General features: G+C 38.5%; 1 protein-coding gene across 8 annotated transcripts; it reads right to left on the reverse strand.

Annotated features, from left to right (window-relative positions):
- Positions 1-17,599: 17,599 nt before the first annotated feature.
- Positions 17,600-109,556, reverse strand: TAB2 (TGF-beta activated kinase 1 (MAP3K7) binding protein 2). Of its 8 annotated transcripts, none has more exons than XM_050787145.1 (10): positions 109,244-109,340; positions 82,182-86,729; positions 81,706-81,757; positions 77,694-77,776; positions 58,122-58,312; positions 49,157-50,657; positions 31,324-31,484; positions 31,020-31,113; positions 29,857-29,937; positions 17,600-19,647 (listed from the first exon to the last, which is right to left on the reverse strand). In XM_050787145.1, exons 5-10 carry the CDS (start codon positions 58,221-58,223, stop codon positions 19,505-19,507), a joined length of 2,082 nt encoding a protein of 693 aa, XP_050643102.1. In that variant the 5' UTR covers positions 58,224-58,312; positions 77,694-77,776; positions 81,706-81,757; positions 82,182-86,729; positions 109,244-109,340; the 3' UTR covers positions 17,600-19,504. The 8 variants fall into 8 exon arrangements, with proteins under 8 accessions (XP_050643102.1, XP_050643104.1, XP_050643101.1 ...); XM_050787147.1 differs by lacking the exon at positions 109,244-109,340 and adding an exon at positions 86,923-91,735; XM_050787144.1 differs by lacking the exon at positions 109,244-109,340 and having other exon boundaries at positions 82,182-82,268; positions 86,581-91,735.
- Between the last annotated feature and the right edge of the window lie 34,623 nt (positions 109,557-144,179).

Below are 144,179 nucleotides of genomic sequence, written 5' to 3' on the forward strand. Positions count from 1 at the left end.
TTCTGGATCCTGACAAGAAGAGTGAGGATGATGGTAAATCAGGAAGAGCGTTTCTTAGCAGACACGTGATATGGTAATGAGCAATGAGTCCGGGCTTGTTTGCATTAGGGAGGATGAGGAAGGAGGAGGAGCCCGGAGCCAGCTTCCCCCTGCTGCTGTTTGAGTGCTCCCCCATCACAGGCATTGTGCCCAGTGACTTCCATACATTACCATTTCATCCTTGCAGCCAATCAGAAAGTAGGGTTTAAGATGAGAACACGAAGGCAGGCAGGGGTAAATGACTTGCCCCAAAATCTCTTCTTTTCAGACATCACGGCTACTTTTACAGCTTTCTCTGGATCCAGAGCATTCGTAGGAATAGCCATCCAGCCAATGCTATCCTGTGCCCTTATGAAGCCCTTTCTTCCTACTGCCCAGGCAGAATACAGTTTAGGCCATGATCAGGCTATGGAGATATTTGAAATATATGGGGGGGCACAGCGGCTGCAGGGAGAGTGGAGTTGCTGTGACTGCTGAGCTGTATTGAGTCCCCGGGAAGGATAATAGAGCAAATGAGCAGTTTGAGGCTGGGTGTGAGAGCCAGTGGCCTCTCTGTAGCTTCTGAGGAGGCTTTTGTCTCCTGTAGTGAAAGAGCTGACGCAGCTGACCAGTGGATTGAGGATCTGATAGTCCCAGGACTTTGGGGATGTTTAAATACTCAGTCAAGGCAGCTGTGTTGTGCTGAGGTCATTCATCTGGCTGGGAAAACACAGCTTGCAAGCATGGGATGGGAGCATATACATAGATGCCTCCCAGGACATGGGCTCTGCAGACCCCTAGAGCCCCCGGAGCTTGCAGATTTGGCCCACCCTTCCCTAGTGAGAGGTGCCTTGTGCTGGGAGACACTGCAGAGGCCTCTGCCCAGCCACAGGTGCCTCCTTAGGAGCTGCAGTCACCTCCTCTCCTGGCTGCCAAACTGCAGACAGGCTTCAATCCCAGCACACACCTGCAGCTGCCCAGGGAGGACAGCAATTGTCCTCTAAAGGATCTGAGGGGTTGGCCAGCATGTGCCTGCAGGAGTCAGGAGAGCACCTCTGAGATTGCATTTTGAGGGGGCTTGATCAAGGAGGCCAGAATATAAGATTGGATAAGCAAGAATCCATCAGTTTGGGGGTGTACTTGGGGGACACAGGATTTAACACCCTGGCAAGGACTCCAGAGGATGGGGAAAACTCCTGCTTTGTGCTGTTGGGAGCCCGGAAGTGTGACAGCCAACACAGAGCGAAGCGACAATGCCCACGTGGCTCTAACAGATAGACAGGAAGGAATAAAGAGCCTGAGGGGGCTCACACCTGTAATCCCAGCACTTAGGGAGGCTGAGGAGGGAGGATTGCTTGAGTCTGGGAATTTGAGGCTGCAGTGAGCTATGACTGTGCCACGGCACTACAGCCTTGACAATAGAGTGAGGCAGAATTAAAAAAAAAAAGAACCTTAGTTGAGTGGTCATGCTGTAAATCATCTTACTGAGACCAGAAGACCCCAAGTTGTGTTCCAGAGAGGGCCCTGGGGCACACTGAGGGTGTCAGGAATGCCCTGATGAGAGGGACACTGACGTCACTGGGGTGATCTGTAGTGGCTTCCTCTGCAGCCCAGGCTTGGTGGTAGAAGGGATGGTTGCAGAGCTGTGCTCATTCACGGTCATGCCCCACCCCATGGTGTAAAGGAGCTGTGGCAGCCTGACATCAGGCTGCAGTGACCCTGAAGAGCAGCAAGATGGGTGTGGTGGAGGTGGTTATCATAGCATGGTGACCCTAGAGGCCACATGGACGGGTGGCCAGTGGGATGATGCTTAACACCTACAACCAGAAAAAGGCAAAAGTGGAAGAGCAGAAAGCTCAGGGCAGGCTGCCCAAATAAAGTCATGAGCCTTTCCTCGGTCATGCACCAGCGTCTATTTTCAGATCTGGGACCAATTAACTGAGGAGGTGGCCACATTTCTAGGAAGTAGGATCTCATAACACTGTGTCACATGCATCCCATACTGAGCCCCCGAACCCTCCCCCAAAGGGAACCGTGGCCATTGACTCAGGTGGCTGGATGCTGGGAAGGGGCAATGCCCAGACATTTTGAGGACTGGTGGACACAGGGTCTGCACTGACACTGACATGCATGGCCCCGAGTAACTCTGGGACCCTATTGTTGGAGAAGTAGCTTACTGGGGCTGGGGTAATAGATGGAATTCCAGCTACAATTTGGCTCTCAGTAGTCCACTGAGTCCACGGTCCCACCTGTGACCATTTCTGCAGTCCGTGAGTGCGCAATTGGAATTGATGTATTTGGCAGTTGGTGTCACCACTATCTGGGGTCCTTGACCCGTGGGATTCTCTATTCCCACTCCCCCCAACCTCCATCCCCTGCCGAAAACATACATCAAAAACACCATTGCACCCCAGGAGAAATGGTGGCGATTAATAACCCCAGGAAAGATGTAAAGAGTAAAGAGGTGGTGGTCCCATCATATCTCCCTCCATTTCACTGACTGGCCTGGCCCCTGTGGAAACTGGATAGATCTTGGAGAGACAGCATGGACTGCAGGCTCAACCCGATAAAAGCTCTGATGTCAACTGTAGCGTCGGGTACGGTATTGTTAAAGCAAAATGAGAAGGCCTAAGGGACAAAGAAGGCCTTTGAGTTGGCAAATGTATCCTTTCCTATTCTAATTGGAAGAGAGGATCAGAAAGTTTGCATTCATGTGGATGGACAACAATATTCATTCACAGTTTACCTCAGGGCTATGTTAATTCTACTGCCCTCCCTCATAATCTAAGCCAGCGCAGTCTGAACTACGTGGCCTTCCCATAGAACAGCACAGGGCCCAGTGCACTGATGACTTCACGCATGCCCATCAGGTAGGACGAGCTAAAGGTGGCGAGTGAGCAAAGCCTAGGTAAGATGCAGGCCCACTAGCAGGTGGGAGGCAAACCCCATGAAGATTCAAGGACCTGCCACTTCAGCGAGTTGTTCGGAGGCCCAGCAGTTAGGGGCATGCCCGCATATCCGCTCCCCAAAATTAAAGACAAATTGCTGCATCCTGCATCAACAATCACACGGAAGAAAACAAAGTGCCTGGTAGGCCTCTTTGGGTTCTGGAGGCAACACGTTTCACACCTAGGAACACTTCTGCAGCGCACATACCAGGTGACATGAAAAACTGTCAGCTTCACGTGGGCTTAGGAGCAGAAGCGGCTCCCTCGCAGGTCCAGGCTCCCACTAAGCAGCCCTGTTGCTTGGGCTGTAAGGCCCAGCCAACCTCGTGGTGCTGAAGGTGCAGGTGGTAGAAAGAGATGCTGGGTAGAGCTTACAGCAAGCTCAGTGGGAGAATCCCAGCGCAGAGCTCGGAACTTTGGAGAAGGCGGTGCTATCCATAGCCAAGAATTAGCCTGCTTTTGAAAAGTAGCTCCTGGCATGTTACGGGCCCTTGATCACAGGGTACCAAGTGGCCAGGCATCCAGAAGTGTCTACTATGAGCTGGGTTCTGCCAGATTCACAAGTCGTAAAGTTGAATGGCCCCACCATCAGTCCATTTCACGGGGGGCATGGAGGGTCAGGCCCAGCAGAATCAGATGGCACAAGGTTGCATGAGCCAGGAAGGAGGTCCTGACTTCCTGTCACTCCCTTCCTCAGCTCACACCTATGGCCACCAGGGAGGGTCCTATACAACCAGTTAAGGAGGGGGACAGAGCCCAAACTTGGTTTAAGGGTGGGTCAGCTCAGCATGGGGGTACAAGCTGAAAATGCATGGTGACTACATTCCAGTGACATGGGGTGGCTGTGAGTGTCAGTGGAGGGAAAACCTTTTCTCTGGGTGGAACAACGAGCAGTGCCCCTGGCCATCCACTTTGAGTAGAAAGAGAAGTGGCTCAAGGCGAGACCCTGCTCACCAAGGCCAGCCGAGCTGCTCCTGCCTCTGACTTCCCAGCCCGCCAGCACCAATGCCAAGCCTCTTGGTGGGACGGCTCTGCGAGGACAGCCACCCGCGACTCCATTCGGTCCAATCTACTCATACACCACCCCCTGCGACTGCTAAGCTGGGCAAACTGTGCCTGTAGAAGCCCCTTCTGCACTCGATCGCTGCTGCTGGGCAGGGCAGTGTGGAACAGGACCTGTGAAGTCACTGTGAAGGGGATGCCGTCCCCTGCTGGGCAGTGAGGGTGTCCGTGCCTGTGGGTAGGGCACACAGTACCACGTCTGTGCCCAGGATTCCTACAGGCTGTTTCTAGCCACGGACCAGCACAGTGGGTGCTGATGCAGGTCACCCATAAAGACAGCTGCAGCTCGAGGGCTCCCACAGCCCTTTCTCAGCCTGGCACAGCAGCCCAGGAGCCTGTCCATCTGGTCTTTCCTTCTCTCATTCCCCATGTACCCCTTCTCTCTGTGCCTCTAGCCAGGCCTCGGTGGCTGCTGCAGCTGAGCTGTTTTTTGGATGTAAAAGATCCATCGCCGGCCCATTTCTCAAGGGGTGTAGGTCTATAACGAAATTTGAAAATGTTCAAATAAAAGACAGCCTTAAAAATCAGTTAAGCTGGCCGGGTGCAATGGCTTATGCCTGGAATCCCGGTACTTTGGGAGGCTGAGGCGGCAGATTACCTGAGATCAGGAGTTGGAGCCTGGTCAACATGGCAAAATCCTGTCTCTACTAAAAATACAAAAAAAAAAAAAAAAAAAAAAAAAATTAGCCTGGTGTGGTGGCACATGCCTGTAATCCCAGCTACTCAGGAGGCGGAGGCAGGAGAATCGCTTGAACCCAGGAGGTGGAGGTTGCCGTGAGCCGAGATTGTGCCACTGCACTCCAGCCTGGGTGACAAAAGCGAAACTCCACCTCAGAAAAAAAAAAAAAATCAATTTAGCTCTGTAAGAATTCAGTATTTTGTTCTTTTAAAAAAAAAAATTTGCTACAAATCACTGAAAAAAAAATCAGTTCTGGATTGGGGATGATGTGAAGTCTGGCATCTGAGAACCACAGGTATAAAACGCACTGGGCACTCCTGGTTTCCCCAGCACAGGTGGAAGTTTGCCCTTATATGGTGGTAACGGATGCGTATTTTTCTCATGTCTGCTTTGTAGATGGGCACACGTAAGTGTAAATGCCCTAACACAGCAAATGGAGGTGGTGGGGAAGTGCCTATTGTAGGCAGAACTTCATTCTCATGCAGCAAAGGTGATGGCTTCACTCTGGTTTTCAAACAGCCTCTTCTGAGACAGAGTTGGGAGAGGACGGCAGGAGGGCTTGGACCCCGACTGCTCCCTGCAGCCCAGAAGCCCTGCAGTGAAGCTATTGCTTCCTCTGCTTGGCACTCATGTCCTATGATCAATAATCAGGCACTTTGAAGTTGGCTGGACCTCATTTGTGCTGTCTTTTGGAATTAATTGAAACCTTAATACTCTGCTCTAATAGTTTCTTTTGAACTATGGAAATAGCAGCCCTGTAAGAAAATATTTCTGAAGGGAATGCTGAAAATAGCTTAAACTTTTCTCTGTAAAGTTTTTCCCGGTGAGCAATGTTTTTAACTGAAAATGTTCCCTTGTAATTATGCCTCTGTCTGTATTTGTGCTTTTCTTTTGCTTGACTTCCATTCTGTTTATTCAGCAGTTAAGGGCCATGCCACAGTGATCAGCTGACCGAAGGACAGCCTCGTGATGTGCTTAGAAAGCAAGAAAGTGGAGCCCAAATAAAGAAACCAGACGCGCGGCTTCCCTCCCCAACACAGCAGTTAACGTGGAGAGGAATGATCTTTCTGAGATGCCCTCCACTCTCCCTTTCCTATTAAAGATGGGAGAGAGACAGAGAGAGAGAGAGAGCGTGAGCACGAGCGAGAGAGAGCGAGAGATCAGATGATCAGATTTAGGAATCCATCCAACCTAAAACAAAGAAAAAAGAAATCATCAGATGTGGCTGAGGTACCACAACTGCAAGACGCTGCTAGTGCAGTATCTGGAGCAGAAGCCGCCGGCCTTCAGGGAGTTGTGGCCCAAAGCTGTTACTTCCCATTTCTCTTTCCACCCCACCTCAACAACAGCAGCAACATCACAGGCAAAATCAGTACCAAGTACTTAAAAGCTAATTTTTATTTCTTTTTAAAATTGTTTTTATTTTTTAGCATTTAGCAACACCCCTTGACTAATGAGTTTCTTTATTATATCACAAAAAGCAGAAGCCAGGAAAAGCATTAAGGTTTTAGGTTTATAGTTTTTTTTAGTAAAGTTCCCTTGCATCTATTTCTTATTTGTTTATTATTAAGACAGGGTCTCAGTCTATCACTCAGGCTGGAGTGCAGTGGCATGATCATGGCTCACTGTAGCCTCAAACTCCCAGGCTCAAGGGATCGTCCCACATTCAACCTCCCGGGCAGCTGGGACGACAGGTGCACCACCACACCTGGCTAATTAAATTTTTTTTTTTTTTGTAGAGACGGGGTGCTGCTCACGCTGGTCTCAAACTCCTGGCCTCAAGCAATCCTCCCTCCTTGGCCTCTCAGTGTTGTGGTTATAGGCATGAGCCACCCCACCTGCCTCCTTCTCATTTCAGAATTTTATTTATTCTTCTGGATTTGAACATATGCTACTAAAGAGGGAATCTACAATGAAAATAAAGCAAGACCACTCTCAAAGCACATGGCAGCACATGGAGCAGGGTCTTCAGCATGCACAGGGCCTGACAGCCAGTCCAGGCCCAGGGGAGCCAGGACGGTAGGTGAACACAGGGGTCTTTGTGTCTTGTTCACTGCGGTATCCCCAGAACCCAGGCCGGGCTTGGCACATGGGATGGCACTCTGAGTGAAGCAAATACAAGTAAGATTTCTAAATCAAGGCTTAACTCTGGGAAGCAGAGGTGTCTGATAGTTGTCTGGGATTTGTTAGGCAGCATAAGATGCTACATAGTGAATGTGACCAGAGTTAGTTTTATATAAAAGAGAATCACTGGACATACAGTCAGTCAGCCCTCTGAATCTGCGGGTTCTGCATCTGTGGATCAAACATATTAGGAAGACAAACATATTAGGAAAAAAATACCATAATAGAATATAAGCTGGGTGTGGTGACTCACGTCTGTAATCCCAGCACTTTGGGGGAGGCTGAGGTGGGAGGATTGCTTGAGGCCACGGGTTCGAGACCAGCTGGGCAGCACAGGGAGACTGCACCACTGCAAAAAATAAAAAAATTAACTGGTGTGGTAGCGTGCACCTGTGGTCCCAGCTATTTGGGAGACTAAGATGGGAGGATCACTTGAGCTGGGGAAGTCGAAGCTGCAGGGAGCCATGATCATGCTACTGCACTGCAGCCTGGGTGACAGAGCAAGACCCCATCTCAAACAAAACAAAACAAACAAACAAAAAATAAAGACCAACACAATATAACAACTATTTACAGAGCATTTCCATTGTATTAGGTATTATAGGTAGTCTAGAGCTGATTTAAAGCGCAGGGGAGGATGGGCATAGGTTATATGCAAATACAACGCCATTTTATATCAGGAACTTGAGCATCCGAGGGTTCGGTATCCATGGAGGTTCTCGAGTAAAACCTCTGTAGATTCCGAGGGATGACTGAATATTTTAATGGAAAAGATACTCGAAAACAGAACTAGAGGTAGGCAGCTCCCTGGAGAACATCTCTTTAATCCAAGCTGTGAGGAGGCCAGAGGCCATGCCTGCAGGACGTCCATCCCTGACGTTGGTATCCCTTTATCGACCATCAAATAGTGGTTGCATGGGAGTGTGGGCACCACTAGGACAAGGCAGCTCTTTCCTCCCTCAGAAGAGTGATCCTCAGCAAGGACTGGAAGACCAAAGTACCAGGATGGCATGGATCTTGGTGTACATATGGCAACATTCACTTGCACAGTCAGTGGGTCACACCGAGCTCCCTGGAAGAAAATGATGACGACACAATGCTCCTAACACAGGGTGACCACAAGCAGTTATCTTTCTTAGCATTAATTCAGTAGTGTTATGGTTGGAGAAGAAAACCATGCAGATATGTGGTGATATATTATAGAGGAACTGGCATATATATTACTAGTATAAAGTGAGTTTTAAATAAAACCGAAGTTAGCAACAGTATGGGTAATGGACTATCACACAGGAGGGCATCTCGTAGCTTTGGCTTTAGATACGACGAGGTTCTGTTTCACATCTGATCATTACTAAGGCAGTACCTCGTGGGTAGCTTGCTTTGTGTTCTGCTTTTCCCCTCGTTGGTCTTTCTCATGGATGTAAACACAGTAAACATTTCGTCTCCTAAAGATTTTTAAAAACATTATTTTTATTAATTTTTTTGAGACAGGGTCTCACTCTGTCACATAGGCTGGAGTGCAGTGGTACAATCTCAGCTCACTGCAGCCTTGACCTCCCCGTTCTTAAGCAATCCTCCTGCCTAAGCCTCCAGAGTAGCTGGGACTACAGGTGTACAGGTACCCCATGCCTGGCTAATTTTTTTTCTTTTTTTCTTCTTCTTCTTCTTCTTCTTCTTCTTCTTCTTCTTCTTTTTTTTTTGTAGAGATGAGGTCCCACTATGTGGCCCAGGCTGGTATTTGTTCCTTTTTACTGCTGAGTAGCATTCCAATATGTAGACACACCAGCATCTGTTTACCATCCACTGTTGATGAACATTTGGGTGGTTTCCAGTTTTTGGCCACTATGAATAAAGCTGCTCTCAACATTTACGTCTTTATATGGACTGATTTCTTCATTCCTCTTGGGGAAATTATCCCCAAGCTTTTCATGGCTAATTTTTGCCCATTTCATTAAGTACACTCTTACTTGTCCTCCACAGAATATATATTTTCCATCTTATCTTCCCCAGCTTTTAGCCAAACAAGGTTACCTGCAGATCCCTATACCACCCCTAGAGTTTCTAAACTCCACCATAGCTCACACTGTTTCCTGTGTCTGGAATGTTTCCCCCTCTGTCAGAGTCTCACCCACCATTTGAGTCTCATCTCAAATGCCTCCTTTTCATTAACTGTCCCTGACTCAACCACGAGAAATTGTCTCTCTTCACTGAACTTTGTAGCTTTTTGTATAGCACCTGCCCACAGTTAATCTCATTATTAATAAGTGGTAGTTATGTTCTATAAAGTCTCCACAAACACTGATTTAGCAAAGAGTGAACAGTGACTTGCTCCTAGGGGAAATGCAGGGTTAGGTTCCCACGAGCCTCTGCCCATGATATTTTCACCAGCCCATGAATACATGACCTTGTTTTACGTGTTTCTGTTTAAAGATACTTTATTAATGAACATTGAACTCATAACCAATGGGGCTACAACTTGCGCATGAACAGTTTTCTAACACGTATTTTCTCGCTAAGGCCCATCCTGGCATTCTTGGGCTTACACTAGACAGCATTTCAGCAATGTTAAGGGCGTTTTAAACTGCAAAATCACCAATAAAAATGCAAAAAACGTATCACTAAATAGACTGCAGAAAGGACACTTGGTTCACAGTACAGGAGCTGACACAAGAGGCAGACCATTGTGTGGCTTGACCTGAGATGGGAATACGAGCATTGGGTGACTGAAATTTGTCACTGTTCTACACATATCTGCAAAGGACTATGAAAGTGCCATGAAAATTTTTAGTGAATAGGCATATTCACAAACGAATCCACAGATAATGACTGTACTTGCATGCTTACTTCTCCTTTATGAGCTCTAAGATGGTGACTGTCTCCCATGTCATCAAACACACTGCCTGACATGGCAGGAATGTGCTATTGAAAAGCATTTGTAGAAAATCATAGAAAAATAAAGATAGATCCTGTCATCAAATTTATAACATAAAATTTGTTGCCCACGTACTATGTGCCAGGCCTAAGCTGGGAGCAGGGTACAAAGCAGTGAAGGAAATGAGAGAATGTGGCTAAGATTAGGAAGACTAGCAAAAGGAGGAAGTAGAAAAGTTGAAATGTGAAATTTTTGAAATATAAAGATGATTCTGCAGATTGAGAGCTGATAAATTACTATCGCTACCTTAGAACAAACTGGAATCAAAGGGACAAGATGACAGCTGACCTAAGGTTTTCAGTGAGTACTACTTATTCTTTACTTGTTTCCAAATTTGGGAGCCCCTTGTTTCTTGTAATGTGAAGCCAGTAGTTACCTGTTAACTGTTAGCATATTAATAATAAACAGTAGATGCTGGGCGCAGTGGCTCACGCCTGTAATCCCAGCACTTTGGGAGGCTGAGGCGGGCAGATCACCTAAGTTCAGGAGTTCAAGACCAGCCTGGCCAACATGGTGAAACCCTGTCTCTACTAAAATATAAAAATTAGCTGGGCATGATGGCAGGTGGCTGTAATCCCAGCTACTCGGGAGGCTGAGACGGGAGAATCGCTTGAACCCGGGAGACAGTGGTTGCAGTGAGCCAAGATTGCGCCACTGCACTCCAGCCTGGGTGGCTGAGCTAGACTCTGTCTCAAAACAAAACAAAACAAAATAAGCAGTAGAAAGGAAAGAGATTGTAGTTAATAGAGTAATACAGGTGGAAGTTTAAAAATCTTTGCTGCGTGTTTTTGTCATTTGATATTGAATATAATCATGTTTTGAGATACTTCATAACAAAAATCACCTATTGTCATTCACTGGAATGGAAATTGCACATATTGCTTCTCATTCATTACCTTAGCAGAGGTTGGTTGTCTGGGTTAGCAAATTGGTGTTCTAAGATTTGTATGCTGTTTTATTACAAAAATAATTTGGCAGTTCAGCAAAAGGGCATGTGAAAGACTTCTGTTAAAAACTAAAAGGTAGTAGTTAATACTTCAGTTCAGATAACAAAATGTAGGCTTTTTTCATGTCACTCACCATCAGGCAATGTCTTGGTTATCAGACCAATGGAGTATAACCAGTGGAGTCTCTGCTCTCCACTGCTAATCCTTTAGTCAGAAGCCTGGCTTGTCACCTTTCTTAGGAAAGAAGACAGGATTATTACATACTTTGTATTTAATTTTCTTCTTTCTTTCCTTTTCTCTTGACCAGTGTTCTCCAGAAAAATATTCTCCCATGTCCCTGTGCTTCAATTTTGAGGAAAAAAAAAAGACATTCATTATGTCTAAGAAGAAGCCACTCAAACATTTAGGTCCATGAAAAAGCAAACTTTAAACTTTGAAGTAAAGTTAGATGTAACAGAGGCCTCAGGTTGAAATGCCAATTTCTGAATTTTCCAGAATATCCACAAAGATCTCTACTTCTTCATTCCCCTCTGGCACCACACGGAAGATACCAGAAACATTATTTCTTGGTTTCATTGTTACATTTATGTATCCCAATAGTATGCCTGTGCTTATTTCAGTTTTTCAAATGCAAAGCATTCCAGCTAATTAGTGGGCTGGCCTGGGAACTTACTGCTTGTAATACTAGTTCTAGGGGAAAATACACACTACATTCAAAATGGCTGTACACATTGGTTAACTTGAATAAATGTTAGAAATTAACTTGGACTTCACGTTAAGTAAGAGTCATTATCATCAAGTCTGGGTGCGGTGGGGCGCGTTTGTAGTCCCAGCTACTTGGGAGGTTGAGGTGGGAGGATAGTTTGAGCCTAGGAGTTCAAGTCCTGGCTGGGCAACATAGTGAAAACCTATCTTAAATAAAAAAAGAATCATCATCAACTACTGACCTTTTGCCACATATGAAGATATTTGCTATGGGGACACAAAGACACACCTGCCCTGACAGTCATACCTTGGAGATATTGCAGGTTTGGTTCCAGACCACCATAATAAGGTATCACAATACAGTCACATGAATTTTTTGGTTTCCCAGTGCACATAAAATTATGTTTACACTGTACTGCAGCCTATTAAGTGTGCAACAGCATTATGTCTAAAAACAAAATATACATTCCTTAATTAAAAATACTTTACTGCTAAGAAATGTTAACAATCATCTGAGCCTTCAGCAAGTCATAATCTTCTTGCTGGTGGAGGGTCTTGATGGTCGCTGAGCGATCAGGGTGGTGGCTGCTGAAGGATGGGGTGACTGGGGCAATTTCTTAAAATAAGACAACAATGAGGCTTGCTGCAGCAACTCTTTCTTTCATGAAAGATTTCTCTGTAGAATGTGTTGCTGTTTGGTAGCATTTTACCCACAGTAAATTGGAATCAATCCTCTCAAACCCTGTGGCTGCTTATTAACTAAGTTCATGTAATATCCTAAATCCTTTGTTGTCATTTCACTAATGTTCACAGCATCTTCGCCAGGAGGAGATTCCATCTCAAGATACTACTTTCTTTGCTCACCCATAAACAGCAACTCCTTATTTGTTCAAGTTTGATCATGACAGTGCAGCAATTCAGTCCCATCTTCACGCTCCACTGTTAATTCTAGTTCTCTTGCTATTTCCACGTCTGCGGTGACTTCCTCCACTGAAGTCTTGAAGCCCTCAAAGTCATCCATGAGGGTTGAAATCAACTTCTTTCAAACTCCTATTAGTGTTGATATTTTGACCTCCTCCCATGAATCACGAATGTTCTTAATGTCATCTAAAATGGGGAATTCTTTCCAGGTTTTCAGTTTACTCTGTCCAGATCCATTAGAGGAATCACTATCAATGGCAGCTACAGCCTTATGAAATGTATTTCTTAAGTGATAAGACTTCAAAATCTAAATTATTCCTTCATCCACAGGCTGCAAAATGGATACATTAGCAGGCATGAAAACAGTAATCTCCTTGTACATCTCCATCAGAGCTCTTGGGTGACCAAGTGCATTGTCAGTGAACAGTAATATTTTGAAAGAATTTTTTTTTTTTTTTTTTTTCCTGAGCAGTAAGTCTCAACAGTGGGCTTAAAATAATTCAGTAAACCATGTTATAAACAGATGTGCTGCCATCCAGGCTCTGTTGTTCCATTTCTGGAGCACAGAGAGCATATATTTAGCATAACTCTTAAGAGCCCTAGGATTTTTGGAATGGTCAATGTGCATTGGCTTCAACTTCAAGTCACCAGCTGCAATAGCCTCTAACAAGAGAGTCAGCCTGTCCTTTGAAGCCAGGCATTGATCTCTCTTCTCTAGCTATGAAAGTCCTGGATGGCATCTCGACACCTTCTTCCACCTTAAGGCTGTTTCATCTACATGGAAAATCTGTTGTTTCATGTAGCCACATTATCTTAGTTTGATCTTCTGGATAACTTGATGTGGCGTCTACATTGGCACTTACTGCTTCACCTGGCACTTTTATGTTATGAAGATAGCTTCTTTCTGTAAATCTCATGAACCAACTTCTGTTATTGTCAAACTTTCTTCTGCAGCTTCCTCACTTCTCTCATAGAATTGAAGAGTTAGGGCCTTTCTCTGGATTAAGCCTTGGCCTAAGGGAATGTTGTGGCTGGTCTGCCTTTCTATCCAGACGATTAAAACTCTCCGTATCAGCAATAGGCTGCTTCACTTTCTTATCACTTGTGTTCACTGAAGTAGCACGACTAATTTCCTTTGAGAACTTTTCCTTTGCATTCACAACATGGCTGTTCGGTGCAAGAGGCCTAGCTTTCAGGCTATCTTGGCTTTCAACATGCCTTCCTCACTAAGCTTAACCATTTCTAGTTTTTGATTTAATGTGAAAGATGTGTGACTTTTCCTTTCACTTAAAGTTAGAAGCCACTGTCAGGTTATTAATTGGCCTAATTTCAATACTGTTGTGTCTCAGGGAATAGGAGGCCCAAGGAGAGGGAGAAAGAGAGGGGAATGACTGGTTGGTGAACAGTCAGAACACACACATTGGCTGGGTACAGTGGCTCACGCCTGTAATCCCAGCACTTTGGGAGGCTGAGGCAGGCAGATCATGAGGTCAGGAGATCGAGACCATGTTGGCTAACACGGTGAAACCCTGTCTCTACTAAAAATACAAAAACTTAGCTGGGCGTGGTGGCAAACACCTGTAGTCCCAGCTACTTGGGAGGCCAAGGCAGGAGAATCACTTGAACCAAGGAGGCGGAGGTTGCAGTGCACCGAGATTGCGCCACTGCACTCCAGCCTGGCAACAGAGACTCCGTCCCAAAAACAAACAAAAAAACACATATTATCAAGTATTGGTTAAGTCTCACACAGACATGGTTCAAATATCAATTAAGCCTTAACGTGGATATGCTTCGTGGTGCCCCAGAACAATTATAACATCAAAGATCACAGATCACAAATCATAACGAATATAACAGTAATGAGAGTTTGAAATATTGTGAGACTCACCAAAACGTAATACAAAAGACACAGAGGTACATGCTGCTGAAAAAAATGGCACCAATAAATTTACTCAATGCAAGGTTACCTCAATTTGTAAAACCTTCAATTTGTAAAAAACACTTCTGTGAGGTGCAATGAAGTGACACACAATAAAACAATGTATGTCTGTATCTAAGTGGAGAGGTCAAAGTAGCAATGAGTGCCCAGTAGGCAGAAAATATAGCAAGTGCTATGAGAAAAGGTGCAGTTTGGAAAGGTGTCACGATGGTGACCCTTGATCTGATCACTGGAAGTTAAATTTAAGTACAAAGACAAGGCAAATGGCATGGACAAAAGTACACTGGTGGGGAGGTGCAAGGCCTATTAAGGGAAGTGATCAGACCAATTTAGTTTTAAGAGGGCTCTGTTGGAAAGTAATGATCCTGAAGAGACGGGTAAGGAACAAACAAGTGTTACAAGTAAGCCCAGTGAACAATGGGGAAATAATAAAGATTTCTGAACAGGAGCGTGGGCATAGTGTTATTTCTGTAATATACTGTAATCTAGCTGCAGTGTGCAAGGAAAGAGTAAGAACTTGGAATCAATTAGGTCACAGTGTGAAAGGGACAAAGCCTACCAACAATCCATAGATGAGTTCAAAGGTGAAAATTAAAAAAAAAAAAATCTGTAGCCAGGTGCAGTGGCATGCATCTGTAGTCCCAGCTACTTGGAAGGCCAAGGTGGGAGGACAGCTTGAACCCAAGAAGAGGCCAGCCGAGGTAACGCAGCAAGACTTTGTCTCCAAAGAACAAAACCAAAAACCACTGGAAAGCATTTCCATGGTGAAGATATGGCAGTCTTTGTTCACGGCTATGAGGATCAATAAACACTTCTGGAATAAGATCAGTAAGCTGTATTGGTTCCACGTCATGTCAGAGGAAGGCTGCCCTCAGAAGAGGAAGAAGGGAGTAAAGAAGGGAATCCGTAAAGAGCGAGGCACTAGAGAGAAGTGTGCTTTGGGTTCATTTTAGGCTTAAAACAAATATGCAGACATGCAAACACTACAGTAAGTTATTTGTTTATCCTGGAGAAATAATTTGTTATACTCCATCATAAAATGTACATTCTTTAGACAGCTGAACATATAATAGAAATATAAACATACCTGATCTTCAGGTCAGCCTTCCAAAGTTTAATCTTTTCAAAGCTACCTACCTTTGACATTGAGGGAACAATTCAATCTCAGTGATTGAAACATCAAATTCTGATCCATTGAGATGTGCCTAGACCAATTCAGATAGATAGCAAACTTACCTGTTAATACTGTTGAGAGAAAAATACTTCAAAACCCATTCATGTAAAAACACGACCCACTTTTAGGACAACGCAGTTCCTAGTCAAAGAGAAGGGGTTGGCTCAGATGATAGTTTTACATTAATCCTTACAACACCCCTGTGAGGTGGGTTTAGCATTAATCTAATTACCTTGGTTCCACAAGGAGAGGCAATACAAGCAAGGAACTGTGCCAGGATTACAGAGTAAATCCATGAAGACATCTGAAATCACAGCATTTTGGGCCATGAGGATCACTTGAGGTCAGGAATCGAGGCCAGCCTGGCCAACATGGTGAAACCCTTTCTCTACCAAAAATATAAAAAAAATTAGCCAGGCGTGATGGCGTGCGCCTATGATCTCAGCTACTGGGGAGGCTGAGGCAGGGTAACTGCTTGAACCCGGGAGGTGGAGGTTGCAGTGAGCCGAGAATGCTCCACTGCACTACAGCCTGGGTGATAGCGTGAGACTCTGTTTCGTTAAAAACAAACAAACAAAAATTGGTTTTCTTAGGCCTTTTCTCTCAGTTGTCTAATTGTATTTTCAGATGGAAGCAATACAAATTAAAATGCAGCTGAGCCATTTCAAGTAAAATGGATATAAAATTGAAGCACCAAAAAAGCTGAAGCCAAAAATATATTCATCTGCCATACAGAAATAGAAGTACTTTGTGATATTATATGGGAAGCTATGCTGATATCCAGCATATAGTTATTAAATCTGGAGCAGTCCCTGGTGCCACTACGTTATTTTCTAGGGCAATATGGCCAACTTCCATTACTCATGGGATGAATATTTTATCTTTCATTTTTTTTTTTTGAGACAGAGCTGTGCTGTTGCCCAGGCTGGAGTGCAGTGGTGCACTCTCGGCTCACTGCAACCTCCACTTCCTGGGTTCAAGCGATTCTTGTGGCTTAGCCTCCAGAGGATCTGGGACTACAGGCGTGTGCTGCCATGCCTGGTTAATTTTTGTATTTTTAGTAGATGGGGTTTCCCCATGTTGGTCAGGCTGGTCTCAAACCCCTGGCCTCAAGCGATCCACCCACCTTGGCCTCCCAAAGTGCTGGGATTACAGGTGTGAGCCACTGTGCCCAGTCTGAATATTTTATCTCATACTGTTTACCTCTTAAACCTATCCTTGCTCACTAGAATTGCTTGTCAACATTATGTTGGGATAGAGAATACTGGTGACACGTCAGCTAGTTTTGCTATTTACAGCTGCTTTAATAAGTTTAAAGCTAACAATGAGTTTTGGACTACCCGTGCAGCTGATTTTCTGCATAATTTCCCCAATATAAAGTTAATTAATATTAGATCAAAGGCAACACAGGTTGGTCATTTAAACAAAAATTTTGAAAGAAAAATAAAATTTCAAATTTTTTTTCCCATAAATATCCGCAGTGTAACACACATCTTTGTCTAAAGTATTAGTTGTCACAGGAGGCATTTGGCTGACATTTTGTTAATATAAAAATTTTCCTGAGAAGTCTAGTTTACATGAACTGCCAGTTCCTCTACCTCCGAACCCCAAATGACCAACATGTCCAGTCCTCATATTCATTGACAAAGAGTATTTCCTTCCTATTAAAAGATCACTTAAGGAAGACCTTTCTACAACTGCATCATGGCGAGATCAGCAAATGCTAGTTTGTTCTTTTCAGCCTGAGAAAAACACCTGAGTTTTTGTAATTTTTTGAAAACTGTAAATATAAAAATTCTCTTCAAGAGAAGCACCACCATCCTCATGAACTGCATTACACATCAAAGGACAGAACTAATATTAACGAAGTGTTTACTTCAGGTTAAATGGTCCCATAAATCACGTTTGTCTTTAACAATGGGGTAAGTTTTGAAAAATCCAAAGGAAATCAAAGGGAAAGCTATCACAAACTATGAAAAAAGAAGTCTAGGGCAACTGATAAAAATACTCCAAGAAATGCAGCTGAATGTCATAATGTCACAAGGAGACTCTACAGAAGAAGTTTTCTCTGATTTCCATTAATGTTTAAATGATCTGATGTATAAATTATCTCCTGTCCCACAAACTGAAAACAAGTCACAAAATCCACATTAGAATATAAGTTTTTTAATTTTTATAAATAACTTATCTGTTACAAAGATAGTTTACCCAGCTAAATCACAAAACCATCAACTCAAGATATCCAAATTACGTTTTATTAATAAAACAAGTAAAAACTGATTTATCAATCTTCACATAGAACTGCAGATGAAGCTGAAAAACAAGGCCTATTTTTAAAATAAAATGCATCAAACCTAAGGGCTTTGGGTCTACGGTTTAATTACCTAGGATTGTCTTATTTCTTCCCATATACAAAATGCAAAGCCTGAAAGTTAAGGCTCTGACATTCATAGAGATCAACTTTAATAATCCCATTTAAAACACAGCCACTTGCAAACATTTACAGTGGGTGATAGTCTATATTATCTTCCATCCTTTGCTCTATTTCAGCACTTCCCTTAGCCCCATTCTAAGCACTCATATAATTTCATAATTCTGTCCTTTTAAATGCATACTGTTATTTTTTCTTGATTTCATTTAGTTATATACATTCCTGATCATCTGAATATTTATTTTCCTTACAAAAATATATCATCAAAATAAAGAGATGCTTGAGGTTGCTTCAGTGTTCAAGTTTGCTTGTTTTTCTTTTTTTCCAGCTTTTCTTCAGTTGTCCTAAATATGGCTAGCCTTGTTTTATAAATACACATGATACTGTCACCAAGTCAGGATTAGAAATGGACTGCCCCAACAGTAAAGCATTTAAACTTCTCTCCAAAAAAAGGGCTGCAGGTACTGCTGCTGTTGGTGGTTTTGAGACTGTACTTTCCCAATAACAATCGCTTGTGCAAGTTCTGTGGGACACCAAGCAGATGAAGTTTAACCTTGTTGTTCTGTCAGTGGGTTAAAAATATCTTTTGTTTTAAGCTTCTCTGTGGAAGACAAAACACTGTGTTGTGTCACCCACTGCTCAAGTCAGTATTTAATGTGACCTACAGACATCACTTCTGTAATATCATCTGCAATTCACTGTGCAGCATCTCCCTGTCTTCACACAACATTGGAACTCATGAGGGCAAAGTACAGAATAAGTAGAGGAAAGTTATTCTGTGCATAGTTTCATCTCATTAATGCTTTTTTATTTTAAGGCATTGTTCCTCTCAGGTAAGGCGTAAAAAGGGACATGATCGTGCTTAATTACTAAAAGGAAAAAAGAAAATTAGTTAACAAAAGGCTATTACACTATACATATAGAAATATAAGAAAATAATCAAGAAGAAAAGAAATCACTTGAAGCAGACTCGAGAGATCTGTACAGTAGGAAAAGCTTTGGGGGTATTTCACTGCACATTTGTACAGACAATGCATGCTGCTTTCCTTTGCATCTTTAGCCCCTAGATGCTGGCTTCACAGAGTGGAGACGTGTTCAGGGAAGACAAAGACAAGGCCAAGAGTACCACAGATTTCTGAAGTTCTTCCCCTATCCAATGGCACTATGCGGCAGCAAACAGTTCTTAAATAGTTAAACCTTGTTCCTTTTCTTCATGTATGTAGTGTTTCACTGAAAGCTTTACAAATAAAACAAGCTATCATTCTATTCCTTCCTCCTGTCAAAATTCAGTAGTGACATGAGGGGAAAAAAGTAATGGGAACACCTAGGCGTTAACATATTGAGAATTATCCATAATAGGATACTGGTAACACTGTACACAGTTAGGCAGTGGGCAACCAAGTCTTTTAGCAGATTACTTTTCATGTGATGAATTTCAACTGCTCATGACATTATACTGAGGTATTATTAGCTCTGTGGACTGACATTTAACATTAGCACAACACCATCTTGTCACACCTTCAATTTGACAAAAATCCTATGTAGCAGTGAAACTTTTTCCCGATGACAGACAAGTTTCTTGAAATTTAGATGTGGTTTTAGAGAAGATACAGGGCCATTTGGCTCAGAAATGCCTGGGCATCTCACACTGTTCACAGCGAATTAAGGCTGGATGGTTCAAAAAAGTACAGGCAGTACAATTCCACTGAGCTCCCTCATCATCTTCTGTGTCTTGAGTCTTTGGTGTTTTGATGATGGACCTTTGATCTGTAAGAAAGAAAAGAAATGGTTTTATAAGTAAGAAATCACAAAGTCTAAAAAATTACAGACAACTTTAAACACCATTTGTAGTGCACAGCCTGAGGCAGCTTGCTCCCTAAATGAGGCATCTAGCTGAAACTGACACATATGCTTGATCACTACCAACCTCTATCTAGTTGGCACTTCTCCCTCTGGGAAATACAACATGAACATGATGTAATCACCTCCATATCTCCTTAAAGGAGAAAACAGCATCATTATCTCCAATTTATAGTTGAAGAAAGGGTATCTAATTGCAAAGATTCCCATACTACTACTCAAGATTGTAAAAAGGTGTCCTGCTGCAAAACAATACTGTCACTGCACGTAAGTCTCATTAAAGTTAGAGTTTCGTTTCCCACTGCAGTAGTATTTATATTTGTTTTCTACCAGACAGGGAAGTTTTTTTGTTAATTCATGTTCTCTATCTGCCAAAAATGTAAGCCTTGGATGACACAAATAAAATATAAACTAGTATCTAACGTCTTATCCACAGACTCTGGAGAAGTAAATCTATATAAAAATTTTACCATACTTTATTTTTTAAAATCACATTTGGTATCGTAGAGTAGAAAGAACACTAGAATTTACAGTTGTGAGAATGGAGTTCTGTTCCAGGCTCTGCTACTAATTTCTGAATATTTTGCTCCGTGATCTCAGATAAATCATATACATTGTAGGTCTCTTTGTTTCTTACTTATAAAATAAAGGTCACTGGAGCTCTAAGAGACCAATGTTCTAGAATGTTTATATGGATAGTGGTATCTTAAATACAGAGAATAATTATATTCCTCAAAGATTGTCTCTAACAAGCGATCACATTTATAAAACTACTTTTAAAAATTTGGGTCGCACAATGAAATTACAACAGTATTCCTACAAATTAATTTTGGGAGGTTTAAAGTAAAAGGAGCATGCGTTGTTGAATTTTTCTGGTCAAGGTTATTAATTCAAAGCATCAAACCTATGTTAAAACAATGTACATTATTAATATGCAAATTCTACTTACCCTACTGATATCTTTTCTATTTTAAAAGAGAGACATTGTAACAAGTAGATAAAAATATAGAAGTCAAATTTTATGACAAATTTTAAATAATTAAATGATATTTGGTACTCTGTATCCCTTTAGCACACCTTTCTTACTCATTATATAGAAATTTTCTTGCTAAGTCCTCAACTTTAGGTGTTGGCTTTCCATTGTCACAATTTTTGCCATATGCACAACTAACTTGAATAGTATCTATACAGTATTTTCCCCAAACTGAATAATTTTAAAACAAACATCGAATTAAGTCTTATCCTAAGTAAAAATATCTAAAAAAAATCAAGGATCTGACAATACCAGTTACTATGCCCAGAAACACATGAAAAGAAATACATTTTTAAAAACTTTGACTTTTTACCATGTAAAATCATTTCACATTCCACATCTGGGAAACATTTTACAGAATAATTGTTTTAATCTGGGGATCCATCCTACGTATTAGAATTTTGGTCTCAGGCATTAGAAAACATTTTCACCTAGCACGTTTTTAGTAAAACCTTGTTGATTCTGTTTAACTGCAAAGGTTAAAATTTTAGGAAGAGTGACCATAAAGAAGTACCTTTTTACACTTCAATGTATTACTAAATGCCAGCATATTTTTCATTATTTAAGTAATATCTAAGGCAATCAATAAGGGATCTACAAATTTTTTTTTTTAATGAAAAATCTCCAATGTTTTCTTATAAACTCACTTGGTACTTAGAATTATGAATTTTTTTTTTAAATTAGAGGTGTTTGGAAACTAAATAACCAAAAAATCGGAAAAAAGAGGAAATTAGATAACAAATAATGGTCTAAACACATTTAATTTTAGCTGTTAAAAAAGTCTCTACATTGTGAAGCAGAACTGACTTCAAGGACTAAATAAATTTCTATTCATGAAGTTAATGTGTATTTTAGCCTTATTGCAAAAAATTATTGATTCCTTATTTCTCCCAAAATAGCCGGCATACAAACTTCTATCTTTCATGTAAAAACTTTTAAGTAATGGATGTTTTTATTGGACCTTTCATATTTATTATGGAAAATTTCGAACATATATAAAAGTAGAGAGGATAGCAAAATGAACATGTACTCATCCTACTTCAACAACTGTCAAGACCAATTTTATTTCACTTATGTGAAATAACAGATTATTATTAATCTGAAGTAACAGATTATGTTGAAGCAAAACAGGAACCTTTTCATAAGAAAAAATTCTTATTTTTCAAAAAGAGTAGGAAGATTGTATTCAGGAAACTCATTCAGTGTCTGAAATACACATCTTGCATATTTTTTAAAGAGTTAGCGCTTATACTGCTGTCATCTCTATTGCTTTATTCAATTAACATCCAAATAGCATCTAATCTCTGAACATTTGCTTACTGTGTCAAATGCCCTAATCTCACTCTGATCCTCTGTAATAACTGTTCATTGTATTCTAGCTATATTTAAAAGCATTTAAATAAAATACGAGGACAGACCTACGTCTAATTATACATAAAAATGCAGGGGGCTGGGTGCGGTGGCTCAAGCCTGTGATCCCAGCACTTTGGGAGGCAGAGGCGGGTGGATCACCTGAGGTCAGGAGTTCGAGACCAGTTTGACCAACATGGAGAAACCCTGTCTCAACGAAAAATACAAAATTAGCTGCGCGCGATGGCGCATGCCTGTAGTCCCAGCTACTCATGAGGCTGAGGAAGGAGAATGGCTTGAATCTGGGAGGCAGAGGTTGCAGTGAGCCGAGATCATGCCATTGAACTCCAGCCTGGGCAACAAGAGCTGAAACTTTGTCTCAAAAAAATAAAAAATAAAACCAACAACAAAAAAGTGAAATAGAGCACAATAAATGAGAATGTGAAAGGAGAATGTGAAAATTCTTGTAACAAACTGAAGACCAGTAATATACTAGTTCTTCCTTGTTCCCATTTCTTTTTCTTTATTTCCTGCAATAAAACTTTATTGACAAAAACAGATGGCAGGCTGGATTTGGTCCATGGGTCACTGTTTGCCAGCCACTCTTCTAAAACCCAATTTAACATGGTATTCCTACCAGTATGTAAGCATGTGAACAACTGCCTGATTTGTAAAATGTTTTTCTCAACCTCTCCTTTTCCTCCCCTATGTAAGGCACTGAATTTCTCAATGACAGTAACTATACATTTTTTTTAGGGTGTCCTGTTCAGCTTCACAGGAAAAATGTATATTTTCCTCTCCACAATTCATACTTTCCTGTTCCTACAAACCATAATGTTTCTTAGGAAGGAAGAAGTAACACAAATAATTTGTATCTCTGAAGACATTTGAAAATATAAACATATGTGGAAGAAATTGTAAGTCTAGAGTATTTGTTGCAGCACACTAGTGAGGATGATGTAACCCTATGAGTGCTGACCTGATTCACCATATGACTGCTGACTTCCAGAATTTGTGTGAATGAAAACTGTTGTTTTGCTGTCTTTATTTTGTCTCCCCCACAACTTTATTGATGTATAGTTGACAGTTAAAAATTGTAAACTGTACAACTTGATGATTTATGTATACACTGTGAAATACTTATTACAGTCAAGTTAATTAACATATTCAGCACCTCATATAGCTTATCTGCCCCCAACCCCACTGTGTTGAGAACACTTAAGATCTCCTTTAGCAAACTTCAGTTATATAATAAACTACTGTTAACTAGTCACACTGTTGTACACTAGATCTTCAGATTTTGTCTTATATAGTTGGAACTCTGTACCCCTTTGACCACAATCTTTCCATACCCTCTTCTCCCAGCCCCTGGTAACCACCGTTCTGTTCTCTGTTTCTAGGAGTTTGACATTTTTGAATTCTACATATAGGTGAGATCATGCAGTATGTGTCTCTCTCTGGCTTATGTCACTTAGCATGACATCCTCTAGGTTCACCCATGTTATCACAAATGAAAGGATTTCCTTCTTTCTTAAGGCTGAATAAATATTCCACTGTGTGTGTGTTATGTGTATACCGCTCATGTTTTCTTTATCCATATACAGACATTTATGTTGTTTTCATATTTTGGCTATTGTGAATAATGCTGAAAGGAACATGAGTGCAGATTATCTCTTTGAGATACTTATTGAATTTCCTTTGGATATATGCTCAGAAGTGGGATTGCTAGATCATACTTTTAAAGTTTTTGAACCTCCGTACTGTTTTTCATAATAGCTGCACCAACTTATATTCCCATGAAAGTGTACAAGGGTTCTCTTTTCTCTATGTCCTCATAAATGCTTGTAATCTTCAACTTTCTCATAGTAACCATTCTGACAGGTTTGTAAGATGGTATCCCATTGGGTTTTAATTTGCATTTCCCTGATGATTAGTGAGGTTGAGTACCTTTCAATATACCTGTTGGCTATCTGTATACTTTCTTTTGAGAAATGTCTATTCTGGTCCTTTGCCCATTTTAAAATCTGGTTATTGGTTTCTATTACTATTGATTTGCATGAGTTCCTGATACATTTTGAATATAAACCCTTTAGGAGTTACATAGTTTGTGAATATTTTCTCCCTTTCTGAAGGCTGTCTTTTCACTGCTGATTATTTCCTTTGCTGTGTAGATGCATTTTAGTTTAATGTAATCCCACTTGCCTATTTTTGCTTTTGTTGCCTGTGCTTTTTGTGTCATATCCAAAATATTACTGCCTAGACCAGGTCAAGAAGCTTTTCATCTATGTTTTCTTCTAGGAGTTTTATGGTTTCAGTTCTTATGTTTACATTTTTAATTCATTTTGAGTTTATTTTTGTATATGGTGTGAGGTAATGATTCAATTTCATTCATCTGCATGTGAATATCCATTTACTGAAGAGACTATCCTTTCCCCATTGTGTGTTCTTGGCACCCTTGTCAAAGATAAGTTGACCATAGATACATCAATTTATTTCTGGGGTCTCTATTCTGTTCCACTGGTCAATATGTCTGTTTTTATGTCAGTACCATACTGTTTTACTATAACTCTGTAATATTTTTAAAAATCAAGGAATGTGAGGTCTCCAGCTCTGTTGTTCTTACTCAAGATTGCTTTGGCTATTCAGGGTTTCTTCTGGTTGCATATAATTTTAGGATTTTTTTCTGTTTCTGTAAAGAATGCCACTGGTATTTTGATAGGGATTACATTGAATCCATAGACTACTTTGGGTAGTAAGGATGTTTTAAGAATATTAATTCTTTCAATCCATGAACACAGGCTATGTTTTTATTTATCTGTGTCTTTAATTTCCTTCATCAATGTTTTACAATTTTCAGTGTATTCCTAAGTACTCTTCTTCTTGCTATTGTTAATGGGATTATTTTCTTGATCTCCTTTGATAGTTCCTTGTGTACAGAAACACAACTGACTTTTGTACATTGTTTTTGTGTCTTGCAGTTTTACTAAATTCAATTATTACTTTTAAAAGTTTTTGGTTGAGTCTTTAGGGTTTTCAACATATATGATCATGTCACCTGCAAACAGAGATAATTTTACTTCCTCCTTTCTGATTTGGATACCTTTATTTTTCTTGTCTAATTGCTCTGGCTAGGTGATATGGTTTGGATGTTTGTCCTCTCCAAATCTCATATTGAAATGTAATCCCCAGTGTTACAGGTAGGGTTTAGTGGGAGGTGTTTGGGTTGTGGGGGTGGATCCTTCATGAATACCTTGGTGCAGGTTTCTCAATAATGAGATACTGCTCTGAGTTCAAGCAAGATCTGGCTGTTTAAAAGGTGTGGCACCTCCTCCCATCTCGTTCACCATGTGACATGCCTCTGCTTGCTTGCTTCACCTTCTGCCATGAGTAAAAGTTCCCTGAGGCCTCTCCAGAAGCTGAGATGTTGGTGACATGCTTCCTGTACAGAAAGCATGTGGATGTCCGTGACATGCTTCTTGCAGAACTGTGAGTCAATTAAACCTTTGTTCTTTATAAATTACCAAGCCTCAGGTATTCCTTTACAGCAACACAAAAATGGATACTACATTAGAACTCCCTGTCCTACACTGAAAGTAAGTGGTAAGAATGGCACCCTTGCTTGTGCCAGATCTCAGCGGGAAAGCTTTCGATTTTCTCCATTGTTATATTACCTATGGGGTTTTTATATATGGCCTTTATTCTGTTAAGTTCCTTCCATATATATATATATTTTTTTTTTTTTTTTTAGACAAGAGTTTCGCTCCTGTTGCCCAGGCTGGAGTGCAATAGCGTGATTTTGGCTCATCACAACCTCTGCCTCCCAGATTCAAGCGATTCTCCTGCCTCAGCCTCCTGAGTAGCTGGGATTACAGGCACTGGCCGCCATGCCAGGCTAATTTTGTATTTTTAGTAAAGATAGGGTTTCTCCATGTTGGTCAGGCTGGTCCCAAACTCCTGACCTCAGGTGATCCACCCGCCTCGGCCTCCCAAGGTGCTGGGATTATAGGCATGAGCCACTGTACCCGGCCTGAGAGTTTTAATTATGAACAATTGCTGAACCTTTTCAAATGCTTTTTATACATCTATTAAGATGACTACATGGTTATTCCTTTCATTTTACCTCAATGTGTGTGCTGTATCACATTAATTGATTTGTGTATGCTGAACCATCCTTAAGTCCCAGGGATAAACCCCACTTGGTCATGGTGTATGATCCTTTTAATGTGCTGAGTTTGGTTTGCCAGTATTTTACTGAGGATTTTTTGTGTTTATGTTCGCCAGGAATATTGGTCTGTAGTTTTCTTTAGTTGCAGTGTCTTTGTCTGGTTTCGGTACCAGGGTGAGGCTGGTCTCAGAATGAGTTTGGAAGTGGTCCATCTTCTCATTTTTGGGAGAGCTTAAGAAAGGTTGGTATTAATTCTTGTTTGAATGTTAACAGAATTCACTCATAAAGCCATCTGGTTCTGGATGTCTCTTTGTTGGGAGTTTTTTTTGTTTTGTTTTGTTTTTTAAATTTCTAAATCCATGCTGGGTGTTTGTTGGGAGATTTTTGATTACTGATTCAATCTCATTTGTTATTGGCCTATTCAGGCTTTCTAATTCTTCTTGATTCAGCTTTAATAGGTGGTACGTTTCTAGGAATGTATCTTTTTTCTAGGTTATCTAGTCTGTTGGCATAAAATTGTTCCTAATATTCCCTTATGATCCTTTTATTTCTGAGGCATCTGTTGTCTCCATTTTCAGTTCTGATTTTGTCTTTTCTCTCAATTTATCTAGCTAAGGGTTTGTCAATCTTGTTGATTTAAAAAATCACCTCTTAGTTTTACTGACATTTTTCTGTGTTTTTAAATCCTCTATTTTTTGCTGTAATCCTTATTATTTTCTTCATTATGCTAACATTAGGCTTAGCTTGTTGTTCTACTAGTCCCTGGGGTATAAGTGAGATCTTTTTTTTTTAACGTACGCATTGTCTCTATAAACTTATCTCTTAGTACCGCTTTTGTTGCGTCCCATAGATGCTGGTATGCTGTGTTTTCATTTTTGTCCGAAGATACTGTTAAGATTCCCTTTTGATTTCCTTCTTGACTCAATGATTATTCAAGAGTGTGTTTAAGTTTCCACAAATTTTCTGGTTTTCTTGCTGTTACTGATTTCTAGTTTCATTCCACTGTGGTTAGAAAAAAATACCTGGAATGATTCGTATCTTCTTAGGTTTGTTTAGACTCGTTTTGTGAACTAACATATAATCTATCCTACAGAATGTTCCGTGTGTGCCTGGGAAGAATGTATGTTTTTTTTGCTGTTGGCAGAGAGTTCTGTGTTTGCTATATCCAATTGGTTTAGCATTTTGTTCAAACCAGCTGTTTATTTGGTTTCTGTCTAGATATTCTATAATATTGTAAGGGGGGTACTGAAGTCTCCTACTATTGCTGTCAATTTCTGTCTTCAGATCTGTCAATATCTGCTTTACATATTAATGTAGTCTGATGTGGGGTGTGTACATATTTATAATTTTTATATTTTCCTGTTAAATTGATCCTTTTACCATTATATAATAATCCTTGTCTCAACAGTTTGGCTTAAAAATCTATTGTTTCTGATATAGCCACTTTTGATTTCTTTGAGCTACCGTTTATATATAAAATCTTTTTCTATCCCTTCACTTTCTGCCTGTGTCTTTAAATATAAAATGAGTCTCTTGTAGATCGTGTATTATTGGATCCTGTTTTTATTTTTCTTATTTCATTTTAAACAAACAGTTTATTTAAACAAGAAGCTTGACTTGAAGGGAAAACTTTCTAGGATTCTTTCTTTTTTTTAGAGTAATTTATCCCTACTTAAAGACGGATTGCCCTACATGTAACAGCTACATACACAAAAGTTATAAAATTGTCCTTGGTTTTACAATGATAAACGAAAAACATTAAAATCCTCCAATTGAACAACGTATATGAGAATTTTTTTTTTTTTTGTTAAAACAGTAAGAGCAAAATAACTTACTGGAATATAAAGATAGGAGCTGAATGAACATGCCACTAATGGGGAAAGGTGGTATTTTCACAGAATCAGTATTTTTTTCCCATCCTGTCTCCACTTGATGTCAATCAAAACATACCATTGGCTGTTTGGTTTGAAGAAAAAAGCAATATGCTTGTGCACATATACCAGTTACGTCATGTATAATAAAGGAATGTGGAAGAGGAAAAAAAGAATAAACTATACTCTAGTAGTCAGAATGTGGTGGAAACAAACTGCAGTTTTCTAATTGAGAATGTAATAATCGTGGTCTTTAAAGAACAGCGTTCTGGAGTAAAGAAGCTGTGCAGGTGTGTCTGTTCCACTGATTGATTGGCCATCAAATCAGAATCTGATCTGCTTCATTGACAATCCCTGTCGTTCACAATAAGCTTTCATTAGTTTACTAATTGGTGTATGCCTCTTAATCTTAAACACCACCACAGAATCATCATGTCCCGCCACCTTCAAATTAGTATGATCCTTGTTCTCAGTCTTGATTCCTTCTGTGGGCTTTTCGTCAGCCATGGCGAGCACCGGAGTCTCCTCAGCTGCTGCTTCACAAAGAAATGGCAAGTCCACAACTAACGAGCACACAAGCAGCAGCAGGAGCAGCAGGAGGTGACAGTGGTGGATGAGGCAGAGGGTGTGTGCACGTCATGGGCTCCCTCCCCTCCCACTGTGTGCACTAGCAGGAGTTCTTGGGGCCTCCCGCTGGCTGCTGCCAGATCCTGTTTTTAAAATCCATTCATACAAACTCCTTGTGAGTGGTGAGTTTAATCCATTTACAGTTAAGGTAATTACTGATAAGTGAGGACTTACTATTGCCAGTTTGTTGCTTCCTGTCTATTTGACAACTGTTTTGCTCCTCTTTTCCTCTTATTGTCTTCCTTTGTTATTTGATGACATTTAATCATGATTTACTTTGATTGTATTTGGTTATACTCTTCTATTTTAAGTTGATAACAACTTCAATTGCATACAAAAATACTATTGTATCTTTACAACCTTCACCCACCCACACTTATGTGCTCTTGCAGTTTGCTTCTTTTAATACTATATATCCATTAACAAATTTTTACCTTTTAATTAGAGTTGAAAGTAAATTATATGCTACAGTTAAGTGTTAATCTATATATATGTCTATATCTTTACCTTCAGCAGTGATATTTATGTACCTGTTTCCATTTCTATGCATATTTTAATGCCTGGATCAAAACACACAGATATACTTTGACATGTCTTAGTTTGGTGTGCATATATTCTGAGAATATCAATGATGTAAAATGATAGAAGGTAAAAAACTATTCATCTGGAATTTAGGGTATTTTGATTACTTAAAGTTATATATAAATTAAACTGAATATTCATGGGGGGAAAAAAAACTTCCCCAAGGTATCTTCCTTATCATTTGTCTAAGGTTTTAAATGATACAAATTTTAGTACTTAGTAATTTTTTTTAACCAAGACTTGCTGGTTGGGAGTGTATAGTGCTTCCTAAGCTCGTGCATATTACTCTTAAAAAGCTAAGAATATTACATCTTTGCATCCTCCCCAACCCCAAGCATGTAAATGAAAATAAACATCTTCTTAACGAATTCATTTAAGAATGCCAGAGTTTGAAGCAATTCTAGAGAGGAAGGTTGCTGAACAGGAAAATTTTTCTAAAATTTTGCTTTTCAAAAGTAACAGTTTTCACATTTAATGGATAAACTAACCTTTGGGTTTTGGTGGCACAGGACCTACAAATCCAATATTGTCATAAAAGTTATGGATAGCGCTGGGATTAAAATGCGGTCCTGAAATACATAAAAAGTAAATATATCAATGCTTATAGCTCAAAAACAACTTTACCTTTTAAAACAAGTATTTCTTTCTAAAAAAAAAATCATGCTATAAGAAATGCTTTTCATTTATTTTGCCCTTCTAATCTCCAATTATATCTAAGATTTCAAAACATATTTCAAATATATTATCTTAGGTATAACGTAGTACTCATAAAAATATATTATCTTAGGTATAACATAGTACTCATAAACATAAATTTACCACTTACTCAAGGTAAGTGGTAAATTGTGAAAGAAGTCAAAGTAATGCTGGTAAGACATTAACAGAAGTAGAAGTAGACCCCTGTTCTATGTGGCAAGTTAAAATAACTTAAAATTTCACAATTTAAAATGTAATTTTAAATGATCAAATACGGACTAAACAGCTTTACCTCAAGTAAATATAAAAACCTTGCATTAATGTAATAGAATGGTTAAAATTAAAGAGTAAGTTCAAGGATTGTAGTTTCTAGAATAGCACCAACTTTTTCTCTCCAGAGTTAAATTATGGTATTTTTCTATGAATGTTTAAAGATAAATAGCTTAATCAACATTTAAAAATAATAAAAATAAAAATAATCATCTTCCAGTTTTACAGATTCTGCAACACAGTCCCAAATGTATTAAAGACTTCTCTTTCGGTTAGATTCCTTCCCCTTCCTATCTTTTCCATTTTATATCTTTTTATTATTTATCCAACTTCAGAATTAGGTTTAAGTGATAACATTTCCTTTTAGTTCTCTACGGAACTGAATTAAATTGTAAACATTATTTACTATAAATCATTGCTTGTCATTAACAGCTCAAGTATAAAAAACTATCATTGTCTAAAGAGTGTATAAACCTTATTTTTATTATCTTCTCTATTTTATCAGTTAAGATAGTGCCATTGAGATGGGGGTGACTTTTTAAATATATTCTTAAAACTGTATCTGGTTCTAAAGCCACATGTTCTGAGACAGTGAGATTATGATTGATAAATCTGTTTTTAGCCACAGGAAAACTGCTGGTGAATTAATACGATGAATTTCAGCTACGTATACACTGAACTTTACCTCGGGCTTGAAAAAGATCAATTTCTTTGGTTAGGCAGTCAATGTCAATCTGGAGTTGTCTATTACAACTTCTCAACTGCTGCATTTCTTCGAGCTGAAAAATAATTCTATGTAAGTAAGATTTGCACTGAATTCTTAGTCATTAGTTAATAAAGAATGGAGTTTGGCAGGGGAAAGTTAGGACAGAAAAACAAGTAAGAGTTAAGAACATCTGAAGAAAACTAGATCGAGATATTATACTTATGTTAGATGGCCTACTCTCACGTTCAAGCAGAGAGATCACAACAGTTACATAAAGACTTACGGAAGGTATTTGGGATATAGAATTTGATCTTTTCAGGCGCCTTCGAGTTAGATTATTTTCCATTTCATTAACCTCAGATTTTAATTTATCCAGCTTTTTCTTTTGAATCTCAAGTTCTCTTTGAAGTCGTTCCATTCTGGCCTTCTGGTGTACCAATAGAGCTGCAACACATATCAGTAAACATGAGGACCTACCCACTTTAATCAATTAACCTTTAAGCAGACTTGGAAAAACAAAATAAACAAGAATTTGTCAAAAATCCCAAAGCTACATTAAAACAAAATATGGTATGTTTAGGCATTTAAAATTTCAAGTTTTTTTTTTTTTTGACACGGAGTTTCACTCTTGTTGCCCAGGCTGGAGCGCAATGGCGCAATCAGCTCACTGCAACCTCTGCCTCATGGGTTCAAGCAATTCTCCTGCCTCAGCCTCCCAAGTAGCTGGGATTATGGGCAACTGCCACCACACCGCACTAATTTTGTATTTTTAAAGAGATGAGGTTTCACCATGTTGGTCAGGCTGGTCTCGAACTCTTGACCCCAGGTGATCCGCCTGCCTTGACCTCCCAAAGTGCTGGGATTACAGGCTTGTGCCACAGTGCCTGGCCAAATTCCAAAAATTTTTACTTAAAAATTGTTTTAGTTATTTAAATAAATGCTACTTTTCAAATGTTTTTTTAGGATTTGGAGAAACTCACTTTATGAATGAAGACAGCATTTTTAGGCTACAACTTCTCTAAAGGTTTTAGTATTTTTAATTAACCTACTTACCGTATCTAATTTACATCTACCCTCGGAAAGGACAAGCTCTCTTACTTCAGAGTGTCATGTTTGGTCTATGAATGAAGCATTCTAATATGAAAATGTTATAGATATTTTAGCAGGGAATGTAGAATGGGTTGAATCCATTTTGATGTATGCAAGAAATAAAACAGGAAGATTGATTTTACTCCACATGAATGTTAACATTAAATTATCCCAATTGCCACTTATATTTTTGTATATTCATATTATATTCTGTGAAAATTTTCCAAGATCTTTAGAGAAACAAAATAAGCAATCAATCCCGCAGCATGAATGAACTACTTGGGAAACCATAATAAACTACAAATACTGGTATATGTTTTTGTGATCTATCCCTGGACATGAATCTCATCCTTTAGGATACTGGACTGGAAGTGAAGATACTGGAATCTACTTTTTATAAAGAAACAACATGGGATGATTCTATCTTGAGAAAAAAAAAGGCAGATTTGGAAAAGCACTTTAAACAACCTCTAGAAATAAAAGTCATTGAAATGAAAAAGCCAGACAGATTACATACAAAGACAGCTGGTGACCTGGCAGATAGACGTAAGAATATTACCCAGAATGCACAGACAATGTGACAGAAAACATGAGAGAAGAGTTGAAAGGCCTCACATACATCTAAGAAAAAAATTCCAGGCTGGGCGCGGTGGCTCACACTTGTAATCCCAGCACTTTGGGGAGGCTGAGGAGGGTGGATCACTTGAGGTCAGGAGTTTGAGACCAGACTGGCCAACATGGTGAAACCTCATCTCTACTAAAAATACAAAAAGTAGCTGGGCGTGGTGATGGATGCCTGTAATTCCAGCTACCTGGGAGTCTCTGAGGCAGGAGAATTGCTTGAACCCGGGAGGCGGAGGTTGCGGTAAGCCGAGATCATGCCACTGCACTCCAGCCTGGATGACAGAGTGAGACTCCGTCTCCGCTGGGGGTGGGGGTGGGGGTGTAGGGGGTGGGGGTGGGGAAAGACAGGGAGAAAAGAATTCTAGAAGGAGACAATAGAGAGGATAGACAAGAGGCAAGATGTGAAGAGATACAGGCTGAAAATGTTCCAAAATTGAAGGGAAAAAAGGAAGTAACAAATTTTAGAAGATAAAATAATTTGTTCACCTAATTAAATTATCCAAGAATACAGATGAATAAAGGTATTTCCAGAACAAAGTCTGGGGAAATTCAACAATCACAGATAGCTGCTGAAATAACTACTAAAGATATGTTTTGATAAGAAGGAAATTAAATACAAAAGAATGGAATAAGATGAGTAAATCTGAAAAAAAAAAAAAAAGCTCTGACAATAAAACAAAGGAAAAGACTATGGCAGGGCAGGGGAGCAGCAGACACTGTTTAAAACAAAGTGAAAATAAAATACTGGAAAAGAATAACAAGACACTGAAGTGCAAAGATCAGAGGTGAAGTATTCTAAGGTCTTGAAGGTATTTAAGAAGAATACACTTAAATGTTGCTAAGCCAAATATACATGCTCAGTATTTAGGGATCAGTACTAAAAGAAGTTCAACAGAATGTGCAGTTTCTAAATTAAAAGAACCTAAGGAGAAATGAGGGAAATTTAATTAAACCTAGGTAGCAGGAAAGGAGGGGATAAAGGAAAGAAATGCAAAACAAAAACCTGACTGGGATAATTCCAAATATACTAGAAATAACAATGAATGCAACCTAATTAAACATATCTGTTGAGATGAGATCAGTAGACTGAATTGTAAAAACTCAGCTATATGCGGCTTATGAAAAACACTCAAAACATAATTCACTTATCTATTCTTGTAATAAGTTGAGGGTCTAGGTTTCAGGTGTTGTTGTAGGCATTTTGGAAGTCCACGAACAAAATAGGAAAACATCCTTGCCCTTGTGGAGCTCACATTACAATGGAGCATAGATCAGGGCCAGGGAGTAGGGCAAGAGAAAGACTCTAAACAAAGGGTAAACAGGTAGGCAAACGATGGCCCAGGGGCCAAATCTAGCCCACTGCCTGTTTCGTCATTAAAGTTTTACTGGAAAATACAGCCTTGCTCATTTGTTTACTTGCTATCTATGGCTGTTTTCATTTTACAACAGCAGAATTAAATAGTTGTGACAGAGATTATGTGGCCTACAAAATCCTAAATGATATACTATCTGGCTGTTTACCAGACCACGTAGAGCCTTGCTGACCATATTAAGGACTCTGAATAGAATGGGGATCTATCATAGCACAGAAGGGTTCAAAATAAAAGGACTCAAGTAAAATAAGTATCTTGCACTTCAGGCACTACTCTAAGAAGCATAAAGTAATAGCAGTCAATTGCTGGAAGTATCTGAAGACTGTGGTGCACTGAAGGCAACAACAAAACCCAAACCCAGCTCCACTCCTGACTAAATTGATGCAATGACTCATAATAATAACCTGAAAGAAAAAGAGATGTCCTCATTTCTGGGTGTAAATACCATTTACTTTAGTCTCCTCTGTTCCTTTACATACAATATGTGGCATTCAATAAAAAATGAGACATACAGAAAACCAGAAGAAAAATGGAATTCATCATCAAGAGATAAAGTGATCAACAAAACTATACTCAAAGATGATGTAGCTGGAATTACCTGACAGAAAACTTAAAAGATTTAACTATGATTAATATGTTAAAGGATCTAGTTTAAAAGGTGGACAGCATGCAAAAAAAGATTCACAATTTGAGGAGAGCGGTGGAATCATGAAAGGGTCAAATGCTAGAAATAAAAAATTATTTATCAGAGATAAAGAGTTCCTCGGACAGACTTAGCACACTGGACACAGAAGAATCAGTGAACTTGAAGATAAAAATTACCCAAACTGAATACACCAAGAAACAAGTGAAAAAAAGAACAAAAAAAACTTAAGAGTTGCAGAACCAATATCAAACAGTCTATGTGTAATTGGCAAAAGAGGAGGAAAAAAGGCAGGAGAAATATCTGATGTGATAAAGACCAAAAATTTTCCAACATTAATGAAATACAACAAATCACAGATCTAAGAAGCCTACAGATCACCAAAAAATGCTAAAACAAAACCCCTAGACACATCACAAAGTGCTGAAAACCAAAGATTTTCATATATTTCAGAAAAAAATCTGACTTTAGGGCAAAACATATGAGATAAAGATGTCCTTTACTTAATGATAAAAGGAAAAAATGCTAGTATACAACTCTGCATGGAAAATCATAAAAACAATCTAATTTGTTTTCCAACAAATACATTATAAAGTATACATTCCAGGATAAGGTTGAGCATTCTCCCAGTCACAGCTCCATCAGCAATCCCCAATCCCATATCCCTAACGTCTTCTATCAAAACAAGAAAGTAAATCATAGAGTTTGAGAGATACACAGAAGGCCAATATTAGTAGGAGCCAGACTTTAACAGCAGGCAGAAATCTGATTCAAAGATGATTTAGGAGACTTGAAAGAGTCACAGTTGCTACACATACGGTTGTGAGGTGTTTTGAGGTTCAAAAGTAAATTTTTCAGAATATATCTGAAATAAGCATTGCATCCTTAGATATTCAAAGGGGTTTTTGCAATGGCTGAAGATGTGGCTTATCTTTGGGAGTAAAGGCAAAGTATCTCTTATGATTAGTCTGAAGCTCTAAAGTAAAATATTGCAAATCCATTTACAATTACTTACAACTTATTTATGAGGCATTTCTTTGCACTTTAAACAAAATTATAGAGTTATAATGACTGTATTACTTAGAAACGACATACCTAGTTGGTTGACTTGTCTAGGTATGGCTGTTATAAACAAGCTAAAAATGCTATGAATATACTAGGAAAGCAGTTCTCTATTTCTTAGCAATTTTTTCTTCTAAGTGGCTGAATTTTTATGTGTCTAGTTCACTTTTCATTTGTGGTTTGAGATCTTTAGATAGGAATCTGAGAAAGATGAATTACAGAGAAAAAAGGGATCAAAGTGAATTTCTAAAAATCACTGTAAAAATTCGGCTAAAGTCAAAACTCTTCTCGAGCTGTGAGTTTTGTCTGCAAGTTTAACCTTGACTATACAAAATAATATCCAATATTTGTCCATTATGAAAAAATGTGATTAGATTCAATATGAAACAATGTTGGTAGATAAATAGCAAAGACAGTTTTGCTCTAATTAGCCTCCACTAAATGAAAAAATCTGTCTCCTGAAACCCCATAAAAATGAGGTATGAATGACAAAGGTTCAATCTACCAACAAATAAGAAAAAGAAAGCAATTAATTGACAACAGATGTCAACAAGTTTCTGGAAAGCTAGAAGCAGATGAAATGACAAGTGAATGAAGGAGTGGAGAAAGCTGAAGTCTCATGCACAAGGAGGGTGCTGTAGACAAAATGGCAGCTCATCTGCCCAGCAGAAACCTAAAAAGGCTCTTGACTTTGGAAAAAGGAGGTAACAACAGAAGGCAGGAGTTAGGAAAGGGCCAGAACACAGAGGCTTAATTAGCTATCTGTATATGGAACAGTCAACTTCTCCCCATCCTAAAGGGAAGGTAGCTGTAGGTTTAAGGATCACATAGCTGAAGAAAATCTGATATGAAGGCAGGTGGATCATCTGAGGTCAGGAGTTCAAGACTAGCCTGGCCGACATGGTGAAACCCCATCTCTACTAAAAATACAAAAATTAGCCAGGTGGTAGTGACTTGTGCCTGTAATCTCAGCTACTCAGGAGGTTGAGGCAGGAGAATTGTTTGAACCTGGGAGGCAGAGGTTGCAGTGATCGCGCCACTACACTCCAGTCTGGGTGACAAAGTGAGACCCTGTCCGCTCCCCTCGCCCCACCAAAAAAAAAAAAAAAAAAAAAAGGAAAATCTGATATGAATGTGAAAGATCTGCATAAACAGAGAAAAAAACTAAATCCAGATGAAGACAACATAGTAGAGAGACGAGAACTTAAATTCTAATATTAAGAGATTTAAGAGACTACTGTACCAATAAAACAACAATCTTCTTCGAAAAGCAATCAGAGAACTAGCTCTTGGAAATTAAAAACATAACTGCCAAAATGAAAATTTCATATGGGAGTTGGAAAAAAACTTAAGGAAATCTCCTACAATGTAGAATGGAATGATAAGGAGGGGCCGGGTATGGTGGCTCATGCCTGTAATCTCAGCACTTTGGGAGGCCTAGGAGGGAGAGTCATTTGAGCCCAGGAGTTTTACCAGCCTGGGCAACAAAGAGAGATGCTGCCTCTACAAAAAAATTCAAAAATTAGCCAGGCATGGTGGTGCACACCTGTAGTCTCAGCTACTCGAGAGGCTGAAATGGGAGATCACTTGAGCCTGGGAGGTCGAGGCTACAGTAAGCTGACAGCACCACTGTACTCCAGCCTGGGCAACAGTGACACCCTGCCCCTGCCCGACACCTCCAAGAAAGACAAAGACGTGAAATATACTGAAGATGTAACGAGAAATAGATAGAAAGCTCATTCAGGACATTAAACAGCTGAACAAGAGGAGGTCTAGAAACAGACAATAAAGAAACCATAGTGGGGATCAGAAAAGAATTTCCCAAGGCTGAAGGGAGACACTAGCCTGTAAAATGGACGAGTCTACTAAATGTGGGGCAGGATGATTAAAAAAAAAAAAAAACCCTACACCATTGTAAAATTTCAGACTACTAAAGACAAAGAAAGATCTTAAAAATTTCCAGAAAGAAAAAAAGTAGATCACATACAAAGATACAAGAATCATATTGACATCATATTTCCTCAGTAATAAGGAAATCAATACATTTTTCTGTGGAGAAATGATATTCAACCAATAATTCTATATCCAGCTAAAAGTATGAGGGGATTTCCAGATATTTAAGGACTTAGAGAATTTACCTCCCAAGTCTCATTAGGAAAATACTTAAAGACATGTTCTAGCAAATTGAAGGCATAAACCAAGAAAGAAGACAATATAAGATCCAAGAATGGTGACTCTAATTTATAACAGGGAAGAAAGAACTCCAGGAAAAACGAACAGATGGTATCTTGGAGGTGCCGAAAGGATATGATAAAGGCAGAGAACAACAACAACAAAAATTAACAATTCCAAGGAAAACAGATAAATACCTGGGCTTTGCAGTGAACAGATGATGAAGAAGGAATTACAGGTAAAGAAAACAATATTCAGTATCCTTTAAATCCTCTTTCAAAGTTAAATTTTAATGGATAAAAGTAATTTAAGCATGCAACTCTCTCTTGTGGTGGTTGTTAAAAATAAGTGAGTACTAAGTGAACTCAAGCACCAGGGCTCTTAAACCACTGCTACAAGCATTCTAAATGGTTTATACAGAAAGCTCAGTACTTACCCAACTTTTGTCAGCTCATGAACAATGAAGAAAATTTCTTTGTTACTCAATTTTATTTGAAATTTAAAAAACACACTTGAAGTTCCAGATGGTGTTAGTTTTATTAATTTTAGTTATTCTTTACTGTAAATAATGTCAAATTTCTCCAGAAGTTAAAAACAAAAACACAAGAATTTGCTTACTGAAAAGAGACATATGTCATTGGAAAACATACTAGGGACTTGTAGATACAAAGATTTTAGGCTTGTTTAAATGAAAAAAGAAAAATTTTGCTATTGAACAACCTAATAGGTACTTACTTCTGGAATCTTTTTGTTTTTTGTCTGTAATGACAATTTTACATGTCTAAGTCAGGTACATGCCTAAGTCATGCCTAAGTTGTTGTACCTAGGAAAGTACAATGTCAGCTTCTAAAATAAATCAAGATTTTTCTACGCTGTAACTTTGTTGACAACAGGAATCATATCTGTTTTATATATCACTGTATTACCATAGTCACTTATTTGGTGACTGAGTCATAAAAGATTTAAAGATGGCAATTATAACTTTAAAGCAAACTGTTTTAATCTATTTTGTCATTTTTTTTTTTTTTTTTCCCGAGACGGAGTCTGGCTCTGTCGCCCAGGCTAGGGTGCAGTGGCCGGATCTTGGCTCACTGCAAGCTCCGCCTCCCGGGTTTACGCCATTCTCCTGCCTCAGCCTCCCGAGTAGCTGGGACTACAGGCGCCCGCCACCTCGCCTGGCTAGTTTTTTTGGTATTTTTTAGTAGAGACGGCATTTCACCGTGTTAGCCAGGATGGTGTCGATCTCCTGACCTCGTGATCCGCCCGTCTCGGCCTCCCAAAGTGCTGGGATTACAGGCTTGAGCCACCGCACCCGGCCTATTTTGTCATTTTTAAAGGCAGTTTGAAATCAGATCAGTGCTGCAACTGGACCCACAATTTGGGCAACAGATGTAAAACAAAAGTATGAGGAATGATGCTTAATCTCTAACTATTTTTAATAACTTAATAAGAGATGAATTTTAGTCATTTTAGCATAACTGGTGAGACCTCTTGCTAGATAATTTGCTGGCCTTTATTTTACATAATTAAGATTCTGCATGTAATCTTACAGCATTAAGATACAGGTATTATCTAAAACTTTTATTTTAGACAGAAGGAAAACAGGCCTAGAGGCACCAAAAGAGCCTCAAAACAATAAAACTGGATGAATCATTATGTGACGTGGGCGTGTTTATGGCTTAGGTTTATACTTTTTTTTTTTTTTTGACGCAGAGATTCGCTCTCTTGTTGCCCAGGATGGAGTGCAATGGCGCGATCTCAGCTCATGGCAACCCCCGCCTCCCAGGTTCAAGCGATTCTCCTGCCTCAGCCTCCCCAGTAGCTGGGATTATGGGTATGTGCCACTACGCCCAGCTAATTTTGTATTTTTAGTAAAGACGGGGTTTCTCCAGTTGGTCAGGCTGGTCTCGAATTCCCGACCTCTGGTGACCCACCCACCTCGGGCTCTCAAAGTGCTGGGATTACAGGCATGAGCTGCCATGCCTGGCCAGGTTTATACTTTAAAAGAGGATATGGTAGCTGTTTTCAAGTTTTTGAAGGGATGCCAAGAGACCCATTCAATATGGTTTCAAGGCAATACTAAAGAGAAAATATACTGTAAAATTTCTGGGGTGGGGTGCAGGGGCTCACACCTGTAATCCCAGCACTTTGGGAGGCCAAGGCCGGTGGATAATTATGAGGTCAAGAGATTGAGACCATTCTGGCCAACATGGTGAAACCACGTCTCTATTAAAAATACAAAAATTAGCTGGGCATGGTGGTGCGTGCCTGTAGTCCCAGCTACTTGGGAGGCTGAGGCAGTGGAATCGCTTGAATCTGGGAGTCAGAGGTTGCAGTGAGCCGAGATTGCACCACTGAACTCCAGCCTGGGTGACACAGCAAGACTCGATCTCAAAAAAAAAAAAAGAAAAAAAAAAAAAAAAGTTTTTTTTCCCCCCCTCAAAATCTTGGAATACGGAAAGGCTTTCTAAATAAGACACAAAACCCAGAAGCCATAAGAGTAAATTCTGAGAAGTCGGAATATGTAAAGTAAAAAATTTATAAGGCAGAAAAAATTTTATTGACTAAGTAAAAGGTAGTAACAAAGTAGAAAGAATAGACTAGGCATTTTACAGAAATATGTAAGTTCACAAGATGAGAAATACAAATGGCTGGAAAAAGAACACATGAAAAGATGTTCAACCTCAATCATATTTAAATATGCAAATTTAAGCTCCCAAGAAAAAGATGAAAACTTAAAAAAACCCAAAGCAACAATATATTTTTACCTATTAAACTGACAGATATACTTTTTTCAACCACCTACAAAATATGATGAGTGGAGAAGGGAAAGAGGAAAGATTATCCTTATAAATGTTACCAAAAATTTTCCCCATTTATAAGTATGGGAGTATAAACTGGTAAAATCTCTTTAGAGAGCCTCAAAATTGAAACTGGCAACATTTACTGGCAGTCATTAGTGTCCTTCCCCACATTCTTTTGTCTGTCTGTCTCCCAGGTATGTGGTGGAACTGTGCCTCCCTGTTGCTGCTGAATTAGGTGTGGCTGTGTGCTTTGTTTTAGCTACAGAGTAACATGCGTTGAGGCAGAGGCTTAAGGAGCCACTGCTCACCCTCTATGTTTCCTTGGTCATGGAAGCACAGAAATGGAGCTTCCCTTAACCTGGGTTCCTGGGTGAGGGTGAGGCAGAACACAGGCCACCAGCTAACCTATATGGGATAAGAAATGTGAGACAGAAATAAATCTTTGTTGTTTTTAAGACATGGTTTGTTACTGCAACATAACCAAGCCTAAATGATACATCTATCAAAATTAAAAACACATATATCCTTGGACACAGCAGTTTCACTCCTAGTAATCTCACAGTCTGCCAAGATACTTGGACATGGGTACAACTATGTATACGCAAGGATTTTTATTGCAGCACTGTTTGTAAAAACAAGATTAGCAACTACTTAAGGTCTATCAAGAAGGGACTGGTTAGATATTATGGTACACAACACTATGCAGCCATTTCTTAAAAAGCAGATCCTGCTGACATGGAATTTTCTCAAAGAGATAAAGACAAAAAAGAGAGACATAATCCTAGAATACAAAATGAACTGTTTGAGAAACTAGTTATCTCTAGTGAGGGGAATTTTTCACTATATACCCTTTAGTTCTATTTTCAGTTTTTTAAAAAACCAAGTATGTAGAAAAATATTTTAACGCAATTCCTATCAGAATTTCAGTTGACTTCTATATAGAAATTGACAAACTGATTCTAAAATTTACTTAGAATTTCAAGAGACTCTAAATAACCAAGCCTACCTTGAAAAAGAACCAAGCAGGAGAACTCACATGTCCCAATTTAATAATAAAATAATTATAGTAATTAAGGCCATATGGTATTGGCATAAAGAACATATAGAACAATGGAAAAGAACTGAGAGTCCAGAAACGAACCCACACATTTATGGTCAACTGGTGTTTTACAGGGGTGCCAAAATCACTCAATGAGGGGAAAAATTCTTTTCAACAAATGGTGCTGGAATACTTGGATAGCCACATGCAAAAGAATGAAGTTGGATCCTTACCTCACGCCATGATATAGACATTGCATCAGAATGGATGAAAGATCAAAGGTTAGAATATAAGAACCAAAATTATATAACTCTCAGGAGAAAAAATAGGAGTATCTTCATGACCTCACCTCAGAGTTAGAAACTGATTCCTAGGACACCAAAAACAAGAGCAAGAAAAATACATAGAGTTTGGACTTCAGCCAAATAAAAAATTTGTGCTTAAAAGACACCATCAAGAAAGTGAAAAGACAACACGAATGGGAGAAAACTGCAAATCATGTAAGGGACTTATTTCTAGAATATATAGAGAACTCACACAACTTAACAATAAAGATGAATAACCTAAAAGTAGGCAAAAAAGAAAATATGCAAATGGCCAGTAAGCACACGAAATGATGCTTGACATCATTAGCCAATAGGGAAATGCAAACCAAAATCACAACGAGATACTTTGCAGCCACTAGGATGGCAAGTAACACAAAGTCAGATAAAAGTGTTGGTGAAGATGTGGAGAAATCAAAACCCTCATACACAGCTGGTGAGGATGTAAAATGGTGCAGTCACTTTGGAAAACCGTATGGCAACAATTCCACTGCTGAAAAGGTGGAAAAAACCAAAATGTCCATCAACTGATGAATGAATAAATGAAATGCAGTATATTTATATAATGGCGTATTTGGCCATAACAAGGAAAGAACATCTTGCTACACCACAGATGAGTCATGAAAGATCAGATTCCATTTTATATCAGGTGTCCAGAATATGTAAATTTATAGAGACAGAAAGTAGATTAGTGGTTCCCTAGTGCTGAGGGTGGGGGGTAATGGGATAGGGAGGTGATAGCTTACAGGATATGGGGTTTCCTTTAGAGGGGATGAAAGTGTTCTACTGGCTGGGTGATGGTTGCACATATCAGTGAATAAACTAAAAACTGACGTTTACTGTAAGTCAATTGCACTGTATATTAACTACATCTCAATAAAGATGTTAAAATAATGTCTAAACATTTAAAAAATTTAAAGGATTTACATAACAGTGTACTGTTCTCACATTTAGTGAATGTCTGTCAGACATACTGTAGAATATGTATATATTATATAAACACACGTGTTCACAGACCCATGTGTATAGTGTGTTCCTGCTTTAAGAAGTGTGTGTATACACATATATACACACAGGTATGTGTATGTGAATATAATGGGAATGAATGTAATGGGAAGGGGAATATAATAGGAAGGGGATAAGTAACTGCTAATGGAGAATATCCCTCATAGTTAAATAATGGAAAAGCTGGAGGAAGTGACAGGTCAAAGGTTGAAAGGAGACACATTTTTATTGCATTTGTTTTTTATAATTTCTTTTACTGACTGGTATTTTCATAATACTTTTTAAAGGTATTGATTTAATGTAAGAAATTAGCAGGTAGAGCTCTCCAAAACCAGAATATGCTACCTTAGGAGGCAGTTTGTGTCTCACAGGAATTTAAAGTACAGAATGGATTTACACTTGATAGGCTGGATGGGTACGTGGACTGGATAACCTATGGAGTAGAATTCTTCATGTCCTTTAAAGTCTCTTCCAACTCTTGACGTTTACCCCAAATTAAAAAGGTATTTAGTCTTAAGACTGAGACCTACAAGTAGCAGGGCTAATTTAAAAAAATATTCTGTAAGTGGTCCAATGTCAACTAATCTTAATTACTGAGTTTATTATTATTATTTTAGAGACAAAGTCTTGCTACATTGCCCTGGCTGGTCTTGAACTCCTGCACTCAAGCAGTCTTCCTGCCTCAGACTCCCGAGTAGCTGCAACTACAGGTACATGCTACTGCACTAGGCTTTTATTTAATAATGTGATTTCAATGTCAACAAAGAACAACAAAAAGGCATTTCCAATCAAAAGATACATAAAGTTAAACAGAGTACAAGTTTTAGAATCTGAACTAAGTAAAATTATATTTCCTTTTGAAAAGAGTATCTTACTGAATTTGTGCCACAATAAACATTTTTTATTAAATCTCATTAAAAAGAAACGTGTTGTGATTTCTGTAGATGTACTGGTGAAAAATGGTAAGGAATGAGAAACACAAAGTCCAAGAAGCTAATTTTCAACTCATAATTTTTCTTCCTTGTATTTCTATTTTAGGTTCAAAGTCAAGCTACTGCTTAACACTATGGTAGGACTTTAAACATAACTGAGGAAAAACCATATTAAAGTATCATTAAAAATATTTATGATTTTATATATGTAATTTTTTTCTTTAAATAATAAAAACAGTTTACCAGCTAAGTCAATACCACAGATGGAGTTCTGTGGAAATCGTATTTGGCAGCAATCTTAGTTTTTTAAGAGTTCCTGGCTCCTGTAACAAAGTAAGAAAGTAGGCCCTTTTCTCTCCACCACAAAAATTTGTTGGAATGCATAATGCACTTTGTCCTCCATACCTATAAAAGTTGCCAGTGTTATAACAGGCATACCACTATGAAGACACTAGAATGTCTCAGAATATGCTGAATGATAGTTTTCAATATTTTTTGGAAGCTAGAGTTGGGTGGTATAACTTAAGGGGGAAAAATGTAGCTATATGTGACCACTGACTATCAGCAAGAAAATTTCACTTCTATACTTGTTCTTAATGGGTAACATAAGAATTTCCTTCATACCTTTAAACTGAAAATTTCTCTCCAACCTTAATTTGTTCTTTTCACTTTTGTCTCTGATTCCTGTAGTACTTTAAGGAATCAAGTTTAATTTATTTCCTTTAGGAAGGATGATGGTGCTGACAGACTTAGTGCTGAGGTGAGTGGGGTCTTGATGTTTCATTAATTTACTTCTTTTGCTTCTGATCACTCTATAGTAGAGGCTGTATCAAACAATGTATCTTTCATAAACAGAAATTCTCACTTTTGATAGTTTTTATCACAGTATTTTTAGATTTCAAATGGCAGATTAAAAGAAAAAAGAAAAAAATGCATTTTGGTTACCAAATTTATGTACGTATATATGTTCTCTTCTCAATTTGGAAAAAATATTTTCCTATCATTCTAGTGCCTGGCTCAACTTATTTTTCTACTCTAAAACGGTATTTCCAGGAGCATTAGAAAAATCAGTTTCATTGCAGGAGACAGAGATATTTCTTTCCTTTTTCTTACCATACCACATAGAGTTTAGAAAAGATACTTGCTTAAAGATCGGGATTACTCAGGCCACCCCGTTTAGTAACTGCAGAGTGTTTGTGAACTATGTAGGGTAAAAGCAGAAAAGATGTATTTTCCAGCAAAGGCCTCCTTTGTCTTGAATTAAGTGAATGAAACACTCGATCAAGATTGTGTCACTGAGCCAGGCGTGGTGGCTCATGCCTGTAATCCCAGCACTTTGGGAGGCTGAGGCAGGTGGATCGCCTGAGGTCAGGAGTTCAAGACCAGGCTGGCCAACATGGTGAAATTGCGTCTCTACTAAAAATACAAAAACCAGCCGGGCGTGGTGTCATGCGCCTGTAATCCCAGCTACTCAGGAGGCTGAGGCAGGATAACTGCTTGAATCCAGGAGGTGAAGGTTGCAGTGAGCTGAGACTGCACCACTGCACTCCAGCCTGAATGACAGTGAGACTCCATCTCAGAAAAAAAAGACTGTGTCACTGGGTGATAGGTCCATCTGGATCAATACCAGTTCCATAGTAAACAGAAACAAGGAGAAAAGCTGGAGAACACTACCAACCCCAAAACTGTGCACACACACAGATAATGCAAGACTATGTAATCATACAAATGTTATAAAATTCTGTATGTATGTAGGTATGTTTAAAGGAGGTGATTATCAAGGTTGTTAGAGCTGTCCGAAGGCTGTTAAGCAATTTGAGTGGCAGATTCTGGAGAAATCTGCTTTCTTGGTAAGCTTAAACTCTCAAACCAGAGACTTCTCTCATCAGAAAGTTTTTTAAGTTTTACTTTTAGGTACCCTCCGAAGGTGCTCTCTACTTCTATCCAGGGTGTTACTTTATTGTTTAGAGTTCTTTCTTTCTTTCTTTTTTTTTTTTTTAAGACAGAGTCTCACTGTGTTACCAGGCTGGAGTGCAGTGGTGCGATCTCGGCTCACTGCAACCTCCACCTCCGAGGTTCAAGCAATTCTCCTGCCTCAGCCTCCTGAGTAGCTAGGACTACAGGTGCATGCCACCACATCCAGCCAATTTTTGTACTTTTAGTAGAGACCATGTTGTTTCACTATGTTGGCCAGGCTGGTCTCGAACTCCTGACCTTGTGATCCACCCACCTCGGCCTCCCAAAAGCTGGGACTACAGGCGTGAGCCATTGTGCCTGGCCCCTAGTTAGAATTTTGACTCTGCCCTTGTCCTTTGACAAGTTCCTTAACCTATCTGTTCTTCAATGTTTTAATCTAAAAAATAATACTAGTGCAAGTAAAAGGGCCCTAAGGTTTGCCTTCTATGTTTAAGGAAGAGAGTAAAGCCAGGAGGGCTGGAACACAGTGAGCAGGTTGTGAGCAAAAGGAAAAGAGCTGGGGGGAGAAGCTGCTGATCCTGGAAGACTTCATAGCTTTTACGCTGTGTGCAACAGATAGTGATCATGTGCACAGAAGTGATATGGTTTTTAACAGTATCTCCCTGGATGCTGAGTTGAAAGAAGACTGCAAGGAGGCAAGGACGAGAACAGGTAGGTCACTGCAATAACCCATTTGAAAGGTGATGATTGCTCAGACCACAGTAGTGATGATAGGGGAAGTAAGAAGTCACAGGCCACGTGTGGAGATAATGCCTGTAATCCTAGCACTGTGGGAGACTGAGGCAGGCAGATCATTTGAGCCCAGGAGTTCAAGACCAGCCTGGGCAACATAGGAAGACCTTGTCTGCAAAAAAATACAAAAAGTTAGCTGGATGTGGTGGTGTGTACCTGTAGTCCAGCTACTAGGGAGGCTAAGGTGGGAGCATCACTTGAGCCCAGGAGGTTGAGGCTGAAGTGAGCCGTGAACATGCCACTGCACTCCAGTTTGGATGAAAGAGTGAGACCCTGTCTCAAAAAAAAAAAAAAAAAAAAAAAAAAAAGAATAGGAGGAGGGGAATTGGAGATAGCAAGTTTATGAAACACTTTATTTTCACATTCTAGTTAAACATGAATATAATATCTTTTTAATATTAAATATGAATGCCTATTTTACTTGAAAATTTCCCTTATCAAATTATCTTCATAAAAAATTTGCTACTTGAGAATCAGCAACTATCCAACCATAGGACACCTGATGTTTTGATGGAAGGAGAGGAAGAGAAGACGATTTTGGGAGAAGAGGAGAAGTAAGTTATCAGTGGAAAAAATAATAGTATATAACATTTATAAACTGCGGAAACTAAACAAAAATGTTTGTAATCACAGATATATGGAAAATAAAAGTTTTAACATAATTTCTAGGGCAACTGAAATCACTCATGTACTCCTAAAATGCACACACACAAATACATGCACACGCATACCTAGGATTCACTTTACGTTTGGGTAGAGCCCTGGGTACTTTATTTTTGAGATAGGGGTCTCGATATGTTGCCCAGGCTGGAGTGCAGTGGTGTCCTGCAACCTCAATCTTCTGGGCTCAAGTAGTCCTCCCACTTCAGCTTCTGAGAAGCTGGGACTACAGGTGGGTGCCACTGCACCCAGTTAATTTTTTAAAGTTCCATGCATGATAATGGAATTCGAAAGGACCACAACCCAGCTTGGATTAAGAATCACTAGTGTAGCTGTTTAAAACATAAAATAAGGCAAAACAATTAGGACCCCCTACGAGACTCAGCAGTAAAATCACTTGATCAGAAATGTAAAAAAGGATGAGGATATTAGTGATAGTAGGGGCTGCATGCTGCCTAAGGGTGATGTTACAGTATTTTCCAACCTACAACTGATACATGAAACAATTCCCTGCAGATACATATATGACTAAGATACGCCTTTACTCTAAAAGATTCAGTTCATCTACAAACTGGCACAAATATTCAAGAAAACGAGTAACTTCCACCTTCTTATCTAAATGAATTTATTTAACAGTCCTACTGAAAATTATGTAACTTAAGAGGTTAGATAAAACATATGACAGAAATTTCCCTATTTGAATTAGTATAGACATAATGTAGTATTATGCCAATATCAAACAGTCTATTTCAGAAAAGGATAATCAATTGAAATAGATTTGAAAGTAATGTCCTTACAATTCCATATAAAAAGAAATACATTAACCAACATTTAAGGGAGGATGAAAGGGACGAATATCAGGAACAAGATTCAAACTTCTTTGATGTAAATTATTCTAATACTTATGCAGCAATAGATTTAATAAAATAAGTCAAAAATGTTGTATTAGAAAAAGGAAGAATTTCCCCCGACCCCAGAGAAGGGTCTCACTCTGTTGCCCAGGCTGGGCAGAGTGGTACGGTCATGGCTCACTGTAACCTTTGAACTCCTGGGCTCAAGCAATCCTCCTACCTCAGTCTACCCAGTAACTGGGACTACAGCTGTGTGCCACCATGCCTGCATAATTTCTAAACTTTTTGTAGAGACAGAGTCTCCCTATGTTGCCCCAGCTGGTCTCAAACTCCTGGGCTCAAATGATTCTCCCACCTTGGTCTCCCAAAGCACTGGAATTACAGGCATGAGCCACCATGCCTGGCCACGAATTACTTATTCTTCAAATATCTGGTCAAAGAAGGCAAATTTATCATATTAGTCAAGAGAGTCAACTAGTTGCTTATTAAAATATGTTTCTAGGAATTTTTATTTACAGAAAATTTAAAGAGAAAGTCAGCATCACCACAGGTATAAAGAAAGTGTTATAAACATTAACAAACCAACCAACCAGAGTTGGTTACTCTGAAGAGGTGATAACCCAATTACTCAAACTTCCAGTTTTATAATAATAAAATAAAATTAAAATTAAAATGTATATGTATAATACTCTCAAATGTTACAATAACATCATTTGGGGCAATATTTAAACAATGAAATAATAATGCTAACACCCATTTCTGTTGTGAAATCAAACGTACACCTACAAGCCCAGCATGGAAAACTATCCCACCTTTAGTACTCATATTACCTTGTGTGTAGGCAGCATCGTCAGATCCCATACTCAGTTTCCGTGTTTCACTTATTCTATCCACATGTGCTAACGTAGGGTCCGTGAGGTGCTGAATATTCTCGGTTTCTACATAATGATCAGGATGATTTAGAAGATTTGTAAGTTCAAAGGTAGGGGACACTACCCCTGGTGAAACTGCAGGGGGTTTATTGGGAGAAACTGTAATTTTGAAAGTGTATTTTGTATTGGGCTGAGTGACTACCACTCGAGGAGAAGTTGCAGAGTTATTGCCTATTGCTCGACTTTTGGGAGGATGGTGATGAATAAAGGCAGGACCCATGCTCACTTGCCCAGACATGTTCCTGGAGGCAGCAGATGCTCCAGAGTTTGTGGATATGAAGAGTGTGGGCTGATTCCGCATGACCTGTTCATCTCCTGTGGTGGCATTAGCTGAAATATAGACCTTAGGTTGACTACGGGACATCAGCTCATCCGTATTTGGGGGGCTGGCAGCTATGTAAACAGTGGGCTGATTTCTGTTTAAGGTTTGGCTATTGACTGAAGAGGAAGTGCTGGAGGTTCGAGGTCCAGAAGAACGCAGTTTTGAAGAATTATTTCTTTGTGGGGGTTCAAGTTTGATTTCAATCTGGTTTTTTCGAGGTCCTGTTGAAATATTCTGAATGTTATATTGGCTATGGGCAGAAGACTGTGAGCTACCAGATGAATGAATGGTGGGTGGTTGTGAAGTAGTAGGTGAACTGATTGGCATGTAGACATGAGAGGTCTGGTGGCCTTGCTGATTTGGCTGCTGAGATGAGGTATGTGACAGAGGATTAGATGCAGGACAAGTAGTCCAGGGACCAGGCTGTGAAGGTTGATAAACTTGCTGAGGGTTCATGGGATTAAACTGAGATACCCAGCCAGAATGCTGTTGTGTCTGTCGAGTTGTACCACCAGGAGTTGTAATGTAAGGCCTAATATAGATAGAATTTCCCTGTGGACTGTTAAGTACAGGTGGAGGTACACCATGTATGTGCAAAGATGTAGGAGTATTACGACCAGTCTGGATATTTGGGGCTAAAGTTACCATAATGGGATTAAATCTGGGAGTTTGTTGAGAAAGGCTAGATGTTCCTTTGCTGCCTAAGTGAAATCCAAGATGTGGTGCTGAATTTGAAGCACCAGAAGAACTGGACATTCCAAAAACATTAAAGCCTTGAGGAACTTGAGCTGGTGCTGTCTGTGGCTCCTGCTGAAATAGTTCACTATTGGACTGGCCACCTTGAAGTTGTCCATCACTAATGCTGTGCGTTAGAGTCCTACTTCCATTCATCCTACTTCCTTCTCTTCCATGGTGGTAAATGTTCTGTGATTGCAAGTCCAAGTTGAGAGAAGTCATGTGATTGCGTAGACCAGAAATTCCAGAATCATCTGAAAAATTCAAGTCTCCTTCACCATAAAGATATCTTGTACTCTCCTGAGAGAGAACAGCACAGCAGGCATCCAGGTTATTATTATTCTATGAAAACAAAATAAATTGATTGATGTTAACAATCAGAAGCTAATGCTTGTATTTGCATCTCTACAAATACATGATGAACAAGTGACTGGCTAATACAATTATAACACATATTTGGATATTTAAATTTGAGAAGTATTTTTATGCAAATGATTGAATTAAAAATCCTTACTACTAATGTAATAGAAAAGCTCTGACCAACAAAGTGAATCAAATCATTGTTGCACTTTAGCAGCTACAATGGATAAAAGGAATAAAATGGATTCAGACAGATATATTAAAATTATAATCTAATTTAAAAGGCAATTTTAATGTTGAACAAAATATAATCATTCAACTTACGTATATAATACTGTATAATTAAACATTTTTTAAAAAGCTAAATAGAAAAAATATCAATGTTTGATATATAGCACAATGTATCAAGTGCTATACACATTTGTTTAAACTAATAAATGTTTAAAAAGTTACATTTGTAGCATTTAAAGTTCTGAAATTCACACCAAAGTCATCTCAATTCTTCCCATGCTTCCTCTTAACTTGTGTAATCTCACTCTCTCTCCCCTCCTCTCTCTCTGGAGGCTCAAGGTAGCCTCCAGAAGAACTAGTTCCTATCTCTGCCTTTAGACAACATCATAAAAATCTACTCGGGGTGGGGGGGAACCCTCAGATTGTTTTTAAAGAATTCTCAAAAGACACTGACTAACCAGTAGTCATAAATCATCCACGAAAATGTTTGCCAAACACCTCCTATATGCATAGCACTGTGAGCCTGTGGAAGAATCAAAGACATATAAAATCAAACTTTTCCCCTAGAAAGGAAGACAAACCACAGATATCTGAAAAGGTAACATGAGTACATGCCAAATATTAAGTGGTGATGAAGTTCAACAGAGAATTAATATTGTAGGCTACTGAAGAAAGGAATGGGTTAATGAGGAAGGTATGGCCTGATGTTTTTCATAGAATATGCAGAACTTCAACAACAACAACAACAACAACAATAATTCTTAGTGAAGCGAATGGCACGAGTAAAGAACATAAATGTGAGAGTTAAGTAAAGGCATGTTCCAAACAAGGTGGCTGGAACAGATCTGGCTGGAGCTAAAGATTTGTAATGAAAATGTTGTTGAACAAATTGTTGCAAAAGCAGATTGGATTTAAATAACGAAGGAGTTTTGAAAAATGAGTCACAGTAGAGTTTGACTGTATTATAAGCAATGAGGCGAGCTACTGAAAGTGGATGAACAGAGAAGTAAAAACACAAAGGGTATTCAGGGAAGAGAAGTCTACTGATACTTAAGATGAATAAAAAGATGAAAAACCTTTGGCAAGATGACCAGTTAGAAGACATAAAGTAATGAGAGTTTGATAATGGAAATAAATTTTAAAAGAATATAAATTGTCAACACAATTTGGCCACAAGAGAGAAAGAATTCAAATAAGCCTGGAAGATTAAGAACCTGACAGAAAGGAGAGTTTTAGACTTAAGAAATATGAATAACCAAGTTAAAATGTCCACAGGCAGTTTGATATGAGATAAAATATTATTAAGAAAGAAGTAGACTAAAAAGGCATCCTGATGCCTTGTTAAGGAAATGACAGTCCACATTGTTTCAACCGGTAATTTAAAAGGATAGTGAGCAAGGTTTGACTTCCCCCTTCCTAAAACCAACAACTTAAATCTCTCATGCTACAGAAATCCTTTTATCCTACTAATAACTCTGAATTGATACATACTAATTTTTCAAATAAAGTTGAAAAACTGATCACAATCTTTATAAATGATTCCTTATTAAAATTAGATCTTATCTTTTGCCAAACCTGATTGGTGCTTTTTGCTTTAAGTTAAATTTATTGCCATTCGAAGTAAATTCGTCTTCCTTCTTAGCCAAAGCTCGGAGACTTTATCTTCTTCTCACCTCCTCTCTGTCATCATTCTCAAATTAAAATTTACATTCCCTACCAAATTCAATTCCACACCTCCTTTGTAAAAGTTTGATATTCATATTTAGTCTTCCTCTTTAATTCTCTTGAGCACTCAAAAATCTTTCCCTTTAATCCTTTGTAATCTCTGTAATTATTCAATATGTTCATATTAAAAAGCAATATTCTAGCTCAGCTATGCCATAATTTATGTGCACTCAAATTATTTACACTCTACAGACATTACTTTCTTATCAGCAAAACATAAAAGAACTTACAGGGGTTTTATAAGGTTACAAGAGGAGAAAATGAAATGTACTTTCTATTAAAATTTTTATTTTAGAAAATTTTAAACATACATAAAAGTAGAGAGGAAATATGATAAACTCCCACATACTTATCACCCATCATTTTTCATTTGATATATATGCCTCAGCTACTCCCCCTACCACAACTAGATCAAGTCTCAGACATCATCTCGTTTTCATCTGTAAATACTTCAATATGTACTGTAAGAGACAGGGACTTAAAAACATAACCACAATGCCATGATCATACCTTAAAATAATCAATAATCCTTAGTATCACCTAATATTCAAATAGCATTAAATTAAAGCATAAAAATGTCTTTGTACAGTTAGCCTAAATCGGGATATAAATAAGGCCCACATATTTCATTTGGCTGATAAGCCTTTTAGGTTTCTTTTAATAACCAGCCCATCTCCTCTTTTAAAATATTTTCCAGTCATTTGTTTGTGAGAAAACTTGGTATTTGTGTAGCAGAATTTCCCCTATTCTGGACTGCACCCCGTGGTCAATCAATTTCCCCTGCATTTCATTGTAAACTAGTAGTTATATCTATGGATGTGATCAAGTCCATGTTTGAATTTTTGGTGACCATCATAGACGTCCACTGTCAAATCACACAAGGAGACACAGGAATGTTTGCCTGTCTTTTTGTGATTTTAAAACTGACTGGTAGATTCAGATGTTGTCAGCTGGATCCAACTAATGATTTTTAGCAGCTATTGATGATCATTGCTTAGAAACACTATTTCATTAGGGGTGCTAAACAGTAATACTGCAATGTTCCAATTGTAAGATTTTGGCCAGGCACAGAGGCTCACACCTGTAATCCCAGCATTTTGGGAGGCCAAGGCGGGATAATCGCTGGGCCCAGGAGTTTGACACTAGTCTGGGCAACACAGTAAGACCCTGTTTCTAAAAAAAATTTTGTTTTTAATTAGCCAGGTATGGTAGTACACCTGCAGCCCCAGCTACTCAGAAGGCTGAAGTAGCAGGATCACTTGAACCCAGGAGGTTGAGGCTGCAGTGAGCCACGATCATCCTACTGCTGCATTCCAGCCTGGGTGAGAGTGAGACCCAGTCTCCAAAAAACATAAAAAGGATTTAGTCTTCATTCTTAGCAGCAATTCTTCCTTGAACACTTGCTCTCTTCAACTGTTTGGTTATGTTCTGCACAGAAGAGGCAGGATAAAAAAATTCTTTTCACCAGTTGCCAGAATAGTAAATTTGGTCCCTAGGAACCTCCAAAGGTGACTATGATTTATTTTTAGTATCATTATAAACTCGTGTATCTTTAATATTTTGATGTGTTTCAATCACTTTTGGTCATTATATCCCCTCTTCGGGTTACTGCGAACAGCTTCAAGTTGGCTCCTGGATATATGACATGAATCCAGTAGTTTTTCAAAGCTTCTCTGCTTTCTGATATGACAAGATGTTCCAGCTCATCATATGCATCTACTCCAGACTTGGAATCAGCCATTTCTCAAAGAAGCCCTGGTTACTTTTAGTGAGAAAGGGTAGAGGACTCTCTTGGAGTGTATCAAAAGGGGTGGAATATGAGTTTTTAAAAGGTGGAAAATCACTGCTTTTTGGTATACAGCCACAAATCTGCATTCTCTTCAAAGCTATAAAAAGGTCTGAATCATTAATTCCAGTTTCTCTTTCATTTTTCCCCAAACTCCTGCACAGACACAGAAATTACAGATAGTATCAAAGTATATATACCCTACAGCATTCATTCACTCCTTTAACCAACATTTACTGAACAAGGAGAAAGGAATATGATCGCTGATCGCCAAGAATCTCACAGTCTAGTGGAGGAGATTAATGTGAACACAAATGAAATGCAGCATGGTAGGTGTTATCATAGAAATATGGGTAAGGACGATGGGTGAAGGTCATTTGAGAAGGTTCCACTAAGTACATGGCACTTAAATATTAAGTGTTGCATATACTGAATGAACAATACTTATTAATGCAATACTTTGAAAAGAAATACCAATTTTAAACTTACAGATTCAATCGTCCTGTTAAGAGAATTTAAAAACAGTAAAAAATTCAGTTAAAAAATCAAAGTGAAAACTATGCAATATTTTCATATTCTTCTAAGGTTTAAGATTTAATTATCAAATATAAAAATCAACTTTAAAGATACAAATTACACCTGCTGGTTACAAGCTATCTTAGAGAATTCACAGTAGAAGGAAAAGATATGAGTAGTTTCAAAAAGAGGGAACTGTGCAACAGATAAACTTAAGAAGAGAACAACAGAGAATAGATACTTTTGTTCTCTTCCTGACAAGCAAGATGTCTATAAAGAACATGTACACAGAACTGGTAGCATGGCATGATCCCTCACTATTTTTAAAAAGTTCTGAACCAGTATACTGTAGGAAGGGTCTGTCAGAAGAACAGAAACCCACCCAACTGAGAAAGGAAGAGCAGCCCCAAAAGAGACGCTGTCATTTAGAGGTAGCTTAATTTGCCTTTTCAGTTTAAAAATATTGCTCTAAATTTGGGGAAACTTGCACCCTAGTTGTAACCACAGAAGAAGGAGCTCTTCCTATGCCTTTCTTGTCAGATTTCTTGTTATATCAGCTAAAAAGTACATTACCTGGATACCCTAAATTATTATCAACTCACTTTTAAAAAGTGTGGTCTGTTTCAGGCAAGCAAAATATTTCATTTTAGTTAACACGAGGTGTTGGGAAGCATGCTAAGTAGAGGAGTTTGCTTCTGTAAAGCCAGATTAACATTGTGAAGGTGATATTACTAGATGCCCAAAGGAAATGGAAAACCATTCATTTCTTATTTTTGGGTTAAAGCTGAAAACATGCTTAATTATTTTACTTTTAAATAGGTAATTCATTGACACAGGTTAAAACAATAAAAAAAGATAACTGTTGAGAAGTCTGAGTCCTAACTCTGTCCCATCTGGCCTGTTCCCTCTGGCCTACTATGGATAACTATCTTTTATTAATTTCATTTTTAATTCTTCCAGTATTTCTTTATGCAAACAGGGACAAATACATGGGTGTGTAGATATTTATTTGCCTTGTTCTATCTATATACTCTGCTCCGCATCTTGTTTTTCTTAACACGTACTGGAGATTTATATTGTAAGAGTGCATTAGAGCTCTTTTTTTTTTTTTTTTAAAATATTTTAAAGTAATTCTACAAAAGGCTCTATGTTTTACTCCCAGTTAGGGTATTTCAAAATCTCTATACCTGTACTATATGTAGGGAAATGTTCTGGACAGTTCTTTCAAAACGAAGTCTACAGAAATTTATCGAAGAACTTATAGTTATCTTCCTGTTAGTTTTTAAATAACCTACTGAATAGCATAGCTTTTACCACAAAATTCTCTTTTATTTGAAAAGTTAGGGAGAAGTTACTTGGGTTCTAGGGGGGAGACTATTTTTCCCCACTATCTCTGCTCCTTTCCCACACTTTCTTTTAACTTCTGACTCCATCCTTATTACATGTTTTTATTCTCTCATTTTTTTTCACATTCTATATTAACAAGTGTAAACTATTGATTCATTTACCAAATATATATTATGGGCTTTCTGCTGTTGTTATTCCTTTTAGAACTGGCTGCTAACATTTATTGAATACTCATTATGAATCAGTTACCCTATTGGTTGTTTTACCTACATTGTCAAATTTAACTCTCTGTTAAGTTTTTTTATTCCCACTGTGCAGTTGAGGAAATGAAAGTCAGAAAATGAGGGTCAGAGAAGTTAATTATGTTACTGCTAGTAACTGTCAAAACTTGAACTCAGTCTGGTTTATTGCCAAAAGATATGCTCTTAACCATTATACCATAAGAAAAGGCATTGCTGGTGGGAGAATTCCATGCAGCTCAGGATGACTAGAGCATACGGTATGAAGAGGAAGGACTGGACAAAGATTAGGGTGTAGAAACAGCCAGGATTCCAGATCACAGACCTTGTATGCCCTAGTCAAGCTATATGAGCGTCATTCAGAAGGGCACAGGGAACAATCAACAGGTTTTAAGTGTGTGAACAGCTCTGCACTCTGGCAGAAGAGGATAGATTGGAGAGACCAAAACTGGGTTAGGTAAAGCAGGTAGACCAATTAAAAGGTGATAACGGTGATAAGGGTGTGAACAAAATGTAGTCATTTAATATAAAGTATAGATTCAATAAAAATTTCATATAATTTCAAACTTTAAAAATCACTTCAAGAGTAAATATGCTTGACTGAGCCCCAGATACTTTTTTTTTTTTTTTTTTTTTGAGATAGGGTCTCTTTCTGTTTCCCAGGCTGGAGTGCAGTGGCACGATCCCAGCTCACTGCAACCTCTGCCTCCTGGGTTCAAGCAATTCTTGTGCTTCAGTCTCCTGAGTAGTGGGACCACAGGTGTGGGCCACCATGCCCAGTTAATTTTGGTATTTTTAGTAGAGACAGGGTTTTGCCATGTTGGCCAGGCTGCTCTTGAACTCCCGGCCTTAAGCAATCCACCCACCTCAACCTCCCAAAGTGCTGGGATTATAGGAGTGAGTCACAGCACATGGCCCCAAATACATTTCTGATACAAAGATTTTCAGTTTTATAAAACAGAAAGGCACAACTATCATTCAATATTTGGAATTGTGAATTTCTAAAATTGGGTATACTAAGAACAATGTACAAATTAGAGGGTTAGTGATATTAATTGGAAAACTTACAAATTAAATTTAAAAATATAAAAACAGACTTTTTCCCCACTTTGGAATTGGGACCTTAGGCATTGTCTAGTCAAACTCTTTTATTTTACGGATTAAAAAAACCTAAAGCACAGAGGGCATATTCTTTATCAGATATGCTTGGGGTGCCCATTTAGGATTATAACCCAAGTTTCCTGACTCCTTAATCATTTTTCTCACTTTCATACTAAGATCTGAAATTAGCTCTTCTGGCAGAACAGGTGGGAGAAAAGTTAAGACAGCTCATATCTAGTAAGTACAGAGATTATCAATGCTTTACATTCAGATCTCATTTAACTCTCACATCTACTCTACAAGTTAAGTATTATCTATACTACAGATGGTACAGAAAGCTCTATCTTGCTAAAGGCCACATGACTATCAAACACCAAAGCTTATCTCTTTTCATCATAGTACACTAATACCAACAAGAAGATAACCTAAAAGACCTTTTCTTCCAATGTTTAAAAAAAAACAGGTTTGTATTAACAAATTCAGAAATCATTGAACACTGACCTGTAACATGCACCTGGATACAACAACTTCAGGTACTTCAGGGAATTTTTGTCGCAGGTCATGTAAAACCTGAAAATCAATTTGGTGGCTTCCTTGGGCCATTCGTATATTGCCTGATCAAGACTATTTGTACAGTAGGCAATTCTAGGCCTTAGTGGAAATAGTACTCATCTCTTCTGTCCAAGCATTTTCTGTGAAAGAAAGAAAAAAAAATTTTAATGAGAACTGATTATAGAAGGAATATTGTGGATTTAAAATTTCAGTACAAAAGAATATGTGCTTTAGCACTTAACATTATAAACTATAAAAATATTTAGACCTAAAGTGCTTTCCATATAGTTATACTATCTTTTTAGTATAAACTCTGATGGTAAACTTTTATATTGTCTAACTCCTATATATTTATATGCTCTATAAATGGCTAAGCCAAAAAGCATTCAAATAAGAAATTACTGTCAAGGTTGTCTTCCCAGAGTCTTTTAAAAAGGGAGAAGGAATAGCATCACTGATTTTTTTCTTAATGATTACCTCGAGGTAAGTAATCTAAATTCTTAAAGTTTGGATACTAAAAAAATATGTTATGACAAATGACTCTGTTTTGTCTAAAACTTAATGATTCAAAACCCAATGCATTCAATATTTTGCTTTATTTTTCAAATATACTTAATCCTTAAATGCACAATCAATTCATTCTCAGGAGCTTAGTAGCATTTTATTCCCTCTGCTTCTATTAAATCAGTATTTTAAAAATACTAATATTTCTCAAGGGGTTTGACTTAATTGGCTGAGCAGTGAGCAGCCTGGGTATATGGAGTTTTATAAGATCCCAAGGTGATTCTAACGTGTGGTCGAAGTTGAAAACTACCTACCTTATTTTTATTCCTGTTGTTTCTAATGTAAACCATGTTTAATGTTGAAAAATCTTTTGGGGATATAAATAGAAGGTAAGTACATTAACTTAAAATATTAAGACATTTAAAATCATGCTATTTGAAGACACCTTTCATTAGGACAAATTTCATAAGAAGACAATCTCTTTAAAACTAATTTCTTATTTGTGGTATTTCTCTTTTAACCTCATTAACATAAGCCTAAAAATACAGGTCTATATATTGCATTAATGTAGGAATTCGGTCTCTTTTATTATTGTGTATCTAGCACTTCATAAACAGTCTTCAGCATAATAGATATTTAAAATAGTTTTGAGTAGATTTAGTTATAGAACTCCTCAGTGCTCAATAAAATAAATGCTCACTTAGATATCATGCATAGTAATAAGCCTTTTAGTTTTTTATCATCACTTGATTAAATTGTACTTAATTATTCTGTCTGTGTGGCTTTAGCTTAGTTTCATCTCATGTATAAAATCACTGCCACATCAAATTATTTGCATTATAGATTTTCCAAACGTTATTTCTATGTAAACATACACACACAATTTTCGCATTCAAAAGTAGTTTTTCTATAAATGGGTTGCAGGAGAGAAAGTACTAGAAATTAGTAAGTGACATTTTAAAATAATTTAAGTGGTGATAATCATGCTATAGAACTGCTCATTTTAAGGAAGCCTTCCTTGACTCCTATCAGCTCATTTCTCCCCCTTCCCCCAATTTTGGGCTAAAACTCCTGGAAAGGATTGTTTATATGTTAAGTGTCTTCACTTCCTCCCTCCCTCCTAATCTCTTTTAAACCTACCCCAGTCAGGCTTTCATAGTTTTTCTCCACTGAAACTACACTTACCAAAGCCACCATACACTTTCAGTTTATGAAACCCAATGGTGAGTTCTCAGTCCTCAACTTACTAGATCTCTCTGTAGCTCAGGACCCATTCAACCACTACTACCTCATTCTTTAAACAATTTCTTCATGTGGCTTCTGAGGTTTATACTCTTCTGGCTTTCCTTCTACTTACTGGCAGATTCTTCTAAGTTTACTTTGCTGGATCCTTTCCCTTTTCTGGACATCTGAATGTTGATGGCTGGTAGAGTTCAGATCTATGGCTTCCTTTCAACTATATCTACATTCCTCTTCAAGACAATTTCATTCAAATATATTGCTTTAAACAATATCTATATATTGGTGCTTGGCATATTATTATCTCCAACTCCAATTTCTTCCTTGAGACTAACATATCTAACTGGCTAACTGACATCTTTTGTGCATCAACTTAGTTCAAGCTTGGTTATGTCCAAAATCGAACTCTTAATTCCTCCCCCATCCAAATAAATCCTTTCCCAGTCTTTTCCATGTCAGTAAATGGTACCATCATTCATCCAGTTGGTCTTTCTCTCATCCCACATCTAATCTACCATCAAGACTTCCTTGCTTATATACAAAAAGTGTTCTGAATCTAACCAATTTTTCCCAGTTGTTACTGCTCTTGTCCAAGCCACTATGATAATTCATCTAGACTACTACTGCAAAGGCCTCAATAGGTCTCCTTGCACCTTCATTCTTTTTGCCAACATACTACCTCTTCCCCTGCCCCTAGTATTTTCTTTACTGAGCAGAGTGATCTTTGTGAAAAGTAAATCAGAGTCATCATTTTCCCTGCTCAAAATAACAAGGCTATCTATCTGGCTATCTACCACCCCTCTAACTTCATCTTCTACCCTCTCCTTGTTCCCTCAATTAAAATGGCAGTCTGGTGATTTCTCAAAGAAGCCACTCTTGTTCTTTCCTTAGGGCTATTGGATTTGCCACTCCTTTACTACTGGAACAGTTTTCCCTTAGACCCACTTGCATGGCTCCCTTCTCTTATGTCATTAAGAATGTTGATCAAATGTCACTTCTTCAGAGACAGTTTCCTTGACCAACCCCTCTATCTAAAATAATGCCATAACTCTTCCTATCTCCCACCATTGCACCCTCATACTGCTTTTTCTTCATAGCCTGTATCAATACCTGTGATATATTTTATTATCCCTCCATCCGCAAAACATTAGCCCAACGGGATCAAGGACTCTGAAGTTCATTGATCTATCGCCAGGATCTAGATCATTCCTGGTTCACAGAAGATGCAACACATTTATTGAATAAAATGAATATTTTATTATAAGGTTTCTTTATAGTTTCTTTCTACAAGGCTTCCAAAACATATTTCAAATGATCTAGATTTGAAAAAAAAAATTTTTATACACAATTTGAGGGAGAGGCAAATAGTCTGAGACACATTTTTATTATTTAAAGGAGGATGAACCCTGAAAACAAATTTCAACATATTTCATTATTAAAACATATACTGAAATCTCTCACCATACTTGCCTGCTTTTCTAATAAAGACTATGACTTACACAATTGATAACATTCTTCAATTGTACAATTTTATTTTATGGGTTCTACTTCCTGTAATGGCTGAATAACGCCTACCAGACCAAATCTCTCATGAATAACAACTATAAACAGCAGAAATGCATAAAAAACTACCTGAAGGCAGAAACAAATTGGGGGAGGGAAGAAGAAGGGGTCAGCACTTGGAAGAAGGAAACAGCAAGGGTAACTTTCTATTTTTAATGGCTTTTACGCAGAGAGCAGGTCCCAATTAGTTTGGGTAGCTAAAACTCAGATAAAAAACCTGCAGTCTTACTTGCTTGATGAACCAAAAAGGACAGACGATGGCACAATCGCAACAGCTGAAAGCTTAGTGAGTAGATCACAGGAAGGAGAGAACCACAGAGAGGAAGCCCTAAATTCTGTGCATAAACTCTGTATATATCTTTGATCTCCAAACTATACATACGTATGACAAATTCCATTCAAGCAGCAAGGATAAGGTTAAAATAACTGAACTGAGATTTCAGAGCTTATACTTTAAGTGTAGTCAAGTTATCTGGCTTGAAACAGGTAACAAACCAAACACCAGTACTCACTGGAGGAATACAGAATCCAGAGTCTCTACATGGCATTCATAATGTCCTAAATAAAACCCAAAATTGTTACACATAATCAGAAAAAAAATGACCCATACTCAAGAGAAAAGGCAACCAATGGAGACCAAGCCCAAGATGAGCCAGCTGCTAGAATTAGCACATAAGTATTTTAAAGCAGCTATTTTAACTATGCTAAAGGATATAAGTGCAAATATGCTTGGAACTCTCAGCAAAGAAATGGAAATTATACATATATAAAGCAAATAAAAAATTAAGAACTAAAAAATAAAATATCTGAAAAACTTCACTGGGTAGACTTAACCATGGATGGGAAATGGCAGAGTCAATGAACTCAAAGACAAAGCAATAGAAATTATCCAATCTGAAGGATGAATAGAAAAGTGACTATGGGTAGTGGAGAGGAGAGAAATAGAACCTTAGGGATCCGTGGTAAGGTATCACAAGCTTTAATATACCTGTAATTGGAGATTCAGAAGGAAAGGGGAAAAAGAATGAAGTAGAAAAAAAATGTGAAGAAATTAGGGCTAAAAATTTTGTTAGTAAAATATATAAATTTACAGATTTAAAATATCAGCAAATCCCAAATAGAAAAAAACAAAGACTACACACAGGCACAAGACAGTCAAACTGCTAAAAACCAAAAAGAAAATCTTGAAAACGCTAAAGAAACAGAATGACAACAATTCAAGTGAATGATGACCTCTCATCAGAAACAATGGAGGTATCAGAAGATAGTGAAATGACGTAATATAAGTGCTGAAAGAGGAAAAAACCAAACTGTCTATCAACCCACATACTATATCCAGCAAAAGTAAACTTTAAGAGTGAAAGCAATATAACTATTTGAAAATGTAGCCTTTGTGGAGCAATAAGTCATTTGTAAGGACAGCCCAAACACATTACTGAAACAACTGGTATTTACTACATTTCAAAATAAAAACCAAGAAATACCTTATGAACTTACTCTGTAAAATTATTCCTTATAATAAACAGACACACATTTCCTAGGTTAAGATGCAAAATAACCCCTCTCCTGAGAAAAAGAATAAAGAAATCATACTTTATAAAATGTTTGCAGCAATAGGTATAAAGTTTTGGCATCTAAACTTCCACCAGCTAAAATGATCTAGGAGGGTTAATTTCTTAAGGATTCTAAATAGCAGAGTACATACAGTACTACAAAACATAAGTAAACATATTGGAAAGGTTTATAAAATGTGCCATATTCTTTCCTTTCTTAAACAATTTTTGATTTCTCAGTAACTACAACAGTGAAGAGTACTAGGCACTGGTTAATGGCTCACTCAGACTACAAGTTATGCTTCATATTCAGTGCAGTTTATCATGGTGGATGTTTCTAGGACCATAAGAGTATACAAAAGCTAACTGTTTAACACGAGACCATGTCTCCAGATTAAAAAAACAAACAAAAACAAAGAATGCGACTGGATATACAGGTTTCATGAAAATTCTGGGCATTTATGAGACAACTAGATAAGAGTATTTAAAACTGGGACTATCATCTATTTATCTACCAACCATACATTTAATGAGTGCCTAGTATGCAGGAGATATCACGCTGGAGATAGTACAAGTATTAGAGTCAACGTCCTTGCCCTGCAGATCACAGAAATTGCTAGGTTAAAGGCACACAAATACAAGCTTATAATTTAGATAACTATTTTAACTTGCCCATTATTTTATCTTCTGTCTACCTTCTTCTGCACTGGGTCTGCTGCCTGCCATCTCTCTTGTGGCTATCACAGCCACTGTTTTTATCTCTTTCACATCATTCCAAAGCAGAGCATGGGAACATGGTACATTAGAAAAAACTGTAGAGAGCAAAGATCAAGAAAAATAGGTAGGTCCCACATCATGAAGTGCCTTTAAAATTGGGGATTTTATCTTAAGAACAATGGGAAGCCACTGAAGGATTTAAAGCTCAGAGGTAGGAAAGGTGACATGATGAAGAAATCATGTGTGTATAAAAAACGGCTATCGTATGGAAAAAGGGTTAAAGAATATATGAGAAGACCAGTTAGAAAACTACTGCTGTAGTTCAGCCAGGAAATGGTAATAGCTTGTACTGTGGATAGCAATGGAGACTAGGTAGAGAGAAGTGGAAAACCTTAAAGGATATTTAGGAAGTAAAAACATATACAAATTTGGTGATGGATTAGAAATTGGGGTAAAAGTGAAGGAGGTGTCAAGGTTGATTTCTGATTTGCTCAACTGGACAGTGGTCTCATCTCTGAATTAGGAAACAAGGGGAAAAATCAAAGAGTACAAACAAAGAGAAGATTACAGGCTTGTTTCTGAATCTGTGGAATCTAGGGTACCTTTAAAACATCCAAATACAGATATCATACAGGGAGTTGTGATATACGGGTCTAGCGTCAAAGGACAGATCTGACCTGCAGAGAAAAATGTGAGAGGCATCTTTGATACCGGCGTTAATTAAAACCTGAGTGTGAATGAGATAATCCTACCATATAATTTAAATATATCATTAGTTATATTATAGATAAAACATTATATAATAATAATTAGTTTTTTCACAGTGGTCAACATTCTATCCTCAAAAAACTGAAGAGTATGTTTAAAGATGGATTTTCAAATCTCTTAATGAATTTTCTGTTCAGAAAATATTTTAATGTGGCATTATCCTGTAATGAAACTTTAAAACATGTTTAAGAAAGAAAACATGTCAACAGTTTAAAAAGCCAGCAAGTGCTACAAAGCTCATCAGGGAAACTTTCCTGCCTCATGTCTCTACACCTTTGATTCCTACCTATTGTTGGAGGTGGGGCTTGGTGGTGAATGAATCATGGGGGCGAATTTCTCATAAATGGTTTAGTGCCATTTATGAGAAAATAAAGATTTAGCTTTATTTTATATACCATACCTCTCCACTGCTATACTCCTCGGCCCAGTTGCTTATTTTACAATTTTTGTTTAATCAATATTAAAATACATTTTTCCCCCTATAAATACTGTTAGCCTAGATACTTAGTCAATAATGAGGGATGGACTAAATCTCCAAGGTCCCTTCCTGTAGTGGTACTTAGGGAAGAAAAGTATAATTTTAATTAAAAAAAACTGTAGAATATTAATCATATGTGACCAAAGCTGGTATTCAACCAAGTCTGATAAAATAACAAAGCTCTTGCAATTCTAACACTAGCGAAAATGGGGAGAAATGGGAGGGAGGGGACAAGGGAGAAACATGGCTATTGTACTTAAGTTATAGATTTAGATTAGATATATTATTTTCTGGAAAACAAGCTGCCTTGATATTAAAAACAAAACAAAACACCAAAACAATGACTATAAAAACATGGCAAAGTCTGTCAAAGATTGAAGCTAACTGCTCTTGACTAGTCTCCCCTTTCCCAGTACACCAAACCAGATGGGATAGTTTTCTAAAACTTTCCAAAAAAAGGTAATTTTTGTGTAGTTTAAATTGTTCCAAAGTCCAGACAAATTTCACTTTTCAATTTACTTTAAAAGGTTATAATATAGTTTGGGTATTATCCCCCCTAAATCTCATGCTGAACTGTGATTCCCCGATGTTGGAGGTGGGGCCTGATGGTGAATGAATCATGAAGGTGGATTTCTCATAAGTGGTTTAGCACCATCCCCTTAGCGCTGTCCTCGCGATAGTAAGTTCTTGTGAGATATGGCTGTTCAAAAGCATGTGGCACCTCCTGTCTCTTGCACCAGCTCTATGTGATATCCAGGTTCCCCCTTTGCCTTCTGCCATAGCTGTAAGCTTCCTGAGGTCCCACCAGAAGTGGAGCAGATGCCCAGCACCATGCTTCTTGTACAGCCTGCAGAACCATGAGCCGATTAAATCTCTTTTCTTTCTGAATTACCTAATCTCGGGTATGTCTTTACAGCAATGCAAGAATGGTCTAACACAGAAAACTGGTACTGGGAATAGGGCACTACTATAAAGATACTTGAAAAATGTGGAAGCAACTTGGGAACTGGGTAACAGGCAGAGGTTATAAGAGTTTGCAGGACTCAGAAGAAGACAGGAAGATGAGGGAAAATCTGACAATTCTTAAGAGACTGGTTAAATGGTTATAATCAAAATCTTGATAGTGATACGGACAGGGAAGGCCAGGGTGATAAAAACTAAGATGGAAATGAGGAACTTATTAGGAACCAGAGCAAAGTCATCCTTGTTATGTCTTAGCAAAGAGCTTGGCTGTATTGTGTTCATGCCCTAGGGATCTGTGGAAGTTTCAACTTAAGAGTGATGATTTAGGGCATCTGACAGAAGAAATTTCAATGTGGCTTGGATGTTTCTAACAACCTATACTCAGATGTTGGAGCAAAGAAATGACTTAATGTTGGAAGTTATATTTAAAGGGGAAGTAGACCTATAAAAGTTTGGAAAACATGCAGTCTGGCCATGTGGCAGAGAAAGAAAAGGCTTTTTCGGGAGAGGAATTCAAGCAGGCTGTGGAGTAACCACTTGCTATAGATTGGCCTGACTAAAAAGGAGCCAAGTGCTAACAGCCAAGACAATGGGAAAAAGGCCTCGAAGGCATTTCAGAGATCTTCACAGCAGCCCCTCCCATCACAGGCTCAGAGACCAGGAGGAAATAATGGTTCAGGTGGCCAGGCCCAGCCCTGCATAGCTCAGGACACTGCTCCCTGAATCCAGGCCGCTCCAGCTCCAGCTGTGGCTCAAAGGGCCCCAAGAACAACTTGTGATGCTGCTGCTTTGGAGAATGTAAGCCACCATAAACCCTGGCAGCATCTATGGTGTTAAGCCTACAGGTGTGCACAGTCCAACAGTGAAGGAGGCTTGGCAGCCTTTACCTAGATTTCAGAGGATGTATGAGAAAGTTTGGGGGGCCAGGCAGAAGCCTGCTGCAGGGGCAGAGCCCTTACAAAAAAACCTCTACTAGGGCTGTATGAAGGGAAAATGTGGAGTTTGAGGCCCCACAGTCTCCACGGGGGAACTGCCCAGTGGGGCTGGGGAAAGGGACCCCCATCCTCCAGACCCTAGAATGTTAGGTCCACCAGCAGCTTACACCTTGTGCTAGAAAAAGCTGCAGACACTCAACTCCAACCCATGAGAACACCTGTGGTGGCTGAACCCTGCAGACACAGGCAGGGCTGCTCAAAGGCCTGGAGGTGGGACATGGAGTCAAAGGAGATTATTTTGGAGCTTTAAGATTTAATGACTGCCCTACTGGGTTTTAAACCTGTATGAAGCCTGTACCCTCTTTCTTTTGGCCAATTTCTCCCTTTTGGAATGGGAATGTTTACCCCATGCCTGTACCCCCATTGTATCTTGAAAGTGAATAAGTTGTTTTAATTTTACAGGCTCATAGGTAAAAGTGACTTGGTTTATCTTAGATGATACTTTGGACTTTTGAGCTAGGCTGAAATGAGCTGAAACTTTTGGAGGACTATTAGGAAGGAATGATTATATTTTGAAATGTGAGAAGAACATAGATTTGGAAAGGCAGGGGCAGAATAATATAGTTTGGATGCCATCTTCTCTAAATCTCATGTTGAATTATGATCCCCAATGTTGGAGATGGGACCTTGACCGGGAAGTGAATGGACCATGAGGGTGGATTTCTTATGAATGGTTTAGTGCCACCCGCCTTGGCACTGTTCTCATGATTTGAGTTGTCATGAGATCTGGCTGTTTAAAACTTTCTCCTCCCCTGCTTCCGCTCTTGCCATGTGACACAATGGCTTCCCCTGTGCCTTCAGCCATGATTGTAAGCTTCCTGAAGTCTCACCAAAAGGCGAGCAGATGCTTAGCAACATGCTTCCTGTATAGCCTGCAGAACCAGGAGCCAATTAAACCCTTATTCTTTCTAAATTACCCAGTCTTGGGTATTTCTTTATAGCAATGCAAGAACAAACTAACACAGGCTAACATAAAAAAAAAAAAAATCAGAAAAAAAAGGCTATCATCTTCTGATGTAGAAATTTAACATGCAAATAAAGTAAACAAAATACCTATATATCAAGAGCATTTACTTTAAAAAAACTGGCACAAAAATTTTGAATAAAAGATTAGGAAACAGTATACAAACTATAGAGCTGGATTTATTACAGGTATCTCAGTTTAAAGTAAACTTATTAATGTACTTCCATTATATTAATAGTTAATGGAGACTACTTATACTATTATCTCAATAGATACTAAAAGCACATTTAGGAAAATTTAAGTCTTACTTTTGGGAGAAAAAAACTTGGTTTCAGTTCCAGAATGATAGTGTACTGAGCTAGTTCAGAACCTCAAAACCAAAAATAATGAAAAAATGATTGCTTTTGTTTTATAACAGCAGAGCTTGCAAGAAAAGAATTCCCTGGTGCCAGAAACAAAGACAGAATTAAAAGCCACTATAATAAGTGTTTAAGTTAAAATACTGTGGTGACATGTGGGGGAGAAGTGTTTTGAAGGAGAGAGATACAGTTATTAGAACTAGACATACTGGAGCTGGGGTTTTAATGCTATGTGGAAAGAAGACACACTATAGGACCACACCAGGAAGACATTTTATTTAAATGAAATAGTTGCATAAATAAAGCCTAGATTCTGGAAGGTCCTTCCTTACTAGGAAAAAGCAGCTAAACCTCTATCCATTGCCACATAGGAGCCACAAGAACTGAAATTCACCAGAGCCACGAGTGGGAAGGAAACCTCTCTCTCACAAAATTAAAGACATGAGCCTGCACCATACACAGGTATGGAATCCAAATTTACACTACAGGTGTAAAAAAGAAACTTAAAATAGAAATTAACAAAAAAATTGGTCTGAGGCTGGTAATACCATAGGATTTCTGGCAGAAACAAAAGCAAAACTGCTATGGACTTATTTCTGTAACCCAGGAAGCAAAGGATTTCTAGAGGTAAAACATGAAAAACAAATAACATTATATTGAAAATGAGCTCATGTTAAATAAAATTCAAAAGCACAAAGAAATAATCCACCATGAGTAAAGATCAAGAACACTAATTAGATGATTAATATCTAAGAATGTAAAAGAACAGAACCTGAAAGAAGCTATAAAATAAAAATATTTAAAATGACTGTGGAGATAAAAGGAAATCATAAGAATAAGATATAAAATGGGCCGGGCGCGGTGGCTCAAGCCTGTAATCCCAGCACTTTGGGAGGCCGAGACGGGCGGATCATGAGGTCAGGAGATCGAGACCATCCTGGCTAACACGGTGAAACCCTGTCTCTACTAAAAATACAAGAAAATTAGCCGGGCGAGGTGGCGGGCGCCTGTAGTCCCAGCTACTCGGGAGGCTGAGGCAGGAGAATGGCGTGAACCCGGGAGGCGGAGCTTGCAGTGAGCCGAGATCGCGCCACTGCACTCCAGCCTGGGGCACAGAGCAAGACTCCGTCTCAAAAAAAAAAAAAAAAAAAAAAAAAAAAAAAAGAATAAGATATAAAATGAAAAGGCAAGATCTGAAAAAGAATCAATTAAGACTTCTAGAAAATATATCATCATAAAATGTAACAATCAATGAATAGGTTAAACAGCAGAAGGTACTTGAGACCACAGAGAAAGGTGAACTGGAAGATGAGTAAGAGAATAGCAACCAGAAAGCAGCAGAGCTTATAAAGCAATGGAATATATGGAAGAGAAAATGAGAAACAGAATGAAAATACATACTGCATCTAATAGAGGACTTGTAGAAAGAAAGATGTGAAAGAATAAGGGAAAGGTGAAATTCAAAGAGATAATGGTTGAGACACTGACAGTATGTTTCTTTATAATATACTGAAAACACGCGCGTGCTCACATGCTCACACACACACACACACACACGCACACGCACACGCACACAAAGTTCTGAAGAGAAAAATAAGAAGAAATTTGCACCTAGATATATTGTAGTGAAACTGCACAGTACCAAAGACAAAGATTTTATCTTTAAAACAATCAGAGAAAAGAGCCATAATCTACAAAGGAATAACTAGATTGATGAGCTTCTAATTAGTCATAGTCGATGCCAGAAGACAGAATAATACAAGTTGAGCATCCCTAATCTGAAGATATGAAATACTCCAAAACCGGAAACTTTCTGAGTCCAACAGGATGCCATGAGTCGAAAATTTCACATAAGTACTTAAGATAAACTTTGCTTCATGTACAGAATAACTTAAAATATTGTATAGAATTACCTTCAGGCTATGCGTATAAGGTGGACATGAAATATAAATCAGTATCGTGTTTAGACTTGGGTCCCATCCTGAAGATACTATATATATACAGAATATCCCCAAATCTGAAAAAATCCAAAATCCAAAACACTTTTGGTCCCAAGCATTTCTAAAAAGGGATACTCAACTTATATATACACATTTCTGAGAGAACATAACTGCAGATCTAATTTAATTTGCAGACCCTATGATCCAGCAATTTCACTTCTAGGAACTTGAGAAAACAGACAATCATGTAAAGATATAAATACGAAAAGGCCGGGCGTCGTGGCTCACGCCTGTAATCCTAGCACTTTGGGAGGCTAAGGCAGGTGGATCACTTCAGGTCAGGAGTTCGAAACCAGCCTGGCCAACATGGTGAAACCTCGTCTCTACTAAAAATACAAAAAATTAGCCGGGCTTGGGGGTGGATGCCTGTAATCCTAGCTACTTGGGAGGCTGAGATAGGAGAATCACTTGAACCTGGGAGACGGAGGTTGCAGTGAGCCAAGATCGCACCACTGCACTCCAGCCTGGGTGACAGAGCACGACTCTGTCTCAAAAAAAAAGAAAAAAAAAAGATATATATGAAAAGATGTTTATTAGAGTATAATTTATAACATGATAAATACAGAAACAAGCTAAATGTTGTAAAGTATTAAGTTCATCTAAATATACTGACATGGGCAGATGTTCATTAACACCGTTCAAGGGGGCAGAAGTATATGACTAAACAACATATAAGGTAATCCATTTACATATTGATAAAGAGTCTCTACTATTACTTTATACCCATCAAGGCTAAAATGTGTTTCTTTTATTTATTTATTTTTTTCTTGAGATGGAGTCTCCCTCTATTGCCCAGGCTGGAGTGCAGTGGCACAATCTCGGCTTACTGCAACCTCTACCTCCTGGGTTCAAGCGATTCTCCAGGCTCAGCCTCCCAAGGAGCTGGGACTACAGGTGCGTGCCACCACGCCCAGTTAGTTTTTGTATTTTTAGTAGAGATGGGGCTTCACCATATTGGCCAGGCTGCTCTCGAACTCCTGACCTTGTGATCCACCCACCTTGGCCTCCCAACGTGCTGGGATTACAGGCGTGAGCCACTGCATGCGGCTAAAATGTTTTACACTGAAAACACACTACTTTTAAAAAGTAAAAATGAATTAAAAGTAAATAATAAAGACACGATTATTTCAGTTTTCAGCCACTAGACTGTTACAAATGTCATAATACTGGTGAATGAAATAATTTGAATAGTCAAGGTATCTGTAAAAAGTAATGTATGCTCTTTTGAACTGACAGGTGCATTTTTATAATTTACTGTAAAAAAAATTCTATGGAAAGGTAAAAGTCTGTCTGTAGCAAATTAATCATATAAGAGATTTTGTTTTGGCCGGGCGCGGTGGCTCACGCCTGTAATCCCAGCACTTTGGGAGGCCGAGGCGGGCGGATCACAAGGTCAGGAGATCGAGACCATGGTGAAACCCCGTCTCTACTAAAAATAGAAAAAAATTAGCCGGGCGCAGTGGCGGGCGCCTGTAGTCCCAGCTACTCGGGAGGCTGAGGCAGGAGAATGGCGTGAACCCGGGAGGCGGAGCTTGCAGTGAGCCGAGATTGCGCCACTGCACTCCAGCCTGGGCAACAGAGCAAGACTCCGTCTCAAAAAAAAAAAAAAAAAAAAAAAGAGATTTTGTTTTAATGCTGGAATTCATTTCAAACCAAACAAAAACTCCTAAATTCTACACTACAAGAGTGAATACTCAACATCTGATGTCAAGATCTACAGATGAAGTTTGGAAAAATTTTTTTGCTTTAGATCCATCCTCGCCTGCTATGGTCTGAATGGTCATGTCCCCTAAAAATTCATATGTGACATCCTATCCCCCAAGATGACAGTATTGGGAGGTGATCAGGTTTGAAGGAACCTACATGAATGGGATTAGTAGCCTTATAAAAGAGGCCCGAGGGAGTTCAGTTGCCCCTTCTGCCATGCGAGGACATAGCTAAAAGGTGCCACCTACGAACCAGGGAGTGGGAACTCACCAGACATTCAATCTGCTGGTGCCTTGATCTTGGACTTCCTGGAATCTAGAACTATACGAAATAAACTTCTGTTGTTTACAAGCTACCTAGCTTATGGTATTTTGTTACAGCAGCCTGAATAAACTAAGATTATCATCTTATTTCTGTAACCTTGTTTAATGGTTATTTTGACAATCCACATCTATGTGTATAAAATGAAGCTGAGTCTCACTTTCAGTTAACCCCCAATTTTAGTCACAGAAGCACTGTGAAATCTTGCCTTTAATAAGGCCATACTAAATTTTCTACAAATACCTGTTGAATGGCAGTTTCCTACATTTCCATGTGCTAAAGTAGAACTACCATTACCATTAGTTAGAAGGAAATAAGCATTTGGAATTCTCTAGGACATTAGGAAATATGATTAAATTAGGAGGTATCAGAACAGATTCAGTAATTCAAATTTTACGAAATCTATTTGAAAACCCAATATATCACTTTGTCATTTATCACTTCTCAAAGAGCCTTTCAATGGCTTTTGTTAAGTGTTACATGGAAAAATAAGTTTTTTTTTTTTTTTTGGCAATATGTTTGAAAATGCTGTTACTTAAAGTTAAGGAAGTTTCTTTATTTCTGGATTTTAACCTCCACTGTGAATCTTTGGGTAGCCGCAACAGACGCAATATTTCCCAAATTTAGTTGGGCATGATCCTATTTACCTATAAACATCTTGAGGTAGGAAGCACATAGGTAAACAGTGTCATGTAAGTAAGGTAATCAAAAGACAGCAGTACCCTTCTCTCTTAGGAATTTATGCTAAGGAAGTAATTCAACATAAGTTTAACATAGTTTTTTTTTTTTTTGAGATAGAGTTTCGCTCGTCACCCAGGATGGAGTGCAATGGTGTGATCTCGACTCATTGCAACCTCCACCTCCTGGGTTCAAGCGATTCTCCTGCCTGAGCCTCCTGTGAAGCTGGGTTTACGTGTCTCTGTCACCACACCTGGCTAATTTTTGCACTTTTAGTAGAGACGGGGGTTTCTCCATGTTGGCCAGGCTGGTCTCAAACTCCTGACCTCAGGTGATCCACCCACCTTGGCCTCCCAAAGTGTTGGGATTATGTTAGCCACCATGCCTGGCCTAAGTTTAAAATAGTTTTCTAACAGTAAAAACCAAAAAAGAACCAAACAGCTTAACTTTTGGAAAGCAGCTTTTTGAACTGTAATTTATTAATACTTGACTATTATGCAGACATTAAAACTTATTAAAACCTCAGAAAAGGCAAGGAAATAGTCATGTAATATTTGGTCAAAACAGCAAGACATTATCATGTAAAACATTTTCACCGGGGAAAATTTTAAATTGGAGACAAAACAAAAAAGTATGGGGTGGCGGATCATGGGAGCTTTGATTTATTAAAAAATAATCATCTTTAATTAACATCCAAATGTCTGTTAATACATCACTTGGTGAGGGGAATCTTCACCTCAGAGTGCAGTCTCTATAGCTGTCAATTTGGCAATCTCTATCAGAATTAAAACTGCATTTATCTTTCCACTTCACAATTCTACTTTTATGAACCTGTTTGCAGATACAGTCACACAGAAAACTATATTTACCAAAGCATGTTTGTAATGATAAACAACCAAAAATTACTTAAGTATCTGTTAATAGCGATGTGTAAACTATGGTCATTCACAAGAGTATAATGTACTATACAGCCATTAAAAAGAATGAGGTGCTAATATGGAATAATCCCCAAGATACAATACTCAGTTAAAAACTACCACCACTAAGTGCAGAACAGTGTTCTGCATTCTCTTACATAGAAGAACACACACACTTTTACGTGCACAGAACATCTTTGGAAGGATACACAAGAACTGGTAACACTGGCTGCCTTTAGGGAACACAATTAAGGGAGATTTACTCTTCGTTATACATCTTCTCTAATAAAAAAACATAAATAATTTAAATTAGAAAAACCTATTTTATTTAATATATTGTTTCTGTAATAAAAAATATTCAATAGAAAGTGAAAATAATGTGTTTTATATTTCATCTTACAATTTAGACTTGGGAAAATGAAGATGCTTCAAAGTGTTATGTAGTCCGAGATTACCTGAAGTTCTAAAATGGAGATTACATTTTATGACACATTTTATGATTACATTTTATGATTTTGTGACACGATCTACCTTTCTAACATATTAAGTACTTATTTAATCAAAAGTTTTGAGATTTGCACAATCCAAAATGAGGCTCTACAGAGTGCTTGTTTACCTACTTCTCTTTCGATTTCAGGATCAAATAAACAAACTGATGTGGTAACATAAGACGGCATACAGATACACTAATTAAGGTAAGCAGGTGTTTGTGTTCAAAGGGCATGATTGCATTTTGGATAGCAGAAGCTGGGACCAATTAGATGCGCATAATTGAGGTTTTGATGAATGTTATAAAGAAACCAATATCCAGGCCGGGCGCGGTGGCTCAAGCCTGTAATCCCAGCACTTTGGGAGGCCGAGACGGGCGGATCACGACGTCAGGAGATCGAGACCATCCTGGCTAACACCGTGAAACCCCGTCTCTACTAAAAATACAAAAAACTAGCCGGGCGAGGTGGCGGGCGCCTGTAGTCCCAGCTACTCAGGAGGCTGAGGCAGGAGAATGGCGTAAACCCGGGAGGCGGAGCTTGCAGTGAGCTGAGATCCGGCCACTGCACTCCAGCCCGGGCTACAGAGCAAGACTCCGTCTCAAAAGAAAAAAAAAAAAAAAAAAAAAAGAAACCAATATCCAGTAAAGGACACTGTAGAGAAATTTAAATTTTATCTAGACATCTGTCAACACTGAGAAGCAAGCAAATGGAGAAGCAGGATTTAACTTTTATGCATAAATGTAATTTGAACTCCAAAGTTTCAATGGGTTAAAATTTTGGCGTTAAAAAATATATACATGTATGTATGTCTCTTTACATATGTATACATACACAAATATATAAATATATATACTTAATCTCTCTCTCTATATAAATAAAATATACACCTGAAGAAAAGTTAGAAAATAAGCATTGTTTTAAATGACTGCATAACAGTCCATCAGGTCAATATATTACTATTTAGCCAGTCTTGTAAACAAATAATTAGGTTATTTCCAATTTTTCTCTAGAAAGCTATGCAAAAAGTTTTTTGTACATGGATAATTTCCATATTTAAATTATTTCCTCAGAACATGACTTTATATTCACAATGTCAAGGCAACAATATGAAGGTCAACCTTTAGTTTTTTTTTTTTTTTTTTTTTGAGACGGAGTCTCGCTCCGTCGCCCAGGCTGGAGTGCAGTGGCCGGATCTCAGCTCACTGCAAGCTCCGCCTCCCGGGTCTACGTCATTCTCCTGCCTCAGCCTCCTGAGTAGCTGGGACTACAGGTGCCTGCCACCTCGCCCGGCTAGTTTTTCGTATTTTTTTAGTAGAGACGGGGTTTCACCGTGTTAGCCAGGCTGGTCTCGATCTCCTGACTTCGTGATCCGCCCGTCTCGGCCTCCAAAAGTGCTAGGATTACAGGCTTGAGCCACCGCGCCCGGCCAGATTATTTTATAAAGACTTAAAGGGGTCGTTCCCCACTTAATTTTTTCCTAATGCCTATGTAATATCCTGCTTGCTAGCACTAAGTTAGTGTTTCTCCATTCTGGATGCACATCTAAATCACTTGGGGAAGAAACTGGTAACAATGATTATCTGAGGAATAAGAGGGAATCTGGGAGAATAGAGGCTGGGCAGGAAGGCTTAAGAGACTTTCTCTTCACTGTACACTTTTTTGTGCTTGTTGAATTATGTATTATATTCCTGTGTTACCTAGTAAAAGAGGGAAGTAAGGGGAAGGAGTAAGGCGGAGAAAGCATCAGCAGCAGCAGCAACAACCCAGCAGCAGCAGCACCTACAGAGCTTTGAAACGCACAGTCCAAAGTTGGGGAGGTAACTCAAACCTAACAATGAGTATCAGAATTTCTGGACGTAGGGTCTACACATGCATCTCTGTTACTCAAAGTAAAAACAAGATACTCCACCAGTAACTGTGATAGGAAGTCAAGGTAGAGAACCATGGAATCAATAATTCCACTTTACAAGGCTGATGATGTTCAAAACAGGTAAATCTTAGAGCAAACAAAGTTGAGTGTGTAAGCAGGAGCCAAAACCTTAAAAGCTCCTTAAGATTTAAGATGTGGTACAAAAATGACAACTCTCTCCTCATCAAGAAAAGGGTGTGTTTCCTAGACCAGCATTTTTTAGTTTGGTCTGTGGACCACCTGAAACAAAATCACTGGGCTTCATCCTGGACCTACTGAATCAAAGTCCCTAAGTATAAAGTCCAAGTATGTTCACTGATTCATCTCTGAATCCACTGTGATAAGCCCTCTCACGACAACTGCTCATCTGAATGTTTCTTCAAGTAAAGTTTACTCCAGTTCCTACAAGACTTCTAGTTGATAACACAGTAAATGAAAGGCAGGGAAGGGACTAATCAAAAACCAAGATGACTATGGTCAAAGGATCACATATAAGAGGTGCTCATAGTAAAGTATTGATTTAAGGAAGGAAAATAGAGATGGAAAGGGGTGTGGAATTTCATGAGTTTAAAAAACTAGGTGAAAGGCAATGAAATAAAAAGATTTACTAAAATGAAGTCAATTACCAACAAGCCTATAACAGGAATGGTTAGAAACTTTTATGTAACTTGATTCAATGGGAAAGAACTAACTAGGGGAAGAAAAAATTACCTCTATTAAGTATACACAAACAGGTTCTGCAGCTACTATATATTTAGGAGTGTAGGAAAATGTAGTTGTACAATAAACACATGTGGATCACCATAGGTCAGCTAAAAATGAAGCTTATTATAAAATAAAAGCTGTTTTTGGGCAGGTAAATTTATGAAAAATCTTTTACTATCAAGAAGGTGCCATACAAAGTAAATGGTGGAGCAAAGCTAAATTCCCAGAGATCTAACTTTTAAAAATAAAAGGAATAACTAGTAATGTATCTCACATAAACTACTCAATTTACATAATTTAAACTTGACAAAGTATTGGCCTTTACTATTAAAATCTTAACAAAGAAAAGGAATCAATGAATAAATAAAATGTCACTCTGAGACAGGCATAAACTTTCCTGAAGAGTAGAGTTTCCTAAGAGTAAGATTAAAAGAAACAGTATTCTATCTTAGCCATGCATGCTTCTAAAATTTTCTGGTGAAAGAACATGTTAATAGTTTAAAACAGAGATAACCTAATGTTGCTAAATATTTCGACCTCAGTTTCATAAGTGTACACTGTCTTATCTAACTAGATGAGACAATTATGATATAATGTATATAAAACAGTATTTGATACATAGTGACAGCTGGTTAAGTGTAAATTCTAGGATTCCATGGGTTCATTTATGAAGTTTAATATGCTACTTACTTGCAGTAACTTCTTGGGCAAATCATTTAATTTCTCTGTGCCTCAGTTTCCTCATCTATAAAATGGTGATGACAGAGTAGCTACTTCATAGGATTGTTATGAGAATTAAATAAGTAATCCATGTAAGATAATAAAAAAGAGCACATAGTAAGTACACATGTAAATAAAATATCAATACTATCATTTCATTCTTTGTAAAATGGAGAAAACAACTCGAAGAGCTTCAAGGATAGTGACAACATAATTAAACCCAACTGCATTGTATCTGTCCTGCCTACAGCAAAAAGTACAAACTGGTAGTAGTAGTAATTATTTATTCTAAATATCATGGACTTCCACAAAGTACAAAGGAACAAAACCTTACAGGGCTGCACATTACCCTGGTTGCAGAATATTGTAGGGCTGGATTGAGTCTTTAGGGCTTTCCTTTTCAATGTATATGGGACAAAAAACTTGCAGTTGGGGAAATCTGACAAAGCTACATGACAAACTCAACAGTATTACATTGTGCAAAGTACTAGATAAGTGGCATAAACTGTGTTATAATAGGTGTTTAAAGGGATCTCGCTGGGCTGAGGAGGAAGTAGGAAAGTATTGAAGCATAGGAACTTAAAGTATAAAAGAAGACAAGTAAGGCAGATTCTGGGGATCGTGTTACCTGTCTTGCAGGAGGGACAAAGAGGAAAGAAGGGGATTATGAAGAAGGTACTCAGGATGGGGAGTAGTTACAGGAGAAGATGAGAAGATGAATGAAGGTTTCAAGGTATAGTGGTCTTTATCCAAGAAGACCTTGAGATATGCTAATGCTAAGGTTTTAACATATGTCCAACTATATATACATCATTTTATCTTTACCCCATTCTTATATAATTATGAGTTTTGTTGGAACAAATTTAATTACGTTAACAAAGTAAGCTGGGCACGGTGGCACACGCCTGTAGTCCCAGCTACTCGGGAGGCTAAGGAAGGAGGATCCATTGAGCCCAGGAGTTCAAGGATGCAGCAAACTATGATTGCGCCACTGCACTCCAGCCTGGGTGACGGAGATCTTACAAAAAAAAAAAAAAAAAAAAAAAGACATAAAATATGGTTCATGCCGAATATCAAACAGTAGTAGGAAGAAATACATAAAATTCACTTCTCAACCACATTAGGATTCTTCCTTAGCTTGTGTACAAGAATGTAAGGAGATTTTTCCATTTCAACATACGCTAAAAGCAAATTCCGGTTTCTAAAGTAACCATTAGAGGCAATAATTTTTTCTGTAAATCATAAAATCCTGAATTGGACAGAATTCTAGGAAGTTATCTTGTAAAAGTATAATTCAAGAGATCTGAAAAATGCCTTGGTGCCCAGTCGTCTCCTTGTTAGACTTCCTCTTCTCCCAGTCAATCCAATTTACCTCTTAAAACCAAGCCCTGGTCACAAAGAAAATTCTTTACGTGAGAAATATTAGTCCCCAGCCGGGCGCGGTGGCTCATGCCTGTAATCCTAGCACTTTGGGAGGCCGAGGCGGGTGGATTATCTGAGGTCAGGGGTTTGAGACCAGCCTAGTCAACATGGTGAAACCCTGCGTCAACTAAACATACAAGAAGTAGCCAGGCATGGTGGCAGGCGCCTGTAATCCCAGCTACTTGGGAGGCTGAGGCAAGAGAGTTGCTTGAAACCAGGAGGCGGAGGTTGCAGTGAGCTGAGATCGCGCCACTGCCCTCTTGCCTGGGCGACAGAGTGAGACTCCATCTCTGCATGAATGAATGAATGAATGAATGAATGAATGTTAGTTCCCAAGCAGAGAGACTATTTTTCACTGGTGTATCCTAACTACTTAGTATATGTCAAGTGGATGCTCAGTAAATATTTGTTGCAATAAGTCTCTAAATAAACATCAGAATACATATAGCTTTTAGACTACTGTAAAAAGTGTTTATCTATCCCCGCAAACTCAAGCGTTTTCCTTAACCTCACCTATAAGTCAGTGCTGCTATATCTGTTTTGAAAATGTAAATATGTTCCATCACGATTGATATGAAAGAACAATTTGAACATTAAGTGAATTTTGCCGTAATTTCATTTGTAAGAAACACTAGGTGAACACAAAAAGCCATATTGAGCTAAAACGAATATACGAATATACAAAACATATATTCATATATTGTGTATTCATATGAATATACAAAAAGTAAACATGAAAACATCTGAAACATTTACCAGCTATCTCAGCTTAACAGATCTGCATGTTATTAATCACACCCAGCCACATTACTGATTTCAAAAAACTCTTTCTTACTTTTTTTTTTTTTTTTTGAGATGCAGTGTCGCTCTGTCACCTAGACTAGAGTGCAGTGGTGCGATCTTGGCTCGTTGCAACCTCCGCCTCCTGGGTTCAAACAATTCTCCTGCCTCAGCCTCCCGAGTAGCTAGGATTACAGGTGCATGCCACCATGCCTGGCTAAGTTTTTGTATTTTTAGTAGAGATGGGGTTTCACTGTGTTAGCCAGGATCATCTCAATCTCCTGGCCTCGTGATCCACCCACCTCTGCCTCCCAAAGCACTGGGATTACAGGCGTGAGACACGGCGCCCAGCCACAACTACTTTACAATAACTCACAACCTGCAACTCTTCTTGTGTTCCCTTCCATAAGCAAACTTTAGGTCTTATTCAGGGAAAAGTATAATATTCATTCTAGTATTTACATATTTCTTAATTTATTTTACATATTTCTTAATGTATTTATTTCTTAATTTATTTAACATGAATAAAATTGTTATCTGTAAGTTTTTTTTTTTTTTTTTTTGAGATGGAGTTTTGCTCTTGTTGCCCAGGCTGGAGTGCAATGGCGTGATCTCGGCTCACTGCAACCTCCACCTCCCGGATTGAAGCAATTCTCCTGCCTCAGCCTCCCGAGTAGCTGGGATTACAGGTGCCTGCCACCACACCCGGCTAATTATTTTGTAGTTTTAGTAGAGACAGGGTTTCATCATGTAGGCTAGGCTGGTCTCAAACTCCTGACCTCAGGTGATCCACCCGCCTCGTCCTCCCAAAGTGCTGGGATTACAAGCATGAGCCTCCTCGTCCGGCCTTATCTTTAATGTTCACAGGTGACGTTTCCAAGTGTTATATCCATAATTCCATTTTTCCCCATAAGCCCTGTGTGTTTTTTTGCGTGACTTTGCATAGCACGGTGATATTTAGGAACATGCCTCTGGCTCAACAACTGACTATTAACATTAACCTCTCCAGGATGCCAAATGGGATGGCAGAATGTTTCAGTCTATCTATTTAGTTGTCAAAATGATGCTAACAGTTTCTTTTTCTTTCTTTCCTTCTTTATCTTTCTCTTTCCTTCTCTCTCTTTCTGAGACAGGATCTTGTTCTGTCACCCAGGCTGGAATGCAATGACACAATCATGAATCACTGCAGCCTCAACCTCCTGGGTTCAAAGGATCTTCCCTCCTTAGCTTCCTGAGTAGCAGGGACTACTGGTGCGCACCATCACAACTGGTTAATTATTATATTTTTTTGGTAGGAGCTCCCTGTATTGCCAAGGCTGGTCTAGAACTCCTGGACTCAAGTGATCCTCCCACCTTGGCCTCCCAAAGTGCTGGGATTACAAGTGTGAGCCACTGTGCCTGGCCCAGCTTCTTATTAATTACAATTTCTCTCTTCTGTGAATTGGCTGACATTACCACACTGCCATGAATTACTCTTAAATAATATCTTTACCACAGAAAGAAGTGTTGATAATGCAGTCAGAATAGCTGGATGATGCGATAATATTTTTGAATTAAAGCAAATTTTAAAACCTTTTGACTTCAAAGAACATTTCAAAATTAAACATAAAATAAGAATCATATTACCTAAGTACATATACTATTTAAATACCTTTTACATTATTGACATATTATACAAGTATCATATCATATACCAGTTAGGTAATACTTGATGCACTTCAGATTTAATTAACTTTAAAAGAATTTATAAATGTTAATTTAACAAAGTTTTTAAACTTACTTTTTGTAGTAAATTATTGGAATTATATTTCTTGGAGCATGATGTTACACTTCTATCAAGGCAAAGCAAACTTTACTTAATCTCCATTTAAGATAAAAATGAGATAACTATAATTAATCTTTACCATAAACTTTATCACAAAACAGTTATAATACTAAATCATTTCACACAGATAATCAGTTATCTGCAAAAATAATATAATCCAAATGCTACTTATTTTAAGTTAGCTATTATGTTCAGATTTAGAGTGATTTAAAACTTAAAGGGAGCAAATGATTATGTTACTAAAAACTAGATTTTATAATTTTATAAGCCTTAATAATTTACTTTCTAAAGAATAACAATAAACATTAATAAATAAAGTAGCATAATAATCCACACTACTTCCTCTTAAAGAGAAAATTTCCCATTTTCTCATTTAATGCACTGCCTTAAGGCCATGAATGCTGACAATTTCTGATGGTTAACAGGCTTACCAGTTATAAGTTCTTCTAAAAGGAATGTGCAAGTCGGCCACACTTGGCAATTTATGTATTGTGGTTTTGTGGTAGGTACTACATTTTCTAAGGATCAAGAAAAGTGCAATAAATCTAAGACGGAATGGTTATACTTCATCAAAACATATTATATAACTGACTACCTTTTGTGTATTTTATAATTCATATCTCATTATTGTTTTGCAATACATTATCGTTCACTGCCCTCTTTCACTCTAATTTTTGGATAATCTATCCTGTGCATAAATATCATCTATAAAAGAAAACAGGAGCTAAGTATGATAATAAGTTCCTATTTATGGGTAAAAGGGAAAGAGGAGAAAATAAAAGCACCCGAAGGAACCAATTTTCATCTTACATCAACCATAAACATTTATAACAAACCAATTAACTCAATGATGTGTAGAAATTTTAATAATTTGGTTAAATATTAATTTAAAATGGCACCTTAATATTCAGAGAAAGTTATAAGAAGTATCACTGGCTGGACGCAGTGGCTCACGCCAGTAATCCCAGCACTTTGGGAGGCCGAGGCGGGCTAATCACCTGGGGTCAGGAGTTCAAGACCAGCCTGACTAACATGGTGAAACCCTATCTCTACTAAAAACACAAAAATTAGCTGGGTGTGGTGGCAGGCGCCTGTAATCCCAGCTATTTGGGTGGGTGAGGCAGGAGAATCACTTGAACTCGGGAGGCAGAGGTTGCAGTGAGCCGAGATTGCACCATTGCACTCCAGCCTGGGTGACAAGAGCGAAACTGTCTCAAAAAACAACAAAAAAGTATCACCCAACTGATCCCCATGCAGTTTCAATCCCTTACTTGATCCCATGGTTTTTCCTGTTCATCTTATATAATTCTGCTCATTTTCTTTCTAATGTCATGGCCCTCAGCTGACTTTTTCCCATAGTCCCATAGAGGACTACTGGCCAGCTGCTAAGGGAGAGGCGTGTATGTGTGTGCACGCGCACATGCGCGTGTGGCATGTGCACAATAGCACTAGGAGTATGATAATTAGTCCACAAGTTAGACAAAGTGTACATGGATATTTGCTACTACTAATAAGGTACCAGAGTTCTAGCTTTCTATCCATCTATCCATCCACCCCTTCCTCCCTCTCATCATCTATCCAGCTACATGAATTAAAGCATCTAATCTAGAAAAAACACACGTGTTTAAAGTGGCATAAACAAGAATGGTCATCCCAGTGTGTGTTTCTAAAAACAACCTCAATGGCCATCTAGGAGGAATAAATAAGTACACTATTGCATAGCCACACTAAGGAACACCATGCAGCTTTTTTGTTGTTGTTATTGTTATTTAGTGGAATATGATATCCAAATAATTATATGGACCTATAAGATATTATTGATTGAAAAAAAATCAAGATGCAGATTCCATGTATAATACCTTTTGTGTAAAACTAAAGATACACAAAAGATGTATTACATTAAAAAGCTTTTAAAAGATGTTTTGTCCCTTCCTATGATGCTGAAAATAGATGTATTTTAAACAGATATTTTTATATGACTGTATAGGAAATATTCTGAAAGTATACACACACTAATTATTCTGGAGAGGCAGCTGAGTAGAATGACACATGGATGAAAGGTATTCCAAGGAGGTTTAGTCATCTGTTCCAATTTTTATAATAATACATATTCATGCATTACTATAAAGTTATTCCTTACTTATTTCTCCACAACATTACTTGTATTCTGATATGTAGATAGAGTAAGAATAGAACAGAATGAGTTATTTGAAAGTAACCATATTAGCCAACCACAGGTACTTTCAAATAACTCAAAGCCTGTGTTGTCTATGCTAAAACTGTTATGGATGTGCAGTTTACAGCTGCAGCATTGACCAATCATCAGGATGCTTGATAGATGAGATTTACAGTTACTTTCTAACTTAAATGTTACTTATGAATTTATATATGTAGGTCCATCCATGATTAACCATGTCTAAGCTTAGTGTCATAATTTGTAATCCTTGTTTAAAAAAAAGAAGCCAGGTGACTTTTTTTTTTTTTTAACCTAAAGGCTACCTCAAGGTGAACTATTTATTACTCAAGCACTTAAACTAAGTATTACACATCTACCAATGAGATGGTTTATTTAATTAAAGGAAAGAGGTAAGGGGTGGTAGAAAGAGAAGTAGGCTTATTGTTACTATTAAATGTAAGAGTCCCCCAATAAACACAGTATCTTTATGGAAAGTTATTGTACTATCATACACAATGGTGGACAAGACACACTGCTTTCTCTGAGCCTAGAGTATAATCACTTTGGTTCTACACTTACTATGAGCCAAGTCCTGTGCTAAATGCCTTAAACATGTATTATTTCAGCTACTTTTTACAATATTCCTGTAGTGAGGATTAAGTGAGAAACTGAGGGTAAAACTCTTTACACAATGCCTGACAGAGTAAATGTCCCTTATTAGGCATTACTACTGCCTAACCTCTAACTTCATCAATTCAACCTTCACTCTACAGTAGTCAGCTTTTCAAAAGATTCACTGATTTAACACGTACCAGTTCTGAGAAATCTTCAGCGGATTCCCATTCCTACTAAAGTCCAAACTCCTTCATCTGACATTCAAAAACATGTCATAGCTCCATCTCCCATCACACCCCTCTATCCAACTATTCTCTATGCATACTGGACTGCTCACAATTTCTATAATATATTAAATACTTTCATCTTCATAACTTAGAAATACTCTTGCCACTTTCTCTAAAGAATTCCATCTATCCTTCATGGTTCAGTAAAAACATTACCTTCTCCACAAAGCTGATTCTCTCCAGTACTCTTAAGTATGCTGTATGCATCTCTATTATGACACTTTCACATTACTTGTCTGTAAGCTCACTAAAACAAGGTTTATTCATTTCTACATTCCTGCTGTGTCTAGCATACTGTTGTACACACAATTTACACTGAATAATGGAGAAAAATTTCACCATTAATAGCACCACTGAAAATAACTAAGACTTGATATTCATATGTAATTCCTTCTTTAATTTCTACTTCAATTCACACAACAGTGGTAATGACCCTAACTAGCAGCTCCCTTTCCAGCTCTAATTAAACACTCAGTGACACATAATTCTTTCAACACCAAACAAATAATGTGGCACACCATCAGTGAACTAACACTGACTAAATTGCTAGATATTAAATTCATTATGCATTAATACTGCAGAAAGGGATATAAGGAAGGAGTTAAGTACATGCTAGAATATTAGAATTGCCTTTTAAATTCACAATTGGGATACAAAATTCCTCTTCAATTTTGGGTAATCTCTAACCTAGATGAACTGAACTTTAAAATCAAAAGACATGTATGATTATCTATCCATCTAGTAAATAAATTCATCTTTCAGGGATTCTATTTCTGCACCTATATAAATTGGTAAAAGGAACATCCTTAAAAGCTAATTGATCTTGGCCCTCTAGCCATTCATGAGTAGCTTTCTCTTGGTTAAAATCTAAGGCATTAGGAAACCTCAGTTTTTGGTTTTGCTGTTACACTTCAGGATGATTCCGACTATTTATAACTTCCTTGGCTAGCTTCTTTTGGGTAATCAAGTAAAAAAATTAGCAAATATTAGTTATACACTTAGTTTAAAAATATAGCTAAATTCTTCAGGTAAAGTACTATAAAACATTGCTTGGTTCTATCCAGAAATAATATGTATAATTTCCAATTACTGAAGAATATATTAACTTTTTTTTTTTTTTGAGACGGAGTCTCACTCTGTTGGCCAGGCTGGAGTGCAGTGGCGCAATCTCAGCTCACTGCAACCTCCGACTCCCTGAGTTCAAGTGATTCTCATGCCTCAGGCTCCCAAGCAGCTGGGACTACAGGCGCAGGCCACCGTGCCTGCCTGATTTTTTTGCATTTTTAGTGGAGGCGGGGTTTTGCCATGTACAAATATATTAACTTTTTAGGTAAAGGCATTAGTAGCGTAGAATAGTTGAGGATCTCAGGAAGAGGGAAGTAGTTTCATTAATTGAATTCCCTATACTGCTTGTACTCAACGTAAACCTTTTAAAGGAAGGCAGTTTTGTTGTTGTTCTTTTTCAATTTTTTTTTTGTACGTTTATAGGGCTTCACTCAATAGCATTTCAAATTTATTTTTCTTATATTTTTGCATTAGTTTGCTAATACTAGCAAACAAGTTAAATTAGAAATATTCAGGCAAAAGGTATGTTAAACTCAGTACTAGCTGCATGTTACCTAGATGTTAGTGTTACTATACTTTAAAGCAAGATGACTATACATTTTGAAAGTCAAGTTTTAGTTACTATAGATTTAATAATAAGGCAGTTACACAGTCTAAGCTTGACTGGTGCCATGGACTTTAGCATACCTGGAAATAGAAAAATTCAAATTGTAGCTGTTCTTGGTTGGCCCATTGCCATTTTTGCAGCTTACAAATTGTTAATTAAGTAACTGCAGTGAGCTCATCTCTACAGGATACTTCTTTTCCAGGGCAGGTCCAGGAACTGGGTCTGGAGCCTTGAAAGCAGAAGAGAAACTAGAGTAAACTAGAGGTAGACAGAACAAGAAATGTGACCAGATAACATTATGAGATGTAATAGCAGTAAGGTAGTCCCCAAAGTCTCACATAAAATATTCTGAAGGGAAAGTGGGTCTCTTAAATTGCAAGTTACCAAGGATGCGGTTTACTTAAGTCATTATTTTAACCTACCCAACGTTATTCTGGACTCTCAATTCCAGCAACTCAAAACAGTACTTTTTATGAAATCTCTAATGGCTTTTAGCAACAGACTGTCCAACAGGAGACCACAGAGTAACTCTAACAGAAAGAGAAAAACAACAAAATCCAAAATTGGAAATGTAAAGTCCTCATTTTCAGGTCATTTTGCTCTTCCCTTTCACTATCGTATTTCCAATCATCTTCTAAATGCTCCCCTGATTTCCTACGATCAATTCCCAGGGGTTTCTAAAGAAATGCTTTAGATATATCCAAGCAATGAACTAAATGTTAAGTTCCAATTTTTAAAAATACTTGGTAATTCTTAAAGAGGGAGGCAAAGAACAGCTCATAAGATGTGGTTCTTAAACTGCACTGGAAAATCTTTTTTTTCCATTACCAAAATAGATTCAATGGATTTTTTTTTTTTTAAATTTTTGTTAGGGCCATATAAAACAAAAACCAAAAACAAACTTGCAACTATGAAGGTTACAGAAATGATAAGATATTACAAATGGCAGAATTTGTACTATTTGATTACTAAACCTGGAAATGATGTCCTTATGCTTGGTAGGCTGGTACCCTTAGGAATTTCTCTAAGAAACTAATCCCACAGGAGTCAAAATAAATAGAATTTTCCTCTACTCTCAAATGATCATAGATATTGTGAAAATTATAATAGGACAAAAAAAAAGTAGTGAAGACAAAGATCCAAACACTGAACTCCCTGCATTTCCAGTAACTAGCAATATAAACAGCAAAACAGAGTAAAAGTAGTTTTTGTGAAAAATATTAATTTCCCATCTATTGTGATGGCACATTATAGGACAAAGAATTCTGCGAGACAGAAGTCTAAGTTCAGATCTGACTTCAGTATGGCCTTGAATTTAAACTGCAGAAATCTCCCTTCTATTAAATGGAATATCACTACCCACCCTGTTGTACTGTCCATGAGATTTAGCTAAAGTGTATGTAAAGCACCTAACAGTGTGGCACATATAAGCATTCAATATATTTTTCTGCATTATTAAAGAATGTAACATATTTTCCTGTTCTAAACATGTGGGTATACTTAAGTTTTCGTTTTCACAAATGCTAAAGCAAACAACTAGGTAGCAGGATTTCAGTTTAAATAATTCAACTATAATCACATTCTAAGACATATAACTGATTATCTTCCAGAATAGCCACAAAGTGAGTATATGAGAGAGGTCAATTTTGAGAGCTGATGATAAATAAAAATATAACAATTTATATTTAGGATATAAGAAGAGTTAGTAGTAAACAAGACGACATGGAATTCTTCTCCTTCCAAGTAAAGTATAAAATACTTCTGTCAACACACCTCTTGTTAAAAAGTTATATATAGATCCGGTATAATGCTTTTTAAAAAAACATACAAGCAATCAATGCATGATATAATTTGGTCTTTAAGTCAGGGAATGTTTTAAGGGCAAAGAAAAGCCTTATATATGGGCAATAATTTTCCTCTTACTGATAGAACAGTAGGTTCCACACAAAATTATTATTTACCAAATAAGGCTCAAAGATCAGATTACACCCTCTCTAACATTACCAAGTAACAGATCAAGTATCACAAGCCACAAGGAATTTTTAAAAATGATTTCCTTATAGTCGTTTTAAGTGTATTCTCTGCCACAACTTTATTTTAAAATAGTTTTAAAAAGTTTACATGGAAGTGTCTTATTCAAAATATACTAAAACTTAGATAAGACTGAATTACTGTATTCCTCAGAAAGAAGGGGAAAGGGTATTTAAGTTTGAGGATTTCCATTCAGTAACCCATATGGATAGGCTTTCAGTTTAAAGACCATCAAGTAAAAAAACCACTTCAGATAAACCATTACTTTTTAAGTTTTTTAACTAGTCATCCTACTGAAATCTCATTACTTACAGCAATATTTCAGTTGATTCTCTTGGCTTTTCTAGGTATACAATGTTATTTACAAATTATAATGAATTTGCTTTTACTCTTTTAAAAAAACATATTGAGTAATTTTTACCCATTATCAAAACTCCAATAAGCAGCAGAGTTAAAACCAGAAATGTATCTGTAGCTTTCTAACCTCATGTCCAAGGTTCCTTCTTTATTGTACTAGCTCGACATTACTAATACTTTTCTTTCTGAAAACTTCTTTTCCGGTCAACACTCTGCATTTTAGTTTCTTAGAATTCTTATTTCTATGCCTCTTATTAACGTTTGCCAAAAGGATGTAGGTGTAAAGTTGTAACATTCATTCTCTCACTTGTTCCTCTGGCATCTTATTTACACTCACAGCATAATCTAAGGAGAATCTCCTTTAAATTGTAGTTTAAGCTTTTTATTCTACTTGATGAAACTTAAAAGATTCTGAATCATAGATCTGATGTTGAAAGGAGCCTTATAGATTATCTAGTCCAACACCCTTATTTAATAGAAGAAAAACATAAAGTTAAAATAATATGTCAGTAGAATCTGAATAAAAGTTTAACACAGAAAAAAATTAGTCTTATTACTTATGAATTGTAAAGTAAATGCCTACAGTTATATAAAATATAAACAAAGCAATTAAACAAATTTCAAGAGTAATTATTGAGGGCAGGCATGGTGGCTCATGCCTGTAATCCCAGCACTTTGGGAGGCCGAGGCACGTGGATCACCCGACTCAGGAGTTTTGAGACCAGCTTGGCCAACATGGCAAAACCCCGTCTCTACTAAAAGTACAAAATTAGCTGGGCGTGGTGGTGCACACCTGTAGTCCCAGCTACTAGGGAGGCTGAGGCAGGAGAATCACTTTAACCTGGGAGGTGGAGGTTGCAGGGGGCCGATATTTCTCTTCAGCTACAACCCCCTCAGTGTGGTTTTCATTGCCTTCTCCAGTTTGGTTCCACTAGATCAGGGGTCATGAATCCCTTTGGCAGTCTGAAGAAAGCTACAGAGTCCCCCTCAGAGTGGTTTTAAATACAGAAACTACAATACCTAAGATTATAAAGAAAACCAGTTTTACTAAAATATAGTTGTTTTTGAAAGTATGGTTTTAAATGCATAAAATAAAATATATATTACCAAGAAAACCGATTATACTGAAACAGTTATCAAGTGTTTTTAAAAACCTTGTATGTGATATATTTATACATATGCTTCTTTAGTAATACTTAATACAATAAAATCTAGCGGGAGTCTAACAAAAACCCTAATTCTGAAGTAGTAATATGCATAAAATATATTTAGAGATATCAACTGTAAAGTAATCTGAAAATATCTGTGCTTTTTCTATTAGTAATAAAAAGATACAGGTACTGCTAATACTACTGTAGTCTGCTGCTTAAACTCTCATTAAAAGGAAATGCTAAATTTCATTTCAAAGTTAATAAAAATATAAAGATGTCATTTTTTTTTTTTTTCTCATCTAAATGCATGCAGCCCTCTAAATTCTATCCCTGGATCCCTTCAGGGTCGTGCAGATTAAAACTACTCTATTAAACTCACCTGCTTCTATTTCCCAGCAGTCCCCACGCCCTTAGGAATCTGGGCAGGCTTGTCTGAACATGTTCAATCCACACTTTCCTTTCTTTGCTTACTATGCTACTGCCCTTGCTTAGAATGTTATGTCTTCATCTAGAGGCTTATCAAAATCTTAACTACCTCTTCAAAACCAATTCCAATTTCACCTTCTACTTGAATTATTTTTATCCCGCTTTAGCCCACATGGATCTTTTCCCAGAACTACTAATGTAGCTGTAGGTCAATGCTTTATGATTCAACATTTAATTATTTTCTTACATAGTTCTACTTCTGTGTCTCTACATGTAAGTTATAAGATCCCTGGAGACATGTGCTATGTGCTTATGTTTACAACACTGCCTATACATAATGTAGGCACATATAAAGTACTCAGCAAGTGCCCCCAATAAATCAAGCACAGAAGATCATCTGTTTGGCAACTTTCAGCACCAGAAAATACATCAAGATAAGCCAAAAGTTCCACTAAGGTGTTAAAACAGACATAAATTATGCTTATAGTTCACCTCTATCAGAACCTAGATACTCCTATTTAATTAAGAACCCAGAAGCTTATTTACTAGGCAGCAATGAATTCCAAGTAATAAATCAAGGAAGGAGCACTAAAGTCAGCATGAGACAATAATTCATTCCAAACATATTGGTTAAGCACTACTACATGCCAGGCACTGTTCTAGAGTCTATGATTCAGTTCTCATATAGTAACTTAGTGCCAGGCCTTGGACTAGAACCTGGGGTTCCTGACTCATTCTGAAGCTCTGAAACAAAAAATTATTTCTATCTTCCAGAAAAGGTTTACTATGCAGGGTAAAAGGGTGGGGAGGGGAGGAGGTGTTACTATTTCAGAAAGCAGCAAAGTATGTGAAACATTATAAAGAAATAGATTTGGAGGTATGAATATCTATATTTACCTACACATAATATATATAATATATTGTAAAATCTCTATAAAATCTCTAAAATAGATTTGGGGTAAGTTTCAATCATTTTATGTACTACTACCTAACTACACTAGATGAATGAGGTGTTACTCTGCTTATTAATAGTTTAATCAGAAACACTTCATAAAATTGCATTTTTCTTCAAAGAGCCCTGCCAAGTTGCTTCGTTTATTTGATATAAAAATAAAACACTAGGCCAGGTATAGTGGCTCGTACCTGTAATCCCAACACTTTGGGAGGCCAAAGCAAGAGGATCACTTGAGCCAAGAAGTTCGAGACTAGCCTGTGCAACACAGCAAAACCTTGCCTCTACAAAAAAATTAGAAAAAAAATATTAGCCAGGCATGGTGGCTGGTGCCTGTAGTCCCAGCTACTTGAGAGGCTAAGGTGGGAGGTTAAGGCTGAGCCCAGGAAGTTAAGGCTGCAGTGAGCTATGATTGTATCACTGCCCTCCAGCCTGGGTGACAGAGTAATACACTGTTTCAAATATATGTATGTATGTGCATGTGTGTGTACATATATATATACACACACACACACACACACAAACTTTTCTACCAATTTCCTGGAGGGTGGTGTGGTAGTAATGATGGTAGTAGGTATTATTCTAAATAATCTTAATCTTTTTTCCCTGGGGAAACAGACCAAAAGAGGATAATGAGAATGTGGGTAGGAAATGAGAAATTGGTCTCCACACATTTCAGGCTCTACTGCTGACTGTGACTAAAAAAAAATTACTTTTCCTAAAGGGAAGTTCTTAGACTAATAGCAATGGAATTCAGTGAGTGAGGGAGGGAGGCGGAAGGGAGGGGTGGGACTGCAGCAAGTAAACTAATAGCCTGACAATACTATGCTGGCAACCTAAAGCTATCTTGTCCAAAACTCAACTCACTGTCTCCTACTCACTAATGTATTTCTCTGTTAATTATAAATGACATGCTTCTAAAGCTAGAAACTTCAGAGTTCTCAATTCTTTTCCTCTCCACATATAATCAATGGCAAAGTGTCACTGATTACTCCCACAAAAATTTCTCTATTCCACCACAATCTCCTTGTTCAAGTATCTGTTACCTGGGCAATCACCTAACACCATAACCTCTTGTCTGACTGCTTGTTCTACTCTTAAAAAGTTTTTTTTTTTTTTTAAGCGACAAGGTCTTGCTCTGTTTTCCAGGCTGGAGTGCTGTCGTGTAATCATAAATATGCAGCCTCGAACTCCTGGGCTCAAGCGATCCTCTCAACTCAGCCTCTTGAGTAGGTAGGACTACAGGGGCACCTTACCTGCACCGCTAGTTTTTTTATTTTTAGTAGAGATGGGGTTTTGCTATGTTGCCCAGGCTGGTCTCAAACTCCTGGCTTCAGCAATCCTCTTGCCTCGGCCTCTCAAGCCACTGGTATTACAGGCCTCATGCCTGGCTAAGCCTTTCTAAACTGTATTCCACAGTGGTAACAAACTTGGCTAGCTTCCTAAAATACTGGCTGAATCATGTCACTTTCCTCCCTAAGAAAGGCAAGAGATTTTGTAGAGATAGGCTGTAGTGAGTTTCAGCAGAAGGTGTTGACACTGACGTAGGAAACAATGAAAAAAACAAACAAACAAAAAACGAAAAAAAGGCAAGAGAGAGGAGACCTGAGGATGAAGAACTTAGAGTAAGTCAGAAAAATTAGGCAGAGAAAATGCTGGGAAGAATGGTATCAAGAAAGCCAAACGAAGAGTTATAACAAAAATGATTATGAAGTTTAAAGTTTATTATTTTTATAATTTTATAGCAATAAATTTTCTATTAATAGCTTACATTTACTAAGTGCTAGGCACTAGGTCAAATGACTTACAATGCATTCACTCATTTAATGCTCCCAATAATCATGTGAGGCAGGTACTTCTATATGAGACTCAGTTAACTACACAGTTCTGTCCTACTAGAAAAAGAATTATTTTATACAGTTCCCTTTCCTTAGTCTCTGAAATGCTTAATGCAAAGCACTTAAACATTCTTACTATGTTGGTGTCAACAATACACCAATACAAAGTTTATAAGAGAAAGACACTCTTCTTACAAACTTTACTAATTTGCCATGGACTAACACAACATATGTATCTGCACACACATATAGACATATAGACAGACACACACACACACACACACAATGGATCTGGAAATAAAAGAATATGTGGTTTTAAAAGTACTGAATCTCCTAATATTTCAATCTGCATTGGAATAATAAGGGCTAAGGGTATTTTTGTCTTATAAAGCTCAAAAGTGAAAAGGTATATAAAAACACTGAAGAGAAACTTGGCCTATACATCTACCACCTACCTGAAAATGGGCAGAAGGACTGGGTAGAAGATAGTCAGATGAACATTCCTTTCTTTTAAAATGTGCACAAGAAATTTCCTAGCAGACATGCTATTATGGACTCAACTCTAAACCTAGCCAACTATTTGCAATGTGTACTCCATTCAACACAAGAAATCTGGGCCAAAGTTTAGATGAATTTGCAGAAATCCATTACCACTAGGGAAAAGAGAAAAAAGAGAGGTAAAAATGTACGCCTCACTAATCCTGGATTGGGGACGCTGCTATGTATGGGTGCAATCTCTAGGGGTAGAATGCTTGTTTGGAAGCATCAGAAAGACATTCAGCCACAACCTGTACTCCAGAATCCCAAAAACTCATTTACTTTTGAAAACGATCAAGTTTACTAGCTTTAAACTCTAGTGGTCTGTGTCCACTCATTCACAAATATTCACTGAGCACTCAAGTGCCAAGGTATCATACTCATGCTATAAAAACCGACATTTAGTGGGAGAAACTGAAAGGTAAATAGATAATTAGAATACAACATGGTAATCTTGCAAATGGGGGTAAATAAAACAAAGTGCTAGAAAGATATAAATTATCAATAAGGAAATATTATTGGAGCTAATAATCAGTTACAACAGAAAAAACGTGTGGCATTTTAAAAATTTTCCAAATTACATTAATTTAAAGTAAACACGGTCAGAGCGGGACTCAGAAGATATGTCTTTCTACAAATTCTCTGTGACTAAGACTGACCTGCTCCCTTTACTGATGTATTTCTGGCCTAAACCTCTCCTTGCTAGCTATTTTACATTCTTGTTTTTCATCTTTATTTTTCATTTATATCTCTGGCTGTTTTTATCTGTAAGATAAATGTTGCCACAGAAAGTCATTAGGGCACTTAATAACAGCGTCAAACCCTTTCTTTCCACAACATGTAGTTACTTCATTTTGTAAAGATTTAGGGCAAAGCTCTAAGAATTAGTAAGACACTATTAGATGACCACTATTACAGCCATTTACCTATCAAATAAGTATGATTAAGTACATATTAAATATACATCCCCAAATCACCTCCCAATCCCATAATTTCTGTTGCATTTCATGTCACATACACAGCATAACTAATCCAAATTTTCACAAAGCTCTTTCACATGTTAGAAGAGTCTGGCTTTTTGCTAATAAATCTGAAATTACAGTAACTAGACAGCAGTCACAGGTATAGTTTTAAACAAATACCACTGTAACTTCTTTCACATCAACTCCACTGATACTCCCAAATTCATATTTTTAGTCTGAATCTCTTGCCTGAATTCCATTATACTGAATGAATTGCCTAGTTGATATCACCGGTTATATGTCTAAAAGGCATTTCAAAGTTAACACGTCCAAAAAAAAGGCTCCTGATTGCTCAGTCTAAACTTGCTACTTCACCACGCTCCCAAACTGAGTCAATGGCAACTCCATACTTCCAATTGCTTGCGCCAAAAATCTCTTGTCATCCTTGAATTCTCTCTTATGCCTCAGATCCAATTCATCAGCAATTCCTTCCCACACAGAGTTTGAAACATACCCAAAATCTGATCTGTTCTCACCCTTTCCTATTACTGTCCTGGTCCCAGCCACCATCCTCTCTTATCTAGAGTAAGACACTAATTTCTAATATATTTTCCCTATTTAAATCTTTGCTCTATCTCCAAAGTCTACTCCACATATAACAGAGTGAATATTTAAAAAGGTAAGTTACCACGAGTTACCAGCTTAAAGAAGAAAAGCCATATGACCATATCAATTGATGTAGGAAAAAAAGCATTTGACAAAATTGAAGACCTACTCATGATAAAAACACTTAACAAACTAGGAATAAAAAGGGAATTTTCTCAACTTGATAAACAGCATCTACAAAAAACCTACAGCTAACATATACTTAATGGTCAAAGACTGAATGCTTTTCCACTAAGATCAGAAACAAGCTTGTCAGCTCCCACCACTATTATGAAACAGCATTGCAAGTAGCAGAGCAAGAAAAGGAAATAAAAGGCATACAGATTGTGAAGAAAAAAATGTAAATAACTGTCTCTATGCACAGGCACATCAGAAAACCCAAGGAATCTACAAAATAAACCTCCTAAAACTGGTAATTTAGTAAACTCTCAGAATCTAAGATCCACTCACAGAAATCAATGAACCATACTGCCACATATAAGACATGAACAATTGGAAATCAGAATTGAAAACACAGTATCACTTACAATTGTTCTAAAAAATATACATCTAGGTATAAATCTAACAAAATATGCATGGGATTTTTATGCTAGAAATGAAAAAATGCTGACAAAAGAAATATAAGAATTAAATAAGAGACATACCATGTTCATGGATTGAAGACTCAACAAAATAAAAATATCAATTTCCCCGAAACTGACATTGCTATAGATTCTAAATTTCACATGGAAAGGAACTAGAATAGCTAAAGCAATTCTGAAAAGGGAGAATGAAGTTGGAGGAATTTCACTATCTAATTTTAAGACATTATATAGCTATAGTAATCAAACAGTGTGGTATTGGTGGAGGGACAGGCACAAAGATCAATGGAACAGAACAGAGAATCCAGAAATAGACCCTCACAATTATGACTATCTGATTTTTGACAAAGGTACAAAAGCAATTCAATAAAGGAAGGATAGTCTTTTTTCTTTGGGACCTAAGGTTAGCCAGTGTTCTCAGACTTGACAAGAAAGGCACAATCCATAAAAGAAAAAATGCATAAAATGAACTTCATCAAAGCTAATTTTTTTTCTGCTCTGCAAAAGACCCTGTTAAGAGAATATAAAGACATGCCACATACTAGGAGAAAGTATTTGTAAATCACGTATTCAACAAAGGACTTGGATCTAGAATGTGTAAAGAACTCTCTAAACTCAACAAGAAAACAAAACAATTCAATTAGAATATGAGCAAAAGGCTTGAACACATTTCACCACAGAGGATACGCAGACAGCAAAGAAGCACATGAAAATATGTTCAACATCATTAGCCATTAGGGATATGCAAATTAATGGTCACTATATACTATTAGAACGAGTGAAATAAGAAATACTGACAATACTAATGCTGGGGAAGATGCAGAGAAACTGTAGGTTTCTCACATACTGGGGGTGGGAATGTAAAATGGTACAGCTACTCTGGAAAAGTCTGGCAGTTTCTTACTTAAACATACATTTATCACACAACCCAACAACTGCACTCTTGGGAATTTATCCTACAGAGATGAAAATGTATTTTCACATAAAATCTTGTAAAAGCTGTTCACAGCAGTTTTATTTTTACAACCCAAAGTTGGAAATTCCAAAGTCAAATTGTGGTACATCCATATAACGGTAAAATCTGTAGCATTAAAAAGGAATGAACTATTGATACATGCAACAATTTGGAAGGATCTCAAGGGGATTATATTGAGTGAAAAAAAGCCCATCTCCAAAGGTAACATCATGTATGATTTCATTTATGTAATATTCTTGAAGTGACACAGTGATAGAGAACAGAAGCAGATAAGTGGTTGCCAGGAGTTAAGGCTGGAAGGAAAGGTGAAACTTAAGGGGTAAAACAAAGGAGTCTCTTTATGATGAAACAGTTTTAAAACCTAATTGTGAAGGTCACATGAATTTATACATATCCATAATAATGTTACAGAACCACACACATACAAATGCCAAGAAATAATGTTCTAAGAAGTGAGGGGGGAAAATACAAATTAGATTTTATTTTAAAGCCCTTTGGTGACTTCTTACCCCATCCTGAGTAAAACCTAAAGTCCTTATCACAATCCAAACACCCTACATGAAGAGCATACAAAGTTGGGTATCATCTACCCTACTTCCTCCCCACAACCCCGCTCAGCTCCAATTATATTTGCCTTCCTGCTCTTAGAAGATGGCAAGCACATCCCACTTAAAGGCCACTGCATTTGCTACTGCCTCTATTTTCATTCATGTACCTGCTCAAATGTTATCTAGTCAGAGAAGCTTTCTCTATCTCCTCCATACAAAGTGAAGTCTTCCTCTTTCACCCTCCACAGAACCTTAAAATTAATAAACAGAACTCAAACGTCTTCCTCACCTGTTGCAACCCTGGTCTGTTATGTATTGGTGAATATCACCATCACAACTATGCACCCAGGAACTCAAGCCAGGGCATGTGCGATCTTCACTGCTTTACTTCACATTCACTATTTCCTTCTCAAACACATTACCTATACTTCTTAATTACTCCATTATCAGTGCCTTAGTTCGGGTCCTAATCAACTCTCAAATAGATACTTATATGCCTGCCTCTTCCTCCCACGCCTGGCTCTTTTCTAAAGTATTTTGTGCACTACAGCCAGAGAATCTTTCTAGAATGTTAATTTAAGGACTTGTCTTCCATCATTTGAAGGATGAAGTCAAATCTCCTTTATGGAGTATACAGATATCTTAATGCTCTTTTTTCTAATTTTCCACCTCACTTTCAGCTAACCCACCACTGGTACCTAATGCACTGTAGAACTACTCACAGTTACAGTGTACATGCGGACCTTCCTACCTCCATCCTTCATGCATGGTGTTTCTCTGTCTAAAAAGACCTCTCTAACTGCAACCTGTAACTCTCTTCCTTGCCTATCTGATACACACTCAGATTAAGTGTCACTTTTCCTAGGAAGATTTCCCTGTCATATCCTTTCATCCTTTACTGAATAGCAGATACTGCCTAATCCTTATCCATAGGAGATACTACCTCCTATGGATTCCTAAAGTATTTTATGTTTAACCCTGTCACAGCATTTGTCACAGTATATCACATTTGTTTGTATATATGTCTCTTAAGGACAAGAACTATATCTTACACATCTGTCCACCCCTTTGACCTAGCAAAGTATAGGCACACAGCAGGAACTCAAAAGTATTGGATAAGTAAGGCAGTTTGAATAATAAGGGAATGTAGAGGCCGGGTGCAGTCGCTCACGCCTGTAATCCCAGCACTCTGGGAGGCCGAGGCGGGCAGATCACGAGGTCAGGAGAGAAAGACCATCCTGGCTAACACAGTGAAACCCCGTCTCTATTAAACATACAAAAAATTAGCTGGGTGTGGTGGCATGCGTCCGTAGTCCCAGCTACTTGGGAGGCTGAGGCAGGAGAATTGCTTGAACCTGGGAGGTGGAGGGTGCAGTGAGCTGAGATTGCACTACTGCACTCCAGCCTAGGGGGACAGAGCAGACTCCGTCTCAAACAAACAGAATGTAGAGATGAGACACAATGGAAGAATGAGTAAGGCAAGATTTCTTGGGTTAGACAGCTATTCTGCATAAGCATGTCATAGAGGACATACGAAACACGCTCTATGGAGCTTCTGTTCTTTTGATAATTTTATATTCTATAAAAGTTGATGTACTGATAAATAGCTTGATTTGGTTAGGATCACCACTTCAATCTTCCTATGAACTAAGTACCTTCAATAAGAGTACTTACTTCTTGTTCCACTTATAAAATTACAGCAATGGCTCTGTCATCCTTTAAATGTATGGCACTGTTCATGAGGGGAAATATCTCATGAAGAGAATGAGTATGTCTCATGTAGGCCAAACAATTACCTTAGCTAGACAAATCTCAAAGGGCATTCAACATGTGTCAATGTACTTTTATACGCAAAAAAGCAGAATCGTCATATGTGGAAGTGGGAATTTTCTTCTGAAATCCCCATTTCCATGTGCTTATATTTCCATTTCCTATAAAATCACCCTAAGAGTGACAAACAGTACTTCAGTCAAGTACAATTCAGGTACATGCTAAGCATAGGGTAAACAGTAACAGTTCCTCTCAACGCAAATTATAAAATATCTGTATTTCTAGCAACTTTTACTTGACATGGATCCCTTGGATGCTTCCTTGAGCACATTTTCTCACAATTGTAGTAACTACCTAACTGTGACACTTACATACATCTGCAACATACAGCTGCTTAACTTCTGAAGAGCAGACGCTCATGTTTGTCAGGTCACTAATTGCCTTTTAAAAATTAACCAAGTTGCCAGGCTCAGTGGCATGCCATACATAGTCCTAACTACTCGGGAAGCTGAGGCAAGAGGATGGCTTGCGCCTAGGAACTGAGACCAGCCTGGGCAACATAACGAAACCCCCATTTCTAAATAAATAAATAATAAATCAATAAAATTAACCAAGCAACTATGCCATAATTTGTGCTCAATGAATTAAAAGGAACATTTAATCTGTCCTAAATTTTTAAAAAACAACCATCTTGCCTATTTTTTTTATAATGATGACAACACTAACAGAAACCTACAACCAGGAAATGCTAGTATAAAAGAAAAGCGTAAAAGACAAAATAGTCCATAGGATATCAAGAATGTGGAAGCAAATATCTATATAATAGGCTTTATACCACAGATCTGAATATTAATATTTAAAGGGCAGTTTCTCCCAGTTAAATTTTTCTGCAAGTATTAGCTTTGCTGAACATAAGATAAACTCTTGCAAACTACAAAAAAGCAAAATTAATTTGCTGACCTAATTATTACTGATATGAAGTGACCTATCCAAAAGGATTTGAAAATGTTAGGCTTTCTAAATAATGGCATTTCATCAAAACAAAAATAAAACTTCTGTGCATAATACTTCACTCTACATGTGATTTTTCCAACAGCAAAAGCTAAAAACCACTTAAAAAAACATGGCTGAGGCTGGGCGCGGTGGCTCACACCTGTAATCCCAGCACTTTGGGAGGCTGAGGCAGGTAGATCACCTGAGGTCAGGAGTTTGAGACCAGCCTGGCCAACATGGTGAAACCCCATCTTTACTAAAAATACAAAAATTAGCAGGCATGGTAGTGGGTGCCTGTAATCCCAGCTACTCAGAAGGCTGAGGCAGGAGAATTGCTTGAACCCAGGAGGCGGAGGCTGCAGTGAGCTGAGATTGTGCCACTGCACTCCAGCCTGGACAACAGAGCAAGATTCCATCTCAAAACACACACACACACACACACACACACACACACACACACACACGGCTGAAAAGACCAACATGTACCTTACAATTCTTTCTGCCATGATAACATGTCATTTATCCAGTGATTAACGGTTCAATCTCCTATTTGCGCTTCTGGTTTTATTGTACAGATTGCACAAAAACTGCACATGTGTAAGATTAAAGAGTATTTATTACCTCTAGGCTAAGAGATTTCATGTATATACGTTACAGAATGTTCTAAGCCTATGAACTTAATAAAACGCAACGAGTTTTTTTGTTTTTTTTTGAGATGGGGTCTTGCTTTGTCACCCAGGCTAAAAATTTTTGTCTTAATCTACTGAGTAAACCAGTGTACCTGCTGTAGACTATTTTGCTGTAATGATCAGTATTGAATGCTATTTGTGTAACTAACATTTTAACATAGTAATACCATTTGTTTACTCTTCCTGGTACTATAGTAATATAGATAACTTATTACCGAAATATAAATCCATTGCTATAATGTTAAAACAGACTGGGTGTGATAGCTCACACCTGTAATCCCAACATTTAGGTAGGAGGCCAAGGCAAGATGATTGCTTGAACCTACGAGCTCCAAACCAGCCTAAGCAAAATAGGAAGAACTCTCCTCAACAAAAAATACAAAGTAAGCTAAGAGTTGTGGTGCGCATCTGTAATCCCAGCTACTCGGAAAGCTGAGGTGGGAGGATCGCTTGAGCCTGGGAGGTCAAGGCCTCAGTGAGCTGTGGTTGTGCCACTGCGGTCCAGCCTGGGCAACACAGTGAGACATTCCCTTAAAACATAAATATAATAGAAAAGTACACAGATCAAGTGGCACAAGTTCTGTAGTATTATATTAAACCTCATATTTGAAGTGTTTTCAAAAGCTTATCCATGCCAATTTTCTAATGCTTTTCCTACAAAGAACTATATTATAGATTTGTGGACTAATTTCAAATCAAAAATGCAGCTTTTCCCACAGGAATAGGTAAGAAAAATACAAATAATTAATAATCCGCATGTAGTTAAAAAAATAATGGTGATGTTCTGTTTGTTTCATCTTTGGTCTAAAGAGTTACAGTAAATTAAAAAGTATATAAATTCTTTTTCATTATATTTGTTGAAGAAAAATGAAGTGGACAGATACCTTAAAGAAAAAACCTAACAAGGCAAAATTCCAAATGTAAAATTACGTCCCATTATTTAAACTACATATCCTAATGTAACTAGAACAAGAATTCACCTGTTCTATGAAAGGTAGGTAATACTATATCCATTTTTCTGAAGAAAACTCCTTGGCTCAGAGATTGTGAATGATGCCTAAAACCACATAGCTACAGTCAGCAACAGAACTCAGATTTGAACTTGGGCTCATACGGTTTTAAAGCCCAGAGCTTTTCTTATTATACTTCACTGACTTCCAACATGGTAAAGTTAAGATATTTAGTTAAAGCGGTGGGGGCTGAGAAGCTGACAAATTAACAAAGAGATCAACTCAAAATCAAAAGCAGTATTTTCCTAGCCTGGGCAACAAAGGGAGATCCTGTCTCTACAAAAAATTTTTAGAAATCAGCTGGGTGTAGTGGCGCACACTTGTTGTCCCTGCTACTCAGGAGGCTGAGGTGGGAAGAAGGCTTATGCCCAGGAGTTTGAGACTGCAGTGAGTTATGATTGTGTAACTGCACTCCAAAAAAAAAAAAAAAAAAAAAAAAAAAGGAGTATTTTACACAGTTTAAAACCAGGTAAAGTCTCCTCTACCCCATGGCCCCAGTTCATACCAGAATTACTGCTTTTGTTGATTTCTCTGACTAAACAAAACTTGCCTGGCCTGAGGACAATGTTCTGCAAGGTCAAGTTGCTGAGTTCAAGTTTTCATCTGCATTAGCAAGTATTTTCTCTCATTGATGAGGAATGGAAAGTCACTCCCCTGAACTGCCACTGGCTCTATACTGATGAGCCAAGCAGTATCTTTGGCCTGCTTCACTGGCAAACCGACAGGAAGCAAACTTGTGATGTGCTCAATTTTGCTAACATTAAAAAGGTAAACATTAAGATATTAAAGGTCAAAAATAATTTTCCTTAATATCAATGTGAGAGTAAAACTTTAAGCTAAAATTCAAAATATGAATAATATTATTTAATGATTCAGATGATGGTTAATAAACTGGGGAATAAAAATTTACAGAGCAAAAATTACTCTTTCACACATACTTAAATACATTATTTTAGACAAGTCTACTATTAACAATCGGCATTCACATATTTCTACCAAAATCTCTGCTAAAATCCCCATTCCTATACTCTTGCTGCTTCCTTCTCCCTCTCTCTCTTTCTCTCTCTGTCTCTCTGCAGGACCTTTCCAACCTCTACTTTATTATCTGGCTTCTGTGACTTGTACTAGGAGCACTGGTACTAGGCCGGTTTTTGTTTTTCTTGTTAAATGAAACAAGAATTCCATTTTCTTTTAACAAGGCAATTAAAATACTACAAATTCTTATACTGCTCTTGTCTCTTGTACTTGTTGGAGGTAAATCAGACTTCCTTTCTGAAGCCACTCAAACTGACACCTTGTAGGAATTATTTCTGAACTATAGTAGATGGTTGTTGTTCAAAACAAGCAAAGAAACAAAAAAATTACAAGAGTATAAAATGTTCAGTTGTATGTATTTCTATCTGATTTCTAAAATAGTAATGTGGCACACCAAATACTAAAATGAAATACTTTTCACCCTATTTGTTCAAATATAAAGCACACAATACATGCTTTGTCGGGAACTTTTTAAAAATCCAAGAAATATTTTGGGTAAAAGACTAAAAGCCTCAGAACTTGACAGAAGACTTAAGTTTGGGGAAAGCTAAAATTATTTTCTTTAGGTAGAGGATAACTTACAACAGAACACGAAAGAGTTGACTGGTACTAAGATTTAAGCATCTTAAGAACGGTTACTGTGAAGATGGGAGGTGGGATGCTGGTGGGACGTTTTTTCATTTTTCAGTGAAAACACCAATATTTCCTGCATCACAGGAAATATTGTAAGTAAATGACTGAGCTATTTAATCCATAAAGCCAGGACAAATCTACACTTTCATTGAAATTATCTTAAAAAGATAAGGTAAACTTGTTCTTTAACAGTTAAGAGCAAATAATTATTCATGAATTTTCTTCTACTGTTTTAAAAACTGCTATATTACTTTTTCACTTTGATGCCAACAACATCATAGAAATAGGTTAATGAAGACTAATCTAGCTACAAATAATTGATTTCTTCCTCTCAATTTCTAGAATATTTTTTGAACTTCTGGCTAGATTCAAAACATAGCATTTAAAAGACTTTGCATAATAATATCTTATTCAGTGCTTAAAATTAAAAGTAGAGATTCCAGTGCAGCCACTTTTCAGACTCAGGAGTTTACTACAAAAAGAGCTGTAATCTACAGAAAAATGATCACTAAGAACCATTCAACATTTAACACACAGTATTTCTTGAGCTCTTAACTACAGGCCAAGCCCTGAAAATAATGTGAAGTAAAGACTGAAAGGAAGACATGTTTTGCCCTTGAGGTGCTGTTTCGTGATCTTCCAGTCTAAACATGAAAATAAGTATTGCAACTTGCATGGTTATTCCACTTTTCCTCAAAAATCCCATTCACAATTTGAGTTATTTTATCTTTGCAAAAACGTTCCTTAATAATTTATGTAACAGATTCTTTGAATTAACAAGTAAAATAATGACAAAAAGCAAACATTTACTCTATACTTACTATGTGCCAGGCACTGTACTAAATATTTTTAAAGTATTTACATGAATTGGAATTTTATACAATATTTGTTGTTTACTTGTTAAAATGCTGAGATCCAGCTCATCAACCTATTCAACAAGGTATGACACAATGTTCCTTCACCAGAAAAAGAAAGATATCATATCCATTTTACACAGAGGAAAACCAGCTCAGAGAAGCTAACGAATTGTAACTGGTCCCAAATCTAGTGGCCAAGCTAGCAAGTGGCAAAATCGGGATTCAAAATTCCAATTTTCTATCCAGCCATAAAACAGCTTTCTGAAGTACTAACAATAGGAAATCGCGGTTGAAACTCTAACTTTGAAGTACAAATATAATTGTGTTCTGAAATTTGAAGTGTATTCTTAAAGCAAAAATTTTATGTATGGGATAGGCTTTGCTTTTCGAAATCAAGGATAATACCCATTACACAGCTTTTAAAAAGATCAATAAGTAATGTTCATTCCCTAATTCCCTTTTCTGTTTTATTTTTCTGCACAGTACTGTTTTCTCCCAGGCATATTACACTGTACTCATTTATTAAGTCTTTTACCACTAAATGTAAACTATATGAAAACAGCTATTTTTGTCTGTTCTTCAATACAGCACCTCCAGCATCTGGAAGAGTCCCTAGCACATAATAAGTGCTCAATAAATATTTTTGAAATGAAGAAAAGCTTGGCACACAGTAGGCATTCAATCGATATTAGTTCCTTTCCCTTTATTATGCAGGATATCACTCCCTGGGTATCATATTCTTAACTGGAATACATGATGAGAAATGAAATAAAATTTCTTACTAAAGTTTTACATTAAACATGAATAAGGCAAATCAAAAAGTCACATTCAGCAAAGCCTCATTTATGAAGCATAAAGGTAAGGGGGTGTATGTAAATTAAATTTTGAACAAATGCACTTTTAAGTGCCAAAACTTTAATCAATTTTCATAGACATCTTTTATTCATATAAACATACACAATTTTACTTTGTGACAATTCTGACTTGGATGTCCTGAAACATTACTCGTCAGCTGACACTTCTCACGTGCTCATTCCTTCAGGAACAGGAAATAAAGTAAACATATTCTGTAAAATAAGCCAATAAAAATCCAAGTAAAATGCATAACCTCAATGTAGGAGCTGTGTGATCATTATTCTGGCATCCTTTTCTTTTCTTAGGAGGCTGAATGAATGTAGGTAAAGTACCACTTGCTAGTAAACAGGCTGTTTTGAGAGATGGGATACTTAGAAAAAGATAGCACCCTCTTAGCAATCTCTAATTCCTTAGTTTTATCAAGATCAAGTTTAGTGATTAACTAAAGAAAACATAAAAAGTATAACTCCTAAGAGTACTTACTCAGGTTTTTTAGCTTTCTGAGTAAGCAGCGTCCTTGATTTTTTAAGACCAAAATAATCAGAAACAAAACGTTAAAATACTTTAAGTATACTGGAAATATGAGTCAGAGGCAAAAACACATGAATATGCATACATTTAAATTCCATATAATTTCAATGTCTCCAAATTCTTATCATTTTAATACAGAGGGTTTTAAATAAGATGACATATAGAGAGTGCCAGAACCTATGAAACGGCTCAGAGGCAATCTCCTTCGTACAGTTCAGCATGATCATTTTCCTGTGCTTGGCAGCCACCGCTGCCCACATCTCTACATTCCTAGCTGCCTAAAACTTTTCATCTAATTCTCTGCTAGCATCTTATCCTCTGTTTCTCTTCCTTATTACTGTTTTGCCCAATCTTCACATGTACCTCTGTTACTACCTCATAATCCTTCTATTCTAGAGAGACCCAATATTAGATCAAATAAAGATGACATAAGTGAAACAAAGGGAAAGTGCTACTAGTGTTCTGGGTCACGGGAATCTGGCCAGAGAGAGATATAATGGAATTACAATTTCGATTTTTCAGTTACAGGTTAATTTATGAACTTTATATATTGAAAAGATTATCAGGAACTTCCCCCAAAATATCTATAATAAGGCAAAAATTCTAAAATATGATAAAAAATAAACTTTTAGTCTTGATCTGCTTATATAACTCAAAAAAAATGCTGTTTTAGAAAACAGACATTCCTCAAGGACTTTTTTTGCAAGTAACTCATAAAGTAAAATTATACTTACTTTTCAAAATGCAGTACGTTCACAGATACATATATGTACATTTCATTTTAAACAGTATTTTGTGAAAATAAATTTTCCTTACTGGGAAAACTACGGATGTAGAATAAACTATTTCTGTCAAGACACAAATGTAATAAGACATTTACCCAAGTGTAAGATGTTATTAACACTAAAGAAGCAATTCTCAATACTGACCTAAGTGGGGATCTGCTTATGTAACTGCGGAGTTTAAAAACCTCCTCATTTCATTAGGTGTTTGGGAGGCCGAGGCAGGTGGATCAGCTGAGGTCAGGAGTTCAAGGCCAGCCGGGCCATCATGGTGAAACCTCGTCTTTACTAAAAATACAAAAATTAGCCAGACGTGGTGGCAGGCGCCTGTAATCCCTGCTACTTGGGAGGCTGAGGTGGGAGAATCGCTGGACCACAGGCGGAGGTTGCAATGAGTCAAGATCGCACCACTGCACTTACTCCAGCCTGGGCGACAGAGCGAGACTGTCTCAAAACAAAAACAAAAACAAAAACAAACAAAAAAAAGAAAACAAAAACAAAATTTTAAAAAAAATTGTTTCTCAGTCTTAGCAATACCCTCAGCTGAAGGCAAGTGCTTTTTTCCATTAAATAGAGGACCAAGCGTAGGAGTGATTTCAATCTAATGGGATTAAGTTAAAATTTATTTTTCAGAGAACACGTATTTGATGAGGTTCTCATTATTTTACCCACTTCTTAATGAGTCACTAAAGCACACGTTCTACTATGCAACAGTTAACTAAAGGGGATTCAATAGTAGCATTTCATCGGTGTCGTTAAGAGAATACTTTTAAACTCAGGAAAAGTTATTCGATGTACACAAGAGAAAAAACAAATAATGGAGTATATGCAAGGGATAACTTACTCATCTATAATTGATATATTCAACTTTCAGTTTGATTCTTGAAAGATTTAAAACTTATGCACCCTCTATTAGAAACTGATTAGACTTATGGGGGAAAAACCCAAACAGAAGTTCTGAATCACTGGAATTTTTGTTCTATTTCCTGTTAACACATTGATAGTACCATCGTTCAACATATTCTCTCCATACATGTTTTTTAAAAGCAGTAGAATCCTTAAACTAACTGTACCCTAATTTAGCCTATAGCTCAAGTATCTAACAATTCTTCCCATTGTTTCTAATTAAAATGCTCAGCCAAAGCATACAACAAAAGAAAAACAAGTCTTCCTTTATTACAAACTGCCATGGTTTCAAAATTTAAAGTTTCAAACCGTCAAAGTTTAAAATCGTGATTTCATTGTTACAAAGAATGTAAAGATATTTTTGAAAAGGTGTCAATACTCTGCTACTGTATGAAGAGTGTGGTAAGCAGAAGTGAAAAAACTGAAAGCAAATACTCTATTCCATGCCCACCAAATTTCCCGGCCAAATCTGGAATTGCATAATGATCATCATAATCTTTAGAGTATACTAAAGCGGAAACGAAATTCCTTTTCTAAAATGTGAATCAATCTGACCCCAAAATTAAGACACTTTACAAACTTACCTAAAACAGACAAAATGGATGCAAAATTATATTGCCGTACAGTTGCTCTGAATACGATCTTAGCGTTCAAGAACTTTCCAATGAATAAGGGCACTCAACAGCCTGCACTGGGGGCCTGAATTTCATGAACTACGGAGAAACCCCTGTGAAGCTGCAAATTCCCTCCACTCTCCTGGAAACCCCTCTTATCAGAAACATTTGAAGAATTTATCCACAACAATTAAGCTGACTTGAAGAATGGAAACCTAACATCTCAAATATACTATATATGGAATGAAACATGGCCAAACACATAAATACAAACTCACACGGTCTCTGACACTTTGGTGTACAACTCTGCCTGAACATCTCAGAGCATCAGCAACAGAAAGATCCACCTGTCACCTGTTAGGCAACGCCAAGAGACCCTTGCAGCCTCCCTGCCTCAACCACAATCGTAGGGTCTGAGGTTGATGGGACAGAAAACTAGAAACATCCAGTGAGATCTAAGGGGCCACATAATCAGAGCAAGGCTTGCCCCCCACTTCAAAGAGCTGCAGAAAATCAAGATCGGCAAGGGAACGATGTTCTCCCTCTCGCTCGACTCTCATATAACTGCCCCATGTCTCTCCCCAAAAACCCCCGCCCCTAAATCATCTTTAACTATACCTCGGCTCCCCAAAAGGAGATTTTTCCTCCCCCGCCCCCACCTCACACATGCCTGGGGGCGGGTCGGGGGCGCCGACGCAGGGAGGGGCCCTCCCCAGACCCTTGGGCCCTCCCCCACCCGGGGCTCTCCCCGGCGCACGATTCCAATGAAGCTCCCCCTCCCCCCCGCACGGACGCCCCAGAGCCCAGGCCCGGCCCGATGCTCCCCACCCCCACCGGACTGGGGGACTCGGGGGGCCTCCCTCTCCGCCTCGCCACTGGGGGAAGGAAAGAGACGGAGGGAGGAAGAGTGTGAGTTAGAAGCGGACGCCCCGCACGGGCCTCGCGAGGTGGCAGAGCCCCTTCCAGACGGAGGGGGGTGCGGGGCGATGAAGGGAGAGCCGGGCTGGGGATCCCGCCGAGGCCCGGCAGCGCTGTCCGCTTACCCTTCGCCGACGCCGCTTCCCCCTCCTCCTCCTCGGCCGCCGCCGCCGCCGCCTCTCCCACTAGGGCAGCCGTCTCCACCGTCGCCGCCGCCGCCTCCGCCACCACGGCCGCCGCCAGCGCCGCCGCCGCCTCCGGTTCCACCCGGCAGGGGGGACACCTCAGCCCTCCCTCCCTCCCCGCTCAGCCCCCTCCGCTCGCCCGCCGCCGCCAACTCCCTCCGGCCGCCGCCGCCGCCACCGCTCCTGGCTGAGGGGGAGGGGAGGGGGTCGGGCTGGGTCGCCCCGCAGGCGGCTGCAGCAGATCAAAAACGACGGCTGGGCGGCGTCGCCGCTCCCCGATCCTCAGCTTCGGCTTGCTCGGCCTCCCCACCTCCCTCTGCCCCCACCCCCCTCGCGTTCGCCTGCCCTCCCCCCACCCCCCCAGCTCTCGCTCGCTCTCGCCGCGGCTCTGCCAGCCCAGTCCAAATCAAAATACTGTCACACAATATGGCGGCGCGGCGGCCGGCAAACACCGCGAGATCTGCGGCCGCGGCTGAGGCGGCGGCTGCGACGAGGCCTCCCCTAGCCCAACGGCGGGGGAGCGGCCGGCGGCGGCGGCGGCCGGTGGATGCTCTTTCGCCGCCCCGTACCCCTCCCCTGACACTCGCGGTCTCTACGCCTGTCTTATAAGGGCTGGATGGAGGACGCGGGCCGCCGCTGGGGACGTGCGAGGCGGGCGCCGGTGCGGGCAGCCGGGGGAGGGCTGGGACCCCCTTTCTCGGCCTGGGCCCCCCATCCTTGGGGGTAGGGTGCGGGTCACACCTCCCGCCACGGGGGCCGCTAGCAGTTTGGGCTGAGGGAAGAAAAGAACTGAGCTTGCGTCCCAGCTGCACCTCGCGGAGGGGCTGGCCGGGTACGGAAGCGGGTGGCGGGACTTGCGGGGCGGCCCGCGGCGCCGCGCGGGTGGGGTCCGGGGGTCCGGGCGGACCCCGGGGCGCAGCGGCGGTCGAGAGGAGCAGGTGGGCCCGCGGCGGAGGCGGGCGCCGGGTGGCTGCGGGCCGGGACACACCCCCTTGGAGCCCGACCGCACCGAGGCCGCCGGCTAACGGGAGGGACCCGTGCGGAATCGTCCCTGGGGTGTGCGGGAGACGTCTTGGGAGCCTCACAACTGGCAACTTCGAGACTTGAAAAAAGTGTCGGCTTCTGACTTTTCTTGAGCAGTTGAGGGAGAGAAAAGAAATCTGAACGCTGCGAGGGTTTCGTTGTTTCGATTTATTTTAATTGCACGTTCCTAGAAGTGCTAGAAGCAGAGCCAAAGACGCTTTAGCTTTGTGGGGAGGAGGGGGGCCTTCAAGTTTCTATCTCCTTAAATAAATATTTGTTTAGTTTCCCCCTAGGGGGAAAAAAAGTGTTTAACACTCAGACACGTCTCACAATGTAAAATATTTATTTAAAAATTCTAGCGCTTTCATGGTGTCCAAAACACGAGGGCATTTTTCTGCCCCTGTCCAAAATGTCCATATCCCTGCCAGTTTCTTCCTTGAAACAATTCTTACTCCCGAGAAAAATCCTAAAGGACCATTTTTATTCTTATGTTTCCAGTGTGAGCACTGTAGCTACAGTGAGAATTTTTTTAAAGCATCTTTTAAGTAACAGAGCCTTCCCCACAGTTAAAGTTCTTTCTCCCCACTTCCTTTTTCCTCATTCATCCTTTAAAAAATACCTGAAGTCTGGGCTATAGCACCAATTCAAATACTTTGCCACTTCAAAAGCTGAACGTACTTATGATTTACAATATCGGAATTTAATTATTCTCCATTGGTGATATCATTAAGAGAAGCAAAAGTAAAATTAGGGTTTACAAAATTGGAAAGATTCTAGTTTTACTGGCAAGAAGAAATCATGAACTTTAATACTTTACAGCAGTTCTCTGAGGAATTATTTCCATACTCAATGATAAAATAATTGATTAAATAATTTTAGATAAATTGAATCCAGTCAGTAAATTTAACTTGTCTTTGAAACCATTATAAAGTACAGAGCCAACAATTGCTTTTGAAATGGTAGGATAATGTATTTTATGCAAATTTTTAAAAATTTATGGAATGTATATGTACGTATTTTAATAGAAATATAATGCTTTATAGACTTACAGGTGTGAGTAGGTCAAGTCTAAAAACCAGTGGGGGGCAGAGAAGGTATGTATAAGAAATACATCCTTGCACCAGCAGTGAACTTAAATCTATCTAGTCATGAGGAAGCATCAGACAAACCCAAGTAGAGGAAAATAAAATATAGAATAACTAGCCTGTATTCTTAAATCATGGTCAATGTCATAAAAGACAAAGACTGCAGACTAGAAGAAACTAAAGACATGGTAACGAAATGCAATACGTGACCCTAAACTGGATCCTTTACTGGAGGAGAAAAATGTTATATAGGACATTATTGGGATAATTGGTGAAGTTGAAATATGGGCTGTAGATTAAAGAATTGTATCAATGTTAAGTTTCCTGAATATGTTTGCATGAGAATATCCTTGTTTATAAGAAAACACACTGAAATATTAAGGGGTAAAAGAACATGATATATGTGATTTTCTCCCAAATGGTTCAGAAAAAATAAAACACATGCATATACGCACATACACACATCTCTGTTATATACAGAAAGAAGAGATTGATGCAATTTAAACCTTGGTGGTGAATCTGGGTTATTTTTAAAATAAAACAATTAAAAATTGGTGAATCTGGATGTTTCTGTACTGTTCTTGCAATTTTTTGGTAAGCGTGAAATTATTGCTAAGTAAATAGTTTTTTAAAACCCAAGAGCTTTAAACTTCAGAGAGTTCCTTTATCTCACTAAGAGGAGGACTGTTATAGAGAGATGATAGATCCTTTTACAATGGAACTATCCCTCTGTTCTGAGTAACTAACTGGAATTTTGGTCATTCAGCCTTTTCTTCTTCCTTATTTAATCTGTTTGAATTTGGGACAAAAATAGTTAGAGGAGTCCTTGTGTATTTGGTAAATGTGATTTCTGTATTTATTGATTCAGTAAATATTCAGTGTCTTTTATCTTCAAGACTGGAGAAAATAAAAAGGAAAAAACAAGACTCTGGCTTTCAGGTGCTCTCTGTAGTCATTACAGGAAAAAAAAAAAAAAAGGTCCTGGACTATGTTCAAGAGCTTTTTAGTCTCGTATGGTCCTGATACAGTAGCCACTTGCTACCTGGGGCTGTTTGAATTTAAATTAGCTAAACAAAATTAAAATTCAGACCTCCAGTTGCAGTAGCCACATTTTAAGTGCTCAATAAACCATGTGTTCCATCTGTTCTATCGAACAGGGCTTATAGTAGAACAGACTGCACTATATAAATAGCATTGATGCAAGGTAGCTGGCAATAAATACCATTGAAACTTAGGGGAAAAGGGATTACTTTGCACAGGGTGGAAGTGGAAGAGATATCAAGGAAAGTTATTAAAAAATTGCACATAAACAGGTGAAAGTGAAGCAAGAAGCAAGAGTATTCCAGGCAGAGAAAACATGCACATAGCAGAAAAGGGAGGGATATCTGTGAGAGCCCTTCATTCTGTGTATCCGTAACAGGAGGTAGGTAGAGGAGGGAGAGTAGGGCTGTATGAAACCACAAATGCTGAGCTGCTGTTCTCTAGGCAATAGGAAGTTTGTAAAGGTCTTTGAACAAGACAGACAAAATGAACAAATGGTTCTTTAGGCACGATAATCTAGCAGGTACATGAAATAGATTAGGTTCGAAGGCAGAAAGACCAGATAGCACTGTAATAGTCCAAATGAGAGATAATGGAGAGTTGATATAGTGTGGTCTATTGCATATGTTTAAAGTTAAATCCCAATCTGTAATGGCTTAAGTAATAAAGAATTTCATATCTCACAAATTTGGAAATTTGGAAATTCCAAAGTAGCATAGACTTCAGGTCTGAAGGATTCAGAAACTCAATAACATCATCAAGGACAGGTCCTTTCTATTTCTGCTTTGCTATCTTGGGTGCAGGCATCACTGTCTGGTTAATAGTAAGATGGAAGATGGTAGTGGTCATTCCAAGCATCCAAGTCCAGAAGAAGAGACATCATCTTAAGAGAGGGAAAATGTTTCCCAAAACTGCTCCCTACACCTCCTGACTGAATTCCCTTCCCTTCCTCTCCCATCTCCTAGGCCATAGTTGGATCGCATGCTCATTCCTGAATCAGTCCCTGGTCTACATGGTGGAACAAGTGTCAAGGAGTCAAAGATGGAGAAGTAAGAGTTAAAGATGACTCTGAGGGTTTGAGCCAAATGAGTAGGGAACAAGAGAAGAGAAGAAGTTGTGGGAGGAAAGAAGATTTTTGTAATAGTCCTCAGTTTGAGATGCTAAAGAGATGTCCAGCTGGATATGACCAGCAGGTGAAAACATGGGACTGGAGCTGAGAATGAAGATCAAAGTTGAGGATGTACATTGGAAGTCATCTGCAGAAACAGAATAAATAAAGCCATGAGATTGCCAAAGGAGAGGAAGGGTGAGGAGAGCCCACAAAGCAACCCTGGAGGGAGAGGTGCAAACAGGGAAGGCACGGTCAGCAAGCTAGGCAAACCTGGGCCATGTATAGCACAGAAATCAGGGGCAACAGATGGAGTTTCAGGAGGGCCAACAGTGTTAGGAGCTGTGGAGAGAGAGGCTGAGATGGGAGGATCTCCTGAGGCTGAGGTGGGAGGATCTCTTGAGCGTGGGAGTTTAAGGCTGTAATGAGCCATGATTGCATCACTGCATTTCAGCCTGGGTGACTGACACCCTGTCTCAAAACAATAAATAATAAAAATAATATATATGCATATATTTTAAAATATTAGGTGGCAAAGAGAGAGGATGGTAATCTGATGGAACCGTAAGGTTAAAAAACGTCTGTTTAGGCAAGAAATAAAATGCCACGTCCACGTTTTTAGGCTGAGAATAAAATTCAAAGGTGAAAGATTGAGAGTATGAGAAGATAAGATAATGGATACAAAATTTCAGTTAGACAAGAAGAATAAGTTCAAGAGATTTATTGTGCAACGTGGTGGCTACAGTATTGTACTCTTCAAAATCAGAGAGTAGATTTTAAGTGTTCTCACCACGAAAAATAACTATGTAAGGTGATACATTATCACAATTCAGCCATTCCACAAGGTATACACTTCAAGATATCGTGTTGTACATGATCAATACACAGAATTTTTCACCCAGCGGTAGAGAGGTTGTGGTGGCCTCCATCCTCTCAAATATGTGAAAAGCAAAGAATCTTAGGGGTTTCAAAACACATGGAGGCAGGGCACAGTGACTCATGCCTGTAATTCCAGCACTTTGGGAGGCTGAGGCAGGTGGATCACTTAAGGTCAGAAGTTCGAGGCCAGCCTGGCCAACATGGCGAAATGCCATCTCTACTTAAAATACAAAAATTAGTTGGGCGTGGTGGCATGCACCTGCAATCCCAGCTACTGAGGAGACTGAGGCACGAGAATCACTTGAACCCGGGAGGCTGAGGTTGCAGTGAGCTGAGATTCTGCCACTGTATTCCAGCCTGGGTGACAAGTGAGACTCAGTCTCAATAAATAAATAAATACATAAAAATTAAAAAAAAAAACATGGAAAGGAGATATCAACTGATGTGATGTAAAGGAAGAGCATCATTCATTCATTTTTGTCTTATTTCTCTAACATACATGAGGTAATTTATGTATGCATGCTCTTATGTGCACAAAATGTGATATGTATGTGTTGTGTGATGCCACTGTAGGGAGAAGCACCTGAAGTTGTTATGAATGATTAAAAAATTATTTCAGAGAATACTAACAGTGGGGTCCATGAGAAATCAGCAGTCCTGTTCACCTACTCAGTTACCCTTTGCATCAGGACTAGACTTGAAAACAGAAGGAATTAGAATGAGGTAATCTTCTCATCTCTCCCTTCCTTTCGTGACATATTGTAGTCTCTTTCATAAAAATCAGAATGGTGTTGGTCAGCATAATTGGCAATTATTTACAATCTGTCATAACATCACCTATCTTTAAGCTGAACTTGGGTGCTCAATACATTTAAGGTTCTTCTTCACCTTTGGATAGCTATCAAACTGTTGTTTAAAAATTCTGTTATCTTCCCAACTGGCCAACAATGATGGTTTCCATTTTTGAGACTAGGTTCCAATATAAGATCTTAGAAAATATTGCTAAATGTAGGACATGGCATATTGATACAAGGTTGTAAAGCACGAATGTGATAGGAATTTAGAGCATACAAAATTTACTAATTATAAACCAGTTACTACGACTAGCATTAATAGTGGTATCATTACTACTACTACCAATTCACAACTAAAGATAGGGAGGTTTAAGAGGTTAAATGACTTACATAATCTAAAACAACTAGTAAATGAACAGCGGGGCTTTGAATAGATCTTCTGACCCCATACATTGGGTCCCCTCACCATACCATCATGCAAGACATATTCTCTGTGCTTTAACAATTTTCAAACAACTATTAATGACAATAATAAAATGGGTAGGCAGTTTAAGAGAAACTAAGTTACTCTGGGAGTTTCGAGAGGAGAAGATCACAGGAGAGGGTTATTGGAGGTGATATTCCACATGAACTTTGAACAAGAGTTGAAATTTCAATTGACAGAAAAAACAGGAGGGCATTTCAGGTGTCTGTGATAGCTGGAGAAAAAGACAGAGAGTCATAAAAGATAGAGCATATTTAGGGAACATGAAGTAGCTGATGTTGCAGAACTGTAGGAAAAATGTAGGATAGCGGTGGGAGACAAGACAAAGCAGGTAGCAGTGTGAACTAAATTTGGTAGGTGGAGGTGTACCATTCAAGTTTAGTGAATGATGGAACATAATTAGATCATAATTAGATCTATGCTTGATCTACCCTCAATTCAGGTGGAGAAGGAAGAGAGCGGAAGTAGGGAGACCATGGAGTCAGTCATCACTCAGCAAAGGTATGGGGAACCCAAACACACTTGTGGCAATAAAAAAAAGAGTGAGAAGCAAGATAAATTTCCATGGTAGATTTTTCTTTTTTATCACTTTAGACAAATGAAGGAAAACACGGGGTGAGGGAGAAAGGTATCAAAGAAGACTATGTGATTTTGAGACTGAATAATGGAGAACTGTTATTCTATTAACACAAATAGTAAAGTAATGTAGAGATATTGCTTTTGATGGGAATAATGAGTTAGAGTTTTTCATGTATTGAACAATGATTTTAGTTCTCCTGGGGGCCTTCTTGAGCCTTCTATGTCATTCAGATATAAAAGGATGAGAGGCCAAACTTACAGAGAATGCAAATGGGCAATAAACGTACAAAAGACTTCAGCCTCATTGGTAATCATGTAAATGCAAGTTTTTTTTAAAAGAATATATTATTTTCCAGCCTATTACATAAAGGTTGAGAAAACAAACTAGACAAACTACTCAGCAATAAACTTAAGAAAAACATAGGATTTGTAAGAAGAAATCTAAAAGGTCTATTGAAAGACAAAGAAAGTTGGAAATAAATAGAAATAACATATACTTGAATAGAAAGTTTTAATATTTTAAAAATGAAAATTGCCCCCACATTTCTGTTTTATGTTTTTGTTTTTGTTTTGTGATGGGGTTTCACTCTCACCCAAGCTGGAGTGCGGTGGCACGATCCTCCTTCACTGCAACCTCCGCCTCCCAGGCTCAAGCGATCCTCCCACCTTAGCCTCCTGTGTAGCTGGGACCACAGGTGCGTGCTATCATGCCTGGCTAATTTTTTTGTATCTGTGGTAATAATGGGGTTTCACCAGGTTGCCCAGACTGTTCTCAAACTCCTGGGCTCAAGCAGTCGGCCCATCTCAACCTCCTAAAGTGCTAGGATTTTAGGAATGAGGCACCGCACCCTGCCCTGCGATTATAAGCTTAACTCAGTCACAGTCAAAAGTTGACAAAATGAGTTTAAAAGCACCTGGATATTTTATTAAGTGAAATAAAATAACCAGGTTGCAGAACACTGTGTATAGCATGCTATGATTGCTGTAAAGAAAGGAAAAATCTCACACACACACACACACACACACACACACACACACTGTCCTGGGAAGGGAAGGGAAATGGGCAACCAAAGGAGAGACAGACATCTCATTTCATCCCCTTTCCTATTTCTGAGTTTGAAAATGTAAATACATTATATATCAAAATTAATGAAATCAATGAAGAAGAATAGTTAGACCATTTTTTTTTAAAGAGGAATAATTGAGGCCGGGTGCAGTGGCTCACACCTGTAATCCTAGCACTTTGGGAGGCCCAGGCGGGTGGATCACGAGGTCAGGAGATCGAGACCATCCTGGCTAACAAGGTGAAACCCTGTCTCTACTAAAAATACAAAAAAATTAGCTGGGTGTGGTGGCACACCACTGTAATCTCAGCTACTCTGGAGGCTGAGGCAGAAGAATGGCGTGAACCCGGGAGGCGGAGCTTGCAGTGAGCAGAGATCACGCCACTGCACTCCAGCCAGGCAACAGAGCAAGACTCTGTCTCAAAAAAAAAGAGGAATTATTGGTGTTGGGGTGGGGAGGCATTGGTATGACATACTTGACCACATAAAAGACTTGTTACAAGGATTAAATAAATGAACATATGTAAAGAGTTTGCAACACTATATGTAAAGCATATGTAAAGTATATGTAAAACAGCATATGTAAAGGCTTTGCACGTGAAGTATCACATAAATATTTGTTGCTATTATTGTCACAATCTTGATATGTGAACTGTATGACTTAAATGCCATCTATCACGAAGGAATATATCGATAGATTTTTACTATATGAAGTTTAAAAACTTTTGGAAGAGAAAAAATTAAAAAAATAAGATGAAACACAGCAAATGGGGAAAATAGACTTAGAACATATATGATGAGCAAGGTCAGTCATTTCACAAATTTTTTTTTTTTTTTTTTTTTTAAAACGGAGTCTCGCTCTGTCGCCCAGGCTGGAGTGCAGTGGCGCGATCTCAACTCACTGCAAGCTCCGCCTCCCGGGTTCACGCCATTCTCCTGCCTCAGCCTCCCGAGTAGCTGGGACTACAGGCGCCCACAACCGCGTCCGGCTAATTTTTTGTATTTTTAGTAGAGACGGGGTTTCACCGTGGTCTCGATCTCCTGACCTTGTGATCCGCCCGCCTCGGCCTCCCAAAGTGCTGGGATTACAGGCGTGAGCCACCGCGCCCGGCCTTCACAAATTTTTTTTAATAGCTATCCTGGGTCAGGCGTTACACTAGAGGCTGGCTATGTATATGATGATTAAGAAGATGGTCTGGCCCTCATGGAACTTATAGTCTACAGAAACTAAGAGTTAATATTCTTAATATGCAAAAGATTATTAAAAATCATAAGGGAGAAAAACCCACAGGGTCCAAAGAATTTTTTAAAAAGAAAATATCAGCTGGGTGCGGTGGCTCACCCCTGTAATCCTAGCACTTTGGAAGACTGAGGTGGGTGAATCATGAGGTCAAGAGTTCAAGACCATCCTGGTCAACATGGTGAAACCCCGTCTCTACTAAAAATACAAAATTAACCAGTCGTGGTGGCACATGCCTGTAATCCCAGCTACTCGGGAGGCTGAGGCAGGAGAATCGCTTGAACCTGGGAGGCGGAGGTTACAGTGAGCCGAGATTGCACCACTGCACTCCCACCTGGGTGACAGAGTGAGACTCCATCTCAAAAATAAATAAATAAATAAAAAGAAAATATCACTAATGGTTAAAAATATAGGAAAATAAATTCAATCTCTGTAGTCAATTTCACTTGAAAAAACTAATAAGATACATTTCTTTCTTCGTTTGTTTATTAATGGTAAAGATTTTTTTAAAAAGCCAAACTCCAGTGTTGGTATGGTGGAGACAGAGGCATTCTTGTATCCTGGGAGTGGGAGTATAATCAGCGTAAGCCTCCTGCAAGGCTGTTTGACGACATGTATTGGAATTTTAAATATGTAAACTGTTTGACCTCTTCCACTCCTAGGAAGAAATAACTGGGTGTATATTTGAAGATGTGTGTCAAAGGATGCTTACCTCAACATTCCTTAATAATAGTAAAAAAAAAAAAAAGAAAACAACCCTAATACGTCTTACTAGGTAATGAGTTAAATTATGGTGCATTGGTACAATAAAATATGATGTAGTGGTTAAAAAGAATGTAGATTTATACACATTGACATGAAAAGATGTCATAATATAATATTATGTGAAGGAGGTAGATTTCATGATAGATTGTCAAAAATACTATGATCCAATTTAAAAAAATGTGGGTGTATGTCTGAATGTGGGTATGTATAGAAAAAAGTCTGGAAAGATAGATTCTAAAACATAACAGAATGCCTTGGGGTGGTAAAATTAGGAGTGATCTTTGTTTTATTCTTTGTACCTTTTTGCTGGCGTTTTCTGAAGTTTTAGCAATGACTAGATTACTAAGATGTCAAAATAAAATTATTCAAAAGTTGTTCCTAAATATTTCTGAAAAACTCTTTGGGAATAACTTTGGTTTAACCAAAGCCATGATAACTGAAATTTTTATTATTCGGACTCTCAGGTTTTGCACATTTATATTTTTTCCTGTCCTAAGTCAGTAGGGAAACCTTTGTAAATAATAAAATATTCCAAGAATTTGGAACAAAATGACAATCACAGAGTACTGACCTCATTTCCACAACAGTTAAAAGTATTGAAGAAAAAGAAATCTTGAGAGGGCAGCAGACAAAAAAATCTGAGCAGCATTGACCTCTCCGAAATGGGTTCCTTGGCAGGGGTGGGGGTGTGGTGGAATGGAAGATAAATGAGGATTTCACGTCTTCCTTGGTTTGCTACTGGCCTTATTGTTCCCCAAACTTCATAAATTTCCCCAAATAGTAGTCTTTAGGACTCACCTTGTCCGTGTCACTCTTCTCCCATCCTGGTTGAATTTCATCTTATTTGCCTTGTTATCTGGACATAGAGTTCTCTTGGCTTTGCAACTGTGCTAAGGTGGCAGAAAAATTCCCCAATTCAACCCAGTCTTTTGTGAGACTTGGGGGCCTAATGCTGATCATATTTGCAGCAGAATTGTTCTGTAACTCACAACACTACCCATCTATGAACAGACAACAAGGATGTCTCAGCCCCAGATCTTGGGGCTGGAGGAGGGGCAGCCTTTGGGGACTATGGGGTGATTGTAATGAATCTGTGATTTCATATAGGTCCCAAGTTTAGAAAACGAAATAGACAAAAAGACAATTACTGTCATGTGGGGACCAACATTTTGAAACACAGATTAAAAAGGAGTTCCTGTTTTCAAAAGTATACAAACTACAAATTAAGAAAATAAACTCTGTATGGTCTTTCCTGTATTTGTATTTCTGTACATGCAGTTTCCCTCTCCCCATCCCCACCCGCAACTTTCCTGCCCTGCTGAACCCAGCAGTGGCAGGATGCCCAGCACACAGCAAGTGTTTTTTTTGAGACAGAGTCTTGCTCTGTCGCCCAGGCTGGAGTGCAGAGGCGCGATCTGGGCTCACCGCAAGCTCCGCCTCCCGGGTTCACGCCATTCTCCCGCCTCAGCCTCCGGAGTAGCTGGGACTACAGGAGCCCGCCCCCACGCCCTGCTAATTTTGTGTGTGTGTGTGTTTTTTTATAGAAAAGACGGAATTTCACCGTGTTAGCCAGTATGGTCTCGATCTCCTGACCTCGTGATACGCCCGCCTCGGCCTCCCAAAGTGCTGGGATTACAGGCGTGAGTCACTGCGCCCACTGCAAGTTTTCTTTTCTTTTTTTTTTTTTTGAGACGGAGTCTCGCTCTGTCGCCCAGGCTGGAGGACAGTGGCGTGATCTCGGCTCACTGCAAGCTCCGCCTCCCGGGTTCGCAAGTTTTCTTTTTTGAGACGAAGTCTCACTCTGTCGCCTAGGCTTGGAGTTCAGTGGTGTGATCTCTGCTCACTGCAACCTCCGCCTCCTGGGTTCAAGCGATTCTCCTGCCTCAGCTTCCCAAGTAGCTGGGACTACAGGACTGCGCCACCACACCCAGCTAATTTTTGTATTTTTAGTAGAGATGGGGTTTTGCCCCGTTGGCCAGGCTGGTCTCGAACTCCTGATCTCAAGTGATTCTCCTTCCTTGGCCTCCCAAAGTGCTGGGATTACAGGCCTGAGCTACCACTCCTGGACACATAGCAAGTTTTCAACAAGCCTGTTCAGTCCAAATTGTATAGCCCTGTAGAACAGCCCACCCACTTCTTTCCCTTCATCTTAGAACAAAATTCTCACATGAGTTACAAAAAAAGGGGAACAAACTGATTGTGGTGGTACTTAAAGGTGGACGAAGGAGAGGCGTTGATCATCTTCATATTCCTAGGCCTCATTATTGCTTTACCGACTAGAAAAATTCACAAAATTTTCTGAACATTTCTTTTCCAAAATAAATGTGGAAATGCTTGCTATTGTAAAATGGAAAAGCTTATGCGTTCTGAAGAGCTTTATAATCATAAGTCTGTGTATCTGAATTGGAGGAAAAAATGACATGTGAAGGAAACATTTGTAGACTCCAGTTTCAGCTACTATAGCATTTCTTTAAATAAAAGTGAAAAGAATATTACCTCAGATTTATGAATAACTGCTTTGTCTATGTTACTCTCAAAGTTAGCATTTCACGAAAGAACTTTGTGTTCTATTGTTTTTTTTTTCTTCTTTGAACTACTTTTCTTTCCATGTGATAATGTCAGGATTTTTAGTTTCTAACAACTCATCTATTAACAGCAAAGAACAGGCAGGACGTTTGAGATAAGGAAGTAATTAGGAGGTGCTTTTATGTGTTTAATGGTTCCTGAGTCTGAACAGTCTTGTGAGATTTGGATAGGGCTCTTTGAAAAAGGAAATGTATTCAAAGTGACAAGCTAATGCAGGATTTCAATTTTAAGCTTGTGGTGAGCCCAGTAACATAGGCTCATGTAGCAGAATTTGACATTAGATTATGTTAATAAGGCACACTCCTACCCCGACTCTATCCCATTTATACTAATAATCAGTATATCAGACGGGCATACGAACAGGCAGAAAGACATTCTATCCATGACAAAACAATTTAAAACATTTTCTGAGTGATGTTTCCAAACTTGGAAAGACTGCAGTACAGTCGGCCCTCTGTATCTGTGGGTGCCACATCCACAAATCCAACCAATTGTAGATGGAAAATATATAATAAAAATAACAATAACAAAACAACAAGTAACAATATAATAAAAACTAATACAAGTAAAAATACAATAGGTAGCATTTACGTTGTATTTGGTATCATAAATCATACATTGTAACTAATCTAGAGATGATTAAAGTATATGAGAGGATGTCTGTGATATGAAGATACTATGTCATTTTATATAAGGGACTTGAGCATTTGAGGATTTTGGTATCCATGGGGACTGGAGGTGGAGCTATTCTTGGAACCAATCCTCCCGGGATACTGTGGGAGGAGTGTACTAGGCCACTTTTAAACAAATGATTCTAGTCCTTTAGATAAAATGAGAGACAATCCTGATAATGGTGTACCTATGCTGTTTTCCATAGAGAAATCAGATGTGTGTTGCATATTTGTAAAGCCAACTGCTTTGTGAAGTGAAGGCAGAGTGTCAGGACCTAGGCTTTTGCTGTCGTGTCTGCCATTTCTTCTGTTTTTACCCATCAGTATAGGACCTGCTCCATAACATGTCTTCTTCCGGTGAGCCCGGACATGTCTCACTTTTGAAGCTCCAGAAACAGAGCTGATCCAATTAAAGCAGGCACTTTCAGGTGGAATTCACAGATTTTGTTACTGAAGGAACAGGGAGAGCCAGCAGGAAACTGGGCTGCCTGGCAAAACCCACGGTGACCATCAGTAGAAAGGGAGATGTGATCACTATAAAAATGAAAAGCATCTTTAAAAATAATGAGATTGCTTTTAAACCTAGAAATGAATGTGAGGAAACCACATCAGGTGGCCATAAAATCAAGAGTACTGTAACCTTAGATAATGACTCCCTGGCTGAGGTTCAGGACTGGGATCACAAGGAGACCTCATTGGGAGAAAGATGGTGGGTGAGAAGATGGGGGTGGAAAGTGGTGAGCAATATTACCTGTGCTCAGAAATAGGGGATAGAATGAACAAATTCAGTCTCAAACTCCTAAGGACTCCTAAGCTGTGATCCAAACTGCAGAGGTTGTTTAAACAAAATTCCAAATTAAAAAGAAAGTTTCCTGTTCCTTCAGTGTCTAACTGAAATGCCACCTCTGCACTCACTCTTCCCAGTCCTCCAAACAGATACTCTCTTTTCATCTTTTGAACCTTTAGCACTGGCTTTGCGCCTCCCTCGAGGTACTCACCACTCATCGCCATTTAGATCCCCACTTTCCTGACTTCACTGATTCACCTTTACCTTTCCATCTGCCATTGCTCCTTGTACAGGACCTCGTCCATAGTAGGCATAGCAAATACTTCAGTGAAGAAGTAAATGAATATATTGATTATTTAAATAGTCCAGTAAAATGCAAAGTTAGGTACAAATAAATCTGTTGTGGATTGAACAAAATCAATACATGTAAAAGTTTACTTTTTTATTGCACAGTAATACATATTTATCATAGAACTTTAAGAAAATACAGGCAAGTAAAAAATTATCTATAATTATTCTATCAAGAGAAAGCCACTCTTCTGTCTTTTCTTCTATTCATAGACATACATAGATCTATGTATGCTTATATTTATATGTATAAATATATAATGTGAACACAAACACACACGGATACATTTTTCCAACCAAAATATAATAATAGGGTATCCTGCTTTGTAGCCTGTGTTATTTCAACTTCTCTGAGAAGCAGACATCAAGACATGATTAGATGCAACGGTCCTCAACACTTTTAGCACTAGGGATGGGTTTTGTGGAAGACAATTTCTCCACAGACTATGGAACAGTGGAAAGGATGGTTTTGGGATGATTCAAGAGCATTACATTTATTTCTATTATTATTACATTGTAATATATAATGAAATAATTATACAACTCACCATAATGTAGGATCAGTGGGAGCCCTGATAGATAATCCTATCTGGGGTTGATGGAAGACAGTGACAGATCATAAGGCATTAGATTCCCGTAAGGAGTGCACAACCTAGATCCCTTGCGTGCACAGTTCACAATAGGGTTCGTGCTCCTATGAGAATTTAATGCTACCACTGACCTGACAGGAGGCAGAGCTCAGGAGGTAATAGGAGTGATGGAGAGTGGCTGTAAATACAGATGAAGCTTCACTGGCTCACCTGCTGCTCGTCTCTTGCTGTGTGGCCCAGTTCCTAACAGCCCCCAGCCCAGTACTGGCCCGTGGCCTGGTAGTTGGGGACCCTAATAAGATAAGAATCTGTGAAAGAAAGTCGGGAGAGGCTGGGAGTTAGATAGATAGATAGGGGAAATAAGTCTGACCCCAAGTGAAGCAAAGAAAGATAGGAAGGTGACTGGTAATATCCTAGACTGCCATGTAGTGCAGAGAAAGTTCAGCAAGACCTTGTGGAGTACTTTAGTAGAAGAGCCGGGAGATGTGGACTCCTCTGCCATCAGAAGAGTCTACAGTTCCCAGGAAGGAGACTGCAATAGTAACTCTGTCAGGTTCAATCACCACGGCCTTGGCACGGATGCAGAGACAGATTTTCGGAGAACAGCAGCAGAGGCCTTTGGGCAATTATACTCCCTGTAGTTGGAAGTGCACTACCAATTAACCACCTTTTATTAGGGCCATCTTTCCAAGCCATAAAATACTCATATATAGGGTTTCAATAATATTTATGCTTCAAAAATAATACATAGATATTTTAGAAAACCTGGAAAATGAGCTGAAAGAAGATAAAATTTATAAGTAAGTCTAAGTCTAGAATTGCCCACTATTAACATTTTGATATATGCTTTTTCAGGTTAAAGTGTATATATGTAATGTTATATGCTTATATATTTGTATAAATACAAAATATAAATATATATATATGTTCACAATTTTCTAGCATTTGGGAAAATGACAGTGTCTGCTCTTTAGTGTATCTTGGACATATTTTTGAATACCTGTATGAAACAGAACAGGCTGTAAGTTCGTAGAAGCTGATTGAGAGATTTTTAACATATACAATGATATGACATTATATCTGCTGAAGTGGTTTTCTGCTTGGATTTTAGAGATAGGCTTGATTTCATACCTCTTCACCAAAGTTATTTTATAAATTGTATATACAGTTTTGTATTAAATGATATAAGAATGTAATGAGCAAATGTGCCGTAATCTTTCAAAGTTTACTTGTGTTTTCCAAAGTAGTAGCTTAGTGACTAAGCCAATAGCTTTATAAAAGTGATTTATTTTGAAATTATAAAAATAGCCGGGCGCGGTGGCTCACACCTGTAATCCCAGCACTTTGGGAGGCCGAGGCGGGCGGATCACAAGGTCAGGAGATCGAGACCACGGTGAAACCCCGTCTCTACTAAAAAATACAAAAAATTAGCCGGGCGCGGTGGCGGGCGCCTGTAGTCCCAGCTACTCAGGAGGCTGTGGCAGGAGAATGGCGTGAACCCGGGAGGCGGAGCTTGCAGTGAGCCGAGATCGCGCCACCGCACTCCAGCCTGGGCGACAGAGCGAGACTCTGTCTCAAAAAAAAAAAAAAAAAAAAAAAAAAAAAAAAAAAAAATAATAATAAAAATAAGATTTTAAAGGTTGTAACATGTTCAGTAAATAGTGTTTGTTGAAAAGTTGTGGTTAAATACATAGAGCTCTTCTTAGTCACGACATACATAACTAAAGAAGAAATGTTATGTGGAAACATTCAAATGAAGATATAGTTCTTGTGATATGTAACAACTTTTACATGAATGAAACAAACAAACAAAAAGATTTGAGAATGTGAACTGGTATTCATTGAGTTAGCACCTACAAGGATGGGTTCTTATTTCTCCCCACCATGCTTTCTTGATGAATGTGTATGTGTAATGTACAGAAATGATCTTATTAACATTCTCTTATTAACTTCCTGCTGGCCTTCACTTTAAGAAATTTTTATAGTTGAAATGTAATCTATGTAGGCAGGCTTCAACAACCTCAATGTATAGATAAGATTATAATTCCCTTAATACGCCAGTTTATAATGGCCCCAAGCACCCACCACTTGACTGGCAGGCTTTCCAGCTTTCTTCTAGCATTGTTGTAGTTCCCCTGTTACTGTCTGCTGGTGGAGAGAGAACTCAAATGTCCCTTGAGGCTAAATTCGGTAACTGCTGGCTTCTTGTTGTGCCTTCTGGTTTTGGTTGTCCTAAGTGCGAGGGATTTGTCCCTGGTAATGTTCAGTGGTTGCTGACCACCCTGCCAAGAACCTCTATTCTCCTGCAGAGATGTGATTCCAGCCATCCCAATGTGGACCTCTGCCTATTAGCCTCGTTCATGATAATTCCAAGGGTGAGAAGGAAGATGGCCTCTCATCATCATCCAAATTCTACCAGGGTTCTCCCACAGCAAAACTCCCCAAGCTCTGAATGGCATAGCACCTGATATAGCAATTTCAATTTGGATATAGGTTCGTTTTTGCCAAGTTGCATCCAATACGCTTGAGTAGCTGAGTCAGGATTCTCTCTTTCCAGGAAGCAGGATGCAGAGACTGGGATACTTTAATTCCATGATTTAGGTCTTGAAGCTAAGAACCAATGGTATGGACTCTTTTCACCCCGCAATGCTCTCCTGGCCTTCTGCCCACTCTTCCCTGACACTGCCTCCTTAGGATGAATTTCCTCAGTCTGACACTGGGTCTTTCTTTTAACCACTGTGGAAGGTGTATGTTAGGGAAGAGGGTGAAGGTGAGGGTGGGGAAAAAGATGGTTCCTAACCAATGATTGACAAAAGGTTATGTTGCATAACACTAAGCTATGCTCAAGAATTAACACTGAATCAGGAAAAGGCTGAAGGAAAGAGAATGATCCCGAAGAGTCATCTTCAATCCAATATTAAATTTTAAAATACCTCACAGAATTGTGTAATTTTACAACTGGAAGGGATTTTAAAACCTTTTTCATCCAACTCCCTTATTTTATCTGTGCAGAAACTGATGTGACTTGCTCAAGGTCAGGGTTATTGACAGAACCAGCTCTATAATCAAAATTATCTGACCCTGTCAACCTCGCACCCACAATTCAGCAAACACATCTTACAGATCAAAACCACTCTGTTCTATTCTTACTTTTATTAGAATCAAACATACAAACAAGAGCTTTAACTTTATTTTTTAAATCAGAATAACTGTTAGCAATGTATAGATGTTTTAGGATGGATCCCTTACCTGGATTCACCAGGATTACAGTGATCTATTTTTAGTTTTCCATCTTCCTAGTCCTATACAAGATACTGTTTCTATATTGTTAATACATTGAGACAAAAATTCTTCAAAAATAGTAAGTAAAAAGGTGTATTTCTATCTTTATCCAGAAGCTTTTATCTAGCAAAATTTAAAAAATTTTTTTCTTTTTTAGAGACAGGTTCTAGTTCTGTTGCCCAGAGTGCAGTGGCACAGTCATAGCTCATTGTAACCTCAAATTCCTGGGCTCAAGTGATCCTCCTGCTTCAGCCTCCAGAATAGCTGGGGCTACAGATACGAACTGCCATGCCAGCTAAGTGAAAAAAAAAAATTGTAGAGCTATGCTATGTTGCCCAGGCCAGTCTCGAACTCCTAGTCTCAAGTGATTCTCCTGCCCCCTACTCCCAGTGTTGGGATTACAGGTGTGAGCCCTGCCCCTGGTGTAGTGAAAATTTTATCTAGTTTATCTAGCTTTATTTAGCTTCATTTTAATCTAACAAATACCTGAGTACAGGATAGAATAGGTTTGCCCTAATTTATAGCACATTGTCACGTGTATTCACTTTCCTTCTGATGTGAATTATTATTGTTATTATTTTTTGAGACAGAGTCTCTCTCTGTCACCCAGGCTGGAGTGCAGTGGAGCGATCTCAGCTCACTGCAACCTCCCCCTCCCAGGTTCAAGTGATTCTCTTGCCTCAGCCTCCTGAGTAGTTGGGACTACAGGCCCATGCCACCACGCCTGGCTCATTTTTGTGTTTGTAGTAGAGACGGAGTTTCACCATGTTGGCTAGGCTGGTTTTGATCTCCTGGCCTCAAGTGATCTGCCTGCCTCAGCCTCCCAAAGTGCTGGGATTACAGGCGTGAGCCATTGCACCTGGCCTCTGATGTGAATTATAATGGCTGCTGGTAAGACCCAGCGGCCAATAGACACTAATGTAATTACTATAATCTCTTGACCAGAATTAAACATTTCAAGCCAATGCTATACCACGAAAATTTTCTACTAAAATCAGACAGATTCTTAACACAGTTTTTCTCTTCCACTGTAATACTTTCATTTTCTGCTATATATGAAGTACATAAAAAGGTTAATAGTTGTGCAGTAAAGGAAGAAAAATAACTCCCATATTCATTTAGCATGAAAAGATTCTTTAAGCAAATCCCTAGTCAAGAGTTATGATTGATAGTAATAATAGAGATAAGCATGTTTTTCATTCAAAATTAACATAAGCAGAAGGAATGTACTTTGCCAGTTATGGAATTAATCCCTCTAGCTGAGATTATCTTCAAAATTTTCAAACAGGTTCTGTCAAGCGGGAGAATATAATATCATTTTACAGAATTAGTGTCTGAAATAAAAAAATTAACATTTCTTTGTGTGTGTGTCTTAGATTTTGTAAAACATCTTCCACATTCTAATTCTTCCTTAGAATAAACTTAAAGAGTAAATACTATAATCTCCCAATTTATAAATGAAAAAAAATCCTGAAGTTCAACAAGGTGAAATGACTGCTTTAGGTTACAAGTGTAGTAAATAGTGGAGTCTTTTTTTGTTGTTGTTGAGACAGGGTCTCTGTCATTGTGGTGTGATCACTGCAGCCTTGACCTCCCGGGTTCAAGCAAGTCTCCCACCTCAGCCTCTGGGATAGCTGGGGCTACAAGTGTGCACTACCACACCTGGTTAAGTTTTTGTATTTTTTTTTGTAGAGATGGGGTCTCCCTATATTGGCTAGGCTGGTCTCAAACTGCAGTCTCAAGCCATTGCCTACCTTGGCCACCCCAAGTGCTGGAATTACACATGGCTGAGCCATGGGCTGGGCCAATAGTGGAGTCTTGATTTGAAATAATGTTTTCTGATTTTATTTTTCCTTTTTTCTTTCTCCTTTTCTTCCAGTGATTTAAAAACTATATGCCTTTTCCCAAAGAATGCCTTTCTGAGGAATAGCATGCATATTTTCAGATACCTAGACTAGTGCCACTTTACTACAAAATACTATTGTAGCTTTGAATATAATCTCCTGAAATCCTTTAAGATTGCTTATTTTTTTTTTCAATTAAATTGTGATTTAGTACCAATGGGTTCTTTGAGTATTTTAAGTTGATGACTCTACTTTTTAGGCAAATAGACTACATTTATAATGACATTGTCAAGTATAAAGTAATTGTTTTCAGAATTTTCCTAATCCAACATATTGTCCCAGAAAATCAAGTATTTTTTAGCAAATAGGGAACCTGCAGTATAATAAGAGAAAAATCTAAGCAGAAATATCAATATTTCATGAACATCATAAATTATTTTAAAAAGTGGTCCTTCACTAAAACGTATATTGGTTTAAGGCCAGGCATGGTGGCTCACACTTATAATCCCAGCACTTTGGGAGGCTGAGGTGGGAGGACCACTTGAGGCAGGAGTTCAAGATCAGCCTGAGCAACATAGTGAGACCCTGTCTCTACAAAAAAAAAAAAAAAAAAAAAATTATCCAAGTGTAGCGGCATACCCCTATAGTCCTAGCTACTCAGCAGACTGAACTGGGAGGATCATTTGAGCCTAGGAGTTCAAGAATGCAGTGAGCTATGATCATGCCACCGCACTCCAGGTTGGACAATAGAGCAAAATCCAATCTCAAAAAGAGAAAAAAAAAAGTGTGTGTATGTATGTATTTAAAAATTACATAAGTTGGACATGCTAGTTGAAAAAAATTAAAACAATGCAGCAGGGTATGAACTAAAAAGTTTGCATTCCTCTTCTCACCCAAATCATTATTTGTGTGCATATATCTTGTCAAATCTTTCTAATCATTCGTTTTTAAAATGAGAAGTCATAGATATGACTAATAAATGAAATGCATGATCCTTGATTGGATCCTGAATTTAAAATTGATTCTATATTGATAATGGCATTGTATCAATATTTACTTTCTTCAGAGTGATAATCGTATTGTGGATGTAGAAGAACGGCCTTGTTTTTAGAAGATATGTGATAAAGTATTGGGTTGAACTGTCAAAGTGTCTGAGTCTAACTATCAAATGGAAGAGGAAGGTATGGAAAAAGGAAAAGAGGAAGAGAGGGAAGGAAGGAGGGAGAAGGAGAAGAAAGAGAGATAGAGAGGATGAATGAAAGAAAAAGTAACTGGAAATTTTACCAACTGGTGAATCTAAGTAAAGAGTATCTGGATTTTATTGTATTATTCTTGAAGCTTCTCTGATGGTCTAAAATTTTTCGAAATGAAAAGAACAATAGGGCAAAAATAGAAGATATCATAACAATGTGCTATCATGAAAATAGCTATTTGGTGCTAGAAATATCTGTGTTGAATTCCAGACTACAAATTACTTAATAGCCAGGTGACCTTGGCCTAGCTAGTTAACCTCTGAAGAATTCAGCTTTACCTCTTTAAAATAAAAGTACTATCTACCTTGAAGCATTCTTTTAATAATTGTATGAAAGAAGTCCTGACCTACAATATTCTCAATACATACCGGTTCTCCTTTCCTCTGAACTAACACCCATTTTCTTTAATAATAACTTATGTGAGAACTTTCTGTTTATAGTAATGTTGATCTAAATTATTCAAATCAATTTCCCCTCTCCGTCCCCCAGCTGAAGACAACTAAAAAGGCTGGATATAACATCTTAAAACATTTCTTGAATTATTAAAGAGATGACAAGACAGTAAGACATTTTTAGGCCAACAATGGAAGGAAAATGAGAACCTAGAGAGAAAAACAAGAAAGAAGTCACTTTTGTGTTGATGTCATTTTTTAATTCTTTAATATTAGAACCTTCATTTGACAGGCTTGAGGACCTGGAAGACAAAAATCAAAGTCCAGATCTTGCTTGGAGTGGGGTTTGAAGCAGTGATGCCTCTCACAAATAAGCTGAGCCTTCCAAGGGCTACAGCCTGGGGGTCAACCACAAGCAAGACAACCAGCTCTGTTCAAATCCCCTAGTCAGTTTGAATTGCCTCTGACCCTCACGGGCAGGAGCAAGCACAGATCCTCTCTTGAGCAAAGTTCCTTCACTGTAAGCCTTAAATTATTCCTATAAATCCTTTTAAAAATGCATTTGTAATGCATCAAAGATAACCAGGCATGGCCTGGTGCAATGGCTTACGCATGTAATTCAGCACTTTGGGAGGCTGAGATAGGCAAATCACGAGGTCAAGAGTTCAAGACAAGCCTGATCAACATGGTGAAACCCCGTCTCTACTAAAAATACAAAAATTAGCTGGGCGTAGTAGCATGCACCTGTAGTCCCAGCTACTCAGGAGCCTGAGGCAGGAGAATTGGTTGAACTGGGAGACAGAGGTTGCAGTGAGCCGAGATCGTGCCACTGCACTCCAGCCTAAACGGCAGAGCAAGCCTCTGTCTCAAAAAAGGATAAAAAAAGATAACCAGGCACAAAGATAAGTGATAACTGAGAACAGTAAATATGACACACTGGAAATAATCAAATGTAACTACCAAAAGCAAATTAAAAGCATAACTAAAAGTTTTGAACTTAGCAGATAGTTTTAACATTAGAGGCAACTAAAGATGAAGTCAGTGAACTATAAAGTATATCAGAAGAAATTATCTTGGAAACAACATATAGAAACAATATGAAAGAGGATTATAAACATAAAGGATACTGTGTGAAGATCTAACATAGGTTTAACTGGAGTTCCAGAAGGAGGGGACAGAGACAAGGGAAAAGGTAATATTTGAAGAGATAATGGCTGAGAATTTTCCAGCCATGAAAGATAACAATTCACAGATTACAGATGACCAGTGAATCTCAAGCTGAGTAAATTACAAAAAAAAAAAAAAAAAAAAAATCCTTACTTAGAACCCACTGTAGTGAAACAGCAGAAGACCAATGACAAAAAAGTCTTAGTGCAGAAAGAAAGACAGATTATCTTCAAAGGAGAGATAATGGGGCCAAGTAAAGGCCTAGATAGCTTCACTGGCAGCTCTACTAAACATTTATGAAAGAAATCAGGTCTCTCACAAATTCTTCCAGAGAATCTTGATCCTGTTTTAGGTGTTCACAATAACCTCCACTCAAGATGAAAACTCTATTCAACTTTGTATGGGAGGTTTTGGCAGTACAGTAAGGTGAGAAGAAAACATAAAAGTATAATGACTGGAAAGAAGAAACAAAACTGTAATTTACATGATATGACTGTATATTTTTCTTTACCTGTGTGTTATATTTCACACAAAATGTTTTAACAGTCTTATATCTTCATAACATTTTATGGTTTCTCAAGGCACTCTTACCATAATGATCTTATTTGATTGTCACAGCTCTGTGAGGAAAACTAAAGTTCAAAGAAGTTGAGTCACAAAGCTGGCCAGTGGGAGAATTTGCACCAGAACGCAGGTCTACTGTGCCTTTCCAGTTTGTAGGTATCTTTCTATGGCATTCAATTTAATGACAGTTGTTCATAAAGTAATCCATTTGTTTGGGAACATAATTTACATTATGTGATGTGCTATTGGTTATAAAGTGATACAAAACTGTACATGACCGTGGAATTAGATAGGAGGAAGAAGCTATAACTTAACCAAAGCAGCTGTTTTACTTTGCTTATGAAAAGAGCAGATGCTCAAAGTATATTAGAAGCCTTTTATAGCGCTAGTGTTATAGGCTAAATTGTGTTCCTCCACAATTCATAGGTTGAAGTCCTAACCCTCAGTATCTCAGAATGTGACTCTGTTTAAACACAGGGTGTTTTCAAAGAGGTAAAGTTAAAATGAGGCCATTAGAATAGACTCTAATCCAATATAATTGGTGTCCTGAGAAGAAAAAATTTGAACACAAATGGGCACAGAGGGAAGACCATGTGACGACACAGGGAGAAGATGCCATCTACAAGCCAAGGAAGGAGGTCTAGAACACATCCTTTCCTCAAAGCCTTCAGTAGGAACCCACCCTACCAACACCTTGATCTCAGACTTCCAGCCTCCAGGACTGTGAGAAAATACATTTCTGTTGTTTAAGTGACCCCAGTCTCTGGTACTGTTATGGCAGCCCTAGCAAACTAACATAGCTACTGACTAAAATAAAATAAAGGCCATTACTCTCTAGCAAAGTCAGATATAATCAGATACTGGATTTATACAGCAATTCTTAGTGTTTTTTTTAGCTCTTCACTTGTAACTTTAAAAACCTATTAATTTTTTTTCAGGGAAAATAACTTTGCTACTGAGTGTTTGATACTCTCTAGTCTCTATCTGCCTTTTCACCATTGAAACAAATTTTTTATAACATTATATATTGAATCAATTGAGGTTTCATAGTAATTTAATTATTATGTTATAGCAGAATAGCCGCTTCTATGATGGTTCTTTTCATATTATCAGATGATGTAAATGAGTTCGTATTATCTGTGAAGTGATCCAACAACATTTTGGAAGATATCATAAATTTCACTTTAACAGAACATGTTAAGCTTACATTTAGGGGGACATATTTTTGAAGAGTTAACATGAATGCTAATATATTAACTATCTGAAAAGGCACTGGGACCCTGTCATTTATGCCCTTCTCTACCCAGGCTGAATGTACCTGGAACATCTGGTCTTTCATTCATTAAATTCAACATTCCAGCGGAAAATGCTATTGGAATGTGCAAAGATTCAAACAACAAGCCAGGACAGCTGCATCTGAGACCAGTTCTATTTTGAAATCAGAAAACCCATGCAAATAAACAATAGCAACACACATAAGAAGTGAATTAATGACAGCTTACTGGAGATGACTCAAAAAGAGAAAAATTTCAATTGCACTTTCCAGCCTTCTCTCAAGGATTAAAAGAGGTAGATTGCTAATCATCCTGAATCAGATGGTAGATTTATGTAAAACAAATTTATACTATATTACAAAGAAGAAAAAATTTCAGAACATTTTATACTCAATGACTTTTTCTAAATGAAATAATTCCATTTACACTTCCCCCCACATTTCTCTCTCAACAGTTCTAAAAAGAGGAAGAAATCAGAAGTTTTCTAATGCATTGCCATTATTGGACCCCTCTAACCGAAGGCCTGAAGTCACGAAGCCTGGCCCGAGAAGGCCATTTCTGGAGTTCTCATGGTTGTTTTCATGGGAAGCAAAACTCAGTGGGAAACTCTCAACTTGCCAACATTTCAATCAGGAAAACTAGTGAAGATATGTACCTGGAGAAATTAATTTATTCATCTGGCCAAAGAATTTTAATTCAGTCCTCATATATTGAATAACAATGAAAAATTTTATAATTAGCTTAAGTTATATGGTACTTTTATTAATGAAAAACAAAGGAATTTAATTCAGATTAAGAACATTCAAGAAATAGGTCATATGGTTAGCTATGAAAAAACTCCAGAGAAAGCTCATTGTTGCTTAACTAAGGTACAGTATATTGATTTTAGAAACTTCAGGGGTGCTTTTGTTCCAAATCAAAAATATGCTGTATTTCTTATATGTCATTTTTATGCTCCTTAATTTACCTATTTGAATACTGTCAACAACATAGTTCAGTGTTTTTTCAAAAATAAAATTTAATGACTGGTTCTTTTTCCATTTAAAACAATTTCTTTTAATCCCTTTTTCAAAGTTTATTTTATTCTCTTTTTCAAAGTAAGGGGAAATTCTAGAAATGCTTGCTGGCATAGTCTGATTGTTTAAACTTGCTACTTTATAGCCAATCTGTTGCTTACTAATAATTTTAATTGCATCAATCACTCATTCTAAAATTGTGTTTTTATCTTGACTTGTTCAGTTCACATGCACTCCTGATTATGAAAGAGTTTTTTTCTGATGCTCCAACTCACTGGAAAATGAGGGGAATCAGTTTTTCTTGTAAAATATGTACTAAACCATTTACTCTTTACAGAGCATTGTACTAATCAGAGGCATTATGCCTCTGTCTAGTGAATCAATCTGCTTAACATTCTTATACTTACATTTTGCAAAACCCAGTCCCTGATTACATCTCTAGAAGGTTTCTAAGATTACTCCTTTATAAAGTTTCTCATTTAGGTCTTAATTTGCAAAAATTTTAATGAATGTTCATTGGTATGTTGCTTTATAACTTTTCTAATTATTTAGTTCTTATGATCTGTCTTCATAGCTTGACTATAAACTTTCAAGGGTTGGCACCATGTCTTCTACTATTTATATAACTAGCAACATCACTGTGATTAGTACTCATTCACCTAGAAATCTAAAATAACATATAGAGTTTTTTTTTTTTTCTTTTTTCTTTTTTTTTTTTTTTTTTTAGAGACAGGGTCACACTCTGTCACCCAGGCTAGAGTGCAGTGGTGTGATCTTGGCTCACTGCAACCTCCACCTCCACGGTTCGAGTGATTCTCCTGCCTCAGCCACTTGAGTAGCTGGGATTGCAGGTGCCCACCATCACGCCTGGCTAATTTTTGTATTTTTAGTAGAGACGGGGTTTTGCCATGTTGGCAAGGCTGATCTCCAACTCCTGACCTCAAGTGATCTCCCTGCCTCGGCCTCCCAAAGTGCTGGGATTACAGGCGTGAGCCACTGCACCCAGGCCAGTGTGAGAGTTTTGACCTGCTTCATTTCCAGCCTGGTCAGGTTCACCCCTCCTTAGGCAACCTGGCGGTTCTCTGCTCCAGGGAGGTCACTATATGGATGCCAAACTTAGTGCAGACACCTGATCGGCTTAGAGAACTATGGTCCAGATCTCTTGTGCTCAGGTGATCCTCTCACCTGAGCCTCTGGGGTAGCTGGGACTACAGGCAGGCACCACTGTGCCCAGCTTAAAATAATATTTCTACCGATGACATCCAGTCACAGTAAAATTCTGAAGTGTTTTCTGAATAATTGAAGAAAATGTGAACTGAGTTTCATGCTGTAGTCCAATATTTTGAATTTCAGCAATCTTGAATTATAAATGTATGTCCTCATTTTCAGATCCCAGATTATGTTCTCCCCAATCATTCCAAATGAACAAGAGTTCACTATGTGGTGTTCTGCATAAAGCAGGAACTCAGGGCTTCCGTTTGATTTTAACAAATTGGAACAAAACCCCAAAGAGAAGAAAAACTTTTCAATTTGCATCCCATTAATTTGTATTTTGTGATAAAAAACAAAACAGGGAGTAGGCTGAAGTATACCTTTGTTTTAGCTATGAAAATAGGGTTTACCCTGTAAATTTTCAATGTAAAGAAGGTGAAGAAACTTAAATAATTCATTCATTCAACAGCCAGTTATTTAGCCCCTACTAAATACCATATGCTCTTCTTCTTCTTTTTTATTTTTTATTTTTGAGACAGGGTTTCACTCCTGTTGCCCAGGTTGGAGTGCAGTGGCACGATCTTAGCTCACTGAAACCTCTGCCTCCCAGGCTCAAGTCATCCTCTCACCTGAGACTCCTGAGGAGCCGGGACCACAGGTGTGCACTCCCCCACCCGGCTATTTTTTAGTACTTTTAGTAGAGATGGGATCTTGCCATGTTGTCCAGGCTGGTCTCAAATTCCTGAGCTCAAGCAATCCGCCCACCTTGGGCTCCCAAAGTGCTAGTATTACAGGCGTGAGCCACCATGCCCAGCCTAAATACCACACACTTTTCTAGACTCTTGGGATATATAGGAAAGCAGAAGGGACAAGGATTTCTGCCTTTGTGGAGTTTACATTTTAGTGAAATAGAGTGGGGCAGGAAATATAATTAAAAATTAGTAAATCTATAGGATGGTGATAATTGTTATTGAGAAAAACAAGGAAAATAGAGAATATGCGGGGTAAAGGGTGCAGAGGGTGGTTAGGTATGGATCCTCTGAAAAGACGACGTTTGAGCAAAGACCTGCAAGCGTGAGGGATGAGCCATGAGTTCCTGTAAAAGCACTGTTAAGCCCCTCCAATATCTGAATGGACTTCTCCTCTCAGACAAGGGAATTCCAAAGTTAACCTGAAAAACTAGTTCAGGCCATAGTGGGAAGTGGAAGTTGGACATGCCTCACAGCTGACCAGCATTAACATCAACACAGAGAACTTAAGACTGATAGCACAGACTCTTTTTAAGTCTAGTAAGAAACCTTTACCATCTTTTCTCTCTGAAGCCTGGAGGCTTCATCTGCATGATAAAATCTTGGTCTTCACAACCCCTTATCATAACCAGACATTCCTTTCTCTTGATTCCAGGTCTTTAGATAATAACCAACTGCCAACCACCTACGACCTGGAACTCCCCACTACCACTGTGCCCCCCACCCCCACACCCCACATGCTTCCAGTTGTTCCTTCTTTCCGGACAGAACCAATGTCCATCTTACATGTATTGATTGATGTCTTACGTCTTCCTAAAATGTATAAAACCAAGTTGTAGCCTGACCGACTTGGGCACATGTTCTCGGGACCTCCTGAGAGTTGTGTCACAGACCGTTGGTTACTCACATTTGGCTCAGAATAAATCTTTTCAAATATTTTACAGAGTTTAACTCTTTTCATCAATAGCAGCGAGGTGTGTAGTTTCCGGGCATAGGCCCAGCAAGGGGCCCAGTGACTGGAGTGGACTGGGTGAAGAGAGAGTTGGAAAATGAGGTCAGGTCAGGCAGGACTGTGATTCTCCACATGGCTGCACGTAGGAAACACCTGTGGAGCTTTTAAAGGACTGTAGCCCAGGCCCTGACTCACAGTCTCTGGCTTTAAAGGTCTCCCCAATGATCTACGAGGTACTTTAGGCCGCGGTAAGGACTTCGGCTTTGTTTTTTTTTTTTTTTTTTTTTTTTTAGAGACAGGGTCTTGCTGTGTCACTCAGGCTGGAGGGCAGTGGCATGAACATAGCTCACTATGACCTTGTTCCCCTTGGGCTCAAGCAATCCTCCTGCCCTTGCCTCCCAGAATGCTGGGATTACAGGCATGAGCCACTGCACTCTGCCTGATTTTGCCTTTTATTTAGAGCTAGATGGAGGCCATTGGATGGTTTTGAGCAGATACATGGTCTATCTTTTAAAAATAATCACTTTGACCAGGCATGGTGGCTCACACCTGTAATCTCAGCACTTTGGGAGGCTCAGGCAGGTGGATCACTTGAGGCCAGGAGTTTGGGACCAGTCTGGCCAACATAGCGAAACCCCATCTCTACTAAAAATACAAAAAATTAGCCGGGCATAGTAGCACACACCTGTAATCCCAGCTATTCTGGAGGTAGAGGCATGAGAATTGCTTGAACCCAGGAGGCAGACGTTGCAGTGAGCCGAGATTGCACCACTGCACTCCAGCCTGGGAGACAGAACGAGACTCTGTCTCAAAAAAAAAAAAAAAAAAAAAAAAAAAAAAAAAAAAAATTCACGCCGGTCCTTGTGTTGAGGGGCAAGAGCAGAAGCAGGGAACCCATTGCCTTAAAATAAAGCTATTTGTGTGCAGTCTTACAAAGAACTAACATTAATTCAAGTGAGTTATCAGAATATAAGACATCCTATAAGTCCTGCTATCAATTATTGCTTAGTACTTATAAAGTGTATTTCAAGTTCCTTCATGCATAGTACAATTGCATTATTTGAGAAGTGTTCTGGAATTAAGCTTTTCACTAACTGGACTTACTTTTTCTGCAGTAGTTGGGGTTGGTGAGGTTTTGGGGAACAAAGGGGAAAAGGCCCTTTTCCTGATGTTGTGGCAGTGCCACATCCCTCTCCCTTATCATTCACGTCTCAGGGGGCTGGGAGATGGGCAGGACTAGAGAAAAATGAGCTGGTGACAGATGATGGGGCCTCAGAGGAGCCATGTCTGTTTGCTGCCGTTGCCTGGAGGAGTGCAGAGTCTACAAAGGGGCAGGAGGCCCATAGTCTCTGTGCACTTGTAACTCTGTTCTCTGCTATTTTGCATTGAGGTGAATGGAAAGGCAGAGGGAACCATGATAACATCTACTCTACTAAGCAGATTGTGGTGTGGGGACTGAGTGACACAAGGACCATTTTACTGGGATATTTGCACCTCAGATTTGTCATCTGGAGACAATAAACCACTTTGTAAAGTGATTTGAGCATTTAGAAGATAGTCCGCATATGGTAGTTTGCATAGTACTAGGCCCATAGTAAAGGCTTAACAATATTTACTGTTACCATGCTATTTCTTTATTGTTTATGTGTTTAAAAATTTAACTAACAAATCTTAAGCATAATTTAATTCTTTGCTTAACATAATTTTATGATTGAATTTAAACATTTAACGTTTTTAGGAATGCATCAAAGCTCCAAATACTATATACTGAGAAACGATTTAGTGAAGCTTTGCCATATCGAGATTAATGCTTAAGACCTCCTTATAAATAACATGCCTCATGAATAGGTGCTCAGGGCTTTTATTTATGAATCCATTTGAGCAAATGTGTAGTACTAACCTGCCTTTTCCTGAATTTCTCTCTACAGGGAATAGTGATATGTGGCAGTTTAAACATGCACAATGTCTTTATTTTTAACACATACAAAAAATAAAACTAGGCACAGTACCACATTGAAAACAAGTTCAGTAACAAGCTGACTGAGAGTGGCCCTGTGTTTTGTCTGCTGGCTAGGAAGTTAATATATACATCAACAGTTTGGATTCAAAGAAATGCCTTACAACAACTTTTAAAAAGCAGAATTCATTGACCATTTGAAAAAGTCACAATTTTCTAATATTTTCTTTAAAAAAAAAAAAAGAAAACAAAGTTTGCTTGTTATATTCCTTTGTAACTTTATGTGTAGGGGAAGCTTATTATTTCTACCTATTTAATATTTCTGGGAGCATTTCTAGCTTGGGCATAAATGTACACAGTTCAGGGCCTTCTCCAGCTTTATCTATTTGTTTTTAAAACAGTGCTTATTGTTTCCCTATTATAAAAGTAATACATACTCAATGTAGAAAAACATAAAGAAGCAAACAAAACTCACCTATTATCCTTTCACCTGTTGACTCATGTCAATATTTTGTGTTTTGCTTTGAGGCTTTTTTCAGTATACACTTTTCATGGTTACAGAGTTGAAGTTAAACAACATCTAAATTTTTTTTGTTTTTTGTTCTTGTTTTTGAGATGGAGTCTTGCTCTGTCACCCAGGCTGGAGTGCAGTGGCTCCATCTCGTCTCACTGCAACCTCTGCCTCTCGGGGTCAAGTGATTCTCCTGCCTGAGCCTCCCAAGTAGCTGGGATTACAGACGCCTACCACAACTCTTGGCTAATGTTTTTATTTTTTAGTAGAAACGGGGTTTTGCCTTGTTGGCCGGACTGGGCTTGAACTCCTGACCTCAGGTGATCCACCCTCCTCAGCCTCCCAAAGTGCTGGGATTACAAGTTTGAGCTACTGCGCCCAGCCAATATCTAAATTTTTTAAGTCTTTTTTTTCCCCTTAATATTATAAGTATTTTCTCATGCTGCTAATAATTCTTCATTTTTAAGAGCTGCTAAATATGCCAATGTATGTTGGAATCATAGCTTACTTGATGAATTTCCTATTGTGATAACTGAGTCTACAAGTTTTGCTATTATAGATAATGCAGTGATGAACGTTTTTGTGCATAAACCTTCTGTCAGATTATTCCCTCTAGACTGGTTTCTGGAAGATGAATTAAGGAGTCAAAGCGTCTGAAACCTTTTAGGGGTTGTGATACATATTTTAGGGGTTGTGATACTCTCCAAAAAGGTTGAACCAGTTCGTGCCAGTGCTTCAAAAGATGATGGACTCTCTGGCTTTAATATTAAAGGGATTTATAAAATGCTTTTCTCATCCTGTTTGAAGAAGCAAAGTAGAATAATATCAAGTATTACTAGTAACCTAGAAAAATTAAATTACCATAAAAAGAAAATAGTTGTCTTAGATCTACAGAAACAACTTGTATAGAGATGTGCAGTATATCAATAACATTTGAAAATGGTTTTTCATGTTCTGAGCATATACTGCATGTGGAGGTCCATTGATACCAACTGGAATTTCTTCTAACTCTCAAATCTTAAGACCATGACATTAATAACAATTAAATAGCAGCGTGTAATTAAGTTTGAAAAACTTGATTGGAACTACTTACTTGATAAAAAGATACTTTTTTTGGTAATGTATACCTCGTTTTTAAAAAAGAATAAATTATTTTAAAGAAACACTAAAATAATTTATAGAATATATTTGTGGTGCCTTTCTTTTCCTGAAAATAAAGGTAAAATTTAGTTGTTTTGAACTTCACAGTGTATTCTTTAGAGCAGTGGTTCTCAACGTGCATTCTCAGACCGGCAGTAGATGCATCACCTGAGAACTTGCTAGAAATGCAAATTCTCGGGCTCCATGACCTCATGAATCAGAAACTCCAAGAAGGTGCCAGCAATCCGTGTTTTAACAAGTCCTCCGGGTGCTTCTGATGCATGCCTGAGTTTGAAAACCATTGCTTTAAGATTTACAAGCAGGTCAGTTTGTCCACCTACCCCAGCCACTTTCACCTGAAGCCATTGGCAACCAGGTTGAGGCACAGAAGGGGTTTTTCTGCCTTACGAGCCTTCCTTAACCACACGTTTGGAGAAGTCACTCAGTGTACCTAGTACATGGCCATATGTGACAAAGAGGGTATGTAAGTATCACACAAGTTTCAGAACCATCTCCCTCTTTCACACCTTATGTGGTGGAAGGATTCCTTGTTGCTTCCAGATTTTGCAGAGTCAGCAGGGGCAATAAGTGGAAATGTAAAAAAAGCTGAGGAGGAGGTAGATTACTTTGTAGAGGATGGGCTTAGTCCTACCTCTGGATGATATGGGAGACCACTCCCCCGTAAGGAAAGGCTGAGTTAAATGTACAAGACTCCAGCCTCCAGGCACAATTGTGAAGTATTTGAGGGTTGTCTTTGGTGCCCTCTAACTTTCTCTCTTTACCCCCAGGGGTCCTATGCTTTTGGTCTGCCTATTAGAATACTGTTGGTAGTAACTAACATTTCCTGTGAGACTACCCCATACCCTGTTGAAGAGCTCAATGGAGATGACATCATTTAATCCTCCAACAAACCAGGAGAATGTAGCCTCTTAAAAACATGACTTAGAGAGGTAAAATCACCTGCCCAGTATCATAGAGATATGAGTCAGTGGCTGAATAGAAACCAGATGGTGAGATCCCAAAGCATGTGAAATGTAGCAGGTACATCTTTCATTTCTATGTGACAGTGCTCCAGATTCCACAACAGTGCTCTCCTGCTCCTTGCAGCACCTCTGAGGTTGTCATCCTAGAGGCTGTGGGCATTAGGAGGGTGTGGGGATGATGGACATGGGGAAATCACACCAAGGGGAGAGTGGCAACAATTCAACTTAACCAATCTCAGGGTTGATTGTATTTAAAAAATAAAAGCTTAAAGAGGTAGTTTTTTAGATGCTAATTTAGGGTAGCTTTTCTAGCAGTATAGCAGCTAGATGGATAAATAAGGTATGTTGGACTAAAAGGAACTTTCCAGTAACTTTTTAGGTCGTGCTCTTTAGCAACTGCCCATGAGTTGGGATAGATTGTTTATAATCTTGGGGGTGTATGTGTGTGTATGTGTGTGTTTGTGTAAAGAGATCATTCTGTGGTAGATATGAATTTAACTAGAGTGAAAATTAGATCTAATTTTTTATTAGATGTGACCTCCTCTTAGTCCTGAAAAGCATCCTCAAAACTAACTAAAAAAGCTCTTATTGAGCACCTAATATGTGCTCGTGATAGGTACTGTGGATACGAAGATTGACTTCAAGAAACTCACCATTTAGTGGGGGTTCTAGAGACAGAACTCTCTATAACATTGTTGGGACCGTGATGGAAATACTCACAGGGAATTATGAGGAAGACAGGAGAGGCACCCAGCCTACCTTGCGGGAAAGTCTGGGATGGGTTCCTGGTGGTAGAAGTCCACCTATTGGTTTAAGTCTTGAAGAATGGATACAGGTCAGAGGGGAAAGGTTGGCAAGAGGCACTCAGGCTGGGTATGTGGTGGACAAAGCATTTTGGTGTTGCTGCAGCACAAAACCGGTGGGGATGCAGAGTGGTGAGAAACTTCACCAGAGAGGTATGATGCTTTTAAATCCTATGTCTAAGAGCATTGGTTTTCTGCTTTGGGCCATAGGAATCTACTAAATGCTCTAGAAAGAGAAGATATATAGGTCAATTTGCATTTTAGTTATATGCTCTGGTAAAGGAGTGTAAGTTCGAGGAAACCGAATGGGAGGGAAGGATGTCACAGTTAATCATTGGGGGTTAGAGCCTACTGTTAACACACCTACAGGATTGTCATAACTTGTGTCCTGACATCTTGAACTATTCAACTCATTGATTTTAGTGATTTTTATTATACTTTAAAAAATGTTTTTTAAAAATTAAAGTAATACACACACATAGTTATAAGCCAGAGTCCCCTATAGTCCTACTCAACTCTATATTGTTCCTAAAAGTCACCACTTCTCCTTGTTTCCTCTTGTAGTACTTTTTTTTTTTTTTTTTAAGACAGAATTTCGCTCTTGTTGCCTGGACTGGAGTGCCATGGAGTGATCTCGGCTCACTGCAACTTCCGCCTCCTGGGTTCAAGTGGTTCTTCTGCCTCAGCCTCCTGAATAGCTGAGATTACAGGCGTGCACCACCTTGCCTGGCTA

Source organism: Macaca thibetana, chromosome 4, assembly GCF_024542745.1.
Source record: "Macaca thibetana thibetana isolate TM-01 chromosome 4, ASM2454274v1, whole genome shotgun sequence".
Taxonomy (NCBI): Eukaryota; Metazoa; Chordata; class Mammalia; order Primates; family Cercopithecidae; genus Macaca; species Macaca thibetana.

Bases quoted from the DNA above. Each gene is read 5' to 3' on its own strand.
- TAB2 (XM_050787149.1), bottom strand. From the start codon at position 58,223: ATGGCCCAAGGAAGCCACCAAATTGATTTTCAGGTTTTACATGACCTG. The intron at 31,114-31,323 runs GTAAGTCTTTAT...ATTATTTTTCAG, and splicing joins CTATATCCCAAATACCTTCC to CTCGAAGAAATGCAGCAGTT. The intron at 19,648-29,856 runs GTTAGTTTATCC...TCTTTCTTACAG, and splicing joins TGTGCCACCAAAACCCAAAG to ATCAAAGGTCCATCATCAAA.